Source organism: Platalea leucorodia (genome assembly GCF_965183815.1).
Source record: "Platalea leucorodia genome assembly, chromosome: 3".
NCBI classification, from domain to species: domain Eukaryota; kingdom Metazoa; phylum Chordata; class Aves; order Pelecaniformes; family Threskiornithidae; genus Platalea; species Platalea leucorodia.
This window is the reverse complement of record NC_138825.1, coordinates 36,571,307-36,710,297: the sequence shown is the minus strand read 5'-3', so window position 1 is coordinate 36,710,297 and position 138,991 is coordinate 36,571,307. Positions and strand designations below refer to the sequence as shown.

General features: G+C 49.5%; 6 protein-coding genes and 1 long non-coding RNA gene across 18 annotated transcripts in view; 3 read left to right on the top strand and 4 right to left on the bottom strand.

Annotated features, from left to right (window-relative positions):
• FAM98A (family with sequence similarity 98 member A) overlaps positions 1-1,724 on the bottom strand; it is an 18,265-nt gene extending 16,541 nt beyond the window's left edge. The window contains exons 1-2 of one of the 3 annotated variants that reach the window (XM_082306678.1): positions 1,663-1,724; positions 1,352-1,430 (exon numbers count right to left, since the gene is read on the bottom strand). In XM_082306678.1, the coding sequence (XP_082162804.1) occupies positions 1,352-1,404 (53 nt within the window). In that variant the 5' untranslated portion in view covers positions 1,405-1,430; positions 1,663-1,724. Of the gene's footprint in view, positions 1-1,351; positions 1,480-1,662 lie in introns of those variants that run through there. The other 2 variants (XM_082306677.1, XM_082306679.1) reach the window with 2 other exon arrangements.
• A 10,746-nt stretch (positions 1,725-12,470) lies between these two features.
• On the bottom strand, positions 12,471-40,337 carry ZNF318 (zinc finger protein 318). Of its 4 annotated transcripts, XR_014227669.1 has the most exons (11): positions 39,888-40,337; positions 34,533-34,678; positions 28,985-29,618; positions 26,425-27,849; positions 23,255-23,354; positions 22,194-22,480; positions 19,097-19,300; positions 18,515-18,614; positions 17,356-17,474; positions 12,792-16,907; positions 12,471-12,675 (listed from the first exon to the last, which is right to left on the bottom strand). XR_014227669.1 is itself a non-coding variant. In XM_082306948.1 (10 exons), the coding sequence occupies exons 1-10, from the start codon at positions 40,272-40,274 to the stop codon at positions 13,473-13,475; spliced, it is 6,837 nt and encodes a 2,278-aa protein (XP_082163074.1). In that variant the 5' UTR covers positions 40,275-40,337; the 3' UTR covers positions 12,471-13,472. The 4 variants fall into 4 exon arrangements, 3 of the variants coding, with proteins under 3 accessions (XP_082163074.1, XP_082163075.1, XP_082163076.1); XM_082306948.1 differs by having other exon boundaries at positions 12,471-16,907; XM_082306949.1 differs by lacking the exon at positions 34,533-34,678 and having other exon boundaries at positions 12,471-16,907; positions 39,888-39,950.
• Positions 40,338-47,587: 7,250 nt separating this feature from the next.
• ABCC10 (ATP binding cassette subfamily C member 10) lies at positions 47,588-64,373 on the top strand. The gene is made up of 22 exons (XM_082305871.1): positions 47,588-47,669; positions 48,233-48,429; positions 49,411-50,779; positions 52,068-52,295; positions 52,506-52,662; positions 53,369-53,508; positions 53,991-54,070; positions 54,218-54,389; positions 55,384-55,482; positions 55,716-55,905; positions 56,285-56,362; positions 56,754-56,945; positions 57,377-57,512; positions 57,907-58,102; positions 58,906-59,249; positions 59,421-59,590; positions 59,895-60,055; positions 60,474-60,727; positions 61,050-61,195; positions 61,678-61,775; positions 61,953-62,065; positions 64,112-64,373. Exons 2-22 carry the CDS (start codon positions 48,269-48,271, stop codon positions 64,245-64,247), a joined length of 4,620 nt encoding a protein of 1,539 aa, XP_082161997.1. The 5' UTR covers positions 47,588-47,669; positions 48,233-48,268; the 3' UTR covers positions 64,248-64,373.
• A 2,418-nt stretch (positions 64,374-66,791) lies between these two features.
• DLK2 (delta like non-canonical Notch ligand 2) lies at positions 66,792-78,045 on the bottom strand (the record flags this gene model as incomplete). The annotated part of the gene is made up of 6 exons (XM_082306303.1): positions 66,792-67,569; positions 68,112-68,256; positions 68,934-69,064; positions 70,889-70,952; positions 72,575-72,676; positions 77,973-78,045. The coding sequence occupies 6 exons, from the start codon at positions 78,043-78,045 to the stop codon at positions 66,792-66,794; spliced, it is 1,293 nt and encodes a 430-aa protein (XP_082162429.1).
• Positions 78,046-86,222: 8,177 nt separating this feature from the next.
• On the top strand, positions 86,223-109,455 carry LOC309587708. Its single transcript, XR_014227595.1, has 3 exons — positions 86,223-86,365; positions 87,424-87,498; positions 109,432-109,455. It is a non-coding gene; the product is annotated as an uncharacterized lncRNA (long non-coding RNA).
• A 6-nt stretch (positions 109,456-109,461) lies between these two features.
• TJAP1 (tight junction associated protein 1) lies at positions 109,462-126,232 on the top strand. Of its 7 annotated transcripts, none has more exons than XM_082306129.1 (10): positions 109,462-109,526; positions 111,087-111,140; positions 112,524-112,682; positions 115,758-115,786; positions 116,916-117,077; positions 117,730-117,796; positions 118,270-118,299; positions 119,535-119,642; positions 120,349-120,432; positions 122,149-126,232. In XM_082306129.1, exons 3-10 carry the CDS (start codon positions 112,557-112,559, stop codon positions 123,463-123,465), a joined length of 1,923 nt encoding a protein of 640 aa, XP_082162255.1. In that variant the 5' UTR covers positions 109,462-109,526; positions 111,087-111,140; positions 112,524-112,556; the 3' UTR covers positions 123,466-126,232. The 7 variants fall into 7 exon arrangements, with proteins under 7 accessions (XP_082162255.1, XP_082162254.1, XP_082162252.1 ...); XM_082306128.1 differs by lacking the exon at positions 109,462-109,526 and adding an exon at positions 111,223-111,391; XM_082306126.1 differs by lacking the exons at positions 109,462-109,526; positions 111,087-111,140 and adding an exon at positions 111,422-111,523.
• Positions 126,233-127,796: 1,564 nt separating this feature from the next.
• Positions 127,797-134,215, bottom strand: LRRC73 (leucine rich repeat containing 73). The gene is made up of 6 exons (XM_082305591.1): positions 133,883-134,215; positions 133,256-133,416; positions 132,100-132,222; positions 130,769-130,869; positions 129,923-130,106; positions 127,797-128,306 (listed from the first exon to the last, which is right to left on the bottom strand). Exons 1-6 carry the CDS (start codon positions 134,152-134,154, stop codon positions 128,236-128,238), a joined length of 912 nt encoding a protein of 303 aa, XP_082161717.1. The 5' UTR covers positions 134,155-134,215; the 3' UTR covers positions 127,797-128,235.
• Between the last annotated feature and the right edge of the window lie 4,776 nt (positions 134,216-138,991).

Here is a 138,991-nt window from a genome sequence, read left to right as displayed (position 1 = left end):
AAAAAAAAAAAAAATCAAGTAATAGATTCAAAATGTCTTCAGTATCTGGTTAGAAAAAATAAGTTGAACTGTGAAGGATCATGGAGCTACTGCCAAAGCTTAAAACCTCACCATCTTGACACCCCAGTCTTTCCAGACACAAGGAAACAGAAGTCCTTTAGTCATGTGCAGTAGTTTTCCCAGTTATTACCAATACTGTTGAAGCCCCATGTCTTTCACCCTCCAAATTTTCTTTTCAATCACTGTTGTCAGTCTTGGTTGACATGACTTCTTTTTTAATCTGCTTTCATTGTTCGCTTTATTTATTTATGTTAAAAATTGACAGCAACACTTTCTGTCTATAATTACACAGATAAGGAGCACAAATCACAAATCCTTCAAGCCAGTAATATCCTGTTAAGCATACGGCAGAAAAAAGAAGTCGATCATGGTATGTGCATCATGGCAGAGACCTTTTCACATTTTAGTTGGAGAAATACCTGCCAAAACAGAAGCCTATTTGTCAAGCTTTGGAACTATCATCACCAACTTAGCCTGGAAATATAATCTTTGTTGGAGCACAATGACTCTAGCCACAAAGTGATTTACGGGAATGTGGCCAACATGAGTAAATACAGCTGTTTGCATAGAACCAGCAGCAGCAAAATTGTAGCTGCCTCTTGTCTGAACTCTCAACAGTTTACAGACATGCAAGCTTACAGTAGGGCACGTTCTCCTTGCTCTCCCTTTCATATTTATATAACTTTCACTGACTCTGACAGAGTAACAGGTTTAAGCAACAGAAGTTTCCTGTGCTGTATTACGTTAAAAAAGAAAGTAAAGGACAAAAACAGTCATTTACAATTTTTTTTTTGCCGTCCATTATTTTTCACTAAATATGAAACCTAAAAGTTTTCCTCTCCCCTAACTTGTCTTAAAAGGTTTCTTTCTCCCTTCCCTCCCCTCAGCTAGGGCTGCTTGACTGAACAGAGGGCTCACAGATGAGATGGCACCAGAAGAATCAAGGAGATCAGCACGCAGGAAGGGGTACAACGTTTGCAAAGGCCGTACAGCTCAAAACCCGCCTGTTGGGCTTGCTGCTTTTCTCAAGCCCAACCGGCACCATCCCCAGCCCCGCTACGGGGCCGGCACCTCAGCTCTGATGAAAAAGGACCATTCCTGGGCCGCGGCCCTCCGGGGCGACACCGGCCCCGCCTGCCCGAGGCCCACACCGCGGCCGCCCTCCCGCTCCCGGCCCACACCGGCCGCCCGGGGACGCCACGGCCCCGCCAACGGCCGCCGAGCGCCCCTTCCCCCCCCCCCCCGGCAGCGCCGCCCCGGGACAGGGCGTCGCTCGGCCCCGGGCACCTACCCCAGGTCCTCCAGCGACTCCAGCACGTCGCTCTCCAGGAGCTCGAACTCCATCCTGCGGCGGGGCACGGAGGGGGAACCTGCGCGACAGCGGGACTCAGCGCCCCCGGTACCCGCAGCGCCCCCGGTACCCGCAGCGCCCCCGGTACCCGCCGCCTCCCTCCCTCCCTCCCTTGACCACCTCCCCGCAGCCCGGCCCCGCGGGGGGGGACTCAACGGTCGCACCCCGCCCCCGCCTTGCGGTGCGGGGGGAGCGAGGAGCCCCCGCCGCCCGTGCCCGTCCCCGTCCTCCCCCCCCGCGGCCCCACGTACGCTGCTCGCACGCTGCTGCGCCGCCGACTGCCGGGTTGGCATGTCAGGGTGGGGAGGGAGGGAGGGAGGGAGGAGCAGGGCCCCGGCCTGACCCCTCACCCGGCTTCTCTCGGGCCACCCCGCCGCCGTGCCTGACCGGCGCGGCCTCCTTCCGCGGCGGTCCCCGCCTACCCGCCGAGCCAGGCAGCGTTGCTAAACGGAGACGCGGATGCGAGGACGGGCGCCGGGGTGTTTCTGTGGGAGAGGAGCCCGGGACGAGCCAAAGATCCCACGTTTCGGTTCAGGCGGCGCCTGGGGCAGGCCCGGAGGAAGGACCCCTCCTCCCCGCCGCGGAACCCACGCTGGAATGTGCCGTGGCGAGCGGCGTCGCGGCAACGGGCGGAGGGGGACGGAGCGGCGGAAGGGTCAAACCGCGTCAGAGAGCGAGCGAGCGAGCGAGCGAGCGCGCGCCTCCCCACCCGCGAGGACCCCGCGGCAGCACCGGGACCACAAATCCCAGCGTGCCGCGTGCCGCGCGGGGCCCCTCGCGGCCGCCGTAGGGCCGCCTCCCGCCGCTCCTCTGGGGCCCGGGCCGGGGGGCGGCTGCCGTGGGCCCGGGGCGGCGGGGGCTGGCGGCAGCGGGTGTCGCGGTTACCGCGGGAAATAAAAGTAATAAACTGAAATCGCTGCTCCCGCGGGTCTCGTTTCTCCCTAGGCGGGTTGGGGCGAACCGGCGGGCGGCGGCCTCTCTCTGCCCAGGCGGCTGGGAGGCCGCGGGGGCCTGCGCCCCCTGCCCCGGGCCCCGGCGGGGCTGGCTGCGGCGGCGTCTCGGCGTCCTACCGGTAATGTGGGTTTTGAGGCTGCTGAAGCAGTGCTGGCCATACCAGAGCCTGCCTGACTCGGTGCTGACAGTGAAACTCCTCAAGGCGATGCTCTGGCAGCTTTTTAAAAAAATATTTTAAACTTTGGGGGCCGGGGAGGGTATAACGCCCTTCGTTCAGTTGCTCAGTTGCCAGCATCTCCAGAAGGAAAGCCATGCACGTGGATAAAGATGCATCATTAATAACGGAAAACGCAATTACAGGATTATAGGGGATGATTTTTCTTGCTCTTTCTAGTTCTCTTGGGCAGCATTGCTGTATTGCCTGGCACGCAGCAGTCCCGCAGACAGCACATCAGTACTAAAAAGGAAGCCTGGATAAGAGAGCAGAGTATGTCGTAATGGCTAGCCCATGCCAGAGAAAGCCAAAAGCGCTCATGCCAAAAATAATCCCAGTCCATCAAGAGCAGTGAGTTGATGCTTCAGCAGAAGAGTCCCGGCTGCCTGCGCTTCATGAAATTGCCCTTGGCAAGCATAAAGAAGAAAAGCTGCGGTCAAAGAAGGAGGGATCTTGTAGCCTCAAGATAGGTAGGAGGACAAAGAAACAGTACCTCGAAGGGCTATAAAGAAGTAATTCTTCGCTAACAGATGGTTCAGTCACTGGTTCTCCTATTAAAGATAGGTCAATCTACAGATTTAAGGGAAAATTACCTCCTAAAGAGTAAAATCCTTTCCTAATGTGAAAGGATTAGTATGGGCATTTTTGTTTGTGTATTTGCTTCTAGTTATGTAGTGGTTGGTAAAGAGTAGCCGTAGGCTATTTCAGTTTTTTAAAAAACAAAACAAGAGTAAGGCTCCTGGCAAGCTGCCTTATCACTGCTGGGCTAAACTTGGCTGTAAGAATTTCCTGCCTTGACTTCACTTTGGATTTACTCACAGCATTTCAGCTGTTCTGTCCGGGAGCCTTGTCTGGGTGGGTATTCTAAGCTGGAGGTTTCTGGGATTGGTTTTTTCCCTCCCAAATTCAATGCTGCAGTCAAAGGCTTGTGACACTTTTTTGATGTAACGGTTGCGTTCAGCTTGCTTGCACAGCTGGAAGTGTACAAAGCCAGGCAGTATGGCCATAGTCTGACTCTGCTCCTCAGTTGCTGCTGCTTCTGGGCATAATGTTTAGCCCTTATTTCTGAACTTTTTTTTCTTTTTTCTTTTTTCTTTTTTTCCCATCTGCCTTTTCTTTATTTCTCTCTTGAATTCAGTCGTGGCAATACTGCAGGGTAGGGACAAGACAGAAGGCATCTTCTCCAGTCTGTATCGCTCAGTTCCACAACCGCCTTATTTTCCTTTCTGTGCTGTGGGAACCAGCAGTTTCTTGAAAACCATATGGATTTTGTGGCTGGGGAGAAGAACAGAGATGTGATGCTAACTCGGAGCCGGCAGCTAAAATTTCTCTTGAGGACAGAGAAGACAGTGTTACTTTGTCATTCTGTGTCTTGCCAGTTGTGATTTTTTTTTTCCCCCTAGCTACATAGGGTTTTTCACCACCCAAATGTTGGAAGCATAAGAGGTATGAATGGCAGCTGTGCGACATCCCGGCCCCTCTAAAAGAAATTCATTTGGACACTGCACAGCTAGTTTTTGGTTTTCATACAACTGCCTCTCAAACAAACTAATCTTGTTTGCTATCACCCAATGAGATCCGTGGCTTTGCAGAACTTCTGGGAGCAGCTGCCACTCAGGCTGTCAGCTTGCACCAGGGCTGTAACTGGGGTAGCCGATTTCCATGGGCTACCAAAGGCTCTGCAGAAGATTTGTCAAGCTGCAGAATTGAGCTCAGCTCTCCTCGTGTTTGTTCTCTCCTGGCTGTGTTGTTTGTTACGGCTCCTTCCCTCCCCACCCTCACTCGCAGGGAGCTGCAGCTCTGGGAGTCCACATGGTCCTAAGGCAGCTTCACTGCAGCGTCCTGTCTGGAGCCATGCATGACTCCCTGCGCTGTGCCAGCACTGGAAAAGCCATGTAATACCGGTTTCCCCTATGGGAAGAACCAAACCAGCCGAGGCCGCCGCTGTCCTGTTCATTGGACCCCTGTAAATCCCTTCCAGCCCCCTTAGTCCCAGAGGGATGTGGATGTGCATGGTGGATCTTGGTCAGGTGCTCTTAGGCTGTGACATACAGGTTAAGGAAGTGGGCAGCCTTTGCGTGGCCTGAGGCTGCGCAGCAGCCAGAAATACTTATTCTGAGAGGTGTGAGGTGCTCCACTGCTCTGATGCCAGTTGTCATTTCTGAATCTGAATTCTCTCAGTGCCACCAGTTGTCATTTAACAAAGACAATTGGTTTCCTGTGTATTTGCCTTTTGTGATTGATTGGTTTTGGTGTCCAGGATGATGTGAGCTCTGACTGAAGATAAAGGACTTCCTCCTGAGCAGATTCTCTCACATCTCATAAAGCGTGAACAGATGTTGCAGCCCCTCCTTCAGCTTTGCACCAAAAGGACCTGCCACCAGTGTGGAGGAGGCTTGTTGAGCTTGCCTGGCATGGGTCACCGAGTTTGAAGGTACACACCCTCATAGTTTAAACCTCACTTCCATAGGAAACCTGACCAAAGATGACAACCTTAAGGTGGACATTATTTCATTACAGCCAAGTTATTTTCACAGTGTTTACACCGCCCTACTTCAGGTCTTGCCTGTTTGCTCTGTGGTTGTCAAAAATCCCCATGACAGAGGCATCCTGAAATCTGCACTTGTGGAACAGCATGAAACACACCTGAGCGTTACAAGGTGCAGAGTGTGCACGTTAAAGTGCTGCTAATCACTTTTGTATCAAAATCAAATTTTTTACTAATTTCTCTGAGGATGCTGCAGCTTTTCCATAGTGCCTGGATGCAGCAGAATCCAGCCACTGTGTTGCAGATAAAAGCCCACTGGCTGCCAGACATGCAGCTCTGTTTACCAGGTATCTAGGAACGTCTATTCTGGCTCAGACCACACTCTGGTCAGCCAAATAGCCTGTTGGTAGTATTAACTAAAACCAAATACCATGGGAAGATCAAGAGCAGGACAAGCACGTATGACACTTCCCCTAATACTCTTCCAGCCTCCGACTACTTTCAGCTCTGCAGACTTTCTTCAGTCCTCACTGCTGTGCCGTCAGGTTCTGCCTGAGAGGATTAGAGATGATGAGAGGGCACCAGGGCCAGCTACAGGGTGGACTGCCAGTTATTGAAGGGATCCATAGTCTGTGTGCACCTGTATTTGTGGATGCAAGGGGGTCTGAGTACCAGCAACCTGAGTGGGGGAGTGGGCCCTCGGAGGCTTGCGTGACCAGGCGTCTGAAGCTGGAGAGAACAAGGATCTGGGGCCAGCTACTGGATAAAAGCACATCTAAGGTGTGTTACTGGAGGGAACCATGTTGTATGTATGTCTCTATGTTCCACTAAGGACCTTCATTCCAGAGAGGGGAACAGGATGATGCTGTTGGTCCTGTTTCCATTTGCAGAAGTGCTGTTTTCTGGTTTTATATGTGTTTATCTGTGTGGCTGGCCACGCATATACACATACATATGTTTGTGTGTTTGCGTACCTACTGGGAGGACACACTCAGCCTTGCTACTGGCTGGACCTGGGGAGACAGAGCTGCAGGCAGCTTCACCTCTGTCAGGCTACCAGCTTTAGCAGCTCCAACAAACACTTCTCTCCTACAGCAGGCAGAAGGTAATTTTTGTTAAAGAACAAGGTTAACATGCAGCCTTTGTGTGGCAGTTTATTTTTTCACTAGCTGTACTGTACCATGTTCCTGAATACCTTATCAGCAGAAATACATGCTTATTTTATTTTCTAGAGTAGCCAGACCTCTGCTACTCTGCCGCTTTGGTTACTGAAGAAAGGGATGAAAGTACAGGCAGTCTCTTCTAGACAGGGTGTTCGAATCCATCCCTGGACTACACCTCTGTTAGCCAAAGGATGTCAGTGCTACAGTAATTAGTTTACCAGTCAGCCTCTGCAGTAGCAAATTAAGGAAGGAGAAAGGGAAAGTTGATCTATAACACAACAGCAGGCTGAGAGCTGACAATTCAATACTTAAAGATTATACAGATGGGTAAGACTTACCAGGCACTGCTGCTAGGAAACATGTTAGCATTGTGTGGAGCTTGTGTGGGGAAAATAAATATTTCTAAAGTGCTCTCCTTCCCTGAGCAGCAGCAACAAACTAGTTTGTGGTTTTTTCATCACATATCAAGCAGATTGAGCCTACCTACATACTGTTAAGCAAACTCTTACACATTATTTCCTAGAATAATCAACAGTTATGATAAATCTATGCAAAAAAGCAGGCTGTCTGTTGTTTGTCTTTATTCTTTTACATGCTTGGTAGCTGCTGTCAGGACATTTTTGTTGGTGAAACACAGCACCATCTCCCTCAGGTGAAATAATTGCAAAAAGAGTGAACAAGGGACTTCTGTGAACATATGACAAAGATGTTTGCATGAATAATTTAACGTGGTAGCTGAGTTTAAAAATAGCTGGAAGATTCCGGATTAAATACAGAGACAGGAGTTTTTAAAAGCCTTTTTCCCTACTTCAAGCAGCTCTTCCAAGAGATAGAGAAACTATGTTACTGTAGGGCCATACAGGCCCTAGGAGTCAAGACGCTTCAGAATCTAGTGCCCTCTCTTGCCACTATTAATCCTTTGAAGTAGCCTGCACTTTTTTAATCCTCTTTAGAGAACAATTTTTAAACAAACAGCACTCAGGATCCAGTGTTATTTCACAAAAGTTTAATGTTTGTTTTAAAAATAATACTGTTTAATCAAGAGAAAGGAAGCATCCACACATACACAGTCTTCTTGGAGGCTGGCAAAAGAAGTTACATTACAGACATACCCATGAACAGCATGTTTAACCACTAAGAATACAGAAAAAGCCTCACTGATTAATCATATTAATAATAATGAAAAGAATGTGCCCCCATACCAAAGAGAAGAGAAAGAGATACCATTTCAGTTATGGAAATCTGCACCCACCTTCTCAGAGCAGGATTCCAGAAGTCCCGCAGTTCCAGATAACATTTTCTTCGCTCCTGTGGAAATTAACCAAAAGCCAGCCAAGAGAATGGGCTTGTTACAGCAAACTTGATGCTCATCCTAAAATCCTGCTTGCTGAGTATCTGGTGGGTTTGACTGTTACATTCCCAAATCTGAGGTCCTTTTAATTGTTTTCCCCTCTGCATCAAAAGCTTTCAATACCAAAAGCTTTTGATGTAGTCTGGAAGAAATCTGGCAGCCTTAATGCAGAATGAAAAGAGCTGTAGTTGAACATACTGTGAATGTAGGTAGTGCACTAGGCAAAGAGATTTGTGAGAACTAGGATAAATGAAAGCTATGTATTTGATGCTTTGGTCTAGGATGCTACCCTCATAAAGCAGAGGTTTTCATCTTACAAACCTGAAACAAACTTTCAACCTGTAAGCCTTTCTAGGGTTCTGAAACACAAATTCAACTCTGAGAGGAATAATTACAGGTCATTTAGTATCTTGGATGATGTCTCTTCTGTAGATATTGTAGCCAGCTTGAAGCAGGCTGTCCATGCCTGTATCTTATATCAAATGCCAGATAGATCAAATGTGAATTATAAAGTACTGTAGCAAATGCAGATAAGGAATTTTTTTTCCCCTGGCCAAACTGAATCCTTTGCATGAATTCATTGCACTGAATGCATGAAATACAAGTGTGAGTTACATATCTTGGATGATATGGCTGGAGAGACAATCAAGATATACTAGTTTTGAACCTCTCTCATACACTTGGTAAAGCAATATGATCTGTGAAACTAACCGGCAGAGGACATAAAGTTTAAACAGTACCTGGAAAGCACCATATTAAATGGGTTTAATTGCATTAAGCTTTCAGTTCTTATGAGAAAAAGCAGTGACCGATACTCCTTTGATAATGGACTTTGTTCTTTTTTTTTCCCCACTAATCAAGCATTTCTAAATACCCATCTTTCAGGTGCATAGCTACATGAGTCCTTCTCTCATCTAATTATTTGGCATTTACCTTTAATTTCTCTTTTTTCATATCTGACAGGAGATGAATACAGCTTAACATGAGTACTGATGTGAGGATCATCCCTACCATTTCTTTACCAGATAGCTGTTACAGGGCTTTTCACATTCTTCACAGCTACCACCCTCCTAAAGTGTTATTTTGTTTCTACGTTAATCTAAAGTTTGTAAACAAATTAGGGTGGTATCCCAAGTGATTGGTACTAATTTCAGTGTTGCTTAGGTTCTGGCTAAAGCTCCCCCACAAAAGCAGTTTCTTGAAGAAAAATTATATTTGATTAAGAATTGAAAACATTACCTTGTGGTTGTGCTTTCCTGTCTGTAAACTGAAGATTCTTCAGTCAGCCTACTGAAAAAGGGAACACTGTTTCCCTCGAAGCAGCTCTGATACAGGTACAGGTTTTATTTCCTGCAGGTATTCAGCTGTTCTCCGCCACCCGCCAGAGCAATCCTAATGGCTCTGCTCTCTGCATCCGCAGTTGCTGTACAGCTTCGTGGGAATTATTACAGCAGCTTGACTCGTTTTACCAGAGCCTAGAACTGCTAACATATGGTAATCAGCCTTCTCGCTGCAAGCAACAAGACAGCCCAAGAAGAAGTGGAGGTGGGATTGCAAAACAAAACCCAGAAACTAATACTAAATATGGAGCCTCGGTTTTCTGCTCTAAGGCAGAATATAAGTCTGCAGCTGCGTTATTTTGCTCAAGTTGGTTATAGTCAGGAATACATCCATATTGGCTGAAAATAGCTAACGGAAAGGATGGTTCTAGCAACCATAACCTGCATCTCTTTCTCCATCTTCATGATAGACAGAGGCAGAGGAGTCAAGTAAAATCAGTTTTATGGCTGCTTGATACTCCCACAGCAGTGGCACATAAGCCGTTTGCACTTACTCTGTGCAGCAGGCATAAGAGGACTGAATTCTGTCTCAGGGAATAATTTTGCTCCCTTTACATTTCTGTAATGCTCTGAGAGAGTAATACACCAACAGTATTACATCAAGTGCCACATAAAAACCTGGCTTATGCAATTTCTCTTGCCCTTTGCACTAAAGAAATATAGTTTTATCATGCTTTGGGTATACTAGTTTGGTGGATGGTTGTGGGTTTGTTTTTTTTTAGAGAGACTTCTGCTATCATCACTTACTTTCACTTGCTATTTCTGAAAACCGTTTGGAGCTTACCAGGCTAAAAAAATAATCTGTCTTTGCCCACTTTCCTACTCTCTGTTTCCATGGGCAAAATTTAACATCTTTGTGCAGCTTCCCTTTAGCTAAGAATTAGGCATTTATTTCCACCTTTGGCAAGAATTAAGAAATGGCAGAGATCTTATATCTTAATCTACTACTTGTACTTTTTACCACTGAGACACAAATGCATTTGGAAAAAAATTAATAACAGAATGCTGGTTGATACATTTCTTCCCTGCTCATATGCCATTTAAAACAAAGAAAGAAACAATTCCCCCAAAAGCCTATCTGCTGCTTAGTTAAAATTTACTTAAAAACAAGATTCCAGCAAGCTAGAAGCAAGGTTTACCTGCTCAAGAGACTACCCCAAGAAAAAAAAAAAATACTGTATTTTGTCTAGAACATTACGTTTGCTTTTAAAGTTTTCTGCCAATTGTAAACATTTGAAGGCTGCTTCTCCTTTCCAAATGCAGCCACAGATGTTAAAAGAAACTGGAAGTAGCATTAAAAAAACACTTGGACTTACAACAGACTGACCGAATACCAGCAGTTTTTCCATGGCTCTTCTTCCACTGCCTCTTAATAAAGCTTGGTTTTGCAGCAAACTTCATCCAGGAGAAAGGACTTTCTGCCAGCCTCCATCATGGCAAACTAAAGGTTGCAGCATCAAATGAAGGCTTAGAGTTAATCCATTGTCCTTTGAATTTACTAGTTATTTGTGCCTGGTTTGAAGTAGCATAAAGAAAGAAACATTCAAAGCAGGCTTATTTCCTCCCTATCAGCAGCTTTCTAAAAATCAGGAGAAAGCTAACTTCTTATGCCTTACGCAGCTTTTAGAGAACTAGGTTGGGAAGGAGAGGTAATGCTGTATTGCACCATTCAAAGACACAAGTAAATCCCCTCCATTAACTCACCCCTCCTCCTGAGGATCTGGAGTCAAGAGTCCAAGGCCAGCCTAGAACTTAAGGCTTCCCAGTCAGTGCACTATGCTACAGCTCTGCCAGCACAGGGGACCAGTACAGTGGATAAATCATTTACTGCACGACTCTGGAAACCACAGCAAAAAAAAAAAAAAAAAAAAGAAAAAAAAAAAGAAAAAAGAAAAAAAAGAATACATAAATAAAAATATATGCCATTTCAAGAAATTGCAAGACAGTGTTAAAGCCTCTGTCTGCCAGTCTGCCTAGAGGTCATCATCTACACCATCCATTTTGTTCTCGTCCATTCCAGCAGTTCTAGGAGTACCTTTTACTCCTACCTCAAAAAAGACCAAATTAATCTTTCTTCCAGTGTGGAATAGAGAGCCCTACTCCACTCAGGGACAGGAGAACAATTTTTTGATGAAAGGTCATGAGGAGAAGTATTATTTAATTTGTACCACAGGAAGGTTCAGCTTCTGGAAAGCTGAAGACAAATATGGGGTAACAATTCTCAGTTTCTCATTTGCGAAGCTCTTGTTTTCCCTTGGCGCTAGCTGCTCTCCATTCATCGCCAGCCAGGTTCTGCACTGAACACCACCACTACTTGTAGAAGCAACTGTGGGAGAGCAGATAACAAGGATATTGGATTTATATTGATGTCCTTTCCCCCAAAATAAAGTTAATCAAGAGTATGTCCCACACAGGTAACACAACATTGAGTAAGGTTGTCTGAAGAAGACGATTGTCCAAATGATTTCTGTTTGCTGTTGCGCTCATCGAGACCTTCATGAAAACCAATCTGCAAAAGGAAACTAACCAGAAAGCATGTCTGTATTCCAAAACAGCACCATCTAAAATGCAGAACTGTAGAAAAATTCAGCCTTCCCTTTAATATCTCCCTTCTCTGCACTGATACCCCTCAATACAAGGCAGGCAAGAAAATAATTTCCCCTCTTCCTCTGTGGATTTACAAGGGACCAGGCACTTCACTGAAGAAATTGGAGAGAAAATGGGGGGAAAAAATTTAGCTGTGAAATGTAAACAAACAAACTCAGATATATAATCAAAAAACATTTACAAAAGAAAACTGAGAAACAACTACAAAGGACTTTTTTACAAACCAGGATTTAAGCAATCTCTACTCATTGCCCAACTCCATTTTAAAAATATCAAAGGATGTCAAACCTTTCTTTCTTTGGTTTTGACAGCAAATGGCTATTTGAAGAAAGTAGGGCAATGATACTAACAAAGACTTCTTATATTCAATGCAGTAACTGCTTAACATCATAAAAACAGCTCAAAGGGCCTTTCTCAAAACCCTCTTCCCTTCTTAATTACCTTTTTTTTGGTGACTTGACCATTTATACTAGATTTCCAAATTCAGCTTAGATAGCTCTTACATTTCTAATACGAAAACCACCATAATGACTCTGAAAAATGTTTCATACCTTCTTCACACACAGTCATGGAAACAGAAGAAAAATGGTGATTTTTCCCCCTCTGGAGGTCCACGTGCTGGTAGTGATTACAGAAATATGAACTCTGCTTGGGTTCTGTGCCTGACCCCCCCACCTTGAGCTTTACATAGGGCTCAGGACTTCAAACAAACTTCCACTGATGATGACAGTAGTTCTTCTGTTGACTTCAGCTGGGAAGAAATCAGTTTTTACTGAGCAGGCTAACTGTTGAATGTCTTCGTTGTCTACAGTTTCTCAATGTTATCAGCTACCAAAGGAGTTAGAAACTAATAGAAATAAAACACTTTCCTTGAGTTAAAAAAAAGAAAATCAAGAAGAAAGTCTTGTTGACCACCATATGTTTATTTTTTTAAACAATTTACAGATAAAAATGTTATATTTATCCAAGCAAACACATTTAATACTTTAGTCTTTAACAAGCTATACAAATGAGAACCATCACACTAGAGCTTTTCATAGCTCAAGGACCATTCAGGGTAGGCATGCATGTGTCTGTATCACATGAAGCGAGTCCAATTCCTGACACCAGGGTTCTGATCTTCTGCTTCTTCAGAGCTGGTCAGCTGCTAAATGATTTAACACAAATAGTTACTGGATCACAATACAATGAAAGAAAGCTCATTTCAAATCATGTAAGTGACCTCAATATGTCTGGTCCAGGTGTCAGGCCACAGAGCCTTACCGATTAGTCTTCTTCTCCAAAAGCCAGTCGGACAGATTTTCTCCCCTTGCTTAGTGATGTGGCATCCATACATGTGCTTATACAATACAATGAAACAGCTTAAGTACAGATGTAATACAACAGTAATTACAAATCACAGAGACATAAACAAACAAACAAAAAAATAAACTCTAATCACATTCTTGCATTTCAAACAATGAAAGTAAACAAAACCATGCACTACAGTTTAAAGAAATTTTCAGTTTTAGCTCTTCTGCAAGTCTCCATTTCCTCAAGTTCTAAATTGCTGTTCTTGAGCTTGTCCCAGCGGCTGGGCTACTCACGGTGCTACCGACACAAACAGGGTGAGCTGGAAATCATCCAAGAACGGTCAAAGAATAAAAGCCCCCAAAATAAACAACAAAGACGCACGCATTATAAACGAGAGATTCCATTTTAATAGCAGAGTGTAGAAAAGAAACTGGCAAAAAAATTCACATGAAAAAACATTTTACACAATTAATTATGTACAGAATAAAGTATGCGTCTGGTTTCCGATGATGTAAGTTTCACTTTAGTCAAGTCCTACCACAGGATGCAAAATACACCCAAAACCCTCAACTGGAACAAAAAAAACAAACAAAAAACATATACATAATCCCAGCTCTGGCTCCTCAAATATTGGGACTGGCTGGGTTCACTTCAACCCACTGGGCTTTCTGCTAATCTTTCAGCAATTCCCAAATTCGCTGTAGCTTCCAAACTACTGTCAGCAGTTTCTGTTTGCTCAGTCTTCTTGCTGTGGATGGTGCAGACTCCCTTGCCTCCTGAGCCACCCTCCTTTCCGTGTGTTTCTTTGAGCCCAGGGAGGAAAGTTTCCATGCACCCAGAAGCCTGACTTTCTGTGCTGCCTCCATCACAGCTCAGTGACGGCATTTCAACAGCGCCACCTTTGCTCTCCTCCACTTGCAGAAAGATCTCAGACATGGGAGAAATCCCCTGCATTTCTAGCACTGGCATGACCACTTCTGTAGTGTCACTATTTGAGGACTGCAAGCCAAGCTGTGGCATAGCTGTTTGAGAAATCCGTGTGCAAAATTTATCTTCCTGACTACCAGAAGTCAATGTAGCAAAATCAGTAATCTCTGTTTCACCCACTATTTTTTCAATGCCCAGCTTCCTAAGTTTACCGGACTCCAGCCTAATGGATGCAATAGTTTCTAGTTTTGAGACTTCTTCCTTATTCTCGTTTAGAATTCCCGCTGTAAGGATGCTGAAGCATTCATGTTTCACCTTAGTATCTCCCAAACTGAAATCCGTGCTTTTGAACTCGAGCTCTGCTTTCTGGGAGGGAGTCTCATTGTGTTTCACGTCTTCTGATGTCAAAGAAACTTTCTTGTTATCCACACGAACATTTGCAGAGAGACTTTCAAAAGATTGCTCAGTGTTCAATCCTGAGTGAGTGGTGTTTGGATGAAAGTCGCTGGCTGCTGAGGTTCTTACGGCCTCATGCTTTGTTTCTGGGGAGTAGGCAGCGTCTTCTGAAAGATGCTCCCTATGGAAATCTGCTGATAAAGCAACTACTGACTCTTGGACAAGATCAGAGCAAGCCCTAGAAAAGCCTCCAGTCCCTACTTCTTTTGCATCTCTCTTGACAAAAACATTATCTAATGTTGCATCAGATCCAGTGTGTCCTAATGACTTTTTTTCAACTTCAACTACTAATTCTACACTGGATCTGAGTTCAACAATGTTTGCAGAGCAGGCGTTGACTAACCACGCAACTTCCTGCCTTTGGGTTTGGTTATCTAATACTGCATGGCCTGAAGGTTCAGGTCGAACTTTTTCTTGAGCTTCTAATATGCTATTTCTAGTTTCTGTGTTGGCGAGACATGTGTCTGGCCGTACCTCTGTCAATTCTGAAGCAGTAACTTCATTAGAACCAGTTTTTATTTCTACTTTTGGAGTATCTGATAGATCCCAACCACTTTCAGAACAAGAACGGGTTGTGATGACCTGTTCTTCTCCATTACTAGTTCTGGAAGTGTCCCGTTCACCAGGACTTCTTTTCAATTCTGAAATCTTATTTTGGGTTTCTGAAATTTGGGAAGCTTCGCCAAGGACTCCTGGCTGAGATACTTCCAAAGCTACACTTTTCAGTTTTACATCTTTTAAGGAGGCATCGATAGAATTCTGCTCTGTCGTTACTGCTGCTAAAGCTTTTTCTTTTGAATTTTGAGAATCACAGAGAAAGTCTGGACTATCAGTTTCTGAGTGAGTTCCACAGTTACCACTTAACTTTTCCTCTACCAAATGAGAATTTCCCAAATTCTGAATTTCATTCTGTGTTTCAGATAACAAAGTCTTTGGGTGTAAGCTAAGCTCAGGCTTTACCGCTTTTAATTCCCAGTCTTTCATCTCTGCATCTTTCTCCAAGGTACCAGGAACATTTGTGTTAGTAACTGCAGTTTTATTTGCATCTTCCTGTCCAACTTTCTCTTGGACATCTGTTTTCTGTAGATCACAGAAATCCTGACTGCCTACCTGCTCTCTACCTCCTATATCCACAAGTCCAGTTTCTGCAGGCACCTGGATACCAGAAGCAGTTTTTGTTTCTGGCAATTCTGTGACTGACATTTCCGACAGCTGAGGCTGAAGTGGTTTCTTGTTCATGTCAGCCTGATTCTCACCAAGAACCCAACTCCCCATTACTTGATTATTACACTGTGAGGAATCTTCTTTCAATTTAGTCCGAACATCTGTTGAAAGAGGAGTCTGAAACTTTTGACCTACATCTTTCTGAATACCATTTTCAATGTCAGGGCTCATCTCAGTATGAAGTATTAAAGTCTCCTGAATATCAGTTTTCTCCAGTTCTGAGCTTCTCTCAGCTGAGTGGACTTGGCTAACTTCAGTAGCTGCACTCTGAGAATCCTCTTTCAAGGAGGATGAGCTATTATTTGTTCTAGGGTTTGCAGATAAGTCTGCAGGTTTTGTTAGGTTAGAGTTTTCTCCATTTGGAAGTGCAGAACTTGCAAGCTTGCTGTCAGCCGAACCCTTTCCACCACTACTGTAGAAAATATCATAGAGATCTTTAGCATTGGCTGTGGCCAAGCAAGAGTTTCGTTTCTCTACCTTTTTTGCCTGTTCACTGAAAGCAGTTGAAGGTGGTGGTGGTGGAGGGGGTCTCACAGGCATTGCCAGCATCGTCTGTTCACTTTCAGACACACCCGGAGCTACTTCATCTGCAGGGATGACAGCTGCCTGCTGGACTGCTGGTGGAGGAGGGGGTGGAGGTGGTATATCAGAAGTCTGAGAAGACTCACTTTTCTCTGCTGCTTTCAAATCCTCCTCTGCCCCTTGTAATATTACTTCTTCTCCTCCAAAAGCTTTTGAGATGATATCCGGAGGCAGAAGAAGATCTGCACTGGTTTCTTTTACCACAGGCAGTGGTTTGGTGGTAGCTCCAGAGGATTTTATGGATAAAAAGGTGTTCAAAGGTGCTGGTTTGCTAACTGTTGCAGTAGTAGACTTCCTGAAAATCATAGTGGGGACTGGTAGATTGGGTAGAATTTTGGCTGGTGTTGATGTGGAAACAACTGGTGTCCATGGGCTAGTGTGTGGAATAACAGTTTTCCCAGACAGCTTGATTTCAATGGGCTTGACATGGGGTTTCCCAGACTGACACTTGTTCTCCTCTTTGTTTCCTTCTGCACCCTCCTCCTTTGGAATAGCTCCTCCTGGGGTTTTATCCTCTCTCTCTGTCTTTTTCCAGCTGAATTTCCCAAAGGAAGTCTGGCTTGGTGATTCCTTTTTAGATTCCTCTTTCTTTTCTTCTTTTTTCTCCTCCTTCTTCTCTTCCTTCTTCAGCTTAAGCTTGATACCCATTTTTCGCCCAGAAGAATCTATCTTGCCTTGAGTTTCACTAGTCCCTTCTCCAAGCTCCGGGATGCTCTTTGCTTCCTCTTTCTTTATTATTTTTGGTTTCTTCTCATCCTTCTCTTCTTTCTGTTTTTCAACTAGTTTCCTCTTCAGCTCGCTCTGCCGCCTGCGCTCTGTTTCCAGAACTACAGCCAATCCAGCTTGACGGTCTAGATTTCTCCTCTCTTCATAGAGTGGGTTTTCATCTATGTATTTCTGTGGAAGTAAATGGCACAATTTTAGCCACTGTTTCTGTGAAAAATAAATAAATAAATTCAGCTCTGTAACAGTTTTGACTTGTTCAGTAAGTGCCATCTCAACACTAAGAGAGCAGAGAACTTCTTCCTACCAAGAAACTGAGATGCTAAAAACTCCACATTCTGTAATTTAATGTGAATTGGGTGGTGGTTTGCAGCAGTGCTGGCACTTTACAGAAGAGTTTCAAAATCAACACTGGGACTTAAAACACTGTTTCAACCTCATGCAGATGAAAGATTAGTCTCTATGTAGTGGGAAGTTCTGCTTGATTAGTTCAGTAGAATGTAGTGAAGATAACCAAATACATATACTCTGAGGAGTCAAATGTCGTTCTTCAGGAAAGGAAGACAGAACGAGTAGAAGCTAACACAAAGAATGACTCACTCCTGGTACACCAGTTACCAACCTTATATTTCTCATTGTGGGGATGACTTTTCACATGCTGCTCTGCTGAGATTTGATCTCCAAAAAATTCATGACAGAGCTGGCAATAATATCCAGTGATGGGAATCAGAAACTCAGAGCCTGAAAAGGCCGAAGAAAACGATCAGAGAAACAAAACTTAATAAATGCCAAGCTCTTAACAAAGCCAGATAAACATATCAAAGAACAACAGCAAAACCTCCAGCAATGCTCCTTTTGGAACAGTTAATGCTGCTCTCCTTATGCTTACAGTATGGGAAACACCACTACCAGGAGCAAACATGTAAATTGAAGAATCTTGATTACTATGATTTAAAAAATTATTTTAGTGCTCTCCATCGTATTAAGGCTATTCCCTATTCAAGTAGGTTAACATTTCCTACAGTCTTAATATACTTTCCATCTTTGTGGTATAGTCTGCTCAAATACTAAACACCTGGTTTATAAAAAGAACACAAGTATTTTCATTCAAGTTCAGCAAGACTGCATCCTCGTGCCTACAGAACCAGCTGCAGTTATCTAACACACTGCAGATCCTTCTTTAGTGGGCACCACTAGAAGTACATAACAGATTAATAAACTGAGACGGATCACTGGCAGGCCTATCAGACATTCAGATTTTAAATCTTATATTAACTTTCGAATCACTTACAGCCCCTTCCATATGGCTTTCTCAGACTCTCTGTATCCACACTCTACCAAGTACTCATCAGTGATTTTTCAGGGACACCTCTACTAAAAATGTATTGAACAGATGAGTCTGTTGCAAGACTGTGTGGAGAACTATCCAAGATCTGCCCAAACACAGCAAGCTCTTGTGGTCATGTTCTGAATTCTAATATGGTAGCAAAAATCACTTCAGAACTACACTGGAGAAAGAAAAAGTCACCTGGTATTCAAAATAAAAAACTAAACTCTAAAAAGAAGAGAAGGGACCATGCTGTGTTTTCCTACACTCTTGCTTCATGACCTTTTCCACAAGAACAACCAGGAAATTAAACCATTTGCCTTTTACCTAACAGTACAGTATCTATATGTGCTCCTATAACAAGATAAAAGTTTTGAAATTCTTTTCTCTGAGCAACTAGAACCTGCTGGAGGGCAAAGGGAGATAATACCCAAGTTAAAAAAAATGAACATACCTTTGGCAGGAACAGTTATCTTATCGATGCGTTTTATGGAGTCTTGTTTGGTCTCACTCTGGGTCTTCGAAGCCCAAGGTCTGTTGTAAGGATCCAGGGTCTATTTGCACAGTGACAGAGGTATACAGGCTCATATATTACACTAGCAAGGCAAGTACACTTGTCTTTTTCCTTTTTAACATCCTTTCAGAACACTGAACATTAAAATCAACGTGCAAATATTTACAGGAACTATGTTTTCCTCTCTTTCCCCTCCCATACTGCAATTTATAATGAGAAAATAACCTGTGAAAGGGGTAAAATGTAAATAATAGCAAAGGACAGGTAAACATAGGAAACACAAATATCAAATGCTAGTTCCCGAGCGAACTGAACACAGGCCCCGTTTACACTAGTTGGAACACACCAGTAGCTGTACAAACTGCTCAAGTCCAACATTAGGGAAAAAGAATTTGATAAGCAACTTCTTGGGTTCATTATTACTTCAGGTTCTCTTGTGAAATGTAGTTCTGTGATGTATGTTTCAGTGTTAATATTTATAGCAATATGAAATGCGCTTAGTGAAGGAAGCCTGCAACATACCTGTCTGTGTTTCTTATTATGCATGTGTGTGAAAAAGTCAAACATGGTCCCGCAGATGGTATTGCAGTCTTTGCACCAGTGGTTCCCTGCATCATAATATTCATAAATACTGGCCAACTGGAAAGGATGTTTGGAGGACTGTGAAGAGGATTCTGCTGGCTTCGGGCTTCTACCTCTGGATTTTTCATTAGTAGTTTTTGATTCCTAAATTGAACAAAAGGAAACACTTCTCTAAGACAAGGCAGGACACACATAATGCTCTAGAACTCAGAACCTGCCTCCAGCAGAAGCCACACACACCAAAAAAAAAAATATATATCACCTGCTTTTCAGCGCCCAGGCTAATTCCACTGTTTCAGAGAGCTGGTATTGCCGACTAAGATGCTGCGTGGCCGCAGTGAAGAGCTTCCAATAAGGCTCCCAGATGTAATGGCTGGATGGTTGTAGGTAATCAAGGAACCAAATGAACAAATTCCCTATGGCATGCACCCTTCCCACTTTATGGGTTTCACATAAAGATCTGAATAGTTCCAATACTAGTTAAACAGTGCCCAGAAGACCTAAAATGGTTCCCCTAGAAGCATTCAGAAGTTACTGTAAAAGTAGCTTGGATGAAAGCAGAATGAAAAAGGAAGTAAGAATTATTGAACTCAATCAGCTTTATCAGATTATTTGAGATTTCCTGAATTCTCCAGAAGACTCATTGCTTAGCAGTAACATAAAGATGGTGTTTTGTTAATTACCTGAGTATATAAGGTGAAGCACCTTGTGTTTTAAGCATGTGATATTTGCACTTACATTGATTTGTACAGAAAGACGCCATACAGTGATACACACACATTTCAGGACTCTAGCCAAAATTAATACTAAGCTAACACTGCAGAGTAGCAAAACAAATAATCCCTGAAATAGATCATGAATGAGCCCTGCTAATTTAGATTATGATAGTACTAGAGGTATTTTGAGTTACATTTTCAATGGCTGAAAGCCCATGATGTTATAATTTCTTATCTGCACGGCAGTCTGGAAAGAATAGCATGTTAACTTAGACCCGAGTTGGTTGCATGATTTCCAAGTTATTCACTATTGATGTTGAGCAAATTTACTTAGGCAGATTAAAAACTGTTAAATAACATCTGCCTTACTTGAAATTCCTTTTGATAAACAGGGATAGATGCTCTCCTATTAACACCACTCCACACAACATACATTGTAAATCAAACAATGAAGAGACACCCAGGCCACTATGCACCCACAGATATCCATATCCCAATACAATCTAGTTCTTGGTAGCAGAGTGGGAAGTGACCCAGTGAATATTTGCATGTATTCTGTCTGCAAGAACACAGCAAAGCTGACATTTCTCTTAAACAATGAGCAGATCAACTTATGATCTGCAGGAAGTGGATGGAAGGATGTTCATGATGTCTAAGAAGTGTCATTGTTTATGTTATTTACAGACATACACCCACCCAATATACCCTATAAAAATACTATCTCAATCAGAGCTTTAAAAAGACAATGCTTCTCACATAGATAGGTGACAGCCAACTCTTAACCCCCGTTTGTGCTTAACCCCAGCTCAAAGATGCCTTTATAATTTGCTGCTGTTTAGAGCCCAGAAGGGACAATCTGTCTGTTTAGTACAACAAGGCTAGCTTCACCTCTGCACTGACTATGTAACTACAACACACAGACACAGGTTCAGCAGCAAGGGACCACAAGTAGCTTGCAAATAAGCAGAAAGGCATATGTTTTTGCCCTTAGGTTGGCAGAGTCAACCGATCTCAGTGTCAAAAGGCCTGCACCATCTTTCTTTTCATTAAAAAAAGTTAACAATCAGAATTACAAGGTGAATTTTAGAGACTAAAGGCAGTGTCCTATGTGCCTACAGATATCTGAAAATATTAAATGTTCCTGGACAGAACTCAAAATTTTCCAGGTTAAAATAAGGAACTATGAAAAGGGAATCAAGTCATTACAGGTTTGGACAATAAAAACAATGAAAGTTAAAATAATGAAAAATACATTCACACATGCCATATCTCAAGAAAAGAAAGCAGTGTAACTTAATGCAATGTAGGATTTAACGGACATTGTTGCCTACTTTAGTTTCACAATGTGGTGACTGAAGCAAATGATTTGTAAAAGTAAGTGGATACTAAACTTCAGTGATGTTTCAAGAAACAACAAAAACAAAACACAAAGGCAAGCCTTAAAATGAAAGACATCTAATGAGTTCTCTGACCCAGACCAGGATGAAGCATAAGGAAAACTTTACAGGATACATGGATTTGAGTGACCTTGTAGGAAATATCTCTTACTCTATTAACATATTCCTCTCTGCAAAAAATATACAGTAAGGTCTACAGAAAAAGGATCTACCATCTCCCACCAGCTATTTCTGTTACATATTTGAATAAACACCTGAAAAGCAGGATAATTAATCTCCTGAATACATGCATAACCTTTCAGATGTTACTGTCATACACTACTTCCAAAGTAAAAACTATCTTCTGGAATGCGATAAGCCTGCTTTGGTATATCCAGCACTCAGTAGTATAGACCATGTCAGAGAGACCATACTGATGCATATTGACATTTCTTAAGAGAGGACACATAGCATGTACATAATAATCATGTTAAGCTGACAATCATATGCAAGTCTTGTGATTTGTTAATATCATCACCCACTGAGAAGACCAACATGCTCCAAACTTGCAGAGAGCTTTACTGCTACAAACCTTCCTCCTTGACAGGCCATACCAGAAATGTTGTAGAGAAAAAAAGTCTGTCCTGCTGGTATGGCATTGAGACCAAACAGCTACAAACACTCATGATACTGCTCAATCCAACCAACACCTCAGCAAAACCAAGATCAAAAATAGTAAGTGGTACTGAACTGCACAAACCCCGAGGGAAATTATAAACACTGATACATTGACTCTCACCTGCATGTACCATCAAAACCACCATATGAGATGTGATAAGAAATGACATCAAATGATCCTCTAGTAAATGTCTGGGAGCAGCTGTCTCCCCAGCGCCCTCTTCTCTTAGTGGGAAAATCATTAGCACACAAGCCAGAAGACCTTACCTTGTTGGAGGAAGATGTTTTCTCCAGACCTTTTGCATTTTCTGACTTGCTGTTCTTTTCCGAGGAATCTTTGGTTTCCACAGATGGTTTCCGGGGTTTTTCAAATATGTTAATCCCCAGGATTTGTGCTACTTTGTCAAGCTCAGACTGCTTCTTGTCAGCTGCGTCTGATTCTTTATGCAGCTCTGAAATCTCCTTCATAATATTCTCCTGTAGTCTGTTCACCTCAACCAACAAGGGGTCTTTGTGTCCATCCTTCTCACGACGTTTTTTCCTCAACATCTCTCCTGAGCGAATCAAGGAAGTAGAAGAGTTGGAAATGCAACAGGAAAATTGTCTTAAGACCTGTACAACTATTCCAGCAACAAGTGAAATACTAATATAAAATATTACAGCTAAATCTTGACTAGGAAGTTGTAAAGATGGAACTGACTCTCAGGTACAGCATCACTAAATCTGCACAATGCACTTCTATAAGGATTGCCTTAATATACACCCCGAACAGAAGCACCATAATCCTCAAAAGAGAATCCATTTAATAATCACTGTTTCCCTGTGTGACCAAACAAGCAGAAGTTAATTGTACATGTTAGCCCGAAAGTATCATTCTCCAAAGGTCAGGGAAATTAGCATTTACCTGGACCAAACAAAAGTTTTAAAAATAAAAAAGTTAGCTCCGTCTAGAGAGGACTTTTCCTTCTCCAAATAAGATTAATGAAAACTTGAAAGGCGTGATGACATGTCTTCAGTTACTATTTCTCACTTCTTCTAAAGAAGCACTAAAATGCACAAAGTGCAATTGATTTAACTTATCAAGCTGCCAAACAAGATGCAAGAGCAACTGTTTGCTTCAGTGTAACAGCCAAATTTTGACATAATTAGTTTTAATATAGTAATTAGGTCAGTGCTTTCTCAAGAGTTCTGCATTGCCCAGAGTATTAAAATATTAGTTTTAAACTACAGACTATTATTATTTTGGTCTTCACTTCTCCTAGCAGGTACTAGGACTTTTGACACATTCCAGTGGGAAAAAAAAAAAAGCAGGAGGGAATGCACTGTACCTTGCTGTTTACGAAGCCTGTCCAATTCAGTCTTCAGATAGTAAAGCTTCTTCTGCCGTGCTTCTCGTTCATTCTTCAGTTTTTCTCTCTCTTCTATCACCTAAACAGATTGGAAGGGGACTGGATTTTCTTCTCTTTCCAACACAAGTTAATCAGTCTTGCAAGAATGACAGCAAGACCTCAGTTTGCAAGTCACAGAACACTGCTCACTATTCTCAAAATGTTCTTGAGTATTTTAACAAAACAAATGCACCTCTTCCTCTGCATCTGCAGGTAACTATATAATGTTCTCATGTTTCAACCCTATATGAAGACGATTTTTTTCTTTTGGGCAGTGTTATTCCCCAAAACTACTTTGTCTGTTGTACCATTTCCCAAGGCACTTAGGCTCAGCTGACTATCTTCTACAGGGGTGAGCAAGATCAATGCTAAATGGCTCTTCAAAACTCATTCATGCAGTATCTCTACAGGTAGCATGTTCCATCAGTGATAAAAGGCTTCACAGCCCTTCACCTTGCCTCCTGCTTTGACTCTGGCCAATTTTAGCTATTATTTAGGCTTCTGCTTCAATCTGATCATAACTGTATCACCAAATGTATTTTGCAGGCATAACTGTCTGAAATGAAAGACCTGGATGAAGTTTGTTTCTTGCTCAGTAAGGTAAACTCCGGCATGAGGAGCTCACAAATGCGCTTTTCACTGGTTTTCATTGATTCTCACAGAAGCAAACCAGACAATATGCTAAAATGAAGCCTGAGAAGTTCTTTCAATTTCCTTCCCAGTTTCATTTTTCAAGAGACAAATCCCATTTTTTTTACCTTCACAATGCTCTCAAAGCTTACTACTGACTCCTCCCTTGAACAAACAACAACTGACCCAAAGTCTTGTCTTCCCTAGAGAACCATTACTACTATAGCAATGTAAATGTTGGCAAGATCCCTAGATCCTGCCTGGAATAAGCCCTGGAAGGAGTTCTACCAACACAATTAGGCGATGTCTTAAATGCCACAAGTTTTTTTTTTGGTTTTGTGGGGGGTTTTTTTAATCACCAAAGCACTATTCGCTCATTCTGGGTTTTCTGCCAGCATAGGGGCATCAATTGGAGTTGCATGCAAGTTTTTATACTCCAAGCCATCCCAGCAAAAAAGCCCTGTGGACTAAGCCCAAGCCAAAGACGTCTGTAATGCAGACAAAGCCCTAGAAGTTCTGCCAAGGTGCACAGGTGAGCTACCAGGGTATGTCATGGCAGGAGAAAACCACACACCTTCAGCCAACAGAGCTCCTCCAGAAGTGCCAAGTTTCATTAACAACAACATTTTAACCGTGTCAGCTGAAGAAATTATTATTCCTGCAAGCAGTGAAACGTCACTTATCTGCCGATATAGCACTTTGTCTAAGTACTCCTCTTTAAGTCACTTCAAACAAAAACCAGAAAAGTTATCTCAGACCAAAAATTCAAAGTGACTTCTTTTGAGCCTCTCTTGGATTCAGTGGTCCGCCTTTCCAAGCCCTTATTTGTTCTGAGAAGCATGATATAACTGAGTAGGCAAAAAGCTCCCAGTCTCTGCCATGTGCTTGCTGCTCTTCTACTAGCAGATCTACCAACACAATGTATCGTTAGCACAGCTACATGGAAAGAATGTCTCTAATATAGATATGCATATGCAGATGAAAAATCAGATATTAGCCGGCAATTTGCAGCTCAGAAAGCAAACTCTATCTTGGGCTGCACAAAAACCATGGCCAGCAGGTCAAAGGAGGTGATGCTCCACCTCTACTCCGTTCTCATGAGACACCACCTGGAGTGATGCATCCAGCTCTGGGGCCCCCAACAGAAGAAGGATGTGGACCTGTTGGGGCCACGAAAACGGTTAGAGGGCTGGGACACCTCTCCTATGAAGAAAGGTTGAGAGAGTCAGGGTTGCTCAGCCTGGAGAAGAGAAGGCTCTGGGGAGACCTTATTGCGGCCTTTCAATATATAAAGGAGGCTTATAAGAAAGATGGAGAGCGACTTTTTACCAAGGCCTGTAGTGACAGGACAAGCGGCCATGGTTTTAAACTAAATGCGGGTAGATGTAAATTGGACATAAGGAAGACATTTTTTACAATGAGAGTGGTGAGACACTGGAACTGGCTGCCCAGAGGAACTGCGGATGCCCCATCCCTGGCAGTGTTCAAGGCCAGGTTGGACGGGGCTTTGAGCAACCTGATCTAGTGAAAGATGTCCCTGCCCACAGCAGGGGAGTTGGAACCAGATGATCTTTAAAGGTCCCTTCCAACCCAAATCATTCTATGGTTCTACGCCTTTATTTTAACAACAAAGACTGAACAGACACCAGTTTGAAAACCCAAACAACTTTCAGGAATCTTCCAGTCCTTTGACAGTTATACAACTACAGTTTCTTATTTTGAAATATGTTCTTCCCCACTACTCTCTAATTATCATACAAACCAAGGTAACTAGAAGAGGAAAATATTAACATCCATAACATAAACTGGTGTCAGATGCACCAAGTAAAGAATGGTTTCCCTTAAGTTCTTCTGATTTTGTGATTCTTCTAAGAGATAATTAATACAAATGTAGAGGGAAAATTGTATGCAACTGTGAATGACAACATCCTTTAGTATGCATCTAAGAATGTCTAATATAGGTATAACCATGGTATTATTGTACCATGTACCATATTCAGATGGAGACTCCCGTGTTTCAGTTTGTGCCCATTGCCTCTTGTCCTGCCACTGGACACCACTGAAAAAAAGCCCAGCTCCATCTTCTTTATACGGTCCCTTCAGGTATTTATATATCTAGATATCTTCAGGTATTTCAATATCTAAGGCTCAGCAGAATAAAGCCAAGCTGTGGCCACCATGTGTTTTTTCTGTACGACTTTGACTGACCCCAAGAACTTCAACTTTGTGCTTGATTTCATCTGTTCAACTGTAACCTATGGGTGTACAACTTTGGAGAATTTTAAACGCATTTTTTTAAATTGTCACAGAGTAATACAGACAAATGCCTAGAAATCTTTAAAAAAAGCAAATTTAGTCCAACTGCTTTTAAACTGGAGCCACTCAGGAAAAAAAAAAAAGGCACACTTGAAGAGGAAAAGCTTCTACCCCAGCCATCAAGCAGTCCAACATATTTTAATGTATCAGAATAGATAACATACCTTCTGCTTTTGAGCTGCCCGATTTTTTTCATCCGACATCTTTTCTGTGGTATTTTTGAGAGGGTGTGAAGACAAACGAAGGGGCACTTTGGAATGAGCAGGAGTGGTAGGGACATGAACGAGCGCAGAACCATCTCTTTTTAAATCAGGGACATCCTTTCCCATAGAGACTGTCTCAATCACCCGGAGGTTGGGACGTGTGGGGTTTGCTGACATGGCCATAGTAAGAAGACCATGAGCTTCTGGCAGTGTAGGATTAGGCTGCTGGGCAGGAGGGTACATGGTCCAGCCAGGGGCTGCATATGCCATATAATGCCCATATGCATCATATCCTGGAGGAGCCATTGTGGGAGGTGGATAGTTTTGGGGCATTTGAGTGGCAGTGAACTGGGAATAGTTGGGAATTTGGTACTGGGAAACAGAAGTAGGTGTAGGCGGCAAACTAGCAGGAGCTGGTGGAACTGAGGGAATGAGAGAGACAGGAGGAAGAGGCTGTTCTGGTACACATGGAGGTATATCCTGTCCCACTGGCTTGTTCTTAGTATATTCTGATTTCTGAAGAGATGATGCATCTTTAGACTGCTGGAAAGAGACTGGAGGTGATGCTGAGCGCTGCTGGCCTGACTCGGGAGAACGAGTGTCACTCCGGCTGCGACGCAAGTCCCAAGGGTCCAGTCTGCGAGGATCTGAAGAGCGACGATCAGGAGAGCGAGATGTCAACTTTTTGCCATGAAGGCGTTCCTGGGTACGAACAGCCAGTTTTCCAATTTCAGCAACACCAATGTCAAGTCCAATGGTTTTGAGTAAGTCATGGATCTTTGCATACTCAGCATTAGGCTCTTCTAAAGGATCCAGCTTGACAGCTGGAGCAGGAGAAGGAGGTGGGCTCACTTTCTGGCTTATTATCTCATTGCCACAACTCACTGGGGGCTTCTGAACAGGGAGAGATTCAGTTTTGGTGTCTTCATCCTCATCACCATAAAGAAATTTCTCTTCATCCTCAATGTCAGGAAAACTACGCCTTCTCTTCTCCTGAGCACTGACAGAATCAGCCATCATGCCCAGAATTCGGGAGAAACCACTGCCATCCTGACTGGCCCTCTCGTGAGGCAGCAGGAAGTCGGTATGGCGATCTGCAGGTTCTGACTTGGGTTCTACCTTTTCCTTGTGACTTAAGAAGCTTCCAAACTTCTCTTCAAATGTGAAAGCGTCTTTGGGAGCCCCAGAAAGTGGGCTCCACTCATATAAACCATCACGCAACTCCTTGTTTGCAGACTCCACAACAGAGTCTTTGTTAAACCGTTTGAGAAAGTTCTCCACTTCAGAGGCAAAAGGAGCTGTGTCATTGCTCTGGGGCAAAGATGAATGAGTAGAGAGAAGAGGAAGATCCTTGCTGGGAGCCACAGCGCTTGAAAAGCTCTCAGGCTGAAAGAGAGAGAAGTTACTATTTACTACAGCACCTTCTGAGCCGACTATACACCTCACAGAACAAACAAAGGAACATGTTCATTTCTCCTTGAGTTCACAGCTGAAGAAAAGAGTTAGAAAAGATAATATACAGTTGAAAGAGAACACAGAAGATTACAAGACAAGTTGCCTAATGATTCTGGAATGTCATGTCCAGCAATGAATGCTTATCTCGGAGAATACACAAAATCACAATTATATTTCATTAATTTTTTGCAAGCATAAGAACTGAAACTTTTACATTGAAACCCCATAACATAATTTTGGCTATGCTTTGAGTTTAATCACAGCCAAATAGGATTTCAACACCTTAAGACAGGTAAAAACAACTGCACTGGGGTTATTCCCAGTCACTTCTTCAGATAGGCATAATTAATGCCATGTTAAATAGGATTTCCAATAATAGGTACAGAACGGGATCCTCAGTATTGGAGCACCTCCTGAGACAAACATATCACTGTCAAACCCACACTGATCAGTACAACAGGCAGATCAAAAGTGATGTGCTAAAACAGGAGAAGCAAAAAGTCAATTTATCACAGTGGTCACAACCACTTTTCTTTCCATTGCTCTAATTCTGAGACTCAATTGGTATAGCTTGGGTACAAATTAAGTAGCGTTGATCCCAGCCTACAGTCCAAATGGAAAAAAAGAAGGAAACTTGAAGATGTTTTCAGCCAGAGGTACTGAGGATGCATTAGGCAGTTCTCTAAGTCTATAAAGAAGCAAGAAAGAGGCACTGTCACAGACAGGGAGCTTTGATCAATGTCCTGACTGCCTGTGGCACAAAAAGATTCAGCTTTTCTATAAAGCTGGCCCAGATCTCAGCATCCTGGGCTGAATTTCAACAAGGACATTTTATTCTGCCTCAGATTTTATATATATATATGATCCTTGATTAAATGCCTTCACCGTTTAAAGTTTCTAATGCAATCCTAACTTGTATAGGCCTGCAAGAAGATACCCGTCCTCTCGAACATAGGAAAACATAAAGATTTGGCTTTTCTGTTTTGGAAATCAAACTGATATTCTGTATCACGAAGTGACTGTTTTGGAAAGTAGAAACATATAAACAGACAGACAGAGATCAAACCTGAATAGGAGACTCTACTTCCATCTCCACTCTTTTCTTCAAAATAGATTTTTTGGGCATGGATGGGATTTCCTCAGGCCTATATGTATACCGAGGCTCAGAAGTCTGTAGTGTGTTAGTCAAGCCGGGGATCGCATAACCACTGCCTGAAACATCATGATTCAAGTTTCTGCTACGCTCTTCTTCTTCTCTTTTTCTCCTTGCACGGTCAAGCTCTCGGAATTCTTCATTCAGGTATGATGGGCTCGGGCTTCTACTGCGGCTGCGGCTTCGCCTGCGATAGTTTCGTGTTCCTGATGAGAAACCCTGATGCTCTCCACTCACACCGTGCATCTTCTCATCCTTTTCGTACCGTGGACGTTTTATTTCTCGTCCCCTCTCTTCTGGCCTCGATTGGTAGGAAGATTTCCTGAGTTTGTCACCGTCTCTGTCAGATCCACGAGGCAGCTCTTCTCGACGACCATAATGCGGACTATAATCTGAACGATGGAGGAAAACATCTCGGTTGCGGTAGTCTTCATCATGTCTCATGATGAAGGGACTTGAAGGTTGATCTTCATGCGATGGGTATCTCTCAAGGCCTCGAGGACATGAGAGACCTCTAGTGAATATTGGACCATCAGCCATATCATCCCTGTGTAAGAGAAGCATAGAATACATATAAGTGCTTGAGTCAGAGTAAACTAAGTCTTACTCTTACTCAAGAGTAAGAAATTTCCAAATCAGTTTCAGAATAACATCTCCATCACTAAAAAGAAGCAACATTTTATGTACTTAATGGGCAGGGGAGAGAGGGAGACTTATTTTTAATGGTACCATACATCCCTCCCAGGAAGTCACCTGCAAACACGGTGACATGAACAATTTAACTTATACTGCAGAAGGAGAGCCTTGAAAAATTGATAGGATGGATTTATTTCTGTGAAGGAGAAAGACTACACATTTTAAAAAAAAACTTACTATCATATTTCAGATCACAATCCCTTCCCTCACTTCTCCCAGCAAGACGCCAAGGTCACATTTCACATGAATTATTCAAGGTATAATTCAGTTTCACACTGGCAAATGCAAACAGATCCTTTTTTTATCTTCAGCTGTGGACAAGGACCACAAATTCTAGTAACATTTTCTGTTGCAACAGATCTGTAGACAGGACTGTCACTAATCACATGAACTGCTATACCCAAGAAGCAGCACAGTTTTTGATAAGATATCTATGAACCAGGGATATTAAATGTAATAGTATCATTCTTTTGTGCATTATTACACACAGTGGACGTGCAACTGGCACAACACCAGAATAACTAGCTACATCTCTTGGAGTATCTTCTTTGGGACCAATTCCTACACACACCTCCAATTAGGAGTACTGTTTTAACTAAGGCCTTTTTCCCCACCCCTAAAAACTTTTCTGGGACTGTTCTTTAGATCAGGCAGAAACAAACCAAACCACTTTAAAATTATCAGCTGCTGTTTTTACTCATGGGTATTTCAAAAATCTAGCAAGATCCTCCAAGAATGGGAAGCAAATGTGCTCCTTAAGTGAAATCAATGAGACAGAAAACCTAGAGAAATGTCTTTCCTGAGTGATCAAGACATCAACTTGAGATAAACTATATATAATTGCCTCAATCCTCGAAAATCACCTCCTCCTACTCAGACAAGTCCCTCCATAGATCTAAGAAGGAACAAATCAAGTCATGCCAGATGACATCTTCAAAAAAATTTGCAGATAAATTACAGCCCCAGTTTTTAAAGTCATCAGACTAAAGAGTAACAGACATAAACAGACAAGGTCTTTTTCTTGAGTATTTTCATAGTTTAGACATACATATTTAAGAACAAAACCAACACAAAACTTCACCTTATCTCTAACCTGCATCATTGCAAAGCGTTTCGTATGTTATTAGATGCTTTATCAGTCCAACACATCTTACAAGGTAAATAAGGCATACACCAGCATTCTATGGTCTTTCCAGTTTCCAGCAAACTACACACACTACACACATCCATCCCCTCCAAACGCACAAAAATATCTAAAAGGTAGCTAGAATTAAATTTCATACATAAATGTTGCTGTTCACAGCCTACATAAAGGTATGTCTATCCCCAGCATCACCTTTTCAGAGAGCCTGATAAACCTATACAAGCTGCCTGAACACACCTGGTGGAGTAACAGATGTATTTCACCATACACCTTCAGGTGATTTTTGTGCAAATAATTTGCATGCATGCTTGCTGGGTGTCACCTACAATTCAAATGCTTTGACTGCAGTGACAAAGCAGAATGAACATTTAATCATACTTTGGAAAGAAAGGAACAGCAAACCTACTATATTTACAACTAGAAAGATGTTCCAAATACATTCTGAACAGCTAAGATGCAAATTTAAAACCCAAAGATTAAATACAGTTGTGAGGAAAAGGATTACTTGCCTTACAGAAACTGTGATTCTTTGAAATATGTTTTCTGTAAATACAGTCCAACAGAGATATGTCCCTCTTAACTAGTTTGGGTGCTTTTAGCCAGTGATGTCCACTACAAGCCATTGCATCCCTGAGAGAGGATACAAGGTGGTACTACTGTGACCATTCAAATTCCTTCACCAACAGAGAATCCACAAATTACTGGAATTTGCAGTTTCAGAGAAGGAAAATAGACCACAGACTACATAGACATGATGCCTCAGAGAACGACAACTAGTGTAAGGTAAGTTTACTTTTTGGCATATTTATTCACATACACAGAACCAGAAATAAATAATGATATTCTGCTGTCAGCAACCAAGAGGACTCCACCTTAACACACAGTCTTTGAACAAGAAGTCAGATGAGCTGTTCGTACTCAAGCCAACTGTCACTCTTGATATTATGCCAAAAAAAATGCTATTTCAGAGCACAGCTTAACACAGACCAAGTCTCTGCAATGATATGGTCTAATCTTTTGGATTAACCTCAAATGAAAGAACTGGTGGGATGCTCTGTATAGCTTATGCCAGCTCAGATAGTAGTAGAATGTCTTTAAAATACTGACAAAGGGAGAGATGGAAGACACGGAGAGGGAAAAGATATATTCTTCACTCTGATAGCCTGAGATTCTGGAAGACAAAAAAATACTAATCTGTTGAAGTAGAAGACTGAAACTACTTAGGTGACCTTGAAGTCACGGGCCAGCAGCATTCAGTACGCTTACTTAGACATGTGCAGGAGGCCAGCTGCCCTAGAAACTCAAGGCAAGTTCTTACAGATGTTTTATGATGGACCTGCACATGGACACACACCCTGAGGAATTCTCCTGGGGCATCTTGAAAATCCACTGCTGCAGGAAAATCCAAAGGCATCCCTGATTTCCATCCTTTGGTATTTTATTTCCTTTATAGGCTAATGAACCTCTCTACCATCCCAAGGCCCTGCAAATTACAGAGAATAATTTGTAAAAGTGATTGCTTGAAATCTCTAAGTAGAGTAGTTAGCAAAAATAGCTGAGAATAACTAAATTCAGAATTATTTGCTCCAATTACTTCAAAATGTGAAGAGACATCTTCAGAAAACACTCTATTTTTTTCCTTTCTTTTTTTTTTTTTAAATGAGAATGAGAACATACCACATGCCAAATAAGAATGTGATATGCCCAGTATTAAACCCAATGATGATTCACAATAAAGGCCACTTTAAAGCCCAGTGATAGACATAAAGTCAGTGTCCCAGTACCAGGGCAGCCTCTCAGAGGGAAAAAAAATACATGAGGAAAAAACACATGATAAATGACGTCCTTAACTGAATACAAAGTGTCTTTTAAGAACAAACAAAATGGCTTAAACAGTGAAGAAATTTGGAAGTCAGAAGCAGTACCTAGAAGATTTAGGAAAAGTTAGGGGATGACTAGGTTGTCACACACTTTAAGCTTCTGGACAGTGGGCACCACTCAGACAAGTGCAGCCAGCACAAACAGATTGGGGAAAAAAAAAAGTTCATGCAACCACATGAAGTTCTTGCATACCTACACTACAAATACATGGGAAGTCACTTAAAAACTGAGGTCCACATGGTCTCCCTTTCTCTTATTCTCATTCTGATTCACCTGCCACTTTTATACATTCTCAGGAGTCTATTCTGACCATTTTTTTTACGTAACAGAGATGAAGTGAAAGTTCTTCATCATTTTCACTCTTAACATTAAAATAAACTCCACTGTACCTGATGTTACTTTTAACCATGCACCATAACCACAAAACAGGTTAAATATAAAACCTCACTGGAGAAAAGGAAGCAATGGGACAAACACACACGCCCCCCCGCATGTTCTTAATTTGCCAGAGCAGTGCCAGCTCTCCGACATCCCATTACGTGCTCCTTCCAACCACTGTACTCTCCCTGGGCATATGCACACATTTCATTCAGAAGACTGCAGACTGCACAGGGGATTTACAAACTGAACATTTATCCCAGAACTGAGGTAAAGGCGTAAAAGTGACAGTACTGAGAACTAAACTCTCATTGGGTTTTCCACACCTGCTGAAACTTAACCTTACACTTGAGAAAGACAAGAAATTCACTTATTGTGCTCACTTCCCTCTTTTTCTCTCTCTCTTTTTCTTTTCTTTTCTTTTTTTGTTTTTAACAGTTGGGGGTATTTGCATAAAAAATGGAAGTTATAGTGCTTTTTTTTGTGCTGGATGCTTATCCCTGACCTGAAACTGCAATTGTATGCTCTGGGGCACAAACTATGCCGTCTTTAACTTTGCAATTCAAGACAAAGAAAACGATTTTATTTGCACAAAGTCTTCTGATTTTACTTCTGTGGCTAGATTATACCTGTTCTTCTACTGACAGCAAAGATTTCCAAACAGTGTCTACTAAGACTTATACTTCGCTGTTCGCAGCAGTACTTTTAACATAAAAGATGTCTCTTCATTAACTATGTTTCTCTCCGATTCCAATCAAGGGACCCTAAGAATTCTAACACTTATTTTATCATGTATGAGACTGACTGACTATGTTCACTTCTCTTCTGCAGGGTTTTCAAAGCCAAAATAATAAATTTTCTTAAAGCTACACTAGAGCTTTCTTCTGGACTATTCTCAAAAACCAGGAAAGTAGATTATGCCCCCCAATAAATGAGGAAGTTGAAGCTTTATGCTATCCATAAACAACACTCCTTTCAGTCAGGACTAAGTAGGTTCATAAGAAACAGAAGAAGGTGGCTAAAGCTGTGAAACGTCAAATGAAGCAGCTCCCTCCTACAATATAGTCTGGGCACTTTTAGTTTATGGGGGTTTTAGAAGCAACTGACAAAAATCAGAGAAGAAATATATTTGTTTAGAGTTACTATGAACACAGGCAGCGACTTTTGTTCAGGAATCCTGTGCACCACAACTTGCTGGAGGCTGGGGGAGTATTCCAGGGAAGCATCACTACATGCTTGCCCTCTTACCCTCATTCCCTAGGCATTCACTGGGCTAATCAGATGTTTGGTCTCACCCAGTACAGCCATTCCCACGTTCTCACTGTTTCACACACTTGAATCCCCATCTGCGGAGGACCATACCTGTCACTCAGGTTATCAATTGGTGAGCCCAGTCTATCAGGCAGCCTCCTTCGCTCTGGTGTGCCAATGCAATACCGGTCATTACCAACAGTAATCCGCAAACTTTGTTCCAGTGAAGACTCAGAGCGGAGACTCGGTGAACGTCTCTGTAAATTGAAGAAAGAGTGCAAGCCCATCAATCAGGGAATTTTAATCTCAGCTACAGAAAGGCAAGTGACTCTGTTCTGCTTAATGTATGAGACTTGGGGTGGATGGATCAATTAAGAAAATCAAACTAGAAGAACAATTGTTCCAAATATTTCAACTGTCTTTAGTTACTAAAGAATGGGGAGGGTATTGACTGCATTTCATTCCTCATCCCAGCTGCCAATAACACACTCTATATTTACATTATCTAGAAGGGAAATTTTCAACTCAAAAACACATTTCATAAAGCACCATTTTGGAAGGTGGAAAAACAGAGAGAAGTTCAAGAAGTCCCAGATTTGCTGCTGTCCTCCTTTCTTTGTAGAGGAGAAGCAGCTAAACAAACATTGCATAAAAAACAGTGCCAGGAATTTCTTAATAAAAGTGTCTGGATTTCTGGCCCTTTCCAACTTTAGTAACAACATGAACCGAAGTATAAACCAGTGCAAACAAAGATTTTCCTAGCAATGATGTTTTCAACAGTTTTCCTCACCTCACACTGCTTTCAGCAGATATGCACAACATAATACTAAAAACGCCAGTGACTATAGAAATACCTTCTATAACAGAATTACCATTATCATTATTTATTATTGGTAGAGCTAAACCAGAGCTAAGTAAAATTGCCTTTGAAAAAACTACAGCAGAGAAGGCCTGAGCTAACTGCCTCTTGCACAGACCTTCCTTTGGACACATACTCAATACAGAAAACATCATTACTGGTAAGTTATGCTTAACTAGTTATGCCTCACATCATTCTAGAATATGGCACTAGAACACAGGAATGACCAAAGTAAGGGGAGTTCCATAAGAAACAGATGAGATGGGCCTGAAGACAGAGATACTTGATTTGCTTTTTTAAACCAACATGGTTTAGATTCTGCTTAACAGGAAGCAATGAACCAGCTTCAGTTCTGCCAAACCAGTCATGCACTGCATATTGCTTTCACCGCTGAAAACTGCAGTAGCAAGCAGGAGGTGCACTATGTTGTCCGCATCCACCCTGAGAAGATGCAGCAGATTCAGCTCAATCCTCCAAGAGACCAAAAGAAGAACAGTACACACATCTCCAACAAGAAAGCAAAAGAACTCCCTCACAAATTTGCTGGAACAAAATTTACTTGCAGTACAAATCTGCACTACAATCCACGGTGCACATAAACTTGTCCTAAGGTAACGTATTAGTGATTTCTGTTTTGCTCCATTAATCTGAATCCCAGCATTTATCAGAACATGTTTTCATTACTTTCTAAGACCAACTGTGTTGTATAGCACAATACGATCCTGCAACAGCCTGGCTGAGATACAACATATAGAAGGTGCATGCGTCTCATACAAACACACTCTGAAGGTTCACGTGTGCCCAGTATAACACTGAATTTTGAGGGCTGCCTCAAAAAGTTATTCTCTTGAAGGGCATCTTCTTGCCATCGAGAGTGCTGGCAAGTTGGGCACATACATGACAACCATCTCCAGAAACTGGAGACAGAGAAGTGATGACTACATCTCAGAACAAACTTCTAGGCAAAGGAAAAAATAGTTTACATTTATAAAGTTTGGGATGTTAGGATTGCCTATGACTGCCATACAGATTGCCCAGAGACAGCAGTTACAGTGGTATACATTTGAACTTCTCAATTTTTTTTTTTGAGAAATTCCAGTTTTAACAGCTTTTTCATTTGGAGCACTGAACGCCACCACTATTCATTCCTACCTATGCACTGCACTGCATTTTCCTCCCTTCCTGTTCTGGCGCCTAAACTGCAATTACCATTGCCATATTATTGCACAGGTTGCATACCAGCTCTTCATTTCTTCTTTCTCTGTTGATCCAACATACTCCAGTCCTCTAATTTCAGCCAATTTTCTTAAAAGAAAGCAAAGAAGCTGAGGGAAACTATAAAAAGAACAAGCACGCAGGTCAGCAGGGACAAATAAAAGCAGCATGTGTCAGCCTTGCAAGAACAAATAAAGTCCGCCAAAATCTCTCACTGTACAGCCCTGACCTTCCTCTCCTCCATTACATTTTTCAATGCTCGCCCCAAACCTCTGCTGTCACTCCCTGCTCTTCCAATTCCCACAAAGTTTTCCCCAGCTACTAAGAAACTAACGCCATCCGTACACACATCCAATACACAGCCCCACTGGAAGTTAGCATCCCAGTTATGCATGAGAAAATAGGCAACAATGCTGATGATAACCTGCGAATGCATGCACTCCATCTCAAAAAAAACCCAAAAAAACCAAAAAAACAAACCAACAAAAGAACTCCCAGAATCAAGAAAAGGGAATTAAGAAATCTCTAAGGCTGCTCCTTCCATACTCCAATTCATATGAAAGGTAGGGACAATAACTTAGAGCTTGTACTCTAAACTCTTTTGCATTTCAATGCTGTGCCCTTACCCCACCAATGTCTTTATTCCACATCCTACATCTTCCACTCTTACGCATATACTCCCCCTCTTCCAAGTCCTCCTTCCTTGTTGGAGCTTTAATTCTTCTTCCTCAGTCTTCTGCCTGAATTCATCTCCTTTCAGTGACAGCTCCAAAATGCCACTTACTAACACATTTGTGTAACTCTCCACTTTTCCACACTTTGGATCGTCAAACTTCTCGAGAGGGGATCTTAAGTCATATAAACCTGAAAACTTCATTAAAACGTCACCCAATCATGCTGACCCAATATATCTGCTGTCTGCTTTGTTTTGATCACACTTAGTTCCACTGTTTGGAAAACACCAGCATAATCCCAGCTTTTACCTTTCTCTAATTAATGCTAATTTTCTAAACAGTACTTCTAAAAAGCAAAATCAACCTGTATATGTATTCATGCTTTATAACATCACTTTTAAAGAAAAAGTAGTGTTGGTCAAACACTTTTTGGTGGACAAAAACTTCCATGGAAAAAATGTGTACAATATACACTCTAAGAATTACTTACACTGCGCTTTAGCATATGCAAGAGATGGCACAATACAGGTTAAAGAGCTATATTTCATTGTCTCAAGATCTCTTATTGCGAGAGCTGCTTCCTAGAGAAAGGTTTTCCTTAAATGCAGCAATATTCTTGTAAACAAACAACAAATCTATTTGGCTCAGCAGTTCAGCACTAGCTAACTTGCTAAAGCCTAATTTCTATGATTAATAATTTTACAATCCTCCTTCTCTGAAATTAGAATAGGCAAGAAAAACATCAAGAATCTGCAACAATTTGCTGAGATGACTACTGTAACTTGAGCCAGAAGGGTGCAAAATAACACTGACAGAATAGCGTTTGTAAAGAATAATGTTTGTGTAAAGTGTGGGGTTTTGGTGGCGCTTTTTTTTTCCCCTAAAGGGTGAGTGGAAGGCTTCCAGTCAAAAACTCCTAGTTCAAATTTCTCCAGGTCTGAACCACCAACACATTTGGCATTGAAAGTTTTATTACAGCTGGCACAGGTTCACAGCCTACCATGGATACAGTGAAACGGCAGACTGAGCGATGGTGAAGTCAGTTTAAGAAAGTTCTGCTCCTGCATCCCTGTTTGTCATCCCCTCGGTTGTGACCATGCAACTGTCCATCAAGCCACAACACCAACTGACATGAATCAGATTAAAAATAATCTCCTTTTAAAAAATTACTTACTTTCAACCTGGGTCTTACTAGCAATGCAATTTGCAGGGCTACCCCACAGACAACTTATAGGACTGAGATAACGGTGAAATACAGCCTAAAAACAAATGGCTAGGGGCAAGCTTCTCAGCCTGCCTTGGCTTAACTGTCAAATACAACATTATCTTCCCATACCTTCAGGACAACTCATCTTTAGATAACAAATAGCACCAATAGCTGAATTTTAACTCCACTACAATCGCCTATGATCTCTTCTATGGCTACAGCTCCAAAGAAATCCAATAAGAACCTGTACCGCCATCAGAAAGACCAATCCCTATTCTCTCTCGGTGTCCATCGTGCAATGAATCATAGCAGACAACATATTTTTGTTGGATTGACTTTCAGCCACATCGTTTCCTCAAATCAGCTCACCCTGCAACTGCACACATACAAGTGTGAGCTCAAAGGAGGGGGCAGAATATACTGCAGAGCGGGAGGAAAAAGTGAGTGTACCATTCTTTTTAATTGTACACGTGCTGGATTGAATGACCATGGAACCATCGCCTAAAATATCCCAGTATGAAATCTCTTCTTTCAGCGCAACACAAACGCACAGAGAACCTACTACACACCACAGGTAACAGTTATCAGACAAGACAGTCACTGCACCACGGAGTAACAAGAGAAAATCTAAGTGAGCGAATGCCACTCACTCAGAAAAAGGTACGGCTATACACTTTGGCTTAGTACGAAGGCGTCTGCATCCAAGATGGTATCACTTCAGATGCCAAACCAGAGTTTCACATGCCCAAATCAGATTTTGCCAAGACTGAGCGAGAAGACTGGAGCACCTTGTGCACAGCTCCAACTACAAAGCACTGCCTATCAAAGAATACCTCTCAAAGATATAAATCTGTAACAGAGTCTCCTTTGTACACCCATGACAGCAGGAAGAACTCAGACAAAGTACTCATTCAACATCCTATTAAAAAAGTTATCTTCCCATAAATTAAACGATATTTATACAATAACACAAACCAGTGTTAAATGGAGGAAAGCGACTGCTTACATCCTTTGCCTTAGCAAAAGATAGCATCATCTTTGAGCCTTATCTAAAATGGCTCTAGCCGATAAGAGAGAAATAAAAATGTAACGGAAATTAAAGGAAAAACATTACTTAAAATGGAAATCAATTATTTTATTTTTTTTCCCCATTTGGCGCTCTAAGGCACAGGGGGGAAATCGCCCTTTTCCCTCCGCGCAGGGAGAGCCCGCGGCCGGTGCGATTCTGCAGGGACCCCGCCGCGCCGAGCCCGGGGCCCCGGCCCCGCTGCCCCCCGCTCCCGCCCCTCCGCCGGCGGCGGCACGGGCTGACCCCAGGGCACAGCCGGGGGGCCCGGGTACCGCCGAGGGGAGGCCGGTGCCGGGAGAGACACCCGCCGTCACGGCGCGGGGGGCGGTGGCCGCCATCGCCGGGGGCCGCGGAGGCGGCGGGGACCCCCCCGCGGCCTGACAGCCCCCCAGGGAGGGACCAAGCCCCGCAGCGAGACCCCTCGGCGCACGGCGGTAGTTACCCGGCTGCTGCTGCCGTCTCCGTGCTCGCTCCCCCGGCGACCCCGGGTCCCCCCGGGCCCCGCTCCTCCCGGCGGCGATGGCAACCTCCTGCTACGGTGCGGCGACGGGGATCGGCGGGAGGCGCCGCGGTGGCCCGACGGGGAGCGGTGGCGGCGCGGCAGGGGACGGGGAGAACCGGAGCGCGGCGGTGAGGCAGAAGCGGCGGAGGCGGCGGCGGCGGCGGCGACGGGCGGCGGCGGCGGCGGCGGGGGAGGCCGGCCGCGGCCTGGCCCCGGCCCCGATGTGCTGGAGCGGGAGGCGCGGGACCCCGACGAGCCGCCCTCTTTCAGCCGGTGGGAGGAAGACGAGGACGAGGGGCCGGAGCGGCCGCTGCTGGAGCGGTACATGATGGCGCCGGCGGCCCGGGGGTCCCGGCGGCCTGCGCGGGCGCCCCAGCTCCTCTGACCCGGCCCCCCCGCGCCTGCCCCCCCCGGCCCCGCGCGTGCGCGCCGCCGGCCGCCCTGCGCGCGCTCCCGAGCCAGGCACCCCCGGAGCCGGCGGGGGGGGGCGGGCGGGGGGGGCGGGGTGAGCCCGGCCCGGGGAGGGGGCGGGGGGCGGGAGGCGTTGCCTGGGGACGCCCGCACAAAATGGCGGCCGCCGGGCCCCGGTCACGTGGGGTGGGGTGGGCTGCAGCGCGGCGGGAGGCGGGTGGTGGTGCTGCTGCTGCCGCCGCCGTCGCGCTCGGCGGTGCGGGGCGCCGCTTCCTCCCTCCCTCTCCGCTCCTGGTCCCCGGTGGCCGTGAGGGGGACGCCCTCGGGTGCGCGCGCGCGGGCGGGTGCTCCATCCTGTTTGCCTCACCTCGGGGGCTTCCCGCCGCGCCGCCCCCCTCAGCGGGAGCCCTCCCGGTCGGGAGAGCGGGCGGGGGTCGAAGGCGGTGGGGAGGGAGGGGGAGAGGGAGCTTCGCCGGGGAGGCCGCGGGGGGCCTCCCCCTCACGGAGGCCGAGGGGAGACGCCGCGGGACGGCCCGTAAGGCAGTGCCCCTCGGCCGGGCCTTGCCGCAGCTCGGTGTGCCTGCGGCGGCAGCAGCCTCTAGGTCGAAGCCAAAACGGCTCTGGTTTTGGTTTGGTTTGTTTTTTGGTTTTTTTTTTCCCCTCCCCTGCACTGTGCTGTGGAGCTTGTCGGTATGAGTGTTGTCCTTAAGCAGAAGTGTGTTCAAGAGCAATCCTTGGCTGCTCCGTGAGGCGATGCTCAGCCTCCGGCTCGGAAAATTTCTGCACAAATTTGCTTGCTGTGACCGCCAGGAGCCGGGATGATACGATGGGAAAAATCGCTTCCCGCCTCCTCCCTCTCCTCACCTGAGCACCCGCTACCGGCCATGCTTAGTGCAGGCAAGCGAGCGTGACAGTTTCGATTCTCATAAGTGAAGCATGAAACGTTTCTCTCATTTCATGCTGTGGGCTGTCTCCGGTGAGGAGGAGGAAGAGCGTTTTCAATTAACTTAAGTGGGCTAGCAGTAGAAAAAAAATTAATGCAGAGAAATGAAGCTTCTGATAAAATCCTCCATTTCCCAAATTCCTGAGCCTTTATATCTTGTTTAGAAACTGGGAGAAGTTTCACGCGTTAGGTTTGTATTTTATTATTAGCTAGATGACATGCGAGGGTTTGTATTTGAAGACCAAGTCAATTTTTGCAGACTTGGACGAAATTTCGCCTGTGTTTTTTGGGAATGTATTTGCTAGAACATAACACCATTTGAAGCATACCACTTACAGTAGTGGCAACAAAGAGCAGCAGGCTGATGGGTGGGGGTCCGCCTGATACTATAATAAGGTTATTTCTGCTGGGAGTGGCTGGGTACAATTGTGTATTAAAACTAACTGCCCCACCTTGACATTTTCTGAGTGAGCGCACCACTACACAGGCTCAGGAAATATGCTCAGTTATGCCAATCGTCAAAATAAGCACAAGCTATATAAAGACTATCTTATTTTCCGTTACCATTGTCCACTCCTCCCCCTTCTCTTCTAAGGTTGATAATGTTCATAAGTGATGTTAATTCAATTATAAGTATCCTGGGATAAGAGTTTGGGGCGAGCATTGAAAAATGCCCAGCAGACTGTACATCTGCTTCTGGTGGGAGCAAAACGCAATCGTGGTGGAGGCAATGGATATTCAACCTGTTCCAACTAACTACCCTAAGCAGCAGATGGTGACACTTAGAGGGCCACAGAGCTGTGCTTTATGATAACTACAAAACTGATGTGTTTCAGGTACTGAAAGGCTGCAGTCAGGTCTCCCCGAAGCCTTTTCTTCTGCAGGTTGAACAACCCCAGCTCTCCCAGCCTGTCTTCATAGGAGAGGTGCTCCATCTCTCTGATCACCTTCGTGCCCTTCCTCTGGACTCGCTCCAACAGGTCCATGTCCTTTTTATGTTGGGGGGCCCCAGAGCTGGACACAGTATGGCGGGTAGGGTCTCACCAGAGTGGAGAAGACGGGGAGAGTCACGTTCCCTCGACCTGGTGGCCACTCTTCTTTTGATACAGCCCAGGATACGGTTGGCTTTCTGGGCTGCAAGCGCGTGTTGCCGGGTCACGTTGAGGTTCTTATCAACCAAGACCCCCAAGTCCTTCTCCTCAGAGGTGCTTTCAATCCATTCTCTGCCCAGCCTGTATTTGTTCTTGGGATTGCCCCGACCCATGTGCAGGACCTTGAACTTGGCCTTGTTGAACCTCATGAGCTTCACACAGGCCCACCTCTCCAGCCTGTAAAGGTCCCTCTGGATGGCATCCCTACCCTCCAGTGTGTTGACTGCACCACACAGCTTGGTGTTCTCTTTCCTCATTAAAAGGAAAACCATGTTTTCATGCGTTAGTGTCAGGCATCTATGTCAAGTGCTCAGTTTCACCAACTGAAATAAGTAAAAACAGCCTAGCAAGAGGGAGAAAATGGACTTGTTTGGGTTTGGACGTCTCTTCCATGCTGTTGCTTTCTTTACATAGGTTTTAAAAAAATGGTTTTAAACCACAGTTTGGCTTCAAAACAGTCAAGAGTAAAAAGCCACAAACCCAAGAAACCGAGCAAATTATTTTTTTTTTTCTGTCAGTTTTATGTAAAGTTATGCATATAATTTCTGAAAGCTTTGCAAAAAGCCGAAACATGAAACTACTTTTTAACTGCTTTTTGCCTTGTATCCAAAGGAGGTCTACAGGAGATGTCCTGGTGGTTTCTGGTGATAGATTTCAGTGGCATTTGGAAGGTGAAGCAGTCCAGATACCAATAACTAATCAGAAAGTTCACTAAAACGTCTATCTGCACACCAGTAAGTAAACTGATCAAGGGAGGAATGGTAAAAAAAAAAAAGCAAACAGCCTATGTGTTGTGGTGTTAAAAGAGTTCAGAAGAGAAAAATTCCATTTGTTGGAGAAAAATACTTGACTGACTAGTGCTCATTAGCATTTTGTAGCACCCTGTCATCTTACTGAGCATTGCTTTACAATTATAAACTCATTCTGTACTAGCTGTAGTGTCATCTTTCAATCACATGCCTTACTGAGTTAAGTTTTTAAAGGGACTGAGCACCCATAGTGGGATTCAGTTAAATTATTCCTAAAATCAGTACTGAAATTTGGGCCCAGTGGTGCAGAGCAAATTGAGAGTTTTCACATCTTTGCAGGAGGAAGCACTACAGTTTGTCTCAGGGATTGAAAAAGTCAGACAAGGTCCTTACCCGCTTCGCAGTTTTTTGTAATACTCCTCTGACTGGTGCTCCAGACTCTCACTGGACAAAGGAGGTGCCAGTCAGTCTGCTCTGCTCCAAGTTCAGCTCCCAAACTCCTCTTTGGAATTCCAGAGCTCATCTTTAAACTTGCAATTAGCTGCTGCTTAGAGAGATTTTAGCTAATTGGATGCTGACAGCAATGTTGGGGTAATAAGGTGTCTCTGAATTCTCATTAGGCCTCAAATAATAAAGTCATGGGAGCAAACAAACATTGAGAAAGAAAAGAACAGAATGAGAAAAGTTAGCAGTAGCTCGGTATGAACAAGTAAACAGAAATCAGAATTGAAGTTAATTCAGGTTGGACTGTTAGGTTAAAAAGCAGTACAGTAACAGAGAAAAAGATAGAACCTTAATTATATTTTTTTACCTTCTAACGTCTGAGTCAAGACTAGGTCCAGGGGCATGAGACAAGTATGCAGCACTCCCTCTAATGTTAAATGGCTAGGCTACTCGTAAAAGCAAAGACAATTTCTATGTTTTTATGACAAAATGAGTGTTCTTGTGAGACGGTGCGGTGGAAGATATTCCTCTGTCTGTTGAACTTTGCATTAATTTTTACCCTGGAAAACAGGGCAAAATATGTATGTTTTGTCTTCAGGTCCAGGCAAAGCAGCCAGTTCATGAAAAATTTTGGACTGAGCCAACTAATCAAGCCTTCTTTGGTCATGATGTCATGGAATTTGAGGATGGTTCAGCTGATAGCAGAGCCCTGGCTGGGAGCACAGAAAACGCATCCAAACAGACAATTGCTTTCAGAGATTTTTACATCTCTAATTACAAGGTTGATATTTCTGAATTTAGGGCTTGTCTAGGCTGGCTTCTATTTCAGCTCAATATTTACTTTTAGCTGGGAAGTGGAATAGGCATGCAGCTTACACTTACTCCCTGCCGCTGAGTCCTGGGACGGGTATTAAGTAATCTGTTATAAAATAAACTCGTAAGAGAAGGGGAGGCAGTCTCCCTTTGCCAGATAGCTCTTCCTCGCTGTGGGTATAGCAATCTAGAGCATTACAAAACTCTGGATAATAGACAATTAATAAAATCTGGCCTGCATTGGCCTGTGGGGGTGGATGAAATTAAACCTGATGTTGTTTTTTTTTTTTTTTTCCATTTTGAATGCTCTGATTTTTTGATAAATGTCAGGTGTATGATTATTTATAGTGCGCAAGGTGCTTTGTAAGCAATATACCCACAAGCCTGTACTCCACATGGCGCACATCTTAAATCAGTCAAATACATAGCAGTAAATGTCATAGGCGGTAATATTCAGGAAGAAGGGAAATAGCCGAAAGGGAGCACGAAAAGGAGGAATGTCTATTTAGATTCTTGCCGTATTCCTATTTAAATGTACTTATGCAGAATAGGCACTAGTGATTTCAGATCAGTTAGGGTGGATCGGTATTTGCCTAGGGTTCCTTTTTTTTTTAATACCCTTTATGTTTGTGTTCCCGTATGAGTGTGGATAATGCTGTCTGGAGCAAAAAGGGGTCTATGACACCTGAAAGCTGCCCATCTTTCAGTTGAAGGGGAAAAGTTCAGAGTTTTGAACGTGAAGAGGTTAGGAGAGATGAGCAAGCAGAATGCAGCATGTGAAAAAGGAGAATGCTAGAACACAACATGGCTGAAATGGAAAAGCTCTGAGAGTGATTAGCGAGAGAGAGAGAGAGGATGGTCTTTGTTGTGATATCTGAGAACTTCTCGGGTATTTTATTAAGTCAGGGGAAGTGGTTGGGGGTTTTGGTTTTTGGTTTGTTCTTTTTTTTTTAATTTGGAAATAAATAAGACATCAGAACCATGAAATCTGAAAGTTTCACTTGTGTGCAGCACATGCTCTAGCCTCACACATCCCTATTTGCTGTCTTGAGAGTTTCACAGCATTTTTTTGAAGGGAAGCTTCCTTGAGCAGAGAGGACATAAAACTTATTGTCAAGGCCTCTACAGGAAAGTTTATTCTGGAAACTTTTGGACGACCTGTGGGAGAAAGAGCAGACTGGCCAAATACATGCAGTGTACGGTATCAGTAGCTAGCATGGTCGTGAAAAGGCAGCCTTGCAACTCTGACACACAGGCAAAGATTACTTTCAGGGCTGTGAGAAATTGGAATCCTCAGAGACAACAATTAAACAAGGGGGGAGAGAGAGATAGGTTTAGGAAAACAGCACTCTCCTCCTGCTCTTTTCAAGGAAACTATGATTAGAGGGTACTGTGGCCTCCAAGCTCTTGCTCTTATCTCTGCTGTTTCACACTCCCTCAGTCAGATCGCTCTGTTTTCTCAGACCGGAATGTTACTGATATTTTCCTTCCTCAGCACCCCACTGATAACACTTCTAAGCTCAGAGAATGCTTTATTGTATCTCTGATGAGCTGCGTGTTGAAAGTTAAGTTTGCTACCTGTGATGAATTATTTACAGGCATATGCTAATTTTCCCTGGCAAGAGAGAGTACTGAGGGAGGGTTCAGGAAAGTGAAGTATCCAGAGCATCTGCTATAAAATCAGCAGTAGCAGCTAAAATTTCCAGGTGGTGCGGTGACGCTTGCGGCACGCTCCCATTGCTGTATAGCAGTCTGGAAGGGATGAGGCTGGGTGTCCTCTCAGGTTCGTTTTCTCTCAGCTGGAAAGTCGAGCATTTACTCACTCCCCGCAATGCAACCTGCTCGTGTAGTAAAAACTCGAGTGTCGTATTTGGGGATGCCGCTTGCACGTGTGCGTTTATGCTCTGCACAAAGAGAGTCACTGAGCACAATACAGGTAGAACTGAGTGGATTTGTTTAGCTTGCGTTATTCAGGTGATCGCATTAGGTTAACGTAACGATCTCGCTTTATATGGCTATTGCGCTGGGAGGGCTCTGCCGCTTTGGGTATACTGATCTGTTGTTGGCAAAGTGCTCTTGTAGTAATACCTGCTGCGAGCAAAGAAAGCTGTACCCATAAAAGCACATTTATACCCATAAAAGTACTGCCTGGGCTGTACCTGCCGGTGCTGACTTCTGGAAGCACAGCGGTGAATAAGTATTCCCGTGCTGGGCGACAGAGTTAAGGGTGCAGGGCTGTGACCTGCCTCTGGCCTGTGTCGGTGCAAAACGCTGGTGGAGCGCCGGCCGCTGCCGGCCAAATGCGATCGGAGAAGAAGGAGTGGGATAAATGAAGTCACCAGGAAGGAACTAGAGGAATTTTGGGGAAAATCACATTTGCTCATGACCGGGGACTGATTTTTAGTTCGTCTTTAACTAGAAAATAAAGGTCTGGACGAGCTGTGCGTGTTTAATTCGTTTGCTTTTCCAAATTCTCTCGTGCTGTCGGCCGAACCCCCGAGCTCCCGGTTCGACGGGGTTCGCCGTCTCCGCGGCCGCCCTGGAGGCAGCGGAGCTGGAGCTGCTGGGCGGGAGACGCCCGCCGCTCCCGACCGCGGGGCCCTCCTGCGTCGCCTCCGCGGCCGCCTGCGGCCGCGCCCCGGGCCTGGGCCGCCGCCGGGGCCTGGCGCTCCCGCCTCCGAGCGGCCTCCCCGGCCCGGATCGCCCGGTTTGACTCGCGGTCTCGTCTCGCTGCCCGCCGGCCGTTGCCCGGCCCCGGCCCCGTACAGTGCCTCCCTGCGGGCCCGCCCGGCGCCAGGGCTGCGGCGCGTCCTCCCGGCCCGCAGGGGGCGCACGGGGGCGGCCCTGCGCCCTCCCCTCCCGCTGCGGCGGGGCGAGCCGAGGTAGGGGGCGGGAGCGGGACACACACACACACGCCGCCGCCCCGCGTCGCCCCGGTGGGCGTGGCCGGGGGGGTCCCCGGGGGGGTCCCGCCCGCTGCAGGCCACGTGCCGGCCGCTCCGCCCGCCCCCGGCCCGGCCTCGGCCGGGACTGCACCGGCGGAGGCCGGCAGGGCCGCCATGACAGGGCCCGGTCCCCCGGCTCCGCTGCTGCAGTGCCCCGTGCCTGCGTGCCGAGCTCGGCCCCGCCCGGAGCCTGTGGCTCCCAGGCGGTGCCAGGCTGGAGAGTGGGGCCCGCCGGTGCGAGCAAAGAAGTCGCTGTAAAGCCCCAGGTGTGCTTCAGCAGCGGGACCGGGTCCCGCTGGCTCCCCTGTCCCGGGCGGCTGGAGGCGCCGCCGGCTGCTCTGCAGGGACCCCGGCGCCCTCCCCTGCGAGCTGGGGGGCGTTGCGTGTCGCAGGCTGCCCTGAGGAGTACCGCGGTGGGAATGGTTCCGAAGATGGAAACATGATTGGTAGATTATTGTTCAGGCAGCTCAGAATATTTTTCAGAGGGATCAACAGATGATAGACGAATGCTTCCCCATGTTAGTTTCAAAGGATAAACTGACCGTGGGGAAAGAAACAGCCTGGAAATAAGCAGAAAGCTTCAAATTCCCAGAGCATTGAGGTCCCAGGGTGACATAAGGGGACAAACAACATAATTTATTTTAAGCTGGAGCTTAATCATTTTGTAAAGTAGATGACACGATCGGAAGCGTGCAATAGCAGGGCCCGGACTGTCTGACCCAGGAAGTTGCCTCTAGCTCTATGTTCATTTCTTATCACAGTCCACCTTGGGCTGGGGCTGTACTTTTTCCATTTTGTACCTCATGCTGGTTTTTCTTTTCTACCCTAGGAGCTCCTGTCTCTCACATTGAATTCCCAGCAAAGGATGGAGAACATCCTGGCTGGTTTGTGTGGGACCAGCCCAGAAGATCCACTCCCCGTGTGGGTTCATGGCAGCATTGGCCATTGCTTTAATCAGCTGACGTTAAATGTGATTCCTCATGTGATCCTTGCAGCGGTCAGTGCCTGCTTCCTTGGCACTCCAAGGTATGACAACTAACATGTCTAGCTCTTGATTATTATGCAGGACTGGAGGTGGGGTGGAAAGGCTGGAAATTAGATCTCCCTGTAGTGTGCTGAATATATAATTAGCGAAGGACACAATATTATAGTGCTATTATATTTGTCAGCATCTGTCCTAATTCAGAGTACTGTGTACAGTACTGTATACTCTGGTCCCTCCATTGCAGAAAGGAATCCAGAAAGAATAGAGAGGGTAGTGAGCATAAGATCACTTTAATTTTCTTTATTTTAATTTTTATTATTTTAAAATTCAAAATAATTTCAGTGAATGGGGATTGGGAAAACTGGAGAGAATCTAAATCCAAGGTGGTATGGAAGATGTGTATAAGGTAATAAGGGGTTCAGAGAAACCAAAAATTGTTTTTATGTTTACCCTTATCTGAAATTCGTAAACATGGCAACATTCACTGATATTGAAAGGCCACAAATGATAATGAATCAAGTGATAATGAAATATTTTGTTGGGCAATAGATTATGGACTTTACATACACAGCATCACTGAAACCAACAGTGATAAAAATCATGTTTCTAGACCAAATATCACAAAGACAAAAGAAATCAAAGATCAGATATGTGACATAGAGAATTTGATCATACAGAATTTGTGTTAAAGAAGTTAAATATACTTTTTCTTTTAATCCTCAAGGATTGGAATCTGATTTAACCACAAAATATCACAGTTTGCAAACAAATTTCTGTAGAGAAATGCTATTCTTTGGTAGCATCTGAATCTCTGGTATTGATCAGATACTGAGCTGTATTGACCTGGACTAGTTTAGCAACACCTACAGTCTGAAAAAGTTACAAATCTAGGGAAGTGAATGTAGGAGGTTAAGTAAGAGTGAACAGATAGAGGGGGAAGAGGGGAGGAAGAAAGGAGAGTACTGAGTGAGAGGTCATGGAATTTCAACTGTAAATTTTCTCTCTGCTCTTTCCTCCTCTAGATCTGGCTCCAGGGTGCCTTGCAGGCCCGGCTGGGGATGCAGAATCGCCGCCTCCTTTGTACTTGCTGGTCTGTTTCTTGCTGATACCATCCCAGCCACCATTTCTCAGCAGGAGCTGGGCCCTGTGTACCTGGAAGTGCTGGCAAATGGCACTGCTGCCCTGACATGGCTCACGCATGGCCTCGCTCTTCTCATGCTCTTCAGGTCCATTCATGGCCCTACCAGGGGCCCTGCAGCACTGGCTCTCCTCGCTCTCTTAACCCTACCTTCCTTCGTCATCACGCTGGTGTGGTACTGCCAAAGTGGGATAGCTTGGTCCCCTACCCACCCTGCTGCCTCCTCCAGGTTCGCCATTCTCTGTCTGCAGCTGGCCTCTCTGCTTGTGTATGTGATCGGCTACCTCTTACCCACCACTGGCAGGCAAGACTTCCTCTCCATCAATCGCTCCTGGCAACAAGACCAGCTTGTCTCAGAGTCAGGGACCCCAGTGCCTGATCAGCACAGAGTGGCAGAAGATGGTGAGAGCTGGCTCTCGCGCTTCTTTTATGTTTGGATGAACCCTCTTATGCAACGTGGCTATCAGTGGAACCTGAACCAGCCACAGGATGTCTATGTGCTTCCTCGCCAGCTCCAGGCTGCCAGGGTCTGTGATCGGTTCTACTCGTGCTGGCAGAAGAAGGCAGCTTTGCACCAAGTAGAGGAGGAGACGGTGTCTCTTACTAGCCCAATTATTGCTGGAGGCGATGGGAGTAGTGATGCCCTGGACAGCTCACATCGTGCCCAGGAGGCCGTGCGACTCTTCTCAGTCCTTCATGCGGCCTTTGGGCTTCGTTTCTACTCCCTTGGGCTTCTCAAGCTGGCTGGCAACCTGCTGGGTTTCTCAGGTCCTCTGCTTCTGAACCTGCTGGTGAACTTCATGGAGTCACGGCAGGAGCCCCTGAGCCATGGGGTGCTCTATGCCCTCGGGCTCTTTGCTGGCTCCTTCCTGGGTGCTCTCTTGCGGAACCAGTTCAGCTACGAGGTGAACAAGGTGACGCTGATGGTGCGGGCCGCCGTCATCTCTGCCATCTATCGCAAGGCTCTGCGTGTCAGCAGCACCAGCCTTGCCCACTTCACCGTGGGTGAAATTGTCAACTTCATGAGCACAGACACCAGTAGGTTGGTCAACTTCTGCCTCAGCTTCCACGAGGTGTGGAGCCTTCCTTTCCAGTTTGCCATTACCCTCTACCTCCTCTACCAGCAAGTGGGAGTTGCCTTTCTGGGAGGCTTGGCCCTGGCACTGCTGCTTGTGCCCATCAACAAGGTTATCGCCAACCGCATCATGATGAACAACAAGGAGATGCTGAAACACAAGGACACACGGGTCAAGGTGAGGGGCAGCTGGTGGCTCTCTGAGTTTGTTGCTATATTTTCTACCCGTTTGTCCCTAGAACGTTGGCTTTTTGTCCGCTTGCCGTGATCCCAAGCAGATTAACTGAATCACAGCTGTTGGGAAAAATGCCAGAGGGGGCACACGCGCGCGCGCACACACACACACACACACACACACTTGGTTCAAAAGTGTTTCAGGGTGATGCAGTTTCGCCACCCACAAGATAGTGAACCTCTAATGCTTGTCTTGCACCCTGGACTAATTCAGGTTCCCTTGCAGGTTTCTTTTCTGTGTGTAGTAGTTAAGATAGGTCTCCTGATTGTTTCCTCTAGAGATGCTTCTATCCTGTTACTCCAGTAATGTTATCAGTGGTGACGTGGCTTGCAGTCTGGACAGAGGCAATGATTACAGATGTAGTGGTTTTATATCAGTCGAGTGTGGCACCCTCATTCATCTTTTCCACTGCTTCCTGCATATTTGCAGTGCTACCTCTCTCCTTGCTGCATGTCAAACATTTGATTCCCACCTTTTAGCCTTGTATCTCAAATGTGAGGGGCCGGCATTTTCACTTGCTATTTCCATTGTGCTTTGGAAGCATGAAACATAAGTCAGCTCCATGGCAGACCTGTTGGGAGCTTTAAAAATACTTCTCTTCCTGACAGAAGGTGCATCTAGTTGTGTGGGGTATGCTGGACCTTCTCCAACCACTGCAAGACTGGTTTGCTGACTGAACTCTCACTTTTTAGTTTTCTTTAATGTCAGGCACAAACACATCTTGGGTTGCTCTGCACATGCTGACCTGAGAGCTGGAATGAGAGGTCGGCATGCTGCAGGGACACCTGAGCTGCTGGATGTGAGCCAGCTGGGCTCTGGATACAGACTAGCTGTGTCATGGCAGCACCAGGCCTGAGAGTCAGGTGGTATTATCTCAAGGCACTGTCAGGCCAACGTAGGTAAATGGCATCCAGGCTGGAGCCAGTAATTCCACACATCCCTTCACCTGTGTTGCATATCCTTCAGCTGGGAAGTAGCATAATATTTTGCCTTTGCCTGAGTCGTACACAGCACAGATGGCTGAGGAAGCTGGCGGAATGAGTGAGAGCAAAGTTCCCAGTAGCTGCCACTTGAGTTTACGTCTTTGCTAGCAATAAATGGTTCCTGGTATCTCTAGCCTGGCCCTTAGCAGGAGGCAACGGGAAACTGGCACAAGCCCAGATGCCTAGCTGGCATTTGGTGTGTTAGGCAGATACCGGTTGCTCTATGTGCTTTTCCTCTTTGCCTGCAGCTAATGACAGAGTTCCTATGTGGCATTCGTGTGATCAAGTTTTACGCCTGGGAGAAGCACTTCAGCACCAGGATAAATGCCTGCCGGGCTAAAGAGCTGCAGAAGTTACGAGCCATCAAGTACTTGGATGCTGTGTGCGTGTATCTGTGGGCAGCACTGCCTGTTGTTGTCTCCATTGCCATCTTCATCACCTATGTCCTGTTGGGTCACCAGCTCACTGCCACGAAGGTGAGTAGGTAGTAGGGAGAGCTCCAACCTTGTCTCAGGCAGAGGACAATCTGCAGTGGGGCTGCAGTCCTGAGGCATCTTCTCTGGGAAATGAACCCAGCCTGTGTCTCCCCACAGCTTTTCAGGCTCTCACTGGTGAAGCTGTTTGGAGGATACAAGATGCAAGGGAGGTACTGCCTCCAACTCATGGCTGTTTCCTTACCTGTGCAGGTGTTCACAGCATTGGCCCTTGTTGGGATGCTCATTCTCCCCCTCAACAGCTTCCCATGGGTGTTGAATGGGACCTTGGAAGCCAAAGTTTCCCTGGATCGAATCCAGCGTTTCCTTGAACTCGTGGACCAGGACCTGGAAGCTTATTATGCCCTAGGTAATGGCGAAGGATGCTGCTGGGCTTGGGACTCTGGGCAGGGGGCATTTGGAACAGAGAGCTGAGGTGTGAGGCCCAGGGACAGTACTGGAGGGCAGCTGGCTGTCACCCTGTGATTCAAGATATTTGGTTGTCAGAGGCAGGGTGAGGCACTTCATTTCTGTGGAAATCGGGAGACAAGGCTATAACATTCCTCTTTACCAACCGTAGGCCATTGCTTGTCCCCATGGAGCCCTGCCGTTAGTGTCCCTTTAGAAGAAGCTGCTCCTTCCTCTGTCCAGAGCTCCTCTGGCACTGAAACCATCAACAACCTTGGCTTTGCCTGGCAGAAAGGCTTGAGTGGGTGCTCCTCTCCTGAGCCATCTCAGCTCCCTTTCTCTCCTTCCTTGCCTTTTGCCAGCTCCCTGCCGTTCTTTTACCTTCAACAATAATAACACCAGGTTATCCTTACAGTGTCTCCCTGACAACCAGCAGGTCACCATGTGTGTCTGGTGGGAGCTGGAGGAGAGAGGTAGGAGGTATAAGTTTGAGGGCAAGTCAGTAGGCAAGTGTCTCATTCTGTGGTTGGGTCAGGGGCATCATGGCAGTGCCCTGTCCGTGGTCTCATCCCTTTGGGAACAAAGATGATAGTATTTGTGACGGCAGGTGCCTTTCATTTTCTGGCCTTCTCATAGTAGTGCAATGCTGTGCTGCTTTTCTCTTGCAGATAGCCCTTCAGGTACTGCTACTGCCATGGAGATGCGATGTGCAGCCTTCTCATGGGCGCCAGTGGAGGAGGAAAGCACCAGGCAGCCTTTATCCGCAGGCTCTCTGCAACTGCATATTGAGAACCTGTCAGTGAGAAAGGTGAGCAAGGATGCAGGAGGTAACACAGAAGAATGGCACTAGAGAAGCCAAATAATGGAGCAGGGGTGGCGTGTTTTCATGTTTTCCTGGCCTTATGAGCCATGCATCAAAATCTTCTCTTGGTCAAGAGGCACAGGGCACATATTTCTCAGAGCTGAAGGCTGCTGGAGGAGATCCAGGCACGGCTTATAGACAAGAGATGAACCAGCTCCCTCTGCTTTCCACCACTGCTGCAGGAGAGGACTGAGCAGGGAACACAGCTGGGCTCCAGAGTTAATGCTCCTTGCACACTTCTGTCCTGCCATATCAGGATTCTGGTTTACCCAACAACTGTACCCAGCTCTGCTGCTGAACCTGTGAGATAGTCCTAGTTTAAGACAGCAGTCAGCTTTCTTTCTTACAGTCTACGTGTGGCTCAAGAAATCTGGACAAGCCACCCACTGTTAGTGCATCAGGTTGCTCCTTTTCGTTTTCCTTTGCAGGGGATGCTCCTGGGGGTTGTTGGGAAGGTTGGCTCTGGCAAAAGCTCTCTGCTTGCAGCCATCACTGGAGAGCTCATTAAGTAAGTAGCCTAAAGACTCCTTTCTGCCTGGTCCCTCCATGCCATGGCAGGCAGGGACTATCCAGTGCTATCCCTATTTGTAGGCCATTTTGATCTGCCAACAGTTCTTCTTTGTTGCCTTTCTACCCACTTCTGGTGTGCTTGCAGACAAGGTGGACGAGTGTATGTTTGTGACCTGGAGCAAGGATTTGGTCTGGCCACACAGGAGCCTTGGATACAGTTTACCACTGTCCGTGAGAACATACTTTTTGGGCGGGAATATAATGCCAGGTTGTACGAGGAGGTGGTGGAGGCCTGTGCCCTCTCCGAGGACCTGAACGTGAGTGCCTAAACTGTAAACCTGCCTGGGCCTTCTTGGCCAGCTTTTGCATCCAACCTGAGCCTCACTGGGAGCAGTTCTCATTCTTTCAGGCTATAGACTGCTTTTCCAATGTCCCAATCACACAGCGTTACTCTGATTACCAATCACAGACCATACCTGGCCCCACGGTTCTTTGAGGTGTGAAGTCACTCTGGTAGCACTTTGGATGGTTTCTTCTGCTGTTGAGCCAAAAACTCTTGATCCTGGGGAAAGGAGATACTCTTGCAGAGCTGATGACTGCTGGGTTTTTCACGCAGAATCTATCAGCAGCTGATGCTTTTTTGGATCAGAAGGAACTTTCCTGGGATCTGGAAGGGCTGAGTCTGTGGTCCTCCTGTCAGTAATACACATATTCTAGGCTCAAGGCTTATGGCTATATTAGCCAGTAAACCTGGCTGTTATATGTCATAGGAAGCTAGCCTTTTCCTCCCAGTTTGTAACCTGATGTTCTAAAGTGCCAAGCACTAGGAGCTCCTGTTTGCTTTGGCAGGAGCTATGAATACTCTGTAAAGGCAAGATATTTATTTGGGAAGTAGTAGACTATGCCTATGCTACCAAATCAAGAGGAAACTGTTTCCAGCTACTGAAACTGTGGTTTTTATTGCTAAACTGTTTGGATGGGCCCTGGCATGATTTTGGTGCAGACACAGCTCTTGCTCTCCCACAAAATTTCCAGGTGCAATTTCAGACTTATCTCAGACCAGAAGTTGCTCTCAACGGGTAGTTTAGATGTGGCCACCTTATTCTGGAGTGTGAGAGAGTTTAGTTGCATAAACGCCAAGCTTGCCAATTGTCTGCAGAACCAGTGTATAGACTGTTGCATTGTTTAATTTTTGGTAAGGTGTCACCCTAAGGAATTACTGCCAGAGGCAGGAGAGAGACCCCAGTGTTCTGATTTTGGGTCCCCAGTAGTTTCCTGTCCCTTCTAAATGAATTTTCTTGAATGTTTCAGATTTTACCAGCAGGTGACCAGACAGAGGTGGGTGAAAATGGTGTGACACTCAGTGGAGGACAGAAGGCTCGAATAGCCCTTGCCAGAGCTGTTTACCAGGTAAATAGCAAAGCAGTCATGCTGTGGCAGATTGTGCCCAGTGCCAAGTCAGATGTAAAGAAGCTGGAAGCACCCAGCTGTACAATGTGCTCTGGCAGCATGTCTTAAACCGCATCGTACTGGCCTAAAGGTGCTGGCGGTGTGCCACACGGAGGCACTTGCACTTTTCTCTGCAGCACTGCCTGCTCCGGCAGGGCCAGCAGCTGTATTCTTGCCTTTTGTCTCCCTCTCAGGAGAAAGAGCTTTACCTCCTTGACGATCCCCTGGCTGCTGTTGATGCAGATGTAGCCAACCATCTTATGCGGAAATGCATTCTCGGAGTTCTCAAACACAAGACCAGGATCCTTTGCACCCACAGGACGGAGTTTTTGGAGAAGGCTGATGCCTTGTTGTTGATAGACAATGGCAGGATAGTTAAGACAGGTACACTGGCTGTCTTCTCAGGCATTCATTTGTGCCTGTGTGCCAGTCTTGGAATGGCTTCAGCAAAGACGGACATAAGGGAGTAGGATTAACTAGTGGGGAACCCAATGATAAAGAGCTGAGGACACTGCGTGTGGGAAAAGATGGAATGAAAGGGAATGTGCAGATGCACAGATAAAACAGGACAGCCCTAGAGGTGGGGAGCCAGTAAGGCCACAGCAGATTGTATGGAGCAGGGCCTTCAAGGGTGCAGGTGCTATGAGAGAAAATAGGAAATGTTATGAGCGCGCAAAACTGGGCCATTTCATAGCAAGAGGCAGTGAGTAGCTGGCATCTGGTCCTCACAGACTCTGAAGCATTTGCATGTCTCTCTTCACAGGCACACCAGCTGATATCCTGCCACTCGTGGAAGCCTTCCCCAAGTTGAAGGATACGGACAAGAGGCAGAAGGATAAAGGTCTGTACCTGGCGAGCTTGAGGGTGGCTGGGGCAGCACAGCTCAGCTGAGCACCCAGGCAGAACCTGTACTAGGCTGCTGGCCTTAGAGCAGAGCTCCCACCAGCTTGCTCTGCTGTGGCAGTGCTGATCTGTGGGTAGCATGTGCATAGAGGGAGAGGAGGCCCACGTATCCTTGGGTATTGGTCTGCAGTGGTATTTGAATCTGTTGTTCCACTTGTGGTCCAGCTTTGGATGAAGGTCTGCCAGGATTGGTGCACCTGTCTTGAAAGGGGAGAGAGGAGGGAAGAAAAGTCTCCCTCATAGCCTAGACTTGCTCTGTTCACAGCAAGGAGCAACTGCAGGAGGAACTTACATCGCACTGACCTTTGCTTTTGCTTCCGTTCCCACAGCCCCTGATGAACAGGGCCAAGAAGAGGCCGTAGAGACAGAGGCAGAAGAATCAACCCAAAACAATCATCTCATCCACAAGGAGGAAGAGAAGAAAGAAGGGGCAGTGGCTTTTCAGGTGTACAAGGCATATTGGCTGGCAGTGGGCAGCTGCTTGGCGTTATCCATCCTCTTCTCGCTGCTCCTGATGCAAGGTGAGGCAGTGGCCCATCAGCACATCTCTCTTTAGATGTTCCTCTCCTCTCGTTCCCTGGTTGCGTGGAGTCCAGGGAAGAAAAGAGGCCAGGGCTTTAATCGCTCTCTCTGCAGCAGGAAGACCCCTTTTCTCTTCCCCAAACTAAAGTAGCACAGTTGGAATGGGACACATGTGGGAACAGGATCTGTTGTGTCACTGCTGCAGTTGCATGTCTGCTCCTCTAGCAGTGCCCTGTCGGTGCTGCAGCTCAAGGTTGTTCCTGTGCTCCTGCTCTACTACCAAGAGTGGAAAGTGAAGGCAGGGGAAGACGAGACTGGGCAGTGAGACAATAACAAAAGTTGTCCAGCAGCTTCCCCTCCAGCTTTTCTGCTTCATATTTGCTGAGTCGAAGGTTGAATCCCTCTTCATGCAGTCTATCTTTCTCTGTAGCATCCAGAAATATCTCAGATTGGTGGCTGTCACACTGGATCTCCAGCATATCCCAGACAGCAAATACCTCTGTGATGGTCTGCTCAGCTTCCTCGCCTTCCCCAGAGCTGCTTCTCTTCTCCATTGTTGGGCTTGTGTAAGTGAATGCTGGTCAGGAGATGCCAAAGCAAACTGGAAATGCACTCCCATTTTGCCCTCAAGTGCATTTCCTGTGAAGATCCTTGTTGAGAGCGGGGATAAACTGGCCACCCCACTTCAGGGGATCTGTGTGGCTGCTTTGACAAAGAAAGAGAATTGAAATCTCTGACCTGATGAGGTGATTTTTGCCTGCGGCTGATGGAAGACCCCAAGCTGCATAGCAATCAGAGTGTTTGTCCCGGCATGCTAAAGGGGTGGTCTCTCATAGGAGTATCAGGTTGAAGTATTCCAGTTTCCCCTTGAGTATGCTCCTGGGTTCTCATGACCTGTCTGTGAGTTTACTGTCATGGGGACCTTGGCAGATTCATAATCTTCCTCCTTCTGTGTTCCAGCTCCCCCATTCAAGCTCTGGACAGCACCCCAGTCCCTTCCAATGGTTCACTGGATGTGAATTTCTACCTGATAGTTTATGGGAGCATTGCAGGGGCCAACTCCCTCTTCACCATTCTTCGGGCCTTCCTCTTTGCTTACGGCACTATCCGTGCTGCCACTGTCATTCACAACCGGCTGCTCCAGAGGGCTCTAAAGGTAATGGTCAGAAAGTCCAGGGCAGGCTGGGGCTCCTGCAGGTCACTCTGCCCTGACATTCTTCTCGTAGTTGGGAGTAAGGGTTTGGGAGGTGGATTAGGGTTTCTGCTGGTATTAGCTGATGAGCTCCCCTTACGACTATATCCAAAAATTGCTGCACCACAGCCAGCACAAGGGGCCAATGAGCTAGGGTTTAAAATGTGTCCCGTAAGGCTTGTTCCATTCCATGGAGAGGTGTTTTATGGCTGGCGCCTGCATCTGTTCACTCATTGGGCTTAGATATATAGCCAAAATGATGGCCAATTGAATCATAGTAGCTTTTGCAGGATCATGAGCTCAGATTCAGATGAGATTGGAAGGAGTCATTAAGCAAGATTTAGGGCTGGTGCTGGTATGTACAAGTTAACTTTCTTTAGGGTTTGGGCTTCCTTGGGTCCTCAGGCTAGAGTTAGGATTAGAGGATTAGAAAATAGGATTGGAGACTAGGATTAGAGAATTGTCTCACTGGCTGCTGGTGGGCCAGTATGGGATCTGAGCGACTGCATTCTTGGTAGCTATCTGCCATTTGCCACGGAAGGGCTCCTTCCTTTTACCGTGCGAACAGCATGAGTTGTTTGGCTGTGAGTGGGTGCTGGCTTTGGGGTCTGAGATTTCTTCTCCAGCTGAGGAAAGGAAGAGGGCTGTGGTGGCCACCCGTTTGTGGCCTTATCTGCTCCCCTTGGTGCTGCTCTCCTGGGCACTGTTCTGTGGCTGGATCTCACTGCAGCTGACCGAATCTTACTTTCTGGTTCCCTTGTTGCCAGGCCACAGTCACCTTCTTTGACACCACACCAACAGGCCGGATCCTGAACCGCTTCTCCTCAGACCTGTACTGCGTGGATGACAGCCTGCCATTTATCCTCAACATCTTCCTGGCCAACATGTATGGGCTCCTGGGCATGCTGGTGATAATCACCTATGGCCTCCCTTGGATTGGTCTGGTCTTACTCCCTCTGGCTGCTCTCTACTTCTCCATCCAGCGTTATTACCGGCGCACGTCCCGGGAGCTCAAGCGCCTTTACAGTGTCACCCTGTCTCCCATTTACACTCACTTCTCAGAGACCCTCTCGGGACTGAGCAGCATCAGAGCCATGCGGGCAACACAGAGGTGAGTGGAAAGAAAGAGCACCCAGAGACCCAGAGCTTTGGCTTTATAGACCAGGGCTGTCCTGATGTGGGGCTGGTTATAGGGCGGCGGGAACGCCCCTGGTCTGGGGAAGCAGGAATGGAGGTTGAGTGGTGCACAGCCTGGTGCGAACCTCTGTTGTGCACCTGCCAGGTTTGAGTTGGAGAATCAGCTGCGCCTGGAGCAGAACCAGCGCTGCCTCTTTGCTAGCAACACAGCAATGCAGTGGCTGGACATCCGCCTGCAGATGATTGGGGTTGCTGTGGTTACTGCTATTGCAGGAATTGCCATCATCCAGCACCAGAAGCAACTGGGAAATCCAGGTAGGCTGCCAGGGATTGTTCTATGCCCGCTCGTAGGCTGTGGCCCAGGGGTTCCTCCTCCCCTAGTCCAGAGCTGCACATCTCCCTACACCAGGGTAGGATCCAGAGCTCCTGCTCCCTGTCCCTCTGCAAGTCACCCACAATGTGGTGCTTCAGCTCCTGTCCCTCCTCCTGCATGTCCCCATCCTAAAGTGGGATCCCAGACTCCAGAGTGTTGACTTCTCCCTTGTTTCTTTGTCCTGCCAGCAAGATCCCAGCTACTTCCCTGCCAGTAACATTCTTGCTTATGTTTTTGTCCTCACAGGACTTGTGGGCCTTGCGCTCTCATACGCCCTGTCTGTCACGAACCTGCTCTCAGGCCTCATTTCCAGCTTCACTGTGACAGAGACCATGATGGTGAGTGTGGAGCGGACAGAGGAATACACCACAGACATCCCCATGGAGTCCCAGGATAAACTGGTCCAGGTAAAAGCTCAAATATGTTCTCAGGGACTGGCCCATCTTCTGGCTCTGTGCCCTGTACCTGCCTCCTGGGGAGATCACAGGGTTCCAGTGAAAGGGTGGAGGGCCCTCACCCACAGAAACTGCCTTGATTGCTCGTCTTTTACCAGCACATCCCCTGGAGGGGATGAATCTCTGGCAGGAGAGAGTGAAGGCTGGAATGACAGGAAGGGGTAGGAAAGCAGAACAGGTCCTAGGTCCCAGCTGTGAGAGAAAAACAAGCCTAGGAGTGGACTGGAGATGGAGCTGGCTGTGCATTGGGTCTGCTCAGAAGCCAAGCAACCATCCAAACGAATGGATGCAGCCTAGCCTGTGGGGAGGTGAGGCTAAAGATGACAGCGGGTCATGGTCATACCCTGTCTCACCCTGGTATCCCTCTTAGGTTGCTGCTGACTGGCCAAGCCAGGGGCTTGTGGAGTTCCAGCAGGTGGTCCTGGCCTACCGACCGGGCCTGCCCAATGCACTCGACGGTGTGAACTTCACTGTTTACCCTGGAGAGAAGGTGGGGATTGTGGGTCGCACGGGATCTGGAAAATCCACCCTTTTCTTGGCCCTTTTCCGCATGCTGGAGCTGAAGTCAGGCCGGATTCTCCTGGATGGTGTTGACAGCCAGCTGGTGGGCTTGGAGGAGCTAAGGTACGGAGGGCTGAGCAGAATGGAGGACAGCCAGCGGGGCCTGGAGGCTTAGAGCTGTCAGTGGTTGGGTGCCAAAGGGAAGAGTGAGGAGCAAAGGACTCGCTGTCATGGTACCCTCTTGTCTGATTGTGGCAGCTTCTTACAAGTTACTCTGTTGTTTCTGAATGGCTGTGCTAAGGAAACCAGGCTGAATATGTGACCCATGTCTCTGTGCCTCTAAGATATGCAGCAAGCCCAGACACCCCACCCCAGGAAAAAAAAAAAGGCCTTTGCTTTTCTGCAGCACCCACCCCATGAGCCCTCAGCTCTCATTTGCTTGCAGATCTAGGCTGGCCATCATCCCCCAGGATCCATTTTTGTTCAGTGGCTCAATCCGAGAGAACCTGGACCCCCAGGGAATACGGACAGATGCTGAACTCCACGAGGTGCTAGAGCAGTGCCACCTGCGGGATGCCGTTACTCAGATGGGTGAGTCTGAACCCAGCAAGAAGCCGGTTCTCCCCCCTGGTGCTGGGGGAGGGGAGAAGGTGTCAGCTCAGTCAGGGAGCTGAGGAAAAGGAGCCAGGTGGATGCAGTAGGGAATTGGTTAGGTGAGGCCACACGAGGACCAGGGTGGGAACAGGTCAGTGGGATCCTGGTGACTTTCCCTGAGATTTAGTGGCATGAGACTGGCAGGTGATGGATTGGGTGGTGGGATCTTGCTGATGAGACCAGGCCCCAGTGGATGTTAGAGCAGAGCCTGAGACAGAAGCCAGCCCCTAGTTCTAGGGGAGCGTGGCATCTCTGTGCCAGTCGTTGCTTGCGTCTGAGCATAAACACTCCAGTTCCCAAGGCCTAGGCCTGAGCAGGATTGGGATTTTGAGTGCTACTGGGAAAACCCCAGACTGGGGGAGCCATTTGGGGCCCAGTGCAGAGCCTGGTGGGGTGACTGCTGAGCTTGACCCCTGCAGGTGGACTGGACAGCGAGCTGGGAGAGAGGGGAAAGAGCCTGTCTGTGGGACAGAGGCAGCTGGTGTGTCTGGCAAGAGCCCTCCTGACGCAGGCCAAGGTGAGTGCCCTGTCTCCGTTGGAGCAAGGGGGAGGGTGGGCTGCTGATGGTCGTGCTCCAGAGGTGGGGTGTAGTGGGAACAGACAACCTGTGTCACCTTCTTAGGCTGTCCCTGGGCAGGGATTGGGGTCTCCCCTCTGGTGCTTTGGAGCTCCCTTCACTCTCTGTCCCTGGCAGGTGCTGTGCATCGATGAGGCCACAGCCAGCGTGGATCAGAAGACAGACCAGCTGCTGCAGCAGACCATCCGCCAGCGCTTCACTGACAAAACCGTTTTGACGATTGCTCACAGGTACAGAGGAGGCAACACTGTGCCTAAATTCATCCTACCACTCACAGGGAGTGGTGGCTGTGCCTGCCGTGCCTGGGCCTTGAGCTGAGCAGGGAGGTCTCTGTGATGAGGCTTGTCAAGTGCAAAAGGCTGGACCTTGGTATTTGCTTTTTCTGCTTTATTAGCCCCTGGGTGCTGGGAACAACTGGACGTGAAAACGTCGTACCCAGAAACTGGGGGACAGCAAAGGGCAAAACACCGCATTGTATGGCAGATGGCTCTTCCTGGGCATGCCTACTGGGACCGGGAGAGTGAATCGGACCTTGTGGTTCTGCCAAATTAGGGCAAGGAGCAATGGAGAACTATCCTACAGAAAGGAGCAGCGTGGAGACCCCGGGAGAAGCCGTTGTGTCTGCCTCAGTAGAGGGCACTGCAGGACAGCAGGCGGCGAAGGGCTGCAGCCAGCTCCTGGCCCGGGGAGGAAGAATGCTGGATAGTTCTGTTTTCCAAAACCCTGAGTTTTGGTCCCAGCCTGCACCCAATGCTGGCAAGCTAGACACTGCCCAGGCAGGACAGGGCAGCAGTGTTTGCCCCGCAGATGAGAGATTTAGTGTAAGAGTAGGGGCAGTAGATGGTTACAGGTGGAGGGAGGAGGGCAAAACATGAATACCGTGGATACTGAGAAGGGATGGGTTAGCATTAGGCAGTGCTCCCACTCTTGCCAAGTGGAGGAGAATTTGGAGGAGGGTTATGCAGTTGTATGGAGGGTGTTTTCAAAGCAAAAAGGTTACCACAGAAATAAAAATCAAATGAGCAGGTGGCAGGGGCTGGTGTCCTGCTGCACAGAAGTGGGAGTGATGGCTGATAGGCAGGGTGGGCTGGGCCTGGCAAGTAAATCCAGTGGGTCTTGTTAAATACATCAGATAGGAGCGAGGCAGGAGGGGTGTGAAGGGAATGTGGTTGCCACACTGAGGATATTATGCATAAACAGAGTAGAAAGGGAAGGGCACTGTGGGCTGAGGTGTGTGTTTGGGTTGGGTGGGGGGAGGCCACCTCTGATGGAGGAGTAATTAGAGAGGAGAACCAGGAGAGGAAGAAGTGGCAGAAAGCAAGGCAGCAGGACTGGGTTGAAGATGGCCCCGGCCCTTCTTCCACTGGGCTTGAAGGGATATGGGGGAGAGCAGTAAGGAGGGAGAGGTGGTGATGGGGTTGTTTTGTACCCCTGGTTCTTCCATGCCTTTCAGCTTCGGGTGAACCATCAATTGGATGGGTGAAATCTAGGATGGGAAGTGACTTAGTACTTGTCCCTTGCCCCTCCAGGTCACTTCCAGTGCTGCAGCCTGGCAGTCTTTTGGGGATGAATGTGTAACCAGAGTCCTGAACTCTATAACGCTTTTTACCTGCTCAAATCCTGTGCAGTGTCTTCCCTGTGACTTGCAGCTTTGTAGGGCTGTAGTTTCACACAGAACAGTGCATGACTGTGCAAAGGCATTCCTGCTGCCCTGTCTTTCCTCTCCAGGGCCAGAGGTTGCTGCAGTCTGGGCAGAACTGGGCACATATGTATGCTGCGGGTGCTGTGGTTGGCAGTCTGGCAACTACAAATCCACTGGTGGTGGCAGCATAAGCAAAGATGCCAGACTGCTGGGGACTGGCAGCTGATGCACAAGTCCATTTCTGCTGCCCTCAGGAGGTGGCAGGTGAGGAAATGTAGGGGCAAACAGAAGCAACTCAATAACTCTCCGGTGGGAACGGAGACATCTTGTGCAACCCCAGAACCTGATCAGAATGAGTTCTCCCTCCACAGAGCTTCCCTCTGTGCTCCTGGTGCCCTGCCATGCCCAGCAACTGGAAGGTATCGCTGTGCTCTCCTAAGAGGTGGTGCGTTTCAGCAGTGTGCAGAGGCTTTCTGGGGAGCAGGACTGCAGCGTGCCCCTGAGTACACAGGGAGATGCTCCACAGATCCTGATGTTGGACATGTCTTGGGCCACCCCTTGATAGCAGGGGAAGCAGTATCCGGGGTTTCTCCTCAGATCCACTAACATGTGTCCTGGCATTTGCTGTCCACAGGCTGAACACCATCTTGGACTCAGACCGTGTGCTGGTAATGCAAGCTGGGAGAGTGGCAGAGCTGGATTCACCCACCCGTCTAAGCCAGAAAGATGGCTCCTTGTTCCAGCGCCTCCTGCACAGCGGACAGCAGTGACCTCCTTCCTGGGCTGAGCCCAGGCTGCCCTCCTGGCTCTGTGCCTGGCTTTCCTCTCACCTCAGCCACCAGCCCTGTCCCTGCAGGGCCAGGAGGTGCTGAGGTGAGGGAAGGGGTTATTCCTGCCTGCAGACAGCAGTTGTGCGTCCTCAGGGACGGAAGCATGGCACTGCGGCCTTTCCTTTAGTAAGGAAGATAGGACCTGGTGTTTGGGGCCATGCAAGCCTGGCTGGTGGGATACTGCTCCCCTCCAAGGCTCCCCTTTGAGATTACAAAGGGATTTTTTGCTCACTGAAGAATCAGTGACTCCTAGTCTGAGACTTAGTCTCGCATGTGCAATTTAAAATAAAGTGGAATCATCCTTGTCAAGCTCTATTATTCAGGTCCCTGTCCCCTTTTCCCCCAGACACACTTCCTTGTGAGACACAGGAGTGGTGCCCTCTCTGCACAAAGACAACCCTACCTACTCCCTTCTCTTTTCAGAGGGCACTGACCTTTCCAAGCCCAGAAGGCTGCACCCAGGGACCTTGCTGCTTTTCCTCCAGTTTACAGTGGAGAAGGCCTTCCCCGAAGGGCCAGAATGTGATTACATTAAAGGCCTCTAAGGCTAGTTTATTTCAAGACCACATTTTCAAGGGAAACTCGCTATCCCTCCTGCCCTGCTCCCAGCTGCACAAACCCACAGCCACTTTGTTTTAGGATCAGATTGCTCTTTCCGTCAGCACCCTTGGACTCGGTCTTGGCTTTTCCCCTCCCCAACACTCTAAGGCAACGCTTAGCAGGTACACACCTTTGCGACGCTGTCCTGAGGCAGCTCCCATTCCTTCCCCTGAGGGTGCGGGAGCCATCTCCACCCCTGCAGCCAGAACGTGGGGCAGGACAACCCCTGTGCCACAATCTGGGTTTGCATTCTTGAGGGAAGTGATGGAGATACTCATCCAGAACAAGTAGCTGAGCAACCTGACCTAATTGGATCTGCTGAGAGCCGGAGGTTGGTGTCCAGAGGTCCCTTGTAACCTAAATTATTTTATGATTCTGTGATACACTGTTTCTGGGCTTGTATTTGTTTTATTTGATAAAGGTACATCATCCATCCATGTATTAAAAAAATAATCTTTCTGATGAAGCCCCAGTCCCCTCTCCCAGGCTTCCCTCATCTTGAACCCAGCTCTGCAACCCTACAGGCCAGTAGTAGGGTTTGGGTTGTGGGTTTTTTTACTCCACTGCTTAGCCCCCTGTGCCCATGAGGAGGCATGGAAAACCCTGGCCCTGGCAGACAGACGCTGATTGCTGCACACGGGACCAGCACAGGCAGGAGCAGACCTAGTACAAAGGCTAAGTGACCTGGCCATCTACTGTCTCTTAGCCATGCTTTAGCAATGGTGGAGAAGGCAGTATCATCGTATCTGCTTCCTATGGTCATCCCAGGCTCGGTAGCCTGTCCTCACATCCACTGTGGGGAGCTTAGCCTTTGTGGTATCAAGAAACGCTACAATGGCTGATTTGAGGTTAGTGCCAGCTGCTTGCTTTGGAGTGACTGGGAGAGGAAAGGAGGATCTGGATCTTGTGTTGCTCTTGAGCCAGCCACAGCACATCTCCAGCCTTGTCCATCTCCACTTTCACCTGCGAGGGCATATGAGAAGGACCAGCTCAGGCCCAGAGGACCTCAGAGGGGAGCAGGCCATGCTCCTCCTTGTCAGCAAACGGTGAGGCAGAAGTGCACACTGGAGAGGGGAAGGAGCTTGGTTGGTTGTGGCCAGACCAGAAAGGACGGCTCGGTAAGCTTGGGGAGAAGACCCCTGGATCATCAGGAGGAAAGTACAGAACGTGTTTGTAACCCCAAGTCTGACAGCAAGAGGAGGGGGCATCAGCCAGGGCAGAAGAAGGGCATGAGGAGACCCCAAATGAGCTCCAGAGTCTCTTTGAACTGGCTTACAGAACCACAAGGCCAGGGAGCAAGGGTGTTTGCTCACTCCCTAGGGACACGGCATCTGAAACGACAGCCTCCAGAAACAGCCGGGAGCCACCCCATCCAGTACTGGGGCAGGGAGGCCCATGCAGCCACAACTGTCCCAAAGGCCCCAGAAGAAACATCCCAACACCGGTGGAAACAAGGACAAAGCCCCTTCCAGTAGTCACAGAGAGGAGTTACAAAGGGCCTGGCAGAATTTGGGCTTGCAAGAAGGCCATACCCTCCTCAGCACTACCCGTCCTGTTTCTGAGAGCTCACGCTGGACGATGCCAGCACTGCATGGCATGGGCTTCCGTAAGCTGCACATCGCCTCTCCCCTGCAGGGCTGGCCCAACACAGCCCTGCTTTCAGATGCCCATGGGTGCCGGCTGTGCTGGCTGGGCAGGAGACAGCTCAGACCCAGGTGGGGCCATCACACCAATGCTTGATGCCCACGGGTTTCGTTGACACGTTCGCTGCCCTGGGAGCCCTTCCCCACTGCCTGGCTTGGGCCGGCGCGGCTCCCCAGGGTGCAGTTCGAGGGGTTTGCCAGCATGACGACCTGCCAGGGCCCGGCTCAGAGTCCTTGCAGCTCACAGTTCTGTCGTCTTCCTGGGCTCGATCAGGACGGTGTTGAGCATGCCCACCTGACACTCCTGGTCTTGGAGCTTCCTTGCAGCCTCCGAAGGGCTTTGGCACCAGTTTGACCTCTGACGGCCCCTCTGCCAGTTCCTCAGCATTAGCAGGATGGTGATGAGGACCAGCACTGCCGTCAGCACCCCAAACACCAGCACTGTCACCAGCTGGGCTTCGCTCAGCCCTGAGTCCCTTTGGGTCACCACCTCCTTCACAGAGATTTTCAACAACCCTCCCCCCGGCTCCTTCTCGCTGTGGTTGGCCACACGCCGCCCCGTGACCACGGTCCTGACAGGCTCCGGCTGCGTCACCCCCGGCATCTCGCTGGTGGTGCTTTTCACGCCCCCGCCATTCTCGTGGTTCGCAGGGTGGTAGGGGGGAGCCCAGGTGGGCTCAGGGACGGAGATCTCGCAGGTTTTGCCAGTGAACCGGTCGGGACACAGGCAGTCATAGTCATTGATGCGGTCATAGCATTTTGCCCCATTTTTGCATGGCTGGCTGGCGCAGTCATTGATGTTGATGGTGCAGAAACGCCCTTCGAAGCCCACCTGGCACTGGCAGGAGAAGCGGTTGATCCCATCATGGCAGGTGGCACCATTGGCACAGGGACGCATCAGGCAGTCGTCCACATCGTTCTCACAGAGAGCCCCCACGAAGCCAGCGAGGCACCGGCAGGTGAAGTTGCTGGCAAAGCCATTTTCGTCTTGACACTGCCCCCCATTCTTGCATGGAGACCTGTGTGGAGAGAGCAAGGATGAGTCATGGCCCTGGGGAGTAAGCAGCTTCCCACGCCCCAGGGAGGTAAACACACACAGCTGCTTGCATGGCCAGTGGGTCCAGCACCGGCTTTTTCCATGGGGACAGCTATCTCAAGGAGAAGACCAGGCAGGAGCTTCCGCCTCCCTGAGCGAGAGGCTGTGGGACCTCCTCAAAGGCTGTGGCTGTGCATGGGCCCACCACCCACCAGGGAGGGTCTTCAGCCAAATGATCTGAAGAGGAAACATGCCCTCCTGATGGTCCCCAAAGGCATGACAGGTGTCAGCTCATCACACCTACAGCAGCAAGGGACGGGAATCTGTTCAGATTGCAACAAAGACCTTGCCCCAGTGGGACCGTGTGGTGCACGGAGCTAAACCAAAGCCAAAGATGGCTTTGACTTAACTCCATTAGCACATGGAAATCCACAGATAATGAGCCAAGCTGGGCCACTGCTTGGCAGTGCGTGACCCGAAGCTAATGCTGTCTGTAATCTTGCTGCCCTCACTGCCGTGTCTCACCCTGCCTTCTCACATGGCCCCGTCTTCATCTCACAGTCCTTCCCATGGAAGCCTTCTGGACACAGGCAGGAATATTCCCCATCTCGATCATAGATGCACTGAGCCCCGTTCTGGCATGGGGACTGGTGTTCGCAGATGTGTATGTCTGAGGGGAAGGAAAAAGGTGGGAATTAGTGAGAAAAGAGGAGTGATGTGGCCAATTCAGTTCAAACACAGCCCACCAAACCCAGTGCAGATGGAGAAATGTCAGGAGCTTCTCCCTCCTCCCCTCCAACAGGCACCTGCAGCAATAGAAGTGCAGTGCCTACATGGTGCCTCCCAGCTACAGTCCACAAAGTGCACAGGTTTAGGGGTGCAGAGAAAGCAAATTGACCGTGCAAATCTGCACGACGTGAAGATGCTGTGCGTGCCATCTGGCCGGCCAGTGCAGACCCCATGGCACAGAGGAGCCTCTGAGGCCGGAGGAGGGGAGTGCACCAGCCACCTGCCAAAGGCAGGAAGCCCCAGGGGAAGCAGGAGGTGCTGCCCAGAGCCCAGCCGTGGCGTGGGAAAGGCAATGAGTTCATCTGCTCCATTTCCTGAGGCTGGCCGGTGTCGTGGCAGCTCTTGCTGTCCAGCCAGGGAGCAGGTGCCGGCAGCCCAACCTCTTCTGCAGGAAGGGGACGATCCCAGCTGTGGCAGCCAGGCAACATCCCAACTCCCAGGCAGCCCAAGCGGCATCACTCAGGTGGCTTCTGGCTATGCTGTCTCACCCATCCATGGAGGGTGTGCTGGGCTTCTACCCTCAGCACAAGAGGCTGGGATGCCCAGCCCACGACTCACCTTTGTCACAGAACTTGCCGGCCCAGCCGGTGTGACAGATGCACTGCCAAGGCTGGTGGCACGTCCCGTGGAGACACCCCGGCATACGCACGCACTCCTCGCAGTACTCGCCCTCCCAGCCTGGATCGCACCTGCAGGAGGATAGGGCACGGCAGCGTGATAAAACGCAAGCAGGGGCTGCAGAAAAGCTCGCTGCTTGCCGTGCAGGGTTCCCGCAGATACAGCAGTGCTGGGAAATCCTCCCAACGCCCCGCCATGAACCTGCTGGCTCCCTTCTCCAGAGGAGGTCAGTACAGGCACCTCATCTTCCCAAGAGAGCGAGTGGACAGAGCAGGAGCAGACTCACCCTCTGCAGCCAGGGAGGGTGAGTGGGCAGAAACAGGCCTCAGCAGATTCGCTTTTAGTGCCCATGTCCCGCTGCTCTCCTCCAGCCAACCGCTCTGTACACAGAACTGCATTAGCTCAGCAATTCCTGCGCCTCCCTCATCGCACAGCCAGTCTGACAGGCAGAGAAAAGCCCCATCCCTAACCCTGAACTCCCTGAGGGGAAGGGACAAGAGGCCCCTGAGGCCCATGTGTTTCATTGCACCCCTTTGCATTATAACGTGTGTTATTTTTCGTCTGAAGTGCACCATAATCCAGCTCTGAAACCTTGCTTGCTGTGGCTGGTGTATGGAATAGATTTATCAGCCAGCTCACAAGGGCAGTACGGTGGGAAAACCCGCAGCACACAACAAGCCTTCTGGCCCCAGAAGAGCAGGGCAGTGGCGATGGCTAAGTAAAGCCACGCTGCATTGCCCCAGTGGCTTCCCTCAGACCTGCCAGCTCCAAGGGTGATAACAAGATGAGAGCTGAGTGGAGGTGGCACCAGCCACAACAAAAGCTATACTCAAAACAGCACGAAATTAAACCTAACAAAACCAACACAATCTCTAGAGTAAGCAAAGGGGTTCATTTTCATGGCCGAGGCTCATTTCAGCACGATGTGCAGTGACTGCGAACTGGTCTGAGGCTGCGCTTTCACACCTGAACTGGCTATTGTCAGTGCAGGTTGTTCCAAAGAGATGAGGAAAATGGTTAAAAAAAAATATATATATGTTAACTAGAGGCTTTTTGACAGGAATGGAGGCAATGATACCATGTGCCTGATAGAGTCTGGGGAAATGCATTCACACCTGGACAGCCATGAGCTTACAGAGGGCTGTGGGCACCTCCATCCCCCAGTATCCACAGAGAGCGGGTGCCATCAACTCTTCCCCTTCTCTAAACAGGAGATGGCCAACCTAAAAATTGCCAGGGAGGGGTTGAAGTGCAGGGTCAGGCTCTGAGCTTTGCCCCTGTGGGATCCGGGCACCAGCTGGAGCTGGGATGCCAGGGATCACGCACGCACTTATGCTGCGGTAGCCCCCCAGCTTGCTGGCGGGCCCTTTGCAAGAGATTCCTTCCACAGCCCAGGCTTCTGAGAGGGGACCCCTGATGCTGTCAGACATTTATGTGCACGCTGCCAGCTCTTCTCTTCCACACTCCCAGGGAGAACATCCCATCTCAACCAGCGAGGAGGCCAAGCAAGCTGGCCAACCCCCAAGCCTGCCCTGCTGTCTGATGACTTTCCCCATTGTACCCGAGCCTGAAGGCTGCCTCCTGTCACCCAGGCATGGCCAGGCTGTCCTAAGCTCCCGTCTAGACAAAAAGGGCTCAGCAGAACATCAGTCAGTGTGTGGCGGAGGGGACCAAAGGCTGGAGGGGACCAGCAAGAGGTTGAGGGACCAAAATCTCCCACTCCAGAGGGCGTTAGGTAAAAAGAGAGCAGAGTCGTAGATTCCAGGTGTGAGTGAGCGGAGGAGGAGGGGCTTCAGCTAGGGGCAGGGGTGTAGGCACCAGGGACACAGCACCAAGGGAGGGAGAGCAGTTACGGTCAGGGGCAGCAGGAGCGGAGAGACAAGGACAAGCCATACCTGCACTTCCCATCCTGGTCACAGCAGCCATGGGCGAGATTACAGCGCTCGCTGCAGTCATCACCTACAAGGCAGGAGATGGGTGGAGTTGGGTTAAGCAGAGACCATAGATGACTCCAGATCTGCCGGTGGCCCTGCCTGGCTCACGGCTTCTTTTTCCTTCCTAAGCGCTCAGCCTGCCCTTCCCCAGAACTGTAAGGTGGGGGACCTTCCTATCAGTGGCTGGATGCCACATGAATGATGAGGATTTTGCAGTCATCCAAGCAGCGATAACACTGCCTTTATTGAGAAATGGGACCCTGCTTCAAAACTACCTGGTTTCTGATCATCTTCCCCACCATCTCTCTGCTGCCTCCCTTAGACTTTGGGCCCTTCAGGGAAAGAGCTGGGGTTGCCTGTGCATTAAGGCAACCGGTGTAATAGGGCCTGACCCACCTGGGACCTTGGTCCCACGGTCGTGCAGCAAGTATGGTGGGAAAGGTCAGGGCCAGGTACTGTGACGGGCACAAAGGGACCGAGGATGGAAATGGAAAGAATGGCTCCTCTTTATCTCCCAGGATGCCCCCATCCCCAGGGACAGCTATTGACACAGAGCGGTCTGGTCGGGGCTCCTGCCCTCCGCCAGGACCCAGCTGCCAACACTCCCCCTCCAGCACGGGGAGGCCAGACTGGGCATCGCGTGCGGCCAGGTATCCAGTTCTGTTTATTTATTTAAAGGCCACAGAAGCTGTAACTGAGCCATGGCCTTGCCATGCCACTTGTCATCCTCCGCTCGGTGCTGGCCTGCTTTCTCCAGCCAGGTGTCGCCTTTCACCTCCACCTTCCCCTCTCCCCCATCACTTGCTTGCATCTTAGCCACGCAGGGAGCTGGTTTGCTGCAGCTCCATGGGCAGTAGAGCCAGAGCAAATGCCAGGAGGCAAGGGGTTTCTCCAGGAGCCCAGCATGGTCCCAGGCCAAGCCCAGGAGATGAATGCCCTTACCTGACCGAGCCCCTCCATCCCAGACCAGGGCAGGTTAAAGCCTCGGTCAAGAGGCGCGCTCAGGCTTTCCCCAAGCTGTGTGATGTGCTGCCTAGGAAGCGAGCAGGGGAAGAAATCCCCCATGCATGTGTTTTTGCTGCAGTGAGGCAGCAGGTCCCACTGCTCAGGATAAGAGCCTCCCAAAACAAGCTACCGTGGAGCTGGAGCAGCATCCTGGGACTGCTCAGCCCAAGGCTGGGTATTGTCGCCTTTCCCATTTGTAACCATCTCTCCTGGCAGATGGCTTTGGGAATTCATCGCTTATCCAGAGCGGAGGAGAGCAAACTAATCTTTGGGAAGGGATTTTGTCTCACAGGATCCAGGATTAGCCATGCAGTTTTGGGATCTTCTTTCCCCCTCACTGTGCCTCTCCGAACAGGCTCATCGGTTCAGCGACCCATTCATCCTAACTGCGAGAGACAGAGTAGTGGGACCTCTCACTGCCGGTCTGCTCAGGCACCGCCACCCCCATGGGCACCAGAGCGGGGGTCTCTACCATTGCCACCAGTCACCCCCCAGGTGCCGGATGACTGAGCAGCATTTTCTGGTCTTCCAGGTCAGGCCAGCTCTGTTTTGGATGGAGAACTGAGGAGACTTCAGCAATGCCAAGGGCAGGTTTGGAAAGATGGATGTAAGAGAGAAGGACCCATGTCTACAGAGACTCACCTTGGGCAAGCTGGTGATGGGCCAAGAGGATCCAAACCAAGGACATGAGCTGGAGACAGAAGCTCCTGAGCATGGTCAGCGTGGCCCCACCGAGATGAACACCTACAGAGAGAAAAAGTGTAAGCTCAGAAAAATCCCCTGGCTGACACCACAGCTTCACTTCACGCATCCCTTCCTCTTTGCTACCTGGGAGTTTTGAGTTGAAACATCCAGTTTTGTACAGACTTGTCACTGCACTTCTCTCTGTCCTTCCAGACTCCTTCCTCTAAGGCAACGTTGGAGCACTAAGAATCAAAAAGCCTTTTAAAATGCCTGTATGGGAGAACCAAGTGCACACACTCAATTCTGAGCGCGTAATAGCTCAGGCTGTTACGCCGAGCATCTTGGAGCATCTGCCCCTGCTAGCTGCTGTCAAGAGAGCAGAAGCCTCCAGAAACACCAGTCCAGTTGTGGGGACCTTCATCTTCCCTCCCTAGGTCTGGGGGGGCTTCATCTTTATACTAAGCAAGGACCCTGCAGTGCATTTTCAAATGAATAGATGGGCTGAGTCTTTTTACAGCACTCAGGCTGCTTTTCAAGCCCTTCAGGAGAGCAAGGAGTCAATTAGATCTAGCAGACAAACAGGCAGTAAACAACAGCCCTATTTCATTTTCCTAGCAAGGGAGTGAAGTGATAGGCACTAGACCCGGGCTGCAGCCCCAGGTAGGAAAGGCAACCGTGCACCTCTTGCTAGGTGCAGTCCTTTTCCTCGGCTGCCCTGCAGAGAGCCCCGTCAGCCCAGGGTTCCTGCACCCGTCTATTTTCCAACTGCCTCCTGCCCTCTTGAAGTAACATTAAATACTTTCCAAAAATGCTTCATTCCCTCCCAGCCTTCTGGGGTTGTTAAGGGCAGGAAATTCGAGGGTGATATCATAAATATATTACTATAATGAGATGGGAGGGGTTAAACAGTTCTGCTAGGAGAGTGGTGAAGGTATGGAGCAGACTCCATCCAGCTGCATGGGTGTGATGGATAGAGGCCATTCCGCTTTCAGCTGGACTCTTGAGCTTGGGAAGTTTGTGTTGGGTCAATAGTTGCATGAAAGGCTTCTCAGATGGGGACAGAAGTCCTCCCCCCCCACACACATGTACACATGCATTGCAGGGGTTGGGGCGTTGGGGTCCCTGCTAAGGGCTTCAGCTGCCTGGACCAGGCGAAATAGCCCACAAAAAGCAATGATGTTGCTCAAAGCATCTCTCCAGCAAACAAACCGTCACCTATGAAGGATGCAGCATTTTCAGAGGGGCTACAGATGTTCCTGTCATTGCCCCAGCCAAATCCCAGCGTGGACTGCTGCATCCTCCCTCCCCACGGTCCCCTTGCCACCATGCTCGCAGGACCCTCCTTCGCCTCCTGCCCCGAAACGCTGGGATGCTGGCCAGTGGCGAACAGCTGCTGCATTTCAGGGGAGGGTGAAGCAATTCCTATGAAACTTACAAAATAATTTAAGGCTGAAGGGTCGGTATCCTGTTCCTTCGGAGCTGTGAGGAGCTCAACCTCCAACCACATGTCATTGCAAAGGTCGTTTCCCCCACGGCTCCCCACAGCCTCCTCGCTCGAGGCGCAGCCTCTCAGAGCTCCTGACACAGCCACCCCACGGGCGCTGCTCTCAGTGCCCACCCAGGGGCCACACCGGACCCCGGCAAGGCGCTGGGGGCATCCTGAGGGGCAGCCGGTGCCCGAGGGAGCTGTGAGCAGCACCCGGACAGGCCTGGCTTTGGGTCACAGGGACACAGGGGAGGGAGCTCCCTCCGTCCCACTATGGCCTGGCTGGGTTGGGGGCTACCAGCCCCCCAGGGGCTGCAGGCTATTAGGGAAGCCCCCGGGAGCTATTAACCTGCCCCTCGGGGGTATTAGGGACCTTCGTACAGTTGGGGGCTACCGGGGACAACCCCAGGAGGGGGGCTATCAGGCACTACCCCCTAGACTGGGAGCTATCAGGGACCCCTCCGGGCTGGGGGTCCAGGGGCAGGGGTGGGAACCCAGAGGATGCCGCGCTGCTGCGGCTCGCCCCTCCTGCCCGCCCCCCCCCGCGGCTTCGGGACCACCCCGAGCCCCCAGTGCCCCCCAGAGGGGCACGGCCACGGGGGTGTCCGCCTTCCCCCCACCCCCCGGCCGGCCGGAGGGGACGCTCCGCGGAGGCCCCCACCGCCCCGGCCCCGCCGGTCCTCCTGCGGCCGGGGCGGCGGCGGCGGCGGGCGGGGGGGGTTGAGCCGGGGCGGGGGCTGCCGGTCCCCGCAGCGCGCTGCCCCCCGTCCCCCGCCTCCCTGCTCACCTCGGCGACGCGGCGGGTCGGGGGGCTATCGCGGGGCGCGGCGGCGGGGGGCGGCCATGCCCGGCGCGGCGCGGCGCGGCGGCGGCGGGGCTGGGGAGGCGCGGGGCTGCGGAGGGAGCTGCCGCCGCGTGTGCCGCGCCGCTCCGCCCGCCCGCCGCCGCCGCCGCCGCCGTGCAGCCCCGGCCGCCTGCCAGCGGCTGCGTGTGCCTGCACATCCCCGCTCCCTCCCCGGGACATCCCGCCTCCCGCCGCCCCAAACCGCAGGCAGCCCCCGGCCCGGCCCGCCCTGCCCGCTCACCCCTGCCCTGCTCCCGCCGCCGGGGGCGGGGGGGCCCGGCACGGCCCCACGCGGCACCCCCGCCCCGCACCGCGCCCGGGGGGGGCTGCGTCTGCGAGGGGTCACCGGTCCCGTCCCCCAGGACCGGCCCGCAGAGGATGGAGGGGTGCCCCGGGCGGGGGGTGCCCCCTCCGAGCGCGGCCCTGCTGGGGAGACCCCGCCCGGGGCTCGGGGGGCTGCGGCGCTCGCCCCCCATCGCGGCCGCACACACACTTTGGGGAAGGGGCTCCAGCCCGCGGCTGCCGGCCTCCCGCGGGGCACCTCCGCCTCTCAGGCCCGTTCCTCTCTCAGAAATAGGTGCGGGATGATCCGAGCCCCCACTTCGCTCACATTACCCGAGATAAGCAAAAGCGCTTCCTGCAGCCCCTCCCTGCCGGCTTCAGGGGCCACTAACACACCTCCGCTGGCAAACCGTAGGGTTAAGAAGCCCCATCCTTAAAGCAGAGGTGCGAGGCGAGGCAGTCACCCCACAAGAAAGAAACCATCCAGCAAAGCTGTGGTCCCCAGCACTTCTCTGGCTGCTGCTCACAAGCTGTGGACGCCAGTGCCTTGGTGAACAACACAGCAACCCTGGGAGAGGGGCTGGGCCGTCACATCTTCAGGAGGAACAGCTGCCCGCTCTCCTCCTCACCTTGCATGGCATTTCTGCTACTTGACAAGATCGTATCTGTCACCTTTAAAGGCCCTAACAATCCTTAATTAGATTACAAATTCACCTCAGCCAGCCGCCTTCTACCCCTGCGCCCCACAAGTTTTGCTGTTTTCCACCAGGAAAGAAGAAGAACCACGCCCTGCTGGCACTTACGTGGATGCTTCCACATCCCATCTCATCTCACCAGATAAAGCTCACCCCATCCCCGCTCTCACCTCCCGTCCCCCCCGGCTCCCTGCAGTTCCCGCCAGCCCTGCCAGCACCACGCACCCTGCAGCAGCCGTGGGTGGCACTGTGGGCCCCGGCGGCCTGGGACAGCCCAACAGCCAGCAGCCCCATCAAAGCCCAGCTCTCTGCCGGCTCTGACTGCGGACCTCTGCTTGCTCCATCCTCGGCAGGTCTTGACAACACAACCCTACTGAGCGGTAACATGGGAGCCTGCACCCTGCCCACTGCCACAGGAGCTGCCTCCTTGCTGCCTCTTTCCTGCTCTCCTGTCGGCCAGGAGCACTGTTGCTTTCCTGGTCTGCCTCCTCCTGTCTCCGTCACCCCACTGAACTGCTCCAAGGTCCCCGAGTGCCAGAGAGGTCCAAACCTCCTGCTGCCCAGGCTGCTCCATCAGCTCCTTGGGTATTTATGGGACAGGTGTGCACCAGCTCTGCTTTGAGATGCTTCCTGTGGTTCTCCATCCATTCTCATTTCCCGATTCTTCACATCCAGCTCAGCCTGCTTCTGAGTCCTGGTTCACACCGTATCTGGGGCTTACAGCAAAAGGGAGAGGGGGAGGCTGAGGGCAAAGCACAGCCCTCGGTACTCAGTTAAAAACCAGCCAGCCTCTCCTTCTGTCACTGCTGCTCTAGGACCTGGGAGGATCCATCTTTCTCCTCTGACCCCTGCAACACCTGCCTTGCACTCTTCGCTCATGGTTGGAGGCCAAGTTTTTACTGGCAGCACCTCCAACATTGAGTGTAGGCTGCTCAGCCTCACCCTCACCTCCTCCTTGAAATCCTACTGCCTAAACCGACTCAGATACAACACCACCTCCTGCAACATCCTCACCTGCTCTCGCCCTCCTCTGCTGGGATCTGCCCCGGTCCTGACTGTGCTGCGCTGCAACGCCATTGCACAACCGTGCCTGGGTGCTCGTAAACCTCACTTGGTTAAACATGCTTAAGAAAACCCTCTGGATGCTGCGTGTGCATTTGAACAGGCAGGTAGGAGGGTGCTTGCGGAGGGTTCCCCGCACATGTTGATATCCGTATCTGTGTCCACAAGACGAGCACTGCGGGAGAGGGAGACGGGGTTAGGTTGCCGTCAGCGGAGCGGGGCACGTGGCTCTCCCCGTGCTGCTTCTCTCGGAGGTGAGCCGTGGCACAGAGCGAGGGCCATCCAGGCTGAGGAGGTAAAGTTGGTTGCTGGAGATCTGAACGCCGATGCAGGGGAATGGAGAACAGAAACCAGGGTGGGATTTCAGAGGGGAGGAAATGGGGACATTTGAGGAAATGGGGTTTGGGGTTTGAGGTTTGGTTTTGTGTGTGATTATCACAGACAGAAGCAGGCAGGGATGGGTGGGAGTAAAAAAGGTGGGTACAGAGCAGGAGAAAAGGACCGGAAGGGAACCCCAAGCACCACAGACCTTGGGTGCGCTCCTTCCTCAGCACTGAAGGGCTCCTGTCCCATCCCCGGGCACACTCCCGAGTCCCAGTCTTGCTCTGGCAGTCCCTGGGCTGCCCAGGGTGATTCAAGCAGAGCAGCTCTATTTGCTGACCCAAGAAATGGGCGTTGAGGAGGGGATTCCTGCACTTGGCTTAGACCCTGCTCTATTGGGCTCTGATCCCTGCCATGCCATCCCTAGAGGCGTCTCAGATGGAACAGCTGCTGGGTCAGAATTAGGAAGGATTTTTTCCTAGCCATAAGAGTCCCTCCACTGCTTTTCCCTCCAGTGAAGGAAATCCCACAAAGCAGGGACCTGGAGTGGGAATGGGACCGACCTGTCACCACAGTCTCCCCCTCCGACGTGTGCCAGCCGCAGGCTCCCTACCCTGCCATCCTTCCAATGCACCATCACCGCTCCCAGCCGGAGGGAGGAATTACCTGTCAAAACCAGCTGGAGCTGCTTCCCTTTCTTCTGGCGTCTGGAACCTGCACCTTGGAGGCAGCTGGACATCAGAGGCGAGGAGCAGATGCTGGGCTGAGGGAACAGGTGATGTTGCCTCTTCTCCTCCACCGAGGAGCCTTCTCCAGAGCAAGGAGAGAAAGAAACTCTTCCCTGTGCAGAAGCCTGGAGAAACTCACCCCTTCCTGCCCACTCTAATCCCTCGAGGGAGGCAGAGGAGCGGCACAAACCAGCTGGAGAAAGACCACAAACACCTCCGAGCTGCCAACTCAAATGATCATCCTCTCCCGCAGCTCTCGTTCCGGGTCACCCTCTCTGCCTTACGCACGGCACCAGCCCAGGGTCTCTGGGTTAAAACAAATGTTCTCCCCCATCCCACCCCCCTTGCTTTTCCCATTCCACCCCAGCCCACAACAAACATCAGCAGCTCGCTGGCCCTGCAGCCATGTAACCCAACCCCGGCCATTGTTTCCCCTTCCCCAAGGTCTATATTTGACTCTGCGGCAGCACCGTGGCTGTGCGTATGTGTGTGTGTGTGTGCGCGCGCGCTCACTGCACATGCACGCTCCGATATTTGTTCAGAGCCTCATTCCCCAGATGCCCGGGATTGCTTAGAAATAGCTTCCATGGGCAGTAGGTGTTTGTGCCTGCAGTGGGGAAGTAGAGGGGGTGGGTGACAAAGAAGCAGGGAGAGGGTGAAGGTTGATAGGTGGAAAACCTCCTGGCTCTTCCCTCCCAATTTGCACCATCTCGATGATCTGCCGCCCTGTGGAGTGCGGCCGGGTCGACAGACAGCAATGCATACAACAGTGGGACTGGCGGCAGATCTGGGGAATGATGGAGAAAAGGCCAAGCTGTGGTCTTGGTGCATCCATCCTGTGTTGCCCTGCCCTACGTATTGCTCTCTGCTGGCAAAAGTGCAGTTCAGCCTCCAAAAGCCCTTCAAACCTTCCTAGGTCTGGTGGCTGAGGCCACCAGAAATGGCACAGGGGAGAGAAGTACCTAATTCCCTTAGCCTGGTGGCTCTGCGAGGGGTGCCTCAGCGTATGGGAGCTGCCCCAGGATTCACCCGCCTCCGTTTCAGTACTGCATTAAGGGTAGCCACCTTGGGCTACCCCGGGATGTATTTTGTGCTTTCCCAAAGCCTCCAGGAATGCTGCCCAAGCCCAGTGTCACATTCCCTGTGACCCTGGAGTCCCTGGGAACACTGCTTAGGATCAGCACGAGCCTCTTTTATTTGCATCCTTTGCAGCCTGCCAGGACACCCAACAAAATCAGAAATAAGTGCAGTCAAAACGAACAACAGGAAGGATCGCCTTTATCCTAAACATTGATGATCTGAGGAATTCGTTGCCACTGGGTAACAAGAAAAGACATTCATTTCAAAAATGACTAGACATTTATATAGATAGTGAGAATAAATAGAAATGAACTCCGGAGAGCTATAAAACCTCCTGCTCCAGGGCACTGAAGATAAGCCCCAGGCCATGGGGTAAGGAACAGCTTTCCACAAGGGCAGGTTCTTCTGTAAATTTGCTTGTACCTTCCCCTGAGCCGTGCGGACCTGGCCCTGGGAGAAGAAGGGTGCTGGGCATGAGGAGGCACTCACCTCTCCTCTGCTCCGAGCCAGCCGCAGGGGGTCCCTCATCATCAGGGCTGCTGCTTCCTGATGGGGGTCTGAACCCTGCATTGGCCTCCAGGCAGCTGCTCTGTTGGGACCAGCTAATATCTGACTGTCTGCTGAGCTGCTCCGCTAAAACAGATCCTCTGAGTGCAGGAGAGTGCGTGTGTCATTGTAATGGACTTGAGCTCAGTACCCGGCAGCCTCCAAATCCGCTATGGAAAAGTAAGCTTAAGTCACACATTATTTTGAGATACAGACTCCCTGAGTCCACCCTCAGTACTTCTATCCAAGACAGGACAGAACTGCCAGGAAAGAAAAAAAAAAAAAAAAAAAAAAAATTAAATCCTGGAGGCAAAGGGAGTTAGACTTGAAGAGGGAAGGAAAGAGGCGGAGGTATATACAGAGGGTGGCTAGAGAAAAGATGTCTTATCTTGAGCCCCCACAGCTCAAAAGACTGAGTCATCCCCCTTCAAAAAACCCCCGTGAGTTCATTGAGAAGGTGTAGGATCTTGTTTTGCCCTGTGATTTCTGGATTCCCTCCGCATGTGTGTGTGACAGCTAATGTCAGGGCTCTCCCAAGGGCACAGACTTCAGGGGGTGTACCCATTCCCCCCGCCTGCCTCCCAGTGCCAGGAGATCTGGAAGGAGCAGAATGGGAAGGAGATGTCTGCCAGGCTTTCCCTTTGCTGGCACACACTCGTGGGTGCCTCGAAGCCCACCTGCAGCCATGTCCTCGCCATTTCCCTTTCCAGCTGGCAGCTCTAGCAATGAAACCTCTTAATCTCACCGGGAGCGTGCAAGCGTTTAACAGGAGTCTCTTGAAGCAAATGTTTTGAGCTTCCTCGGTGCTTGCCTCTGAGCTTGCTCCTGGGTGTTTACAGAGGCTGGCATATCTTGGCGTTTGCAGCGAAACCTGGCAGGAGAGCCTGTTGCAGTGAATTTCAAGGTCATTTCACGAAACTGCGGCCTGTGCTTAGAAAGGCTTGAACCCTGGGTGCAGAGGAGGGGAGTCCGTAATTACAAGCCCCAGGGGATGCGGACGAGTGTTGGGGGAGAGGCTAATTGCAGACTGACTGGCTCCTTGGCCTTCAGCAGCTCCCGTGAAGCAGGGAAGCAGTGTGCTCAGCCAAGCACCAAGCGTGTCCTAGGGAAAGGTAATTCCTCCCCGGCCTGCCTGGACCCGTCCCCATAAACAACGAGTGCTGCGCGGGGAGACCAGCGCTGCAGATTTCACAAAAAAAAAGGTCTCTGTGAGCTGGAGACACGCGCCAGGCGCGCAGAAGGGCTCCTCGGGAGACGACACAGAGCCACGTGCCTCTGCCTGAGAGAGCCTGCGAGTCCCTGCTCTGCCCTCGCAGAGCTTGGGGGATCAGCCCCTTCCTCCCCATTTGTGCACCCTGGTGAAGTGCCATCCCCGACACTCCGGCGTGCAGCGACCTCCCCTCGCACACGGGCGAGCGCCCTGCCCCACGCCCGGATGAAGCCCCGTCTGCCTGTGCGCGCCGGGGAGAGCCAGCGTCACGCCTAACCCCTCCGCCACCTCCCTGCGCCCTCCAGTGAGAGCGGCATCCCCCCCCTTCCTCTCCACATACTTTTACCTTGGTTCATTTCAAACACTTTATTAGCATGACAAGCTAAACAAGTTTTGACAAAGGGGAAGGGAAGCAGAGCCCCTTGAGTCTTGGTCTGAGGCTGACACCGTGTCTCCAGCCTTTGCTTCCCCTGGGGTTTTGCCTTGCATTAGGAGCAGCCGTCTTGCCCCTCGGGCACACGTGCTGTTTCCCTCCGCTCCTTCACCAGGCTAAATCGTTGGCGTGGGAGGACGACTGCCCTTCAGTCTCTGCTGCATGGCAGCACGCATGCTGGATTTAACACCCGTTGGGGCAAAGGCTTTACAGGGAGCGTTGGCGGGGCTCGGGCGAGGCTGCGGGAGGAGAAACTGTGCAGTGCTGGGGCAGCTCCTCCCGCGGGGAGCTGACCCCAGGGAGCAGCGGCAACCATGGAGTGGGTCCCAGCTGGCAGCAGGCTTTTTCTTGCGGAATACCCTGTATAAGGTCACAGCCCGGTACCTGGTCCCTTGCAGGGCCCTGGATAAGAGTTAGAGGCACCTGTGCAGGGCTCAGTGCAAGAGCTGGGACTGCTTCACCGGGTGAACGTGGCATGGAGCTGGCAGGGTGAGCAGAGGGATGAGGAGGATGCCACAACCAACTACTTGAGGCCAGAAGACCCCGATTTCTGCTGCCTGCCCCCAGGAGTGATGCAACTGGCGCAAGGCGAGTGCGGAGTACAAATCCACTGCTGCCAGGCTCTGCACTCACTGCCCCGCGATGAAAGACTGCACTAGGGACAGGTCAAGAGGAGAGAGCCAGCTGTTGCTGCACTGTTTTGTGGCTAGTTAGAAATGGCCAGTAGGGGTCACTGATATCTATTTTATTTATTTTATTTTTATACATACGCATTTATAAATATACAAAACATGCATAGGCAGCAATTGTAATGGGGAAGTGTTGATGTGCAATGTATTAATCGGGTGTACAGGTCAGGGGAAAGTGTCCCTACATACATTTGAAATACCTGAGCTGTGCATCCCTCTCTGCTCAAACTCCACGATGGCATGAAACCACTGAGCCGTGCCAAGCGCCAAGGTACTGTGACGGTGGTTTTCTGTCATCGTTCTCCAGTTCTGCCTTCGTTCTCCATCCTGTATTGGCAGAGATGCTTTGAGAGAGATTCAAGCGATTCAGAGATTCAAGCCCTGGGGGCACGATATTGTGTCTGCTTGTCTTTCTGTGCAGTGCCCAGCACAATTACATCCCAACCACGACGGGTGCCTTTAGGCAGTCCCATAAGACAAACAGCATTTTGGGTTGGGATGGGTCAGCACAGTTCTGTTCTTCAGCCACTGTTGCTGGGGATCCTGACAGCAAAGTGTTTGCCTGTGAAAAAACTCCAGGATTTTTTTCAGGGTTGAGTCTTCATGTTAAAATTGAGCCCCAACCCTCATTCTTATGTAGCGGGATGGACTGCATTATACACATGGGTGTTGTTAGCAACTGTTTTACTGGTGGGTTGTATTTTTCTGGTAGGTGCATGCTCCAGGCATACTGGCAGGATGTGTTTGGCTGTCCAATTCTGCATCCACAGACTTGTTCGGCTGTCCCAGGCTGGCTGTGCTTCACTGTTCTTACTGTTCCTGAGAAGCTGTTGCATTTGGGTGCTGGGCGCCTCTTGTACTGGCATATCCCAGAGTGCAAGCTCTGCTCAAAATATGTCTTGGTTTTTTTTTTGTTTGTTTCAGTGGGCATGTCTTGTTTTGTTTTTTTTTTTGTTTTGGTGGGCTCAATCCATCCATGAAACCTCTTCTGCCTCTGAAAGTTTCCCACCTGAGGTCTAGTGGGGAATCCTCTGTGCAGCCTCTTCAGACAGCTGGAGTCAGAGAAGTAGCGGAGGAGGCGAGTGTTTCCTGAGTCCCTTCAGGACTGCAGCATCCAAGCAGGAGAAAATAAGACTTCATGCAACTCTCAGGCAGGTGATAGCCTCTGAACCAGGCACCAAAGGGTGGTCCGGCACCCGCCATCTTCCCAGCTTGACCTGAGCTGGTGGGGAACTTGAGAGGACCAAGCCTGCACTGCCTTCTTCTGGTGAGGAGCCATTACTTCCAGCATCTACTTCACCAGCCAAGACTGTAGGCACTTTAGAGGGATTTGTCCCTCCACGGGGTGGCACCTGGCCCTCAGGGGGTTCCTTTTATACAGTTACAGGGGTCTATATAAAGTGCTGCCAGCTGGAAAGTATTTTGAAGAGATTCCTCCCTGCTCTTCACTAAGGGTCATAAATTCAGCTGGTATTTGAGAGAATCTCAAATGTACTTCCTGGACTGTTTGCTGGGGGCTTTACATCCGCCAGAGGCCCCTTAAAATAAAAGGATTATTGGGAGTCAAGTGTTAGATTACCTGGTGCTTGTTAATTGAACTTCAGAGGCTTTAGCGAGCAACTGGCTCTAGCAGGGAGCAGCACTTTGGTATTAATGGTGTTATATAAATGAATATAATGTAACCTAACGTCATGCTTCCGCATCATGTCACATCTCTGGGCTCAGGGCAGTGGTGAGTCCAGCTCACGAGCATACCGGATACGGGAAAAGGCAGGGTGGATGCGTGTGAAGAGAGAGGGAGAGGGACTGGGAATCAAGGCCCTCAGGATCTGAGGAAAGAGTGTTTTTTGGTGCTCAGAGCAGGTGACTGGTGTTCAGGCATCCCAAGTTCAGTTCCTATCTCCCTTTGGCTATCTGACCTTGGGATCTGATTTTGAGAAGAGTTAAGTTTAATGGAAGCAGTAAATGCTGAGACCATCTGAAAATCAAGCTCTTTCCTTCCTGCAGGGCTTGTTTCACCTAGACTTGCAAAAAGCTTGAAGATCCTACTCTGAAAGGTCACCAAAAGAAAGCAAAGGACTCTAACCATTGCTGCCATCAGTGTGCACCCACGGAAACCTGAACAGACCACAACTGTGAAGGCTCCAAGGCAGCAAGGCCTGGTGGAAACGAGAAACCTCATCAGCTATGAAAATTTCATCAGCTGGCGCTGTGGAAGCAAGAATCTGGAAGTGCAGAGCAGATGGGCAGCCTGGATTCTTGGAGCCATTGTCCTTCTGCTTGTTATCTGACTCCGGCACAGGGAGGATTTGCAGAATTTATGGGGGCACAAGTACCGAAGGCTTTCTTGAAATATCCCTGGCTGACGTGTGGCATGGTGCAGACGGCACTTGCTGGGTGTGCGGCAGACGTTTTCGCACAATATTCCCAAGGTCATGGAAATGGGGTCCTGCTGAGCACCTGTCTTTTATTGTGTAAGAGAAGGGACCATTTGGGCAGAGTTTGCAGCGCTGCGAGCCTGGTACTACCTGAATGCAAATCTGATGGCTTTGTAAATGTAGTACATTGGGGAACATCTTCCAAATATTATCAGGACTTTTCTCGACCGCGCAAATTTCCTCTGGACTAAGCTCCATTATTTACCATGTGAATATCAACTCAGGAGATGTTTGTATAAGAAACGATAATAGGGAAGGGGGTGGGGTGGGGTGGAGGTTGAGTAAGGCTATGCACCAGGCATGAGAGGCAATGAACAAAGTACCTGTGTGAGCTCAGAGCGGAATAAATGGGGTCAGCTGTTCAAAACTAAAATGTATTGACTTCTTGAAGTCCCAAGGCTAGAAGAATAGAGTGGATGATTTTGCAAATAAAGACCAAAGTGCATTACCTAAGTCGTGTCCAGGTTTGACCAGCTCTTGTCCACCTTTGACCAGTACACACTGTCCTCAGCCCCTCTCCTTTAAGAAGCAGGCCGTTGTCCTTGGGGGCTTCAGGTGGATTTTTCCATTCACTGCTCTCCCCCTTTCCCTCCTTCTCCACCTGGCCCCACGGATGGGGTTATACTTCCCTGTGATATGCCTCAGAGTGTTAGGGTGTTTCTCAGGGACTGAGGAATGTAACAAGGGGAAGGAGCTGATCCTGGACACTGCCTCCCGGTGAATTGTCCTGGCTGGCAAAGACCCGAAGAGGGCAGATCACCTGCCGTTACCGTGAGCCCACTTGGGCGTCCTGAGGGCACCCACAGGCTCTAATTGCCATAACCAGCCTATACTACCGTTTTGCTGTCATCTTCATCAGCTCGGAGGTTGAGCTGCCTCTTTTCAAGGTCTGCTCTGGTACGGGACATCTGCGTAACCTCGGGAGCAGCCGGTGAGGTGACCAAGGGCTGCAGCCCCGCTGCTCTCTCGGAGCCTCCAGAAGCAAACCGGAGCAGGCTCCGCACCCTTCCCCAGCCGGGCGAGAGGCCTCTGCCAGAGCCACGCAGCCCGCGGCAGCGCGCAGCCCGTCCCGCGTCCCTGCAGACGCGCGAAGACATCCCGGCCCTGCCGGTTTCCGACCGGAGGGCACACGGGTCCCGGTTCGTCGGACGACCCCCGTGCCATGCCCTCGGCGGTACTTTTTGAGCCGGCTTGTCTCATCAGGGAGATTTATAGAATACGAACGTCCCACACGTCGCTGCGTGGCGCGGCCGTGTCCCCAGGCGTCCCCACGGGCAGAGGCCCGACGGGAGCCTCCCCTTGCTGGGGGCCCCGGGGAGCGCTCTCCACGGGGCCTGCCGGGGAAGGAGCCCGGCAAACCTTTCCCAGGCAAAGGCGGACCCGCCCGAAGGACCACCCGCCGCTTGCTGCCACGGCCCCGGACCCCACCGGCCCGGAGAGGGCAAGCGGGCCCGGCCGGGCGGCAGCCTGAGCCCGCGGGCAGCGCCGGTAGGGAAGGCGGAGTGCCCCGCCGAGGGGAGGGCACCGTCACCGTCACCGTCTCCCCGTCCCCCCCCCGCTGGCACTTGGGTTCGCTCGTCCTGCCCCCCCACGCCCCCCCCTCGCCGCCCCGTTGGTTTCGCCCCGCGGCCGCTCTCCCCCGCCGCCCGCCCCGCCCCTCGCGTTGCCGCGGTGACGGAGGGGACGCGCCTCCCGCCCGCCGCCGCCGCGCCCCGCCCCGCCCCGTCCCGTGCTGCCCGATGACGCAGCTGCGCTGCGGCGTGGGGATTCCGCCGGATTACCCGGCGTGCCCCGCGGCAAAATGGCGGCCTGAAGCGAGAGCGTGGGGCCGGGCCGAGCGGGGGCAAAGTTTGGGGCGGGCCCGAGGCGGGGCCGAACCGGGGCCGAACCGGCCGCAAAGTCACTGGGACCCCGGGCGGAGCCGAGCCCGACCGGGTCAGAGCCGGGCTGGGGCCCCGGGGGCGGGGAGCGGGGAACGCGACCGGCTGGGGACCGAGCCCGGGCCCGGGCGGGGCCCCCCGCGACCCCGGGCCTCGCCGGCCTTCCCCGGCGGGCTTCGGGCCGGCGCCCTGCGAGCGGGGGGCTCTCCCTGTCTCCGTGTGTGTCCCGGGGCCGGGAGGAGGCGTCGAGTTCCCCGAGGACAGCGGGCCCGGGCGGGTCGCACCGTGGGCAGGGGGAGTCAGCCGGGCGGGGCGGGCGGCAGGTGGGGGCCGGGTGTGAGAGGGTGGCAGGGCCACGGCCTCGGCCCCGGGGAAGGGACCGTTCCAGTGGGGGAGGGTGGTAGTGCCACCGCCTCGGCCGTCAGGGCATTCGGGAGCTCTCCGCCCCGGGGGGAGACCTGTGGAGGGGAGCAGAGTGGGCACGGAAGCCACAGGCCGAACCGGGTCCACGCAGGGTGTAGCCTTGTCTGGGTGATGGAGAGGGAGGTGGTGTGGGGAGTGAGAAAGCAGTATCTCTGCAGGGAGCATTGCTGGAGCCGGAGCTGTGAAGTGGAACAAGTCTGGGCCAGCATGTGTGTGTTAAGGAACCAGAGTATAACTGACAGAGGCAGAGCTGGAAGGGAGGGAGCAGTGCTCCTCTCTTGCTAAACCTGGCAGGGGGGAATGGGAAATTCTCTGCCAGCCTGGACACCCTCTCTAGTGCAAGGGATGCCTCCTCCTATAGAATTAGTGAGCAGCCCCTGGGAACGTGGGAAGACTGTAAAGAAAAAGAGGTGAACAGTAAATACTGAACTGCATCTGGCTCTGGGCTTGAGCACACCACACGGAGCAGAGTAAAAGATTGACTGCTGATAAACGGATTTTTAGAAGGGCAGGAGATTGCATTGGTAGGCATCAGGGTGCGCAAATGACATGCAAGTCTGGCAAGGCTGAGAATGACCTAGATCTGAGAGATGCCAGGTGGAGGTTGTCCGCTGAAAAGAATCACCCATCAAATGTAGATAGTTCTGTGCCGGAGAAAGCTTTTCAGAGGTATGCATCTCTGTTTTACAGATTCAGAGAAGGAACTGGGATAAAGGGCTTACGTAAGAGGAAGCAGTGAATCCTTGCTGAAGCATCAGACAACAGGTAAGAAAGCCAGGAATGAGCTGATGCTGAGTCAGGCTGTGTTCTTTTGGTCCCACTACTTGAATTTTTTGAGAATAAGTGAACTACATACCTGAAAAACTGTCCCTCTCTGTGGTGGTCTCTGCATCACAGTAGGCCTACGTTGCCTGAATTGAGAGGCTAGTGGTGTCAATGAAATGGGAGTGACCCTGAAGAATTCAGTAAGAGCCCCTGAAGAAGAGCTCAATTGAAGATGCAAGCCAGTGCTCTTTACACGCCATCCAGAGAAGCAGTCTAAAGTCTGTCCTGTCAGTGCTGACGTAGCTGTGTTCTCCGTGTAATCACAAGAGGTCTACCCAGTCAGAATCCCAATGAAATCCTTTCCGGTGATCCTGCTCTTGCAATAATTGTGATGCCAAAGTTAATTCTAGTGATCCTCTGTTCTGTTAGGTCATTTCTTCCACCACATTGTTTTTTCCACCTGTATTTTATCTGGTCCCCTGATGAGTGGTGCAGGTGTACTGCTGGCCTTTCTGTCCTCTCCTGAGCTCATTGTTGAGATCCAGTTTAGAGGGGCAGCTATTTGGTACCCAGCAGCCGGTCCTTTGAGTTGTTCATACCTTTCAGTTACTTGTCAAATCACTTCTAGTACAACTCCTTTCTCTTTTCTTCACTTCTTAATGAATCACTGCAGAAAGCATATGCATCCCAACAGTTCTTTGCATACAGTGTGTTTCAGCTTCTGGATGTTAAATCGGCATTTAAGCTAGCGGGTCTTAGCTGTGGTATCAGAAGCTTTTGGCTTTTCATTCCTTCCCAGGCACCCAGTGCTCTTGAAATCATGGGAATGCATTTCAGCAGGGCCAGTGGAGTTCCAAAGTGCAGCCCATGGCTATCTTCATCTTTAATATTAACAAGGCATTGGGTCAGGAGGGGATGAGTTACATGCCAATACCTTTTGCATCCTTAAACCAGCTTTCTGAACCGAAGATGACCTTTCATTCTTTTCCAATCTGTTTCAAGTAGTTTGTTGGCTGCTGCTAAGTCACTTGCTTTGTAGCTTTTAAACCCTGAATTCTTATCTCTACCATCCATTCTTAAGTACAATCATGTGGCATAGTAGGCAGGGGAAATAGACTATAGCTTTGAAAAAGGTATAGTCCTTTGCAGGTCGGCCCCCTTTTTGTCCCAAAGCAGGATAAGTAAAATTGGATGGGACAATGAGTGATTTTTGGTCAACGTGCTGGTGTGAACAGTACTAGAGCTGTCTTGGAGAAGAGATTTGTGGCAGCTGGTGTGGCATATGAAGTGCTTTTAAAAAGGTGAAGAAAGCCAAGCTGTTTGAGCAATAGCAAAATAAACAAATTTCAGTAAAATGTGACTGTATTTTTTGGTAGTTGTTTGAAGTAGACTTGATGCTTGTGAGTCCTGGAGGCTGATGTTTTTTCTGAAGGTGAGCTCCCTAACATGTTAAAATGTCTGCTATGTTTTATGGAGGATCCACTGAAAGCTGGACTCTGTGAGATTTCCATGTGTCACCACATCTACAGCATAGTCCCGAGAAATAATTCTGGAGGCTAGATCATAATGAATTAGCCGTGTTGTGTCCTTGATAGCAACGGCCTAGCTTTTACAGCACAGTGTGACAAGAATAATGTAGTAGTGGCTAATAACCCTCTGCCTTTCATGTTGCTGGGAGAAATATAACATGTAGGGGTCTCAAATGAGTCTGCATGTAATACAGATTGAGGGCAGGATTCCTCTGCTGAGAAATGAGGATCTGGCTTGACACCTTTTTGACTGGGGTTGTCAAGAACTGGAATTGTCATAATAGAGTAGATTTTCTTGGCTGTTCAACTTTGTTGGTGCTTTGCGAGTAAATTTAAGGTCCTGAAGCTACGTACGTTCATCTCCTTGCTTGAAGGCTTTGGTTGGGAAGATATCCCCTTTTTGTATGACACCTTGAGCTATGGAGAGAGTGAGTGCTTGTGGCATTTGTGCTAGCTGTGTGTATTTCAAGTCACTAGTAACTGGGTAAATATGATCCTCTCTGAAATTCATTTTACACAGGACTGCAAAGGAACTATGTGCGTAATCTGTGCAAACAGGGCTAATGCCTCAGGGCATGAAATCGTCCATCCTGTTTCTCTGCCAGTTCCCCTGCCTGAGGGCTTTTCCTTAGATCTAGATTGGCTGGGTCTGTAACTGTAGTAGGAAGAATGTTACTTTTTAAAATTGAAGTACCTTTACAGCTGGTTGGAGAAGGATGACCCCGTGGTCGGAATTCTGAACTGCAACGTAGGATACCTAATTTCTGCCACAGATTTATTGTGTGAACGTGTTCAGATCATTACTGTTTCTTGCTCTTCATTCTTCGGTTGCAAAATATGATTAGCAGCCATCTTATTGGGGATTTCAGGAAGAGCCCATAAGTGTCTGTAAGATGCTTGGATACTGTGGTGTTAAAGCTCAGTGGAGGAGAGATGAAAAGGATATTCCAAGCCGTGACTTCAAAATGAAGCAGACCCCGGTGTGATCCACTGTCCTGCGTATTCTGTAACATGGTGAAATTGCTATAGAGTGCAAGTCAGGCCCTGCCTTGTTTAAAGCAAGTGGGCACTCTGAGACACCCGCTCCCCCCACTTCTTCCCTTTTCCCAGGAGCAGTTTGCTTGTTTCCACGGATTGTAACGCCTTATCTGGCTGAATCTTTTTGACTTAATCTTTTCTCTTTTTTGCCCCCTTGTTTGTTCCAGACTCAGAAATTGTTCTCTTCATTGTCAGGATGTTCACGTATGGTCTTATTGCTAATATGCTCCGACAGAGAGGGCCAAGAGCAGCAGCTTGCAGGCTGTCTCATATTTGGAATGACATGTGCCTCCCTCTCTGGAGTGTCCTCCTGGGAGCTGTGCTTAGGAAGGAAATGGCGTGGAAGGCTGTGTAGGAGTGTGAGAATAGCATTGCAATGGTTGGAATGCAGGATAAGCATCACTTGGGTGGGCTCAGTTTTCCTCTGCTTTTCAACAATGCTGGGTGCCAAGCCTGAGGAAGACTACTGTGAAGAGGTGAAGGAGCTGGCATATATTCTTCAGTTGAGGTGAACGCAATTCAGTGAAACTGATAGGCATCAAACTGAATAATGATTTTAAAGTATTTTCACATGATGTCTAATCTGTGGAAATTCACTACCACATAATAGCACTGAGGCTAAGAGCTGAGCGGGATTCAGAAAAGATCAAGCACTTATGAGTGGAAATGTTCAGACTTGCTTTAGCTAAAAAACTTGTTTTGGAAGGTGTATTTTTCAGACATAACCCAATCTCTAACAGGTAAAGGTTTGAAGAAAGGGCAGTTTGTTCCATAGTTTTCCACTGGGGTTTCTTGCTCCATCTTCTAAACCACCTTGTATTGGCCTGTGTCAGAGGCAAGGTATTGACTCGCACTTATTTGCTGCGTTAGGTTGCCCACTAACTTTTCTTTTTTGTGATAGCTGCATTAGGAAAAAAAACCCCACCAACCAAAAAGCACAAACCCACAAAGCACTCCCGTTGCTTTGATTAGGCCTGCTGTTGAGGATTTTAAGCTGGAGGAAAGCAGGGTCCTTGGAAAGATAGTGCAGTCCATAGATGAGGACTATCTTATTCATGAATGTGAAGATGTGTAAGTATTGTCTCTTCATGCCGAGTGGTCAGGCAAAGCGCTTTGTGCTTCTTGCCTTGCTTGTAAGGGGGAAGAAATGCGTGGAGTTTGGCCTCTCCACGTTGCAGTCTTGTAGTGGACTTTAGCCCGGAAGGTGGCTGAAAGGAAGAGCTTTAAGGCTGTTCAAGTGAGATCCATTATGTTGTAGCATAAGCCTCAACGTACTCGTGTCCGGGAAGACACAGTCTGTGTCCTGTGCTCGTGTACAATCTGTGTCGAGGATCAAGAGAATCAGTGCTGCTTGGTCAAGTAGGCATACAATCGGTTTGATGGATAGGCTAATAAAGGTAAGTGGCAGTGGTATGCAGATATGTATAAAAAGGTGTTTGTTTGTAATGTCTGCCTAAACGCAAGGGGAACTCCTGAACAAAAGAGTCTGTGTGTGGGGGGATTTTCAGAGCAGGTCATGCAAACCTTGAGATCCCTGTATGCATACCCTCCATATGGGTTGTTCTGGCAACAACATGTGCTTTAGGGCACAACATAACCCTTTTGTGGCAGGTGTAACGGCTGTAAGTAAAGGGTTACTGACTTTCACAGAAGTTTTGTGATGCTGAGAAAATGAAATGGGTCGGGGTTGGAAAGTAAGGTTTCCTGCAAGGGTTAGGCTGGTTTTTAGGCACGGAGGATCTGACCTGCTGCTAGTGGCAAGAGAGAACTGGTTTAAATTTCTGATTTCTACAGGTCAGCAAATTCAGAACTGAGAGTCCCACAGTGACTACTGTGTCTTTGGTTGAGTTCTATATTTGTATTTTGGCTCTGCGATAAAGCTGGCTTTGGCAATGTTTAGGAGTCATAACTGGATTTTCTTACTCTTGTTTTTAAAGTCTCAGTTGTCCAGCTGCATTAATGTAACACTCATGCGTGAATGGTTCTGAAATCAAAAGGGACAGATGAGGTAGTTTAACTATTGGGGAATTATCCTTAGGCTCATAAAAAGCCTCAGGAGAGTTTTACTTTATAGCATTTGTTTCAAAAGAATATAAGTTATTTTCCCGAGATAATAATTAGATAATCATTGTGGCAGTAAGGTTTTTGACCATTATTTTAGCATATGCTACTCAGGGTAACTGCATTTAGACCTGGGTATGTCTTGCTGCACAAGCTCTATACAATTCCCAAAGATGCCTTGCTTCATTGTCTCCTAAATCAGATTTCATCCTGCAGCTTTGCTGTTCGTTAGTGAGGTCTCTGCTGCTGCCCAACAGGAAGGTTAAAAATGTTCTAGGGAGATGACTTGAGATCTGGTCTATCTCACATAACTGAAAAGTGATTGCAGTTAATTCTACTGTTCGTTTTTTTTGTGTGGGTTTTTATTTATCATTTTTTCCTTATTGGGAACTCTTCCCCCTTCCCTTTTACCTGTAGGAGATCTGTACCCAGTGTATTGTGTGCACAGCCCTTTCAAATGGGGGGAAAAGAAAATAATAGAAACCAGCAGGATATTTGTTTAAAATTAGAGTTGCTTTAAGTAACTTTTCTTGAGAATGGACTTCAAGTTCACATCCTACCTTTAAGTGGTGTCATTCTTCTGAGCAGAAAGTGTCTCATGCACTAAAGTATGCAAAATATATTTTTTGAACTTTAGAACTGAATTTCTAAGTGTTGCTTGCACTATGGTTATGTAAGTACTAGGAGATGAAAACTTTGCTCAGAAGGATTTTCTCAGGTGACTGCATTTTGATAATGATACGCTTTGTTAGTAGATGTCTGCGTAGGCACTCAGTCCAATTTCTTATAGGGCTAGTACAGAGTGGCATTTTTGGGAAACTTCTTGTACCAGGTTGGATTGATTCCTGAAAGCAAATCACCCTTGCTGGGCTGCAGAATTTCTGTACAGTCTACTTATAAGTGTATCCATTTTTCCTTGATTAGATGATGCCTTTGTAAATAGGTCCCCAGGTGTATCTGAAATGGCTGTAACAGGATTCAGTGTCATCAAGGCTCCAGCTGGATGGGGAGAGCTGTATTACTATGCAGCTCCAGAGATGATTTACTACCCGACTGACAACTTGCAATATAAACATTAGTCCAAGCATGATCTTGTCCCAAAACCCCGCCTACGCGGGGAGCCAGGAGTCTTCCTGCCACGCGCCATAAATCGTTTATGGTTTGCTCATGCCCATACATTTGAAAAACAGCTGTGTATTGGGGATTAGCAGTTTGCAGAAGGCCCGTGCGGGGCTAAATTGGGGTCTCTTGCCCTGGTGGTGAATACCGGTATCGGAATAGCGGGAGTGCTTCTCTGCAGTGGAAGGCAATTTACTCTGGGCATGGGGGGTGGGTGCAGGGTATCGGTGAGGGTACAGGAGCCAGGGGAGAGCATTGGATTGCAGTGCTCCAATTTGAGCTCAGATGCCTGATTGATAGCTGTTCAGCGTGGTGGGGGATTGAACAATTCATTGTTAGCTGTGTGGGTTTTTAATTTTATTTATATATTTATTATTTCTATATATTTTACATGTGTATATATATACACACACAAAAGGCAAGCAGACTACTTCTGTCTCCTAGGAGAAGAAGGATGATAGAGTTTTTGGGTCTTTTTTTAACAGTGTGGAGAGTGGTTTCCCTTTTGCTAGCCCATGGTAGCAGAATCAAATTATATACAAGGCCATCTGGGGCTTCACAACTTGTTTTCAGCTTTTATAAAAGGTTTTACTGTGTCACTTGGATTTATTAAAGCTTTGCAACTTCAGCTCCCAAAGTAAAACTATTTTTGTGCTAGATGTGATAATTTAAATTACCTCCTGGAGCTTCTAATGACTAGCTTGTGTTTATGGTGAAACCTCCCATTTGTCCAAACCCTGGAAGCACGATCTGTTTGATAACTCTAAATGTATTGATGCTTTTACATCAATGCAGAGTACATCAGAGCCTAAAGTCAGTTGGTGCCTTCAGGTCTTTCTGTAACAAAGAGAATATGCAGATTTTGCTGTACAAATGAGACTAGACAGTACAGTCAGATACCTCCTATGTGCTGGCTGAAGGACCAGCTACTGAGTAAAGCAGATACAAGTCGATCATTTTTAGCTGGGTTGGTGTTTCCATCAACAAATCCTTTCTTGGGTGGGTAAGAATCTGGGTGGAATGGGTCAGCAAGGCACCCCCTTATAGATGCATCAGCTGCACACAAGTGCTTCCAGGTTGTACCATGAGCATCCACGGGGCCATGGGCAAAGCCAGTGGGCTCTGGGTAACGCAGGTGACTTGTTTCCAAAATGACGCAGTTAGAAGGCTTCTTACTATTATGATGCACAGGCATCCCTCTGAAATAAGACCATTTTCCTGGAGCTTCCCACTCTGCTCTCATCTGTTTTAAGTTTGGGGAGAGTAGCTGGAAGGGCTCATCCTAGGCTTGTTTGAGCCTTGGAGTTGCCTCCATTTTTCTTATTTCTTTTGGTGAAAGGCTGTACAGTCTGTTTCATTCTTCGTGCTTTGCTGAGATGGAGGCCAGATAGCACCAAATAATGTTTGTGGCTGTTTGTGTGGGCATTTGAGATTTGGAAGACACCTGCTAATGAGTTGTAGGTCATTTCATGTCAGATTGGCTAAGTTTCCATCAGGCTGGTTCTTTGTTGCGGCAGTGCATGTGGACTGTGTGTGTTTGGGGATCCCTACTATCTATCTCAGATGGAGAGGGCTTTCCTGCTGTTTGCTGCCTCCTCTCTCCCCACAAGAAAAAAAAAATCACCTGATTCTGGAGAGCTTTTAACCTCCAGATTGAATTAGATGATTTGCTCTTACTTATATAGACTTTCCAGATACATACAGAGGTTAGAGAGGGGCGTGGGTATGTGATCGTATTTCAAGCTTTCCCTCCTTCTCCTTGTTTTTGATGCTGCAGTTGAAATTCACCCTTCCCTTTTCCTGGGAATTGGTGTGAAGGAATAGCTGTCACCCAGAGCAAAGCTCAATCCGCTTGCCTCAAGGCCTTACCTCTCCAGGTTAGGACTTTGCCCAAATTCCACGGGCAGCAGTTTTTTTATGAGCTTATGTTGCCCGAATCTTCTGGGGTAGGTCTGAAGGGAACAATTCAGGGCAGTGGAAATCTCAACTCGGGAGATGCTGGGATAGGGGAGGGAAGGAAAGAGTAGAGTTAGCAATACAGTTAACTCTTCCCCCCCCCCCCCCCCCTTTTTCCCCTGTTTCCTCACCTGCCCAGCTGTGTAGTAGGTTAGCAGTACGTGTCTGTTCTTATTCTTATGAAAGTAGACTTTGTTCTCTGAAGACTGCTAATCATGCCCCATGGGGGTGTAATCTGTTATAAGGTATTTAATACAGTGCAGGCGGGAACAGGCCGCCTGGCCGGGCTGGCAGATTGCAACACTACAATTATAAAGGGCCCCTTTCCCCCACTCACCCGCCCACCGGTGGCAGGATGAGGGTTGTACCATGAAACAGTATTAAGTCTATGAAAAATAAAGATGTAGTGGGGGAAGGGAGAGGTGAGGCTGAAGAGGCAGCTCCTATTCCGGGAAACAGGCAGACCTACATTCTGCAAGAGCTGCAGCCATTGCAGGTTGCACTGTTGAGACTTGTGGGAGTTTGGGTGCCGTCACCATTGAAATGGATTGCACAGGGATGGCCCTTGGCAACCTGTAGAGCAGCAGGGGCTTCCGTCCTCTCTGAAATGGGTTTTCTTGTGGTGGCTGGGGTTGGAGAGGTGTGGAGTGGTTTGAAGTGGAGAAGCCCTTTCTCCTGCATGCGGTGATTTAGACACCTAATCTGTTTGGGTGCTTTTGTAAATCCTGCCAGGATTCTATTTATATCTTTGGATATAAATCTATTGGTAAATCTGGCCTTTCATCCCTCTTTCTTCCAAGTACTGGAGCTACTGCAGCAGCCTACCTTACTGGCTTGGAAGGGAATAGGTAGCTTGAGGCCTTGAATTTTAATGGACATGGAAAAGTCTAGTGGACTTCATCTGGTTCTGTTCTTGTTACCTAATATGAGACCTTTCCCCTAAGTGAGGGCCTTGAAATGCACATGTGGTCTGTGGAGCACCTGGGCCATGGCCTTATAAACCATCCCTGCTCTGGCAGCTTGCTAGATGCATCAACATGTTTCTGGAGCTTGTGGCTACATTGACTTTTCCCCTTCCAGGTTCTCCAGGGATTACAGTGTTTCAGCCCTTCATTGGTGTTCTTTGAATTTGCTGACACTGTTTTGTGCAGCGACAGCACAGGGCTTCCTCTGTGTGCGTGCTCTTTGCTTCTTGGAAATTAGAAAGGAATATATGTTCTGCCATATCCGCTTGTGCTAAATAGTTTCTGTCATTTTTGCCTTAGGAAATCCTGCTCCTTTCTGATATCCCTGTGCTTTGCTGAAGTTCAGAACCTGCTCTGTGAAGCACACCAGATAGTAGCTCTTTTTGGCAGCCTTTGGGATACTGGTGTAGATTCAAGTGGTATATATTCTTGCTGCAGTGCTCATGAGAGCGTTGGCTTTCCTGCTTAGCGCTGAGAGAACACTGGCTATTAAGTCTCACAGTTGGCCCTTAGCACTGGGCAGTGGGTTTTTAGGAGTGGGTTGATGTTTAATTGTGTTACACAACATAAGTGCAGGTTCAGAACGCGGGGGACAGAATACAGCCTTCCTTTCGTAGACTTGAGAACACTGCTGACAACTTCACCTCCTGATGCATCCTCATCTTTTTCCCTTTAGAGTGACTTTGTGTTTGGGAACCATGAATTCTTTGGAAAGCTTTGGGATTTGCAGCAGTGCTGCGTGAAGGAGGAGTAGTGTTTTTTCTGACTAGAGCATTGGGTCTGCTTGTGACTCTAGTGAGGTCCTGAGACAAGAGGTTACCTGATGTCTTGGGTTTTTGTACATTGAGTCTCTCTTCTCTTGATCGTGTAAGTGACCAGGTGTCAGTGCTGTAGGGGGAGAATAATGTACAATGAAGATCAGATCTGTTTCTGTGGGCAGCGGTGACAGTTTTTACAAAAGGATTTTTGGGTCATGAGGAAGTACCTGCATCTCAGAGAAGCTGCTTGACATAAGGTAGAGTGGTTTCCTGGGGGCAGAAAAAGGCCTGGATCCTTCCAAGCACCCTTGATGCCCAAATTCAGCTTCCTATTCAGCTCTGCGCCTTTAGCTCAGCAAGGCTCAGTGTTATGTTTGCCCCTTGTCTTATAGGAAAAATCAGGAAAATTCCCTTCCCAGGCTATTGCACAGAGCTCACTGTTCCTGCCCTGGAAAATGGTTACTTCCCAGCCCTGGTGGCAGCTCTTCTCCTCCCTGTGGCTTGTGTGCCCGGTTGATAACTCTCCTGCCTTGCTCTCTTTCTCTTGCCCCATGGCTCGAGGAGCTTCCTGGAGAACTTGAGGACTCTCCCACATATGAGTTTGAGGCTGAAGCTGTTGTTGGGGTCCTGGCAGTGTCAGGGCTGGCACGCGTGGGGAGTGTGGTGGGTGTCAGCGTGGTGGGTGTGTGGGCTTGCTGCTTGTTTTCCTTCCCTGCCCGGTGAGGAATGCAATGTGTTTGCCTTCCTTGGCCTGTGGTTGCAGCCACATTCCTGCGCTGGGAGTCAGCACGGCGGCGGGCGGCGTGCTGTTCGTGCCCTGTGGCTACATGCTTTCAGCTCCACATCAAAGGTGTGTTTAGTGTGTAGCTTGTGCCATTCCTGGCCACACCTGGTGGCCTGCAGGCATGCAGGAGGTGGAGTCTGGCTGTGTTTGCAGATGGCATTCAGGGTTCAGACTTCTTGCTTGTGCAAAGGCTGGAGCTGAGTCCATGCTAAACAACCCCAGGAATGCAGCGGGAGAGCTGAGCGGCACAGTCACTCCAGGGGCATGTCCTAGCAGCAATGTTTCCTTTATAGCTGCAGCAAAATAACTCTGCTCCTCCAAAGGACCTGGTTGTTTGCTTGGGTGTGTTGTAGGGTTTAATTTACACCGATAAGGCCAATTAAGGTTGGCTCGTCCCCCCCCCCCCCGTGGCTCGTGCCATCGAGCTCTGCTCAGTACAAACTGTGCATGAGATGTCTGCCTGGAGATGGAATGGCTCCGGGATTTAAGCCGGGCAGGAGTGCTTCCCCCAGTCAGTGGGTAAATGTTCTTACACATGCTGCAGCAGCTTCTGGAAAAGCTTCCTTTTTCTGGCTGGTACCTCAAGAGATGAGGATGGGAAGCTTGGTGAAGGATGGGAGATCAGGATGCAGATGCATTATTTTGGGATCCTGGACATGATGTCTGTGAGAAATGGTCACTAGTTTTCTATGCCCCTATTACGCAAGCCATCCTTGTCCTCTTTATGCAATTCTTTTATTTGCCTGGCACAGGGAAACGTGGTCCCTTTTGGCAGTATCAGTATGGGCAGCCCATGGGCAAGGCTTGTGGAAAGAACAGAGTTATCTTCTGTGTTCTGGGTAAGCCCTGGGCTGTTTACTTCGTTACCCAGTTTGCTTTGATCTTTGGGATGTGCAGTTTCCCTTCTGGGAATTTCTGGTAGTCTGAAATTCTGTGACCTGCCAGTCATTTCCATATTAAAGGTAGTCTTCTGCAGAAGACCTCCCTACTGCCGTTCTTAGACAGTAGCAGGCATGAAAGAATTGACTCTCAGAAGTGCTTTGGCTTTATAGCATAGTTTTTGCTTTTTAGCTGTTGCCACAGTCTTGGATGAGTTGCTGCAGAGCTACTGTTACCAGACTGGTCCATGCCACCTTCTCTTGAGAAGCCAGATCTCAATGATAGGTGGTTAGGGGGATGTTACTTCTTGCAAAAGACTCTTACCATTGTGAAACGGTTGCAAATTATTTACGTTGGGATCTCTTCTCCCTTGATTTCATGTAAACTGTGCGTTTTATTTCAAACTAGTTGCCACTGACTCTGTACCTGACTTTTAGGGCTTGGGTATTGACGAGAAAGCGTGTTGCTTGAATCTTCGTTTTCCTTCCTCTGTTCTGCCATGCCAAACTGAACAATATGCCCTGTGGCAACATGAGGTGTAGCAAAATAGAAGTAAGTCTAAAAGTGGAATGTTATTGATAGAACATGTAAGTGTGTATAATCATTGGGTGTTTCAGCTTTGTCGTGCAATATAGGCTATGGCTGCCAAAATGGAGGTCTTGCTAAGGATTAAATACTGCTTCTGCTGTCGCTTTCCCATTGCCAGGAAAGGAGTAAGGGAGCTGGAATGAAACAGATGTGACATTGGCTAAGGAGGAAGGAGGGCTGATTCTTGGCCTTTTTCTTTCCTGTCAGTGAATTTTAATACGTTGTGGAGAGAAAGTGACTAGTCCCTTGTTTTGGCTTCCCTGCTGGCCTTCAGGACTGTATAGGCATCCAGAGCTCTGTGCCTCTGTGTCCAGTCCCAAACACCTCCTCCAGGGAGATGTGCTCCTCTGGCTAGAGCAGTAACCCTCACCAAGTAGCTAGATCTCCCCCTGGTGGGACAGGGAGCAGAAAGCAGGGCTACGGCTGGACAGTAAAATTGGGAATTGGTCTGACCCTGGGGCACCTTGAGCTGGCAGCAGATGTGGTGTTTCTCCAGTTGAGACATTCCTTAGTCCAGAGTCACAGACTCTGTAGAGCTGAGCTCCTGCAGCTGCATGAAGCTGAAGGCGTGAGCAAACATCTTGCTGTTGGCACTGGACAAACACCTTATCTTTGCAACATCTGCCTGGCTGTACACTGGCATTCATCCATAGTCTTTACCCTTAGAGGAGTGGTGAGCTGCTAGCTCTTTGAGTGGTTTACTCTGACACTTGACAAAAAAAAAAAAAGTACCTGGAACACGGTGGCTTGCTTTCTTTAGGATATCTGGGGCCAATCATCCTCTGCTCTCAGTTAGAGCCCCTTTGAGGATAGGTGACTTCACTTGCAGCTCGACTGTCTCTCATTCCCAGCTTGCTCTGAAGAGCTACATAGAGCTTACTTACAGGGGGGTCTACAGGGAGGAGCCCTGTGGAGTTGAAGAGCTTGTCTTCACTGCTAAAAAGGAGATGTTTTTCCTTAACCTCAGAATAATTAATGGGCTTATGCTATCCCAAAGGATAAGAGCGGTAAAGACCAGGCATTTCAGTTTTACAAGAGCAATGCCAGGCAGGGGATGTAGTGCTAGTCTGGACAAGCTGACCTTGTGGTCAAACTAAAGTGCTGGGCCTTCACTGCAATTGCCCCTTGAGACAATTTATGCTCATTATTAGCTCCAGCTGAAGAACAACACTGGTGCTAGCAATGATGACAAATGTGAAAGGAGATGGTTGACGAGAGCTCTGACTCTGCCCCGAGGAGGGATTGTGTCTGAGGGAAGAGCTGAAGCAACCCTGCTTGGTCTCAGGTGGGCCGTCTGTGGTTATGCCCCCCAAGGGAGGAAGGTAAACCTAGGAGGTGCAATACAGCATATACAGAAGGACAAGCAGTCCAGCTTGTGACTGCTGGTGACAGGCAGCCTCCTCATGTACAGCCTGTAGGGCAGGGGGTGGAGGTGTGGGTCCTGTCTGCTGCGATTAGGATCCTGCTGTTAAAAGGACTGACTGGAGCCCAGGTGAATGGGGAAAGAAGAGCCATAGCCAGTTGCGTGCTTCATACAGGTCGCCAATGAAACATGGGTGGGTGGATCTGTTTGTTTTTCCTAAGGTGGATTAAAACATGTTGTATTTCTGTGACTGAACTCTCAGAATAAAATCCCTCAGCAGTTCAATGGTGCTGAAGACTAAGAGAATAATTTAAAAAAAAAAAAAAGCTTAAAAAAACCCACCCAACAGAAAAAGAAAAAAAAAAAACAACAAAAAAAACAAAAACCAAAAAACAAATGAGGCAAACTGAGGCAGTTTAACTACAGGGCCACACCACAAAAAAGAGAGGAGATGCTCCAGGGTTACATTATGCTTCAGGAGCCATGCTGCTCCATTGTTTACACAGTTGAGACAAGTTTTGTGCCTGTTCCTGCCCTTGGCTCAGGCTCTGAGTCTGCTAGGCCCAAAGCATGTTTTTGAAAGCCGTCTTCTTTCCTTGTTCTGCTGTTGTGGCCTGTTGAGACGATTACTGCCAGTGTGTAAGTGTGGGTCCTCTAACACTCCACGTTGTGCCTGGGTGTAGAGGCTGAGTGGAAGTCGATGGGGAATACTTGATGCAGCCTCCAGAGTAGGCAATGGCTGTGACTTGGGTTAAGTGAGAAGTGTCTGTGCCTGGTAGGAATCCTGCTTTGCAAAGGAGTCAGTAGCAACATCACTCGTAACCTCTGGGAAGGGAAAGTGGCAGCATGTGATCGGCTTTGGGAAAAGGCTGTGAACCCCTTTCTCTGTTCTCCCTTTGACTGGATAGGTTTATTCCTCTAATACCACTTCTGTTTCTCTCAGTGCTACACTGCTTTTCCCTGGCAGCTTATAATGAGCTATTGCTCGTTGTAGGTGAAGTGAGGATCAGGCAGCTTGGTTGAAGGATGACCCACTGCTGTCCTCACACAATGTTGGAGTCTGTAATTTTACTTCATTATACTGACTGCTGTCTGTATTCAGTGCTGTAGAGATCATAAAATATTTCTGTGCTAGAAGATCTTCTCTGATGAATAGCACAGAGGATGGCTCAAGTTTCCATGGCAATGCTTCTGAATGTGCTTCTGTCACCAAAGAAAGAGGGACTTTCAGTTGATTAAGGTTTGAGGGTCTTGTCTGAGAAAGGGGATGGTGGTGAGACTGCATGTTAGTTGTTTGCCTGCCTTTGGGTAGTGCCTCTGACTGATATATAATCTGGAGAAAGAGGAAGCTGACATTTGGCTAATGGCAGAGATGGACCATGTCGTGCAAACTACAGCTGGACTCCTGGACGTGCTTAACTGTTCAGCTACAGATGCAGCTGCACAATCACCCAACAGTTAAGCCTGTACCATTCTCTGCCTCTCACATCTGACCATCTGCTAGGGAAAAGCTAATTAAACCAAAACGATTCTTGCTGGGATTAAACCCCAGCAGCAGAGAGAATTGAGTATAGTACAAATATTGTTCTCCTACTACTGGATCAGGGTTGCTGCTTTATTTGTGCTTATAAAGAATTGCAGGCTATTCAACTCAGTTGCTGTCAGGTAGGTGTTTAGCTCATGCACACTTTCCTTTTCTATCCCAGATCACTCTTGGTTTAGGTGCAAGAAATAAGGCTGTGTCTTGCTGATTTTTCCTGCAGTTCCTTTCTTATGACAGCTGAGGCTGTTTTTCTTTAACATGGAATTTGATGCAAAAACAGTGCACAAAGCTGGTTTTTTTTTTTTTTTCTCCTAGTGCCTCAAATTCTTTACTTATGGAATGGAAATTGTTCCTGCCTTCCTCATTGCATGTATTTACGGTGAGCATGAATCCTAGAGTTGGTGTGGGGCCACATAACCTTATAATTCCTAGAAGCTACCAGTGTGAATCTGAGACTCAAGACCAAATAGTTCATTGCCAAAATGTGCCTGCAGCCCTTTGAGAGTTGAAATTTAGATCTCGTAAAATGGAAAACGTGGAAGTGTGCTTCCCTTAGCAACTGAATTCTTGTGTGTACCTACAGTCCATGTTGCCTTGTGATCAGGGCTTCAAAATAGTTCTTTCAAAAAATAATAAATTAAATGGACTTACAACTCTGGTTGATTTCACGGCTGCTGCTGGTACTCAGCAGAAGTGACAGCTCACCACCTTGTTTCAGAGCTGTGGCACAACTTGGTTTCTGAAGGCCAATGAGGGATTTAATTCCCTGCAAGGGGTTCTGAGAGGATTCTAGCTATTGTCTTTCTACGCTGAACATGGAAAACTTGTACTGAAGAGGAAGTCAGTTCTGTATGTGGTAGCTCAGAGACAGCAGTAGAAGGCGGCAGTGAGGAGAGAGTGATGGTTGTGTTGCTGGAGTGGGTGTGAGGAAGGTTGGAGTGAGCTTGAAGAGGCCTGATTGAAGAATCAGGTAGAGATGAAAGTGAGAGTACCAAAAGAACGAAGATAAATTAGGTCTTGATATTCAGGAGGAACAGTTCAGATAGTTTTGAATGAGGAATGGGGGAGGGGGGGGAACCAACCAAAAAAACCAGTAATTTCGGAATTGCTGGAATTTAATTTTGACAAATATTTTTCAAAGGGAAATGCTATAGGAACTGAGGAGATGAGAGGTGATTTTAGAGTGTGGATTTGTAGCACGTTAGGTCTGTGACCTCAGACTTGTTTTGTGTATGTGCTTACCCCACAGTTAGCAAGAGAACTTCATATTTTGGTGGAAGAGGGGCAGTAGTAAGACCGTGCCTGGGGGCAGTTAGATAACGTGCTCTAACTCCACACTTCAGTTTGCTCAGATAAGCTGTTGGTGAGCCATACCCTTAGGAATGAACGAGTGGGGAACATGGCCTTCCTGGTGTCTGAACTGCTCCGGGTATGTTGGACATCAGCAAGCAAAAGCTGCGTGGGTGTATGGAAAGCAGGGTACAGCGCAAATATTTGTGATCGCTCTTCCCCTCTTGCTTGGGGAGACTAGAGAAAATGTTAATGCCATGCTGATCTGAGCATTATTATGATGTTAGGTTGGCATAGGAGTAGCAAAACTTTCAAGTCATATAAATGTCAATACCTTTAATACATTACCATACCTTCTGTAGTGTGGTTAGCTTATATTGATTCTGAGAGAGATGTCACTCTGGGTTTTTTGGAAGGAAAAAAAAAAACCAAACACACAACCCAGCAAAACCTTCTTTGGAAGCAGAAAAGGGCAAAAAAGGGTTAACTTCAATATTGGTAAGGATTTTGCCATTGTAGGGAAGTTGTACTGATTTAACTTAATCAGATTAGAAACAGCTGTGATTATATTAGTGCAGCATTCTTGTATAGGCATCCTTAATTCAGTTTGTGTCTTCTATCTATGTATTTAACTTAAGTTGATTCAATGTAAAGTGCTCTTAAACTGAATTAAGAACATTTACCCAGGAGGGTTATACTGCTTTACATTATTTTCTAAGTCAATTTAATTTAGTACAGTGTATATGTAGACAAGACCTTGGGGAAAAAGCTAATCCTTTTTATTACTTGCTGAACAGTATGTCATGTTTGGCTGCAGCCATGTGATCATGGAATGAAAGGGCCTGTTGTGGTGCATGTTGGTGGAGGATGGGCAAGCTGGTCATTACAAGCCTTTGTACAACTTGGTCTTTCTTAGCCATAGTGTTAGATTAAAGTAAATTGCTCCTCCTTATAAATTAGGCTTTTTCTTGTCTAGGACGGATGTGAGACCCCTGAAATGTTATTTTAAGGTTCCTCCTCAGCCTGCCCATAAAAGTGCCTGCAGATCTGGCTAGCATGCTGTGTATGCAGCAAAAGCAATATCTCAAAACTTTTGCAAATATTTAATGTTTCAAAAGATTCAGGTGGCTGAGCAGGTTTGAGCTGGACTTTTCTACAGGTAAGCAGAGCTTGAAAGAAATTTCAGCCAATTTTGATGCTGATTCCTGGTCACTGTCTCCCCCCGGTATGTGCCTCAGTATGTATGGTGACTTAGGCACATACAAAACTCATCGCCAAGGAAGAAGTTACTAAGTACTGCAGATGTCAGTTCTCTTTCTTGTTGAAAAGGATAAATCTAGTCAATACATCCTGTGTTTTCTGCTTGCGGGTGAAGGCTCTATGGGAACAAAACTGGCATGTGAATTACTCCACAAGCGTGGTTGTAGTGATAGCATTTCAGAATTAAAGCTGACTGCTGTAAACAGCCGTTTCATTTCTTGAAATTTGCTTTCGCCAGCACCTGCAAGCATCAGGGCTGGACTTAACGCCTCCTCAACGTTGCAGATGCTCTGTAGGCTGGGTCACTGCAACAACTTGTCCATCTGTCCTCTGTAAATAATGCAAATAATGTGCTCTGCTCCATTGTCCGGCTGTGTAGATACTGCCTAGTGTGTTAGCCATCTGTGCATCACTGCAACTCATAGACAGAGGGGATGTTTTGGAGAACGTATTGAGGCAAGTATATAGGTTGCAGTAATGGAGCATTCTCTGGCATTGCTGTATTGTTTGCTAGAGGGACGGCTCAGTGACATTCAGTCCCTGGCACTGAGGAGCTGGAGACTTTAGTTTTCCCAGAACTTCTGAAACCAAAGGCTGAAACAAGAGGACTGCTGATATTAATTGCTGGGGGTTGTATGAGGCTTAGGGAATACTTACAGGGGCTGAGAGTCCGCTTCTCAGTGGTTGAAGAATTTCAGATGTTCCTACCTTGTCCTAATTAAATGCCTTTTAATTTTATGCTCTAAGAAGGTAATGTGTGATTTTTATTTTTTTTTTTCCCTTCCCCTCCTACACAGCACAGAGCTGACAGAGGTCTGAGGAGGGAATTCCTACATGTTGATTTTCTACAGAAATGTTCACTCACTCCCTCTTTCACTTCTTTTCAAACGTTTGCTTGTGGTAGCTGTTCCCTAGCTTGTGTTTGAGAAAGTTTAAGGCCCAGGCTCCCAAATTTCCCTCACGTGATCTACCAGCTTTTTGCCAGATACATGTTGTTAGTGCATCAAGATTTGCTTTTTCTAGCAGCGCTCAGACAGTTATTTTCAGGAACTCTTGAGAGTTCTCCTAATCTCCATGAGTTGTTTTCTAATGGCCTGGTCTACATCTCTTTAAATATGAGAGAAACATGCTCCAAAAGTCTTCCCATGGAAGATCTTAAAAGAACACAGGTGAGAAGACAGAGTGGGGAAAGACATGAAACCCAAGGTGCAAAGACGAAGAGGCTCTGGAAGTTTGTAGCATAAACCACCTTGTGAGAGTTGAAAGGATCACTGAACAAACTAAAGGGGTCAAGCTACCAGGATCACTGAACAAACTAAATAGGCTTCTGGTGTGGCAGTGTTTCTGGACAAGAAGCTGTTATTAGTCCCCGATGTAGCTATCGGTGCTAAAGGTAACTTGGCAAATGACCTTTTGCCGAGCTGGTTCTTGTGCAATTTCAGATGTAGCCATTCAAGGTGGTTCTATGCTTTTATATGCGCTAGAAAGTTAGCGTTCATTTCCTGGTCAAAATCTCCCCCGGGTATTTTTATTCTCCATTAACATTCCTTCTGGGGATTGGATTCGGGTCCTTTGCTTCCTGTCCTGTTCCTGTTCAGATGTTAATCAGCTGTTGCGTTCTATTCCAGTTACGCGTTAGCGATGTTAGTGTTTCTTGGGCCACGCTGAGCTGCCCTGGCTTTTATAAAAGGGTTAGGGAAGCTAAGCTACTCTTAACACAGCAAAGAGAATAGATAATAAAAAGCATACTTAAGGATATGGAGTGCAACTGAATTAGGGGGACTGGGATCTTTGTATTGTGGAAGGAGGGAGCAGGACTGTGAAAAAAGTGCAATTCTGATTACTTCTAAGAGAATTCCACAGGGTGCAATGGGTACGACAGACACATGATATGTCCGGTGGTATTTACATTCAACAAGAACTATGTAAGACTGCAGAGTCTAGGGATTTCATTTTCTTTGGAAATATGTTAGGTGTTAAGTAGGGCTTGTTACATGGACTGTTGTTCAACAGCTAGCCTGATCCCTTTTTCTTGATAGCTCTTGGAATTGTTCCCACGCAGGGAAGAGGTTTCTGCCTAACAGTCAAGGTTAATTGGTATGGAAAAGCAGGAATGAGCAATAATCCTCCTGAAACTCTATTTTAATCCAAGAGTCACTATAATGCTGTTACTCAGATCTGAATCGTGAGCATTAACGTACAAGCAGAACTGAGAAGCGAGTTTCTGCACTAGGAGCTGTCATCCTTTTATTTTAAAATGAGCTTCAAAGTAGCCAGCAGCAGAATGGATCTGAATGTACTTTTAATTGAGATGCCTTCTCTGAATGAAAAGATCTTTCTCATTAAATGTTAAAGTGTCCTGTAATAACCGTGCAGTCATTTTCCATCGTACTTGGCACCAGCAGTCTACAGGTGCTGCTTTTAACTTCACGCAGCTTGTTTGTCTGTCCTGGACAAGACCTCTTGATGCATCATCCATCTTGCTGATTAGTTGTCTTGGATCAGGCTTACTGCAGCAGCTTCTCATGTAGCCTGGCTTGAGACAAGTAGAGGCCACGGGTTGCCTCTATCCATAAGCACAGGAAGGCAACTGGACAAGTCTCTCTTGCTTTTGCTTCTCATGATGTTGGTGAAGAGACACTGTTGCCTCCGAAAGCAGGGTGTGCCAATATGTCCTGTATTGGATATGTATTGGGAGTATAGGTTGGCTCACACAGAGTGAAAATTCTGGGTTAGCTGTGGTGATCAGGTATGTGGCACAGGACAGTAGCGGCATTTGTTTTTTTACATGTGGGTATTGCATTTGGAGTTTTCCAGAGTACGCTGACTCTGTGATAACCAATGAGTGTTTCTGTAGTGTTGCATTAGAAACAAATGTGACTGCGAAAGTGTTACAGAATGTATTTTCTCTGCCATACAAGTTTATCTTTCTGAATAAAAAGCAAGGTTAAAGAAATGTTGCTTCTGAGAGGAAAAGGCTGGAAAGATAACAGAGTGCCTGAAATAAGAAACATTCTCTGCAATGTAATCACCATATTTCTCTTGAGGAAGGGAGACTGCTGAGCCTGAACACGGGTAAGCAGGGTGTTTTGTAAGGTCAGAAAAGGCAACACAAGAGAAGGTGATGAGGAAAACGCTGCAAGTCCTCTGCCTCTTTGCAGGGAATGTTCAGCTGCTGCAACAGCAAGCAGGCAGAAACTGTGTGCATCCTAGAATCAAAGCTAAGTATTAGCTACCTCAGGCCTCAAGGGACTTGCCAAGTATCAGGAAGACGGTAGGTGCTTACAAATGTTGCTTTTTTTTTTCTTCGGTGATTTCCCTTTTTGGACCTTTTTTTTTTTTTTTTATGCTATGGACCTCTTTTTTTGTTGCTGGAGACAAAGTGGTGCTAATGGGTGGTGTTGTGGTTTTGCATACATGCCAAGTGGCTGTGAGTTCTGTGGGCCCTGTACAGAAAGAGTCTTAAGCAATTCTGTGCTAGATCACGTCTGTTCCTGGTGTGTGGTAAAGGTTTTGCCTTTCTCAGATCACACAGACAACGTAGCTACTCTGCAAGTGGATTTTACACTGAGGGATGCTCTCTGGTATAAACAGCTAGAGTCAAGCTTGTATACTGCCTGTGCGGCTGCACTTGGTCGTTGTCACTGCACTCCCTCACTGTGAAGAGGAAAGAGGTTGTGTCTGTGTGTTCTGTCATTGTGAGGGGGTGGAGGAATCCTCAACTTTTTGCATTAACAAAGCAAATCATTAGGTTTCCACTGCGGTCTTCTGACCCTTTCTGTGTTCATGTCTGTTTGCCTGGAAGATGTGACTATTGCTGATCAGTGTGAGCCCAAGCCTTGCAGCCCTCACTGAGCCATTCCAGTGAAGCTGTAACTGTCAGTGAGCTTAGAAATGAGACTGGAACTACAGTGGGTAGTAGCTAGAAGACAGTAGAACTGCAGCTACTGCAGATGACAGCCTGCTAGGCAGAGGACTGTAAATGTTAAGGAATGTTACTGATGAGAGATGGAAAGGGCAGATAAAAGGAACCAGGAGGTTAAGGTTCCTCTTGTATTACAGTGCTAATTAGAATAGCTGAAGAGCTACCTACTGCTGTAGCTCCAGGCTAAAGTTGAGCTTCTCCAGGATAGTCAGAATGTGGACTTGACAGCAAGCTCCTTCAGAGAGGGGCTTGTGAATAGCATGGTGAGCAGAGTTAGTGCCTTCTTCTGTTTCTGGGTATTACCTATATCAGTTTCTGCTTTGCAGCACAAGCTCCATCTATTCTGCAGAGAGTTTCTGCTCCTCTCTGAAAGGAGATGTGGTGAATTGAGCCACTTTGGGATTCTCTCTCTGTGGTAGCAAAGGATGCTCAGGTGTTGTAGGCAAGGAGGGCTTAACTGTGCTGTTCAGTGCAGGGAAGTCTGCAGAACAAAATTAGGTTGGTGTGGCAGGGTGGTTGGAGCAGAATGATAGAGGCTGGATTCCTGGTGTTGGACAGGAATGCTGGTGGGAAAGCAGTGACCCCTGGAACCATCTAGAAAAAACAGCTGCCTTTCGGAGGTCAGTTGCTGGTCTGCACAGGCGTCTTGCTCAGTGGAGAGACAGTTAAAAGACCTTCTTTTTCTGGGACACAGTGAAGACACGGAGCTTATTTCACTGGAGGGTCCTGGCATTAGATAGTAGCCTGGTGGTGCAGCAGTTTGCTGCTGACTCCTACCCTGGCACCTGGCTGTGGGTTGCTCTGCGCATGCCTGGCTGTTTCCATGTGTTGTGCTGATAGGTGACTGACAACAAGTTTCCTTTCTCATGTTTCAGGAGCTGTTGGCCAGATGCTGCTGGATGCTGACAGGGGAAAGCTGATTTGGAGACAAGCGGCCAGAAATGTTTGGACATGTCGTCACTTTGGATCTGTAAGTCCTTGTTTGAGGGAAAGTTGCCTGGAGGCACTGTGAGTATTTAAGTGTCTCTGGAAATTCTCAGATCATGAGGGTAGGCTTCAAATCCTGGTATCTTTTCCAGGTAGGTGGGGATGAGATGGCAGGTAGCATAGTTCCTGGCTCTGGGGTAGGAAGCAGGACAGTCCTGTTTGATCTTGAGGAACTGTGTGTGAGAGAGAGAGGCCTTTGGCCTGCTCATTCTGAGCACCTCTGCAATGGAAACATGCGTGGACCCATGGGTGCAGCTGTTCCTAGAAGCCTCTGCTTGTCCGCCAGCCCATGTGGCTGGTGGTTTTGCCTTGATGCTGAACCAGCTCCTGCTGGGAGTTGGTGGAAAAGCAGATTCAAAGTATGCTGGCCTGGTCCTTCCTGGAGCTGCACGTTCTCCCTCTCTCTCTTTACCCCCCTGCCCCCCCATACTTTACAGTTTGCCCTGCAGAGCAGTTGTGCTGTTGTGAAGCTGTTTTTTCCTGTGCTAGTCGAGACCCGACTATAGCATTGTAGTAAGGAAAGGGGCCAGACAGCTTGTTGGGGCAGGGCCAGCACTAGGGCACCTCTTCAGTTTGTTTTGGCAAAGCTTGAGTTTGCGTGGTCCTGGTTGCTTGCCTGTTCCATTCACCTTCAATCTGGTTCTCCCATGCGTGTGTACAACTGCTCCACACCCTGTGCTCCTGTCCTGCCTCCCAGGGCTTGGTGCCGTTGACAGGGAAAAAGCAGCACAGCAGCAGAAGGGCATCAGGGAAGGGAAGGCTCCTTTGCAGTCTCTCTCGTGCCAGGGGCAGAGAGATGGCCACAGAGCTATGCTCTTACAGCTGGCTCCCAGATCAACCCAATTTTCTTCTTGTAGTGATGGGTACCCTGGGCTTTGAACAGAGAGAAAGGTTGTTTCTGAATTTGTGTTGTATCCCTGGTTGGCTGGACACTATTTCACAGAAGCCTGTTAGCAGCAAGGTAGACCGTGGCATGCTGCTTGCTGGAAGTCAGAGAGTAGCTTGCTTTCCTCTCTCTTGGAGGGGTGGGTTATCACAGCTGTAGGCACAAGGACTGTAATGTTTTGGCTCAAACAAGAGTCTGATAATTGCCAGCTCATTTGTAGGTGAGAAGTACCGACTTAAAAGGAGATAATTGTTAGCATTACCAAACTTCTGTACTGAAGACTTCACAGTTAGCATCCTTCTGCAGTAGCTAGGAGGGTCCCATTTCACAGGAGGTTTAGTCCTTCCTGGAACCAAGGTTCCCTTGAAGCTATTGCTTCATGAATTTTGAGTTTGTGTGATCCCAGCTGCCTGAGCGCCTTGGACATGTCCTTGCCAGGTGCCTTTCTAGCTCTTGCTGGGTTATGTGACCCAGCTATCCTAAGCTAATTTAATTTACTTTCAGAAGATCTGATGTGGGTTGGGGCAGGTACCTGGAGTGAGATGACCATCCGATTGTCCTTGGTTATAAACATTCCCTATTCCTTGCAGATTTATGGGGTGAGATTTCAAACTGGCTGTTTTGATGGATGCTAAGCTATTTGTTTCTCTTCTTCAGGACATCTGAGTGAGTGTCCCTGCTTCATGAGGCTTCGAATTTGAGCCTAGGCTGGTAAGTGCTCAGGTCCTTGTGGGCTAGAGAAATGGTTGTGATTTCAGCTTGGGATATCTCCATGTGCATCTCCTGTCCTTAGCCTGGCAGGAATTGACAGAAGAGTCCACTAGATCACCTGTTTGATGGTGGGGTGTTGACAAACCTGCTTCTGGTCAGGATTTCAGCCTTCCTCTTTGAAGAAGAGAAATGTCTTCCCAGCAAGTCAGACCCATCTGTTTTGCTTGGGGATGCACTGGAATGTGCATTTGGTATGCTGGACGCGATTTTTCTAAAGTATTGGAGATCTCTTCACCTACTTCAGTCTCTTTAGGAGCAGGGACATTGAGGGAATGACTACAGCAAGGGGGATTTTCCAGCATTCTGATGGTGGAGATTTACAGGTTAGTCCTAGAAAGTTGTTCATGCCTGTGGAAAGGTGTGAGAAACTTTTTGTGAGCTTGTGTTTTTAGCAGAGTGGAGGACAGCTTGCAAAAGTTTCTGTGAAGTGTAAAGCCTGTTGTGGCTTGGAGCCACTCTGTGCTTGGTGCAGACACCTCACATTTGCCAGTCTTCCCAGGGGGCTCAGTCTAAGTGTCAAGAAGATAAAGCTAGGGAAGAGTGGATAAGAATTGGAGAGAATTCTTGTGTCTCCATTTAGACACTTAACATGTAAAACTCCACTGGCCAGAACACAAAGCAAGTGAAGTCTGCTAGGTCACTGGCCCAGTGGTATCCATTGACTGCCTTGAACGTATGCGAATAGGAGTCAAATGGCCCTGTCTGTAGAACAGGGGAGAGGGTGATCTGCTCCTGCCCTTTGAAGTGCTGCAGGTCAGGTGCTGGGGATTGCAGAGATGCTAGGCTTGATCAGTGTTAGGATCCAGCAAGGGAAAGGGTTCCAGTGTAAGCCAAAGATGTCTGGGTTTGGGCTCTTTAATGGCTGGAGTCTCCTCCCACATAGTCCCTGCTGACAGTGACAGCACATGATCAATAACTCCTGCTCCAGCTGTCACTGCTGCCTGTAAGGCTTGCAGTTTCCATATTGGAAAAGGCCTTTCCTAAAGAGCCTAATCAATATGCTGCTGTGAGGTCTGTTCTCGTTTGCTATATATAATCCGGACACACACAAACTACGTGAGTGAGTGTGTGTAGAGGAGGGGAGAGGATGTGCCAGCCCTCTGCTCTCACTGGCTGGGAGAAGGACACATCTAGCTCTTACTTTGCTCCCTCTCCTGCAGCTGCTGCTCAAGGCTTGTGGCCACATCCTTTCCCTGCTCTATTAGCACTCTGCATGGGGACCTACTCTGGGACGCCAGGGGAGCCAAATTCCTGCTGGGTCACTTCTAGGATTCAATGGAACGCCTGTGACTCTCTCTTCTGTGCACTTTCTGCTGTTGGTAGGTAACCTGCTTTTGGAGCCACGCAGGTGGGAGGATGTCGAGCACAGCTCCGTCAAAGAAGCCTTACCGCAAGGCACCCCCGCAGCATCGTGAGATCCGCCACGAGGTACCCATCATTCGTGACGACCAGGATGGAGTGATCTTGGCCGAGCAGAGTCAGGTAACGGCTTGCCGGGTGGCAAAGGGCTTAACACCATTGCACCAGCAAACAGGGTTTAGTTACACCAAGACAGGCCAGCTCAAGCAGGCAGAGGGGTTTGAGGTGTGCAACCTGAACTTCTCCTCATCGTGGTCCCTGGAGTCCAGCAGTGAGAAGGAAGTGACAGGGTGCAGAGCAGAGTTGAACATCAAGAGCCAGACTGTCTCACCAGCACTTCCACGTAGTGGGAAGATGGGGCAGCGAAGTGGGAAGCGGTGCCCAAACCGCAGTCAGGGGCACCTCAGCAAATTTGTGAGCCGTAGCATGGAGACAGTTGTGGTGTCTGGAGATGAAAGACACCATCCCACTTGCTCTCTCAAGAGCAGAAGCCTGGAACGCTCGCTTATGTTTAAAGAGCCTCCTGAAGTCCTGACACCGAGGAAGTTTCGGGTCTCTTCTACACACCTGCCTCTCAAAGGGATCCTGAAGCAGACCAACATGACAGGCCCATGCCCTGAGAGCTTACGCAAGTCCTGCTCAGTAGAGACGCTTTCCCGTGGCCGTGGCTCATGGAAGTACAGTGATCCTCAGCTCTGCCTCAGCCGTAGTGAGAAGCGCTCACTGGAGCACAGCAGCAGCAGTGCCGCTGACTCTGTCAAGCGCAGGGAGAAGATCACAGAGGAAAAACTGCAGTTCTCCAAATTCCTGGATGAGATTACCCAGCGGGTGCTGAGCCCCATCCGCTTGCGCTCACTGGGAGAGACCAGGGGAGCAGAACAAGACCAGAACTCTCCCCTTTTCCCCAGAAGTTCTGTGCCAGAAGGCCAGAGGGAAGGTCACCTGCAAGGGATCAAAACCAAGCATGCAACTGAAAGATCCCCCTGCCCAAGCAGAAGAAAAGCAGAAAAGAAATGTGAGGGGCTGGGAATGGCTTTGTGCCAGAGAAAGTGTGCTGAGGAGGCTGAGAGAGCTTCCAAACTAAGAAAGAAACCCATCCATGGGAGGAAGGACAGTAAGGAAAAACTTTCCTTGGAGAGAAGGGTAGTAGATCTGTGTCAGTATGAGCTGCAGCAGCTGGCAGACCTGGAGCTGTCAGGGACATCCTCTGGGCAGCAGCACTCACTGTCTTCATGGAAAAGCAGTGCAGAGGGCAGAAGGGATGAAAGCATTCCCTGTTCACGGCTATTACAGCCACACCATCTGTGTGCTAAACTTGGGCAGAAGCGTGCAGTGGAGCCGAACTACCCAGAGAAAGGATCCTTCTCCACTCCAACACGCTGGAGTCGGGAGGAGGGGCCTACCCCATCTAGATCCTCCCCTTCCTTCAGCCTAGCACTAAACAAGGTAGGTGCCAGGGCCACCAGCTCACAGACAGGGGTCTTACAGAGGCCAAAGCCCCCACCTGGATCTCATCTAGTCTGTAATGTCAGTGGGGAGAGTGAGAGCCCCCAGACCTCATGTTGTGGGTGCTTAATCACCAGAAGCTGCTCTCTTGTGGGTGCCACTCATGGCTGTGCTCCAGGTTGGATATATCTTCCTGGAAGGAACCAGCTTCCCTTTAGCCCCAGGAGTTAGGAAGACAGGAGCCAGTGCTGTTCTCCCCACTGCAGACTTCCCAGGTGTTTGCAGGTTGGAGGTCCCCCGGTCTGCAGGGCAGCAGGCCTGTGTGAGAGGCAGGCAGCTCTGTTGTCAGGAGGTGTTGGGATGCTCCCGGTGCTTTGTGTGTGCCCTGTGCCTGGCTGTCTTGGGGCACTGGATCTTTATATGATGGCAGTTTCAGGTCTTTGTAAGCCTTCTCCTCTTTTTCTTCAGCCTGCTTTGAGGCCATCGTCTTGTTTTAATAGGAATCACGTTATCTGCTTTGCCTGGTGACTATCATCTGCTGCATGTGTATTTGTGGGGGTAGGGGAGGTAGTTGCTAGATAATTCTGCATGAATTAACCAATTGCCATGTGGGGTCAGGATGTAAGAAAAGGACGGATTGATGCTTTTGCCTTTAGGGACACGAGGATGTATGCAGGTGGCAAGGATCATTCTTTTAAAGTGTAAACTGATGAAGGAAGCAACCCCATTATGTCTTAGAGACAGGGCTGGGATGGTTTGCCTTCTGTAATATTGCTGGCAGCTCAACCCCCTCATCCACAGCTGTCTGTGGCATGGCCTCTCAGCCTAGAGCTGACTGTGACACTTAATGGACAATCTAAAGTGTGGCAGCGCTTTGGGTTTGTGCAGTGCTGTTGGTACGAAGCACCAAAAATTATCCACGGGCAGCTTGGACTTTGTGAGAATGGTCACAGTCTTGGGCTTTCACAGAAGATGTGGTTGCTTCTAGTGCTAATTAAATCTCTCCCAGTGCGCTGGCAGGCAGCAGCCATCTCACAGGTTAACGCAGAGAGCGCAAAGGAAGTGAGAATAGCTGAGCCGTGTGCTCTTGTCACTGCATTGTGTCTCCTTGTTCTGCAGGTCCCTGCTCCAGCCACCTCTGGGGATCTTGCCCAGAACATTAATTTCTTTCACAGGCTTTTCTGACCTTTGGTGTTTCTTCTGCTATCCCAGAATAATTACAATGGCTGGTTTCAGGTCTGCAGAAAGAATCCCTTCTCACAGCACAGTCTGAGTGGTGTAAATGGTAGACACGTTTTTCAGCTCCCCAATGATTCTCTCATTCTTTTTGTGGGGCTTCAAGAGTGTTTTGATTGCTGTGGTGACAATTTAATCCTCAGTGTATGCTGGCCTGTGAGATTCCTGCTGCCCACTAACTGTGGATGTGGAGGAAGCTGAAACACCAGCTAAGGTGACGATGTTGCAAGAGATGCTGAGATTGCACCGTGGGAGAGTAAAATTACCTAACTTGTGTGGTGGTTTCTAGTCTAGTTCTTCTACCCTGAACCAGAACACACAGTCTGTCTTGGTATCAGACAGCTGAGCGGTGTGTACAGATCCTAGCAACTCTAAGCTTGCCTAACGTGACCTGTCAGAGCAGGTGAGGAAGAGTCACAGGTAGGGTCTAGCAACCAAGACTCTGCCCTTTAGGACAGTGTGAGAGACCAACTCCTCCTCTGAAAGAATCTCACAGCTGTTTTCTTCCCTGTGCAGGAACCCTTGACGGATGCAGAAAGGATGAAGTAAGTGTCCTGTTCCCCCTTTATGCCTGTCATACTGCAACTGCGTGGGTGCTGATTCCTCACATCCTGCCTGTGCCACCTGCACAGCGAAGCTGACTGGCCCTGTGGGCTCCTCTCAGATCTTCAATCTTGTTGGGGCCATGTGGGCAGAGCTTTAGTCTGTACCTTGCCAACCTCTGCCATGCATGTCTCTCCCCCTGGAGGGGGAGGGAACATAGACTCCCAGTGCAGGTGCAGGCAGAGGAGTTGGTGGTGGGTGTGAAAGAAAGTAGGAGATGAAGCCTTTAATACAGTTGGAGAGAGGAGTGCCTTTTTTTAACCCTTCTTGTTGTTGCCACTGTTTTGGTATAAGCCACCAGAAGGCCTGCTGCTGACTGAGGGTGAGAGCTGAGCCCTTTGCTGGTGGTGGTGTGGGGCACAGACAGCTGCTAGCACTGAGCTCCAAGCCATAGTGAGGAGAAAGCTTGCACTGCCAGAGAGAAGCCGTGCTTTTGGGTTTCTCCGAGCGACTGAGCACAAAGGAATGAAAAACAACAGGAAATCCTTCTGACCACCAGGCATGTCCTGGCTGGGGAGGAACAGAGCAGTTTGTGTTGGAATGGGGTTGTCTGGCAGCTGTGATCACATCTGTAAACGCACCCCACCACCTCTGCTTCTGGGTTTAAGGCTTCATGGAATCCTCTTTCTACCATGTTTTAAAGATGTGAGGGCTTTTGAACAGTTTCATGGGGGGGAGAAGATGATTTTACTCTTTTTGCCTTCAACTCTTCTAACCTGGACTGGGATAAATTATTGAGTGGGTTTCATTCACCAGTGAGGGACACTGGAGCTGCACAGCTCATCTGGTTAGTGGGCTTTATCCAAGCACTGTAACCCAAGAGGGAGCTGGGAGCCATGGCTGGCCAGCTGGCATCTGCTTCTTTGCCCCTGCTCCAAGAGGGTTTGAGTTTCCCTCTCCTGACAGAGATGCACCTCTTGCTGTGTGTGCTGGAGTCTCCTGCCAGTTCAGTTCCTGACTTTCTGGGGCCCCTGTGTGGGGTCTTGGACCCTACAGCAGGGCGGTGGGGTGGGGTTGCTGGTGTGGAGTACCCCTTGTGCACTCAGTGGTACCTTGTTCTGTGTGCCCCAGGCTACTGCAGCATGAGAATGAGGAGCTGCGCCGACGGCTGACATACGTGACTAACAAAATGGAGGCAATGGAGAGGGAGCTGGAGTCAGGTCAGGACTACCTGGAGATGGAGCTGGGCCAGAACCGTGAGGAGCTGGAGAAATTCAAGGACAAATTCCGTAGGTATGAAAAATAAAATGAGAGGGGTAGAGTTAGAGAGATCCCTCCCACCAAGGACTCCCTCAGCTGCTGTGAGCAGGCTGTGCCCTGTTGTGTATATCAAAGGCGTGCTGCATCCTCAGAAAGGTGCACCTCTAGACTGCAGGGGAGTTAAAGGCTCTGCAGCCATTACTTCCTCCAGGGTACAGTGTAGGAATGCTGCCAGTGCGAGGGGCTGACAAAAACAGGGAATTCTTCATCTATTGTATGTAAGGCAGGATCCAGCTTGGATGGTTACCCCACATGTGCAAAAGGAGCCACTGACAGCTGCAAGAAAATACATCACCACTTTACCTGAAAAGTACCTCAGTTAAAAATCAGTATCAGTCACTGGTCACATCCTTATATGTGACATAGCTCAGAGGAGTCCTCCAGAGTCATTCGCACCCTCCCCTGCAAGATCCTTTCACCCAGCCAACCTCATCTTGCCTTCAGTAACTTGGGATCTGAAGGCCATTATGTGGCAGAGGTGAGGCATAGTTAATATGCCTGATTGTCTTAGTACTGTGAATACCAATCCTTCTGGAGTTGTGGAGTTGGTGGTTTGCTTGGCAGCTATGAAGGGGACTTGAGTAGGTGCCTGAAATCCATTCCCATGTATATCTTGTTTCTGTAGGTTGCAGAACAGCTACACGGCTTCCCAGAGAACCAACCAAGACCTGGAGGAGAAGCTGCATGCCCTGGTAAGTGCCCTATTAAGACACTACAGAGAGGAGGTGGAAGAGACCTGTGTGTTAGGAGCAGATGGGGGAAGGGGTCCTGGCTTTACCCAGCAGATGTGGCGGTGGGTGAGGGGTGAGATTCTGGCCGTGACCGTCTACTCCCCATTCCGGCTGGTGTCATGAACTGGTTTCTTGATTTAGTGAGCCCCTACTTGGTCATGCATGTGAGCTTTGGTTCCCCACAACATAATTGCATGGTATTCCGTCATGTTGCTTCAGTCCCTCTCAAAATGGCAGGGATGTGCCAGCCAGTCTTGGGGTGGTCATCCTGGGAGGATGGGGGCAGTCAGAGCAGAGCCAATGTGCGTTTATGTCTGTTGTGTGCATTCATAACACTCATGGCTGTTTCTTTTCTCTCCCTCCCCCTCTCTCTCTCTCTCTCTCTCTTCTCCCCATGCTGCCGCTGGCACACGCTGGGTGCACTCACCTCTCAGGCCTCTCTCAGCCAAAGCTGGATTTTTGCAGTTGCGTCTTTTCGTTTGTGTGTTTTTTCTTTTTCCTCTTTACGTGTCTTAGCCTGTTGGTTTCATTGTCAGTCCCACATACACCATCCCAGATGGAGGGGCCCCAGCCCTCGTCCAGCCAAGGGCTCACCTGGTATCCAGCAGCTGCCCGCAGATGCAGCAGGTCCTAGCTTGCAGTGCTCCATCTTAAGAGCGTTTGACTCTGAGCCAGCTGGAGCATGGCGTGCTGGGAAGTGGTGCCCATAAGCTGTGGCACTGCACAAGATGTGGATGGCTCTGAGCCTCGTTTACTCCCTTTCCTTCCCCTTCTGGGCTGTGAGAAGGCAAGTCAAACAGCTGAGGTGCTGATTGCCTCCGTGTAGCCCAGGATGAGATCTCTTTGGTTCTAGCACTTGAATTTCTTGGGTTAATATCCATTGTGCTGGTGCCTGAAGAGACTGCATATGTGGGAAGCATTGCCCTCCCCTATCCCCTTGTGTGTCGCTGTGCTGTACCCCTGACGCACAGCTGGGCCCTGGTGGGTCACAGCCTCAGAGCAGCCTCGGGAAGTGTTGGAGGAACTTCTGGAGAAGAGGGTGGCTTGGTTGTTCTGAGCTGCTGCACCTCTCTGCTGTTACATCTGGGTCTCTATCAGCCCTGTACCTGAACTGTTAGGGAGCGTAAAGAGGCAAGATCGCCTGCTTTAGGGAAGGCATTAACTGAGCTCCAGATGAAGCTGCGCAGGTCCTTTTTCTTACTAGAGTAAGGCTTGAGCTTTTTCAAGATGGTGCCCTCTCCCTGCCAAACAAACCTTTTGTCCATTCAGCATTGACTGCTGGATCTTTATGGGCAGTATTCTCGTTCTGTTGCACCAGAGAAGAGGGCTAAGTATCACAAGCTCAGAGGTCTTTGCTGCCGGTGGCAGCATGGGACTGACTGCTCAAAACCACTAGCTTTCTACCAGGCACCATGTGAACCAGGGCAGAGAGGAAACATGGTTGTGCTACAAGAAAGATACTGCATTAGGGAGGTTCAAACTCAGCCTGTTGTCTCTGTAACTAGCAGAGTGGCTGGCTCCATTTGGCTTTTGGAGTCCCTCCCTTGGTGAAGAGCTAGGCTATCCCCCTTGTCTGTCTGTCTGGAATTTTTTGTATCCCAGCTGAACATGTCATTGTGCTATGCTTGGGCTGAGGTGGGTGGTGAAGCCAGGTTCTTCTGTGCTGGGGAGATTTACACCTGGTGTTCTTGCATCCCAGATTAAAAAGGCAGAGATGGACCGCAAGACGCTGGACTGGGAGATTGTAGAGCTCACTAATAAATTGCTTGATGCCAAAACCACCATCAATAAGCTGGAGGAACTCAATGTAAGTGTCAGTCTGCAAATGGCTGTGGAAGTGCGTGAGGTGTGGGCTTTTCCTCTTGTTCGAAGTCATTAGTGTAAAGGAACATATTAATTACTTCAGTGTATATGAAAGTATGGGAGCTGCACACAACAGCAGGGACAAACAGAAAAGGGTCTGAGGGGTTGAGCAAGGAAGAACTGATCTTCAAGTTTGATCTATTTGCTCTTTTGAGCTTAAGGTTTGACCTGAGTTCAGCCTGTACCAACATAGGGGTCATTTACGCTAGAGCTGGGAGGTAGCTGATGCCTTTTCTACACCATTAATATAGAAGTTCCTGGGTCCAGTGCTTGTTTCTGTTAACTGCTCTTAACTCCCTCCAGTCTGTCTGCAAGATGCCTGACGTCAGGCAGTGTCTTCAGGCATGGCTGAGAGCTCTGGGATGGGATAGCAAATCTGGTGGGACTTCTGGAGATTATTAAAATCCCCAGAGGGAGAGGGAGTTGATATGCTGACAGAGTATATGCCTGGAGCAAGGGCTGGAGTTGAAAGGGACACCTTGGCTGAGTTGTAAGAAAATAGACGGGGTGTGTAGAAGAAGGAATGGCAGGTGCCCTCATCGGATGCCTCCTCCTGCTTCTGTTCAAGCAGCATCTGGTCAGGTGGTGCCTTTTCGGGTAAGAGATCAGGCTGGTCTGACACTGTTGCACACCTGTGCCCTTTCTTGCAGGAACGCTATCGACAGGACTGTAACCTTGCAGTACAGCTGCTCAAGTGTAACAAGTCCCACTTCAGGAACCACAAGTTTGCTGATGTGAGTAGCAGCCCTGCTGAGGTGGGGAAGAAAGGCTCGTGGTCTCTGCCTGCATCTTGCTTTCTCCAGCTTTCTCTGCAGGGTTGTTGGCTTCTCATCCTTCAGCCTCAGATAGAGGTGTGGGGGTGCTCCTGTTCCCACTCCCACTGAAAAGGCAGCACACAGCCTCTGCCAGCTCCTCTTTCATGCCAGCTCCATTTCACAGCTCAGCCAGGAGCTGTTATAAAAAGCACAATAACCTTGAATTTGATAGCCTGCTGGGTGCCTGATGGGAGCTGGCAGGAGGACAGACTTCTCTCTTACCCTGCTCTGTCCTCTTCCCTTCCTCACCTGGCCACATGGAAGGGCCACACTGCCTGATAAGGAGTCAAGCAGCAGTAGTCTGGCCCTGCTTCACTACTTGCTCTGAGGAGAAATGTGGGAGGCAGCCTTCAGGGTGTCTTTTAGGTCTTCTGAATGGGATAATTTGGTACCAACTCATACTCGCCCTTATGGGGTCTGTTAAGCTCATCCTGCCCTCAGGTTGGGCAAAGACAGAGTTTAGGCCTTTCATATTAGTGGCATCACTTCCTCGGTTGGAAGTATCATTCAGGCCCTTACCCCAGCTCTCTCTTTGCCATACCCCTAGTCTCCATCCCTTCTTGTGTTCCTCTCAGCGAAACCATGTGCTTGTCTTTTTTAACTTAGCAGGTGACCAGTGTGTCACCCTCCCCCTCCCCCATTGCGTCTCAAATTAGCACTCTTGAGGTCAATGTATCAGTTACTGCTGGGGTAACCTTGACCTCTCTCCCAGCTGTCTCCCCTCCCTGGAGCTTTGAATTCTGCCCCCCAGAGTGCCGCATCCCATGTGGCTGCCACTGGAGGGGGGTTGGTGCTGAGCAGCTGTGCAGACAGTCTGCTTCACAGCCAGCTGTTGTCATGCAGCGTGTTCTGCATCCCCAGCTTTGGACGCAGTTTCCTTCTGGCTGTGATGGGACAGACCTTGCTGTGCCACTGAGTGGGTTGTGGAGCTCTGCTCACCACTTCATGCTCTGCATGGGTGTGGTGACCAAGGTGAAGGCAGCTTGGCAGGGTGATGGGGAAAGCAGCAGTGCCCATTTGCAGGGCAAGGAGCAGTGCTTATCCCCTCTTGACACCCCAGTCCTGCAGCTTTGGAAATAAACCCCATGCTTGCCTCTCTGAAATGGAGAGAGTGAGGAAGTGGGGTGAGGTGGTGGAGTTGGTGTGAACAAGGGAAGGCATCGATTCTGGTCTGCAGGCAGGCTGCCAAGGCAGCATGGCTGCAATTGCCGCATTTGGGGAGCGCTGCGGATCCCAGCACTGGGGGCTGTTGAGTCACTTCAGTGCAACCACCAGCTGATTTTCCACAGATCAATAGACCCCTTCCTAGCATGCGCTGGCTGGGCCTTGTCTGTGTGCTCACAGGCGCGGGGGACTGAGCCCGTGTGCTGTATTTTCTTGTTCTCTTCGTAAAATGGGGCCTGTCAACCATGGCCTAAAAACACAACTGATGTGACAGCTAGAGAGCCTTGTTAGTCCCTCGTGGAGCAGGTTTGCTTTGGAAACAGACACCTTTCTCAAGGCAAGGTAGGTGAATGTTAGGGCCAAGATAAGAAGTACAAAGTACACATGAAGGTTGTTTGAAAAAGGCGGTTTATTTCAAACTAAATGGCTTGTGTGGCAGCCCCCTTCTAATATCCTTTTCCTTCTACCTAGCTTCCCTATGAGCTGCAGGACATGGTCAATAAGCATTTGCACAACACTCAGGAGTCCGCAGGCCCTGGTCAAGAGGCAACCCACACCTTGGCTCCATCTGATGTTGTGCCCACCTCAGTCATTGCCAGAGTCTTGGAGAAACCAGAATCTCTGGTTCTGAATTCAGCCAAGTCTAGCAGTGGCAGCTGTCCCATGGCTGAGGATGTCTTTGTGCATGTGGACATGAGTGGAGCCCCTCCTGATGCCTGCAACAGCGCAGCACAGATGGGGAAGGAGGGAGGAGATGCGGGGAAACAGCAGAATGGTGGCTGCAAGCCGCAGAGCAGTGTGGAAAGCGTGCCAGAGGAGGCGCCTGCCTTTGAGAAGCTAAGCCCGTACCCGACGCCCTCACCTCCCCATCCTATGTACCCTGGGCGCAAAGTGATTGAGTTCTCTGAGGACAAGGTAAGGATCCCAAAGAACAGCCCCCTGCCCAACTGTACATATGCTACGCGCCAGGCCATCTCCCTCAGCCTGGTACAGAGCGAAGATGAGAGCTGTGACAGGCACCGGACGCTCCCCAACAGCCCTGCTTCAGAAGGGCGCCATTCAGCCTCTAGCTGTTCCTGTCAGCAGTCCCCCAAAGCGGCCAGGGCTCACGGCTCTTCCCAGAGCAGCCCATTCAGCAGCCCTCCCCAAATCCCGAGCGCCTTCGCCAGCTCTGCCAGCTCCGAGGAGGATCTCCTGGCCAACTGGCAGCGTATGTTTGTGGACAAGGCACCCCCCACCTCAGAGCGGGTGCTGCTGAACCGCACAGCCTTCAGCCGTGACACAGCCCCTGAGCTCCAGAAGAGGTTCAGCTGCTCCATGCAGGAGCTGGGTAGGGCAGCCTCGGCTTACTCGGATGGTGAGGAGTCTGCGCAGAGCTGCAGCTGGACCGTGAGCCGGGACTCGAGCGTGGACACAGACAGTACCGAGTCCAGAGCCCGCAGGAGCCATTTCTCCTCAGACTATGGTACAGATTTCTCCCAGGATGAAGCCCAGAAGCTATTGCAGGAAAGCAGTGGAGGCACTGCTGAGCCTGGAAGCCCCTCACCAGAGAAGCACAAGGACTATGTGGACCTTGGCTTGCCTGAGAGCCTAGCTGAGGAGAGAGAAATGTTGCTCCAGGGAAGCAAGGAGAGCAACCAAGGAGGTGCCCAAGAAGAAAGTGGAGAAGGCAGGGTCAAGCCTCCCTTCAGTCGGCCACACCGCAGCCCCAAGAGGATGGGGGTCCACCACTTACATCGCAAGGACAGTCTGACGCAAGCCCAGGAGCAGGGCAACCTTCTCAGCTGAGGCAGGGCAAGAAGCAGCCACACGCTGCAGAGCTGTGGGATGCCTCCATCTGTCCACCTTCTGAGGGAGAAACCTTCCTTAGTACCTTCCTCCTTGGGGGGGCTCTGCTCTGAAATTTTATATTTATTCTCTTCTTTTGCTACCTGGAAGAGCTGGGGTCCCCTTCCCCAACACCTCAGACCCACAGTACTAGCACACAGAGTGTGGAAGCACACCCGCTGCCCTGGCACACTCGCAGCTCTCTTCACAGCCTCACACTGGTGCCTGTACCAGAGCTCGTTCTTGGTACCCCTCGTCCTGGTGCCTGTGCCTCTTTATGCTCACATCTTCCTTCCCCCTTCCCACTCAGGTACCTGAGGCCCTGGGTACTCTCATGCTGGTTGCCCACAGCTGCTCTGCTCTCTTTTAACTTGTGCCAACAGGGCAGAGCGCCTGCGAGGTGGTGTCTGATTCCTGGGAGCCTGCAGGGGCCGTGAGTGGGGCACGAGGACTCTCCCAGCGGATGGCTCTGGGCCCTTGGGGATATGCTGGGATTGCTGGTGTCTCATTTTCCTGCTGGGTTTTGTTTTCCCCAGCTGCCCTCTGGGTGGTTCTCCAGAATCTGCCTCTGCAGGTCCCCATCGCTTGGCTCCTGCGTCGGGCTCGGCACCGGGCCCCTGCTGAGGCAACGCACGGATGCTGGTGCTGTGGCGTGGGGCACTGGTGCCGTCTGCCGAGGCGGTTCGGGGAGGCACTGCCTGCTAGGCGCTGGGGTTTGTGTTTGTGTGTCTCCTCCCTCACACTTCTTCCCCCGCTCTCTGTGCTGTTGTTTTGTTTGAATGGTGCTGATGCTTTGCTCTTGGGTGGGCTTCTTTCTTCTTTCCAAGCCTTTGGTTTTGGGGTGTATTGTTTTTTCTTTCTCCCCGCCCTGCATAAACAGACAGCCGTTGGCAGCCAGTCGGATGCCCATGTTGAGGGTGTGTTGAGGAGGCTCAGCTCTCAGAGCTGCGCTTCCCTCTGATCCTGGCCTCCAGCCTGCAGAAACCCTTCCAGCCTCAAGAACAAGGTCTCGCCCTGGGCAAGCAGGGCGTGAAGGACGCTACTGGGCTTTTCTGGGCAGGGCTCGGTGCAGGGCCGGCAGGGATGTGAGAGCAGTGGGCTGAGGAGCAGCTCCGTGTAGATGCACTACCTCACGGCTTGGCAGCAGCCCTTTGCTGGGGTCTCCTCATGTGCCCCCTTCTCCAGGGGGCTCCAGGCTGGCTCTGGCGCCTCTCCGGAGCCTCCCCTTCTGGGCAGGGCCTCTCTGTGTGTTTTTCCTAGTGTAGCGTGATACTGTGTGACTTTTCTTCTCAGTCTTGTGTGCTTGGTGTCTTGTTGGGGGGGGGGAGGGAAGGGGAGAGGTCTATAGATGTAGGTTGTTTTTTGTTTTGGGGGTTTTTGGGGGTTTTTTTTGAGGGCTTACAAAGCCCAGGCATCCTGTTTTAATTTTGTCCTGTGCCCTCGTCTGTCTGGTGTTTCTTGACTCCCCGGGGGGCGTGAGGCAGAGAATAGTCTGGTTCCCTGTGCCGTGCCCCCCTCAAACCCCGCTGGCTGTCCTCAGCCTGCTGTCTGGTTTTTGAGTTGGGTTTGTGTTGTCTTCCCACCCTACTCAATGAGGGCTCTTCACTGGGCTGTAGGAGAGCAGCCCTCTGTCCAGGAGGGAGCTCCTGTTCATATGCTCACAGCAAGATGCACAGCCAAGAGCTGCCTGAGGGCCCTGCTCCCCTCCCCAAATCCCTGTCTCTGCAAAGGGCCTGCAGCTTGCAGCTGGGGCCAGCCAGGGCTTCAGCTCGAGCCTGGAGGCTCCAGGGCCTGTGAAAGGGAGCTGCAGGCCTCTCTGGCGGCCGTGTAGGTTGCTTTATGTACGGTGGCTAGAGCTGCTGCCTACGTGCTTGCCTTGCTTCCCACCTCGAACAGTTGTGGAGTTGGATGCCACCCTCTGGCAGGGAGGTGGGACTCAGTATTTCACTACAGTGTTTTGCATGATACCTGTGCGAACAGGCTGGTGCTGAGAGCGGGAGCCTCCTCTGAGCCTGCAGGGTGTTCATCTCCCTGTCCTGAATGTGGTGGTGGGGTCCTTGCGTTTGCTCTCATCTGCCACTCCACTGCTGCATTTCTTCTGTTCTTCTGCAGTGTTCGTTGCTGAGGGCTTGCACCTGCAGCGGCTGCCAGCTCCTGCCTCACGGACATCACCTGGGGTTGGATGCTCACTGAGTGAGCTCCTCTGGCTCTGAGGCTGCTGGTGGCCTGCCTGTGGGACAGCACAGCCACTTGGGCAGTGGGGGAGGCATTGCCACTCAGGGCTCAGCGCCATCTCCCCCGAATCCTGGCATGCTGGTGAGGGGACAAAACCCACTCTTGCTGAAGCAGCTGATGATGGTGCTGGGCAGAGCCAGCCTCCCTCTGCTTTTGGTCAAGGTAGACTTAAAAGCAAAACAGTGGAGAAACAGGGGTGGCAAAGGGGTGCCCAGTGCCTCACCAGACACTTCTGCTTTGCAGCATTAGGCTGCTGGCAGAGGTTGAGGTGGAGCGGTGGCCTCCAGAGGAGCAGGGCTCTCTCCCGGCGGGCACGGTGCCTGCCCTCTGCACTCCGGCTCACCCCCTGCAGTATTAGCTCTGGGGCCTTGAGCTGACCCCACTTTCAGTGTCCCAACTCCAGACTGTTAATCTGTAACTAATGTGGTTTTTTTTTCTGAAATTTTCAAACTGATGTATATTTTAAGACCAGAAATAAACTATTTTAAAAGTAGGTGGTAATGGCTGTAGTGTTCTCTCTCTTGGTTAAGACCTGGACCAGACCCATGCTGAGCATGTGAGGGAGCAGAGCCTGTCATGGTAGAATGTCCCAAGTTTGCTAGAATGCGTGTGCCACCCATTAGCTCCCCCAGGGACAGCGATCCTGTGACCTGTAAGCTTTCCAGGAGGCTGTGAATTCACCGGTCATCCTGAGTGCCCAGCAGCAGCCTGGTTCAAGGTGCTTGTGCAAATGAAGTCATCTGTGTGGGCGGAGAGGTGCAGTCCCAGGCAAGGAGTGATGTGTGGGATGAGTGGTGGTTTACTTCTGTAATTGTATCCAAGCTCTGGAAACTGCTCTCTGGCTCTGAATGTAGACTGTCAGCTCAAAGATCAAACCGAGCCTACAGACCAGAACCCATCGTTCACAGCAGCGCTTGTGTCACTTCTGACTCTGAAGCTGACAGCAGCTTAAAAAAAAGGCAGATTATTTAACCAGGCAACTTTGAGAAACATTAACAAACAATGTGGGCAATTTTCACATTACTTAAAGGCTAGGCTTGTCAAAACCTCTGCAATGAAGCTTGTCGTGCTGTAAGCAGCCTGTTACTCATAAAATTCTGCCTACGCCATTTCAAGTATTTTGCTGGCTGTCCTTCTGTCTGATCTGCGTCGTGGCAAAGACCTCCATGTGCTGATCTAGAGTAGGATAAGGTGTAGCTAATTCTAGTATTTGCCAGTTTTCTTGGAGCCCCAGCTCTGAGAGTCATGTGAGAGTATCAGTTCTCCATTTCAGAAACTGAGTTACGTGGGAACATGTAACATACCCCCTCCCTGCAGTTCATAAGAGTTTTAAAATTCTAGTGTTGGTATTTTCTGTTTTTATTTTGTGTGGGGAGGGCGGATTGGGGTTGATTGGGCATACCCCAGATGGGAAGCCCTCCAAACGTGAGAGAGAGGGAGCTCCTGTAGGATGCCGATATGGACATTTGGAAGCGTTTCCTTTTCATGTTGAATGGTGCTGCAGAGGTCAGAGGGCTGTGTTGAAATTTCCTCCATCACCCAAGTTATGCTGCCTGTGCCCTTCTGACCTCAGCGTATGCAAAGTGTAACAGAGGAAGAGTTTCTTGTTTCTTTGTCCCCATAATTAATGATTTTATTCTGTGTTCCCTTGAGTAGCAGCTGCTGCCACAATTTAATCTTCCAGCCTAATCCGAGCCGTGAAACACAATCTTCCTTGCCTAGCACCAGCGAGGGGCACTTGGCCGAGCAGCGAAACCTGCGGTGCTGGTGCGGGCCGAAGCCTTCACCAGAGGCTGCGCGGCCGGTGCCAAGCTCCCTGCAGACGGGCTCTAGCCCAGCCCTCTGCCTCCCGGGCAAGGGGGAAGGCCTGGGGGCCAGCAAATTGGGCCATGACCGGCTTCCCTCCAGGGCCGGGCGAGCGTCGCGGGGAGCCCGCCTCTGCGAGGAGGGAGGCGGCGGGCAGCACGGGCGCGGGGCGGCTGCCCCCTGCCGGCGCCCCGAGCCCCCGGCGCGGCTCCTGCCTGCCCCTGTCACCGGGCAGCTGCCGGTACCATCGGCGTCTGCCCCCACCCCGGGGGCGCAGCGTGACGGAGGCTCACGCCACCATGAATGGTGCCACGTCTGTGACCTTTATAAAACTCTCATCGCGACAGCAGTACAAGCAATAGAAAGAACATCTCTTATACACATCTGAATAAATACAGCCTGCGCCCTGCGGGAACAGCCGGGCGTGGGGGGGAGGCAGGGCAGCGTGAGCTACACATGCAGCGACGGGACAATCACAAGCGGCCGACGGAGTGCGTGACAACAGAGACGTGTGTAGAGATTCGCTCGGAGCAGGCTCTGGCACTCAGAGAGCCGAGGGAGGCATCAACAGGACGTGAAATGGGTGAGAAGATGGCTGGGGCAGCCCACCGGAGGCCGGGGGGCTGGCGGACGCACGCTCCCCCAGCGGGCACGGTGCTCTTCTCAGCAGAAGCAGGCAGGGTAGCCCAGCTACATTTCTGTTTCTGCTAAGAGGCTGTCACCGAGACCTGACGTCATCAGGACCATCTGGGAGCTGGAATCTGCGGTGAGAGAGGGAGAAAACCATGAGCCGTCTGGGCTGCCGGAGAGCGCGGAGCTGTACTCCAGATCCAGAGGTGAGGATGAGGAATTAGAGTGCTGCAGGGTGGGAGGCAAACTGCTGAGAGGATTGCGAGATTAAGTAGTAACTAGGTCTGCTCTGGCCACACAGCAGAACAGAATCGATGTTTGGGGAGGAGGGAAGGCAGAGACAGCAGCAAGGGCCCCAGGTGGGGATCTGCATTTGTTGTCTTGGCTGTCAAGAGGAACATCAGCTCTGAACCCTCCCCACACACACTTGCAGGTGATACTGGTTGTGCCGACCCAGCCCTGCCCTTATGCAGCCCTGCACAGACCTTTAAATCTGCACTCACCAAGTGTCTTTTCAGCTAGAGAGACAGCGTCCAGGTGGGACGGGCTGGCAGGCTGCAAGCCAACCAAACCCATGCAGGGTGGTGATGTTGCCTTCCCAAGAGCAGGGAACACAGCGGGCAAGCAGCCATTTTATGGCAGCAGAGGCCTGGAAATCCTGACTTTCTGCGCTGCATGAATGGAGGGTTTGTGCAGCCCTCCTCTGCCTGCCTCAGGAAGGTGAGGGCAGCTTGCTGGCTCTGCGATGGCACAGAGCGCCAGCCAGGAACGCTGCAACTCTCCCCACGCCAAGTGAATCAGCTGCAAGGAGGATGGGCATGCATAGCAAGTACGAATCTCAGCAGGGTACCAGTTTCCCATCCAGAAGCTTTTTTAAACAGAAAAAAATCTGTTTTTTTTCCTGGATGTGAAGGAGGAGCTCTTTAGTGCCCGTGTGCTTCAGATCCAGAGTCATACACATTCAAAACTGCTGCGTGGAATCTCTGTTATGGGGATCAATTTCTGGAAACTGGATCCAAAACTTGGCCAGAGCTGTCAGTAAACGATTTTTATGGCTCTAATAAATGAGGATCCAGATGTTTTGAGGCCCAGGGAGTGGTTGTGCTTGTCTTCTGCTAGTCTGATATGAGAACTGGGAGCAGGGAAGGACAACTAAAGGTAAAATATAAAAACCCAAACCAGCAGGATCACAAGGTAGGCATGACAATATACAATATCATATATACAAACAATACACAACGGGTTACTGCTGTCTCCATAATATACCTTTTTGTCTGTTACAAGCAACAGACAGGCTTTGGCACCTGGCTAACCCTTCACACGTTTGGGATGCAGAGATAGGCATAGTTGATGCTGTGCGGATTGCAGGGAGGTTCTGGAAGCAGTGAGGAATGACAAGAGTTTTGGCTAGGATATCTGGCAAAGGCCCTCAAGATCTTTAATGCTCCTGCCCTTGAGTTTTAAGACTTTGCACAAAGATTTCGTTCCTGCAGCATCAGGGAAAATGCCTCTGAGGTACCGTTTCCACTCTTTGAGGCAGCTGCATTGTCCTTGGAGGCTGCCTTTCCCAATGCTATTTAACACGAAGGTCACGCCTGGAGGCTGTCTGGATTCCAGTTCACGGGGAGAAGGGACAGACCCCATTCACCAACCCCACCATGAGAGATCAGTGGCCCTGGAAACACCCCAGGCACCCCAACTTCTGCCTGTCAGCCTCTGCCCGCAGCCCAGGTCCCAGAGCTCTTACTGTTCTGGCAGATCCAGGGGTTCTTCTCCCTGGCTGTGACTTCACGAGCCTCTGTCTCCTCCTCTTCCTCACCCTCTGAAAGCAGGTCAGAGATCTGCTGCTGCAGCTCGGGACTAATGTTGTTCTCCGCCAGGATGAGTGTCCGTAGGGCTGTGGGGTAATTCTCTACCATGTCCAGCAAGGTCTGGGTGGAGAGCAAGATAAACATGCTGACAAGCAGCACAGACAACAGCTAGGCTGAGCAGAAAGAGCTTCATTGCTCTGTCTCCCTGCAAACTCCAGCCCTCCTCTTCTTACCTCTACCTTCCCTTGGCCTTGACCTCCCTTCGCCAGGCTTTCTGAGAGCCCGAGGACTTCCCATCTTTCTGTGGGAAGAACTGAGCCTGGATTTCCTGGCTCTATCTAAAGAGGAAGGGACTGCTCTACACCCTGTTGCTGCCACATATCCAGGCTAGTCCCCTCTTACCACTGGGAGCTGGGGCTCTGAGAGGAGAGCCTGTGCTACCAAGCCTTGGCCCATATCTGTCCACAGAACTTTAGCTCTGCTCCTCAGTCACAAGTCCAACCCCTTACATCTTCCAAGAAAACCAAACTACAAATGTGTGTTTCTCCCTGCTGTCTTGAGGAGCCCTGGGTCAGAGCTGTAGCTTATGAGCTCCTCCTGTGGCCAAAGGCAACGGGCCAGGGGAAAGCAACAGCACTGCTGGGCACAGGGAGGAAAGGGGGTGCATGTGGACTCGGGGAGGGGGGTGCAGGCAGGTATAGGTCCTAGGGCCTCTATAGATGGCCAAGACCTATGCCCCTGAGACATCAGTCATGCTGTAGAATAACTGTAGGCTCTCATACCTGGGCTGACTGGTTGGTAAGTCCCGTTCCCTCCAAGTCCAGAACTTCGAGGGTTCGACTGGAGGCCACAGCGACAGCGAGCATCCCTGCTACCTGGTCACCTGTGGGAGAAGCAAACTGGGGCTGTCAGCAGTGCCTGCCTTCCCTCATGTAATACCACATGCCCTCACGGGCCTGGGGCTGTCATGGAAACATCCTCTGAGTATTTCTGCCATCAGACAACCTCCAAATCTCAGTTACCTTGGGGGGAAAAAAAAGCTGTTAACTGAGCAAAGAGACAAGGTAAAGGTGCACCATTTTGTGGTTACGGGAGCAGTCACTGACTATCAGGGAGAACATGAAGGAACACAGTGAAATTGTTTTTATTCCCCAAGGACCTATATCTTCCCAAATCTCCTTCCTACTCAAGGATGTGAGGGCCTTTAATAGTCCCTGTAAGGCATCCCAGACACAGAATAAAGAGCTGAATACCTCAGTCTAGGGGAAGGTTGGAGCCGGACAGAGGACTGCACCAGCTGACGGACTGCTTCCCTGGAAAGGGGCAGACTTTTGGGGGTGGACGCAGCAGGACCAGGAGCATTAAAGATTGATGCTGGTGAAGAGACAAGACTCCAGCGTGTTCTCCTGACATTCCCTGGCGAGTGCCAAGATGCCGTACAATTGTGACACCTTCTCTTGGAAAAAAAACAGGCTGCTGTCAGATAACACCCCGGGGCCTTTCCTGCCCAAGAGGCGGTACCTGGTGAGGCAGACAGGGCCTGGAGGGAGGCGCTGTTTCCGGACAGGGTGAGGAGGGGAGCGCCCTGCTGATGCTCAGGGAGGCATGGCCCAGTCTCCTCCTCACCACCTTGCAGCAGAGCTGGAGAGAGTTGGTTTCTATGGCAACGAGTGCCAGGCTCTCCTCCTCCTCCCTGCTCCACTCGGAAGATGAAGGGGGGAGCGTGGGGACACACTGCATCTGCCAACCCAACCCAGCATCAGTGCCCAGGGCTTCAGGAACAGGGAAGACGTGGAAGGTCAAACATGACGACAAAGGCGGTGGAGCGGGCAAGGCACAACCTCCTTTCTGCACCTCCCCGCAGGGCAGGTGGCCACCTCACGCAAGCAGAGCAGCCAGGCTGGCTTTCCCTACAGCCGAGGGCGCCTGGCAGGGTGAACTCACTGCTGGGGACCAGAAGGGACCTATGCAAGAAACTGCCCCATCCTGCTGGTGATGCTCTGCCATCCTTCTAGAGCTCGGTCCCCGGCCACCCACCAGCACGAATTGCACAAATGCTGAGAGGCAGGAGTGCAGCGTCCCCTGCTCCTCCCCCCTGCCCCCCCCAGCTTACCTAGAGGGTTGTAGTCCAGGTTCAGCACACGGAGCTGCGAGCTGTGAGCCACTGCAATGGCCAGGCGTCCCCAGCCTTTGCTTGTGACGCCTGGGTTGGCACTCAGCGTTAGCTCTTTGAGGCCTGGAGAAGAGAGAGAAGCCAAACCAAAGCCTTAGGGTCACCAAAGCAGTCTCAGGGGAAGTGGTTCAGCTAACCAGAACAGCTTTGAGTTGTGTCCCCTGTACTCCGATGGGCTAAAGGGTTTGGTTTGCCCTGACAACTGTCATCCCATATTTCACTGGTCAGTGAAATATTTCACTGCCTTCAGCAGTAGCCCTTCATTTGCCCACGCTGTGACTGCCCCATTTCTCTGCTCTCCCTACCTGTGTCCTCCTTTCCTTATCCTAAATAGCAAACACAATGGAAACAAGTATGGGGTGTGCGAGGTGACTGCCTGTGAGAAGGAGGTGGCACAACGTGACAGGTTGGAAAGAGGCTAACGGGGACAGTAGGCTCCGAAGCCTGCACCTGGGAGGGGTGGCCAGCAGAGATAACAGCATCAGTGGTACTGTGAGCACACAGGGGAGAAGGTGCTGGGGAGAGGTGGAAAGCACTTTGAGAACCAGGAGAGAGGGGTGGTGTTACCTCAGCACATGCCAGCTCTCAGCTTAACTGGCCCACTGGCCTCTGAACAACAAAGATCATCTCCTGCAAAGATCCGAGTCTTGGCACTAAGGCTATGACCATGCAACTACACACTCAGAGCGCACCCACAAGCGGGGGCAATTCCCAGGCACTGACAATAAAGCCAAGTACTGCGTTGGGGGAACACCATACATTTATCTACAGTCATTATCAACACACAAATGCAAAATAATAAATTCAAAGTCCAAGCTATCCCCTCCTCCAGTTTCAAATGCTCCTGCCATGAACCAGAAGCAACCTGTTGGTGCCTGAGCTCCAGACTGCCAGCAGGACAGATCAATAGCAGAAAGCCTGAGGGAACCGCTCCTCTACTGCTTGGCTTTTCTGCTTTACTTAAGTTGGGGAAACAAATTCTTCAGCCCAAACTACAGAGCCTGCCTCCTCCAGGGCTGAGGATTTACTGCTGCATGCATCTGCTCCATGTGAAGTGCCACTGGTCATTGTGCAGCCCACAACCCCTGGTGCTTACCGGACTTGGCCCCGTCAGGCGGCAGGAGCCCACAGATAAGGTTGATGCCTTCATCACCCAGCATGCAGTCTCCTAGATCCAGAGCCACCAGCGAGGGGTGGATGGAGAGAGCAGGGTTGAGGAGGGCCAAGCCTGCATCTGTCAGGGGACTCCCATGGAGGCTGTGCAGGTAAAACGGAAAATTACTAAGCAGCCTTTTTCCTGGGGGCTAACTAACCCGATGGGGAGGGAGGAGCAGACGAAATGAGGAGGATGACAAATCCTAACCCCAGGCGGGGAAAAAGTGCTGGGAAGCCTCTGCTGCGAGGGTCAACCGGCCGCCTCGGCGACCCTTCCCTCCCGGCCAGGACGAGGGGGTGCAGGGGATGCCAGCGGGACAGCCCAGGTCGGAGGGGCCGGGATGGAAAGCCAGGGCCGTGCCCAGCCGGCGAAGGCAAAGGCAGCTGCTTCCCAGCCAGGTGAAGGGCGCGGAGGTGCCCTCTGCAACGTCAAGGGCGTTTTTCCTCCGACGAGACTTGGATTCAGCGGCTGACCCGGAGCTGCGAGCCCCCGAAAGGCCCGTCCCTGCCCGGGAGGGGGCCGGGGGCCAGGGGCACCCCCCGCAGCCCCCCGCCCCGCCGTACTCACAAGAGGGACTGGACGGAGCGGTTCGTCTTCAGGGCCTCGGCCAGCTGCTTGACGCGGTTGATGTTGGAGACGATGCCCAGGTTGAGGTTGAGCTGGGCCAGGGAGCGGGACTCGGCCGCCCCGCGGCAGACGTGCCCGAAGTCCCGCTCGGAGAGCTGGCAGCCGCGCAGCGACAGCAGCCGCACCGAGTTCTCCCGCAGGCTCTCGCAGATGTCCCGGATCTCCGCCCCCGACAGCGTCTCCCCGGAGATCTGGATGGACCCCGGCAGCATCTTCCCCCCGCTCGGGGAGCCGCCGCCCGCCGCCGCCGCCTCACGCCGATCCCGTCGCGGCGGCTGGGCGCCGGGGGGAAGCCGCGCTGCGCCCTGCGGGCCGGGGCGGGCGCCAACGCCGCCGCCGCTGCCGCCGGGCAGTCCCGGCCCGCCCCACCGCGGCCCCGGAGGCGTCACCGCGCAGCGCTACCGGCGGCCGCCGGGCCGCCCCGCTCCAGCCGGCGGGGCCGCCGCCCCTCGGCGGGCGGCGAGACCCGGGGGACCCATCGGCCGGGGCTAATCCGGACCGGCGCCGGGCTCTGAGCCCCGCGGGGCCACACCGCCCCGCTGCGCCAGCATCGCCGGGAGGGGGCCGGGCCGCCCCGCCGCTCCCCGCCCCGCTCCGCCCGCACCTGCCGGGCCGCCCCGCCTCCTCCCTGCCGCCGCCGCGGGCCCTCCTCCCGCCCGGGGCGGGCCGCCGCCGCCGCCGCCGCCCTCCCTCGGCCCCGCGCCGGCGGGCGGGGCCGCCTCCTCGCGGAAGGGGGCGGGCGGGCGGGGCGGGACCCCCCCATCCCACCCCGGCGTCCCCCGCCGCCATCTTGGGCCCCGGCGCCACTCGAAGCCCGTGAGGGGCGACGCCGGTGCCCGCCGGCTCCTGCCCGCTGCCCCGAGGCGATGGCGGGGCCGAGGCCGGCGGGGGCTGTCCCCCCGGCGCTGAGGGGGCACAGGAGGGGAGGGAGGGTGGGAGAAGCCCCTTGGAAGGGCTCTCCCTGCCGGCCCTGCTCCCGCCCGGGGAAGGGGCCAAAGCCATTGGGCCATGGCGTGCTCTGGGTGCTTCTTGGTCTGGGGAACAGCAGTCTTCCACCGGCTTTGGTGACATTTACGCTTAAACCTGTTGCACCTCGAGCTCGGACCCATGGCTTAATGGCGAGGTCGGTGTGGACCGCTCCTCGTGGCCCAGGGCTCGCGGAGCTGGTGCCCGGAGGCAGCCGGTGAAAGGTGGAGGGCTGGGGAAGCACCGCAGCCTTCCGTATCCCTGCAGGCACGCAGCCTTCGCCCTCAGCCTGGCCCGAGGTGTGAGGGGCGTGCCTCGCCCCCTGCTAATTCGCAGGGGATTTGTCTCTTCTCTCCCTCGTCGGGTAATCCTGTACTTGGAGAGAAATAGGAAGCAGGGCCCCTGCGTTTTCAACTCCACTGAGCTGAAAAAGGAAGCCAGTGATGTGGAAATTAGGTTAAACCGCCTAAGTAGGCAGCTTTCTGCACGTAACTAATCTGGCTGCTGCATATAGCAGTACTCAAGTGAATCCCAGTCCGGTGGGTAACTCTGGGACAAACCCAGGCTCCTCTGCTTGGTTCGCAGGCCAGGGCAGGAGAGAGGGGATGGAAAGTGAAGGGAAAAATAGGATGTGGAGGAGGATGTGAAGCAATTCTCCTCCATTGAACTGGAGGAGCAGGTCACCTGAGCTGAGGGCTGCACGTTAGGTCCTGAATGAGACAAGGGGAGCAGCAGATAAGAAGATGGACTCAGATGTCATCTTTAAGACTTTGGCTGCAGCATCTAATTTACAGTGTAGGAGTCACCATGCCCTTTGAGTAACCCACTGCTGTTCTCTAGAGCTATCTACACACCTCTCTCTGTTTCCCTGTTGAACAGGGGTGTATGGGCTTGATACTGTACCTGCAAGCCACGCCAAGACCAGACCACTGGCCTGGCAACACATCTGTGCTGGGATATGAGCAGCAGCTGCGAGCATCCAGCTGTTGTTCAGGTGATGGCTTTCAAAAAAGGAGTGACTGATCCCTGAGGTCACATTAAATGGTCCAGGTGAGAACGGGATCCTACATATTGCAGGGCTGTGAGGGGCAGAGGCTGGATGTCAGAGTGGTGGGCGGGGGGGTGACCAAGGAAATACCAGCTGCTGATCTGTCCAGGTCGACTGGAAGACTGCACTCAGTCTCACTTCACAATTCCCTCCAGGTACTAATTAACCCGTGCTTCGTTAAACAGGCTATTATTAGAGTGGTGCTTGGAGGAGAGCCTCTGGGACATGTCCAACTTCAACTGACAGCAGCAGCCCCAAAGCATCGATGAAGATGCCCTAGTGCTGGCATCTTCACTGCCTGTTGCCAGGAGCAAGAGCACGTTGAGGAGACAAGTGTCCTACCTTCCTTTATGCTCAAATGCATAGGGAAAAGTGGCGCAGGAGCTAATGGTTCAGAGCTTTGGCTCACTAAACCTAATTAAGGGCTATGCAGAGGGGAATTTGGCAGTGGTATTTTGTGAAGAACTAGATACTGCTTCCTTGTCATGGGCAGTTGCCTGGCAGGTATGAGGAAGGTAGTTTATTGTTTACCTACTGGGGGCACAAGGAAAGAGAGTTTAGACTGGTGCCATTAAGAGCTAACACATAAACAGAGAAAAACAGTGGATGAGGAGCAGCTAGAGTGAGACTAGATGCAGGAAGGAAAATGAATGGGAGAAAAAACAGCCTACTTGTAACCCAAAACACAACTACAGTGACAATTAGTGCAACAAGGATGGACTGTAAGAAGGGTTGGACTCCCAGGTACTGCAGAGGAGACGAGGAGGTCGCAGATGCTTTAATATACATTTTATCTTCCTCTTTCTAATCTGACAACTTTGTACGTTTATTTCAGCTTTAATAGAAAGGGGCTTACACAGTTCTCACAGAGCTACCCTTCCTCAAAAGGGGAAGGTGATGGGGGAATTATTTCAGATTTGCTGCAAGGGAGGGGGAGAAAATTACTTTAGATTTGCAGCAAGGGCCATGGCAGGAAACAAAGGCAGAGATAGTCTGGCATGATAGGGCTGTAAGGCTCGTCCTGATAACTAGAGGACTTGAGTAAGCACTGGGAGATGCCCTCCCACAAGGACTTTACTAAGGCTGCGTGCTCAGCATTCTCCCTGGAACTGCAGCACACATGCACTTCCCTGCAAAAGTGCATCCCTCCCTGTCAGCAAAAGGAGATGCTGAAGCTCTCAGCCGAGTGCTGAATTTCTGGCAGTACAGAACAATTCAGCCTCCAGCTGCTGCTGCGCAGAGAATTAATCAGGGCTGAAGAACTGGAGCAGAGCAAGCCCCGCAGCTTCCGAGAGGGTGGTTGGTTGTCACCCTGGTCATCTGTCCCCAGCTGACATGACACACACGCTGTGCAGGGGAAGCATGAAGAGTTTCCTCGCTGCTCTCTCCTGTGCTTTGAGTGAAAACACAGAGCGCAGCTTCATCCCTCTGATGTGGCTAGGTGTGGGAGGGGAGCACAGCTCTTCTCTGACAGCGCCTGTAGATCAGCAGCGATAGCATTTGGCACAGAATGATTTTTCTTCTCGGCTGGACTTATTCTAGTGACAATTGTCTCTTTCTCCTTCCCTTCCCCTCTGCCCGTGCTTGGAGAGTTTGCACCAACGGACCCATTCTAGGCTGCCAGAGCAAGAAGTGCAAATTAGAAGCCAGCCTCCTGTGGAGTTATAAAGAGGGAAATACTAGAGTCATTCAGCATTACAAACTAACACTTCCATTTTGTCAAGTTTGAAAGTAATGGAAATTCTAGGAGCTTAAAGTTGTTCAATCGGTCCAAAAAAAAGGGGAGACTACTAGCCCAAATAATTAATGTGATTCCCCCAAACAGCTTGCTCGGTGTGGTGTTCTTCAGCCAAAGTAAGTTTCCCAAGGGGGTGGGGGGGTAGGAGAAGAGAGCGAGGGAACGTGTCTGTTATGCGTGCGTTTGTTAGCAGGCAAGCTTCTTGCACTTGGAAGGGGAACAAATTATGAACTCAGGAATAAGCAAACAGTGGAAAGTAGGTCTGTGACTGAAAATGTGCAAGTCCTACCCAATGACATTTTTGTTTTAACTGTAGCAGATGACCAGCCTGGCGACAGTAGCGGGCACTCTCTTTCTCTCTTTCGTCACACCTTGGCACTAGTTCAAATGCCACTACAGCTGCATTCTCTCCCACCAATATAAGCAAGGGGCCGAAGAGTGCAGTTCTGACATGCTGTCTGCCTTGTGCACAGCTAACTTGCAGGTACACCAAGACAGGGAAATATCTTGGGTTTTTTTCCAGCCCGAGCATAAGGATGAACTTCTCTGAGGAGTGCCTTCTCTCCTCCAGTCATCCAGAGCTACAGGGAGGAGAGAGAGAAGGTGTAAGCTAGCTAGCAGCTAACGACTTTCTGTTCTTGGACCGGTACAAGCCAGAGAAGTGAGGGAAGGCTACATCTGAACTACGCAATTGTGAGTTACTGCAGTGCGAGTAAGCCTAGGCTGGGCTGCTCTGCTTCCCCTTCCCCATCCTTACTGATGCTTTCCTGCATCAGTAGGCTGCAGATAAATGTGCCAACTCTATTACTACTGTACACCCCCCCATTTCTCCCCTTGTTTAATGGGAACGCTGGAGAAAAGTTTGCCAGAGACTCTCAAGGCTCCAGGAGTCCTTCAGAAACAAGGCCTAGACTCAGCTTGAAAAGCCAGAGAGTACACAGCAGACTGTGTCTGGGGGAGCAGGATGCCGCTCCTGCTCAGAGCAACGGGGTGACAGTCCCACGGCTGGCAGACGGGAGAGCAAGCTGCGTGAGGGTTTGCTGAGGTGAACTGGCCTCTTCAATGAAATATCCACAGAAGACCAGGCACAAACATGCTGCCCCTGCAGTCAGAACCGCTGCCCCACAGAGCAACACGGGCAGAAGGGTGATAAGAACAATAGGTGCTGTGGAAGCACGGGGACAGATACGTTTCTGACACACACAGGAGAAGGGACAGTGAGGTGAGATAGCAGCTTGGACCAAGTGAAAAGAGCGGGATCGATCTGGAACATGACATGGAAGAGAATGTGGTTAAA

What these genes read in the sequence shown, in the direction of transcription:
- ZNF318 (XM_082306948.1), bottom strand. Translation starts at nt 40,274, where the DNA reads ATGTACCGCTCCAGCAGCGGCCGCTCCGGCCCCTCGTCCTCGTCTTCC. An exon ending in GAGACGGCAGCAGCAGCCGG is followed by an intron (nt 34,679 to 39,887) that starts GTAACTACCGCC and finishes TTCAATTTACAG; the next exon opens with AGACGTTCACCGAGTCTCCG. An exon ending in AAGTAGAGTCTCCTATTCAG is followed by an intron (nt 27,850 to 28,984) that starts GTTTGATCTCTG and finishes TCTCTCTTTCAG; the next exon opens with CCTGAGAGCTTTTCAAGCGC.
- ABCC10 (XM_082305871.1), top strand. Translation starts at nt 48,269, where the DNA reads ATGGAGAACATCCTGGCTGGTTTGTGTGGGACCAGCCCAGAAGATCCA. An exon ending in TTCTCCATTGTTGGGCTTGT is followed by an intron (nt 57,513 to 57,906) that starts GTAAGTGAATGC and finishes TCTGTGTTCCAG; the next exon opens with CTCCCCCATTCAAGCTCTGG. An exon ending in TGCTCCAGAGGGCTCTAAAG is followed by an intron (nt 58,103 to 58,905) that starts GTAATGGTCAGA and finishes CCTTGTTGCCAG; the next exon opens with GCCACAGTCACCTTCTTTGA.
- TJAP1 (XM_082306124.1), top strand. Translation starts at nt 112,914, where the DNA reads ATGGGGCAGCGAAGTGGGAAGCGGTGCCCAAACCGCAGTCAGGGGCAC. An exon ending in ATAAGCTGGAGGAACTCAAT is followed by an intron (nt 119,643 to 120,348) that starts GTAAGTGTCAGT and finishes CCTTTCTTGCAG; the next exon opens with GAACGCTATCGACAGGACTG. An exon ending in GGAACCACAAGTTTGCTGAT is followed by an intron (nt 120,433 to 122,148) that starts GTGAGTAGCAGC and finishes CCTTCTACCTAG; the next exon opens with CTTCCCTATGAGCTGCAGGA.
- LRRC73 (XM_082305591.1), bottom strand. Translation starts at nt 134,154, where the DNA reads ATGCTGCCGGGGTCCATCCAGATCTCCGGGGAGACGCTGTCGGGGGCG. An exon ending in CGCTCCGTCCAGTCCCTCTT is followed by an intron (nt 133,417 to 133,882) that starts GTGAGTACGGCG and finishes TTACCTGCACAG; the next exon opens with CCTCCATGGGAGTCCCCTGA. An exon ending in CCCCTGGATCTGCCAGAACA is followed by an intron (nt 128,307 to 129,922) that starts GTAAGAGCTCTG and finishes CTCTCACCGCAG; the next exon opens with ATTCCAGCTCCCAGATGGTC.